Genomic DNA, 108,154 nt, shown 5'->3' on the forward strand with positions numbered 1-108,154 from the left:
GTGTGTGGGCAAGGGTTGGTGAGAGTGTGTGTGTGGGCAAGGGTTGGTGAGAGTGTGTGTGTGTGGGCAAGGGTTGGTGAGAGTGTGTGTGGGCAAGGGTTGGTGAGAGTGTGTGTGTGTGTGGGCAAGGGTTGGTGAGAGTGTGTGTGGGCAAGGGTTGGTGAGAGTGTGTGTGGGCAAGGGTGGGTGAGAGTGTGTGTGTGTGGGCAAGGGTTGGTAAGAGTGTGTGTGTGTGTGTGTGTGGGCAAGGGTTGTTAGAGTGTGTGTGTGTGTGGGCAAGGGTTGGTGAGTGTGTGGGTCAGCAAGGATGGGTGAGAGTGTGGTGGCAAGTTTTGGTAAGTGTGTGTGTGTGAGCAAGTTTGAGTGTGTGTGTGTGGTGGCAAGGGTTGGTGAGAGTGTGGGCAAGGGTGACTGTGTGTTGGCATCGTACCCCTTCCCTCACTCCTCCTGATGGGTGAATTTCAGGACTGCGACTTATGCAGTTTCCATGCCTGGATTGGGTACGTGGTCTAGACTTGCCCAGAAACCCTGGCTGGTGGTTGAAAGCAAGTGGCAGGCCCACTCCCACCGTCTCCACCATTCCACATCTTCGAATGAGGAGGGTTACCGCAGCCTTAGCTCGGAGGTTCGGTAATCTGTGCGGCACTGCAAGGATGAGTGGTGGCCCTGGGTTGCTGAGGAAATGGAAACTGCCTCCGTAGCACCTGATAGCAAATCACTCTTTTTTTACTCTGTCAAATAAGTAATTTGCAGCGCCACTCCTATCACCATCCTTAAAGAAAAGTAGACGCTCCCTGGGAAGTGGTTGGCTGATGTTCTGACTGTTGAGGAAGGGCAAAGAGTGATCAGGAGGAGCTTGAGACCTGGTACAATTCCAGGTAGAGATTACCCATCAAGCGAACTGCTGAGGGAGAGTGGCGTTTGTGTGGAGACTGCACCTACGTGACATCATGACTACTGTCTGGTACACAGGATGGATTCTGTAGGATTAGAAGGATGACCTGGTGATCCACATTTTGTATTGATTGTAACAACTACTGGGGCATCACCCTCCTCAGTGTGCTGGGAAATGTGCTGGCAAGGATTATTCAATATCGCCTTTCCAGGCATACTGATGAGAGGCCTGTGCAGCCCCAATGTGGTTTCAGACCGGGGCGGTCCTGCATGGACGCCATTTTCTCTGTCCGCCTGCTATTGCAAAGGTGTAGGGAATTCCAACAGGACTTAAATCTCTGCTTTATTAACCTGGCCAAGGCCTATTATACCATCAAAAGGCCAGGGCTATGGGTTGTTCATGATTTTGGAGTGCTACACCCTCACAATCATTAATGACCTTATAATATTGAGCAGGACCGAGTAAAGCTGCGTGGCCAGGAGCAATGCTGCAACAGGGATGTCCTCTGGCTCCGACATTGGCTAGAGAAGAAATGGGCTCATTTGGTACGGGAGCATGTGGAGCTGAGTGGACTTGCCGAAAACTGGTACGTGCGGTGTCAAGAGTGTCCTCTATGGAGCAGGCTCATGAAGGATACTACTGGGCAGTTGGAGACAGTCGCCCTCGAACATCATTGGAGGGCAGAGGAGCAAAGCTCACAACAACGAGCAGCACACCGGGTGGATAAAATTCAACACGTTAGCACGGTAGGGGGCACAGGTGGTGCATCTGCGCGACATTTCAGTCAGTCCACCCATGGCACCTGCTGGGTTTGTTCCGTGACCTCCTGCCAGCGAGCCTTCGACACTTCACATAGCCTCAAAGTGCACCTAGCCTGGTACAGGTGCCGTGGTGATATCACCGCCGTTTAGTAGTGAATGGCGGCTGTTGTTGGATTGGGTGGGTGTCAGGAAGTGTGTGTGGTGGGTCAGTGTGTGCGAGTGGCTGTCTGGCAGCGTGTTTCCTGTATGTGCGTGTGTGTGCATCTTCGTGTGTGTGTCTGTGGGTAAGTGTGTGCATTAATGTGTACAGATGTATGTGTACTTATGCAAGTGGGCTTTTGAGTGTGCACGTGTGAGAGTGTGTGAGTTCACATCTGCAAAGAGACACGCGCACAGACTCGCAAGATGAGAGGGACTCAATGAAGATGTGTTATCACCTAATCAAAACTATATCACACAAGCAGAGCTATACATGAACATTATATGAAAGAGAAACTCAACTTCTTTTGTACACACATCATAAACAAAAACGACCGACTGAAAAAACGATTATAGAATCGTCACTTGCGAGCGATAAGAAGATGATGCGTGCCGAGGATGTACAGTATTCCAATGTGGCTGAAGGACACTTGAACAAGAATATTTGCCCTGTTCGGCGAATTTAAAGACTGGACCGAGAAAAAAACATGATGGCGGACTGTTTCCGTTTAAAAGCAAACTGTGACTACTAAGATCATATAACGAATACAACTACTTATAGCGGACGTGTCCGTGCATAACACTCCACCCAGGGCCGTCCATAGGTGGGTGCAAGGTCCCGGGGCAACTCACACCACGTGGGCCCCTCCCCCACAACGCCTTCAAACTAAGCCGGAAGTATTACTTCTGACACCGTGAGGGCTCCCCAAAGCGCGGGGCCCAGGGTGTTCGCCCTGATTCGACGTGTACCCTCGGGACGGCTCCGACTCCACCCGTCGTACCTCTTTGCCGCTTCCATTGGGGGGCTTCTCAAACTCCGCCACAGGATTTTGTGAGCCGCCAGAGGTACACGAAGAAGCACTGGAGTTTGAGAAATCCTCACATGAGAGAAAAACGAACCACCGCCAAAATCCAAACAGCTCTTATCTTGATAGCGCGCACTTCTGGGGGGCTGCAGACGCAGAGACGTCGGGCGGCGTCACTCGCGTTTCCCAGCGAGTCTCGTTAGCCGTGCGACTGAGTTTCTGGGAAGGGAACAGAAGTTTAGGGTCTATGTCTGGGTTCGTTAGCCATCCTACATCGCTGGTGGGTGAGCTGGAGGAACGCTTTGGTGCCGTGGTGGCGAGATGTTAACTACCTCGCCTGGTATACAGGAGGCCGTGCGTTCGATCGTGACCCTGACGCCTGCTGTATATTTGGAGTTTGCATGTTCTCCCCGTGGCCGCGTGGTTCCACCCCCCACATTTAGTAACATGCCTTTCGAGTATTTGACTGCGATACAGTTTCACATGATAAGCCACTTAATTGGGCTATCATGTGTGGCCAGGTAGCATCTGGGCCTTACCTGGTAAAATAAAACATAGTTTAGTTTCATAGTTTGGTGCCACCGTTCACCGGTCGAGATGGGCAATCAGCTGTTGGCCGATGGAACTATCTTCCATCTCCCGTAGCGGGCTGCAACACCTCGCCACAGTCTTCTCTCTTCATGAGTTGGTGATAACAATAAGTACAACAACAACAGCAGCCTCGCTTGTGTCCAACCAGCCCCATTATAGAAATTTTCAGCCAATCGTAGCGAGCCAACACATGATTGGGTTAAGCCAATCACAGTGAGTTGAGGGTATCACATTTTGGGTTTAACCATTGTGAGACAAACCATGGGCGAGGGGGGCAAGGGTGTGGATGTATATGTACTTGGTCAGATCAGGTATAAAGTTTATGTTTCTATTCAACACGTATTTTGATGTGGCGTGGCCAAAATAATGTCCGGAACAGTGCTCCAAGCCTGCTCTGGATGCATTAAGCACTGGGTGTAGCTATAAGAGAAGAGCTGTTTGAATTGTCTGGGTGGAGTCTCAATTTTTCATCACTTTTATCATGAAAATGTCAAATGTCAGTCCATGGTTGTTACATTTTTTTCATGTTAAGACTCGTTTTATTTTCGAGTATTCTCCCAGGAAATGTGTACCTCTGCCTGTCGCCGAGTCGGCGGTCTTGACGTTTCCTGATCCAGTGTGTTGAAATTCCCCATTCCCATGGCGAGCACCAGGCATTTGACAACTCACCTGCAGCGGCGATGAAAGAAACGAGGTCCACGTTGTGGAAGATTAACAATGACGGTCCGGGACGTTGAACATTTTAAATCAAATTTACAAAATATATATATGATCGACACTGCGACTACAATTCTTGTTTATATGAGCGCACGCTTATTATGGGAAATGTGAACTCATTTTAATGTTCGTTTTTTAAAATGTTTTTGCGAATTTGTATTCGTCTTGCCATGAACACTGCTGGTGGTTTTCCCGACCCTGCCACACAAAGCGCTTTAACTGCTCGACTCTGGAACTCATCTCCTGCTCCTCCTCATCCTCGCTCCTCCACACCCCTCGTGTTGCTCAACTCTGGAAGTCATCACCCTTCGCTGTCTTCCCATAATTGTAAAAAAAAATAACACGTCTCAAAATCTATGTCTCTCTAGAATCAGTCAGCCGCTCTCAATTTACACACACATTGTTCTGAGACACCGCGTAGCATTGTTTATTGTTTTCACACTGGCCTTTGTTCTCAAAACCACCACAAACAGTCGTCCTTTTAAAGATCAAGAGCCCATATTGCCCCGATCGTCGTTTCGAACCCCAATTGCAGTATATAATGTAGTCACATACGAGTATATACTCGTCTCGATCGCCTGCTAACGACGCACCGAGTAAACATGCCAACGGTGGGCCAACCTTGGCATGTTCACCGGCCAATTCGCTTACGCACAAAGAGAATGCTCCCCCGCATAGCCTTAACAGACCTGCAGGGGCAAGTGCTGTTGAGAGAACACACTTAAGTTCATTATGCACACACTCATATTTTGCTCAACGATTTCCTAATAAATGCGAAATGGAAACGAAACCAAATTAACAAACAACTAAAAGTAAAATAACAAAAGCGCACTTTTATCAGCGGCAAACAACCATCTCCCTGAAGCCACTGGAACGCAACCCGCGCGATCTCGCGCGCTGATTGGCTGGTCGCGCGCATCACGTGGGAGCTCCCGCCGTGTGCTGCCACGTGGCATCTCCCGGTTACGTTCTGGTTATTGCAACGAAAAACGTCTTTTTGTTGAATTAAAGTTCACTTTTTGTTTACTTCGTCGATGGAATGGAGGCAGTCGCAGAGATCACGTGATCGCAATTACATTCACCCCACCACCACCACCCCCTCCCCGCCCCTCTCAGCCATTTAGAGCCCTGCATTTTTCACTTGTGCTCTTGTACATTTGTGTACATGCGTGTTCGGTGTTAACTTATTCTAGTATATTGTCTCGAGATACGTCTTATATTTCATTAAAGAAACCCACGCAAGAAGCCGCTGTCTCGATGTCGTCCGACCCCCTTTTATTTGCAGACGCACGAGGCAAATGGGATGCCCGTCACCTATCTCTCTCTCTCGTCTGGATGGCGATCATCTAACTCCCTTGTTTGTTAACCACTGTTGATGAGCACAACAACCCCAAGCGGCCAGCAACAAGAGACAACATCGTAGAAGACGTAATGGACAAGGGGTGTATTAAACACGTTTCTTCTAATTGTGCGACATGCTTACTGCAAGAGGTTGGATGGAAAGAGAGATGATAATGATGGTGGTGTGAGGAGGGACATTTAAAGTGGAGGAGGTGCGTGGGAAGAAACAGCGTTGTTGATCTGCATCGTGGAGAGTGAGTGGGTTGGGTGAGTGAGCGAGTAAGCGAATGGGTGGTGAGTGAGCGAGTTTGTTTTCTGTTAGCGCGCCGCGCTCTGAACACGGCCCTCCCGAGTTCGAATCCCGCTCACGGCCACTACCAGTGACGATTATCTTAATCTGATCCCCTGGGCCTTCTCTATATCGACAACTGTCAATAGCGGCATCACACATTATTTGGTAATGCTGCTTTTGGCAGCGGTTGGTGAATGTGTTGAGTTTCATGTTGTTGTACATGATGGTCGCGAGTGCTGTTAGCGAGGAGCACCTATGAAATTGCAACTCATTTCTTGAGAACTGATTTTTGTGTTTAGTTTGTCCTTTCCACGCACCTCCGATTAGCACGGTTGGTTACGTACGGTGCGAAAGAAGTCTAACATACATACATGAAGGCGGGTACATCATCGCACCAGGTACTCGTTTTGAGGCGGAGTCGACCTAGAGGAGACCCAGGATCGGGTCAGATAATCAACCTTTAAGTTTCACACACGACATAAAATATCCCGGTAGCTACGCCACCGCCGCTGTGGAAGATGCTGGTGGTGGTGGTGGGGTTCTGGGTGGAGTCGGGCCCCAAGGCAGAATTAGAATCCCAATATGTATTTATGCGGGGGGGGGGGGAATCCGATGAGCTATGAAGCTCTTCACAGACATCCAGTCGTTTCACAGATGTCCAGAAGCGTTCGCGCGGGTCGGGCCACGCGTGCATCCGTCGAGGCGAAGTCTCCCAACAGCGGACATTCGTCAATCGCACGAGATGCTGCGAATATCCATCCTTTGTTTTAGTTTTTTTCTAAACATGTGTAATCCTTTTCCTCTCCCGATGCAAAAACTGTGGATTTTTTTTTTTTAAATATAAAAACCTCGACAGCTGCGGCGCAGTAATTGCCTCGCGACTTAATGTGGCCGGAATTATATTGTTTTTTTTTGTTTTCAAATAAAAAAAATAGTAAATCTCATTAGCCTTGCGCTCTCTTTAGCGTCGCTTAACGCAGCAGCAACAGCAGCAGCGGCGGCGGCGGCAGCGATTCGACGGCGTAATCCAATTTGCAGTCGGGGTTTAAAATCGACGCAGAGAGTTGCCGGTACCAGGGGGGGGGGAGCGGGTTCCAGGCGCATATCGAGAGAATGAATTTCGCTGAAGACAATTGAACCCACTGCAAATCGAAATTGACAATTGCTTCACCCCCTCCCCTCCAACCATCCTCAGTTGTTATTGTATTGCCGAGTGTAAATTGCACCGTGGTACAAAGTGGCTTTGACTTTAACTTGCGTTACCACTTTAAATGAGCACGTGCTTCTTGTTGCTGTGTGTGTGTGTCTTCGTTATTGTGGCGTCATCATTGTTGTCGTCATTTGTTGTTGTGATCGGATGAGATTTGTGACGTGTAGATTGTTGTTGTTGTGGGTTCACCACCTCCACCCACCGCGCCTTGACCAGCGAGGTGAAGTATGGTCGATCAAACAACCCCATGAACAACTCGGCGAGATTGAGGCCTTTCATCCAGCAGTTGACTGCTAAAGGATTTAGCATTATTGTAGAATTACGAACTTAATAATGACTGCATATTAGAATAATCATGTTTTAATCATTGTATGGTATATTTGTATTATTATCATGAGGTTTCGATTTAAAGCTTTCGTGACTGCAGGGATTCATATTCTTGGTTCTTTCGGTAAAGTCACGTAGAAGGGAAATAATAAAAATAAAACATGCAATTCTCACGACGTTAATTGTTTTACTTTTATTATTTTATTATTTTAATTCTACGTGACTTTACCGAAAAAAACAAGAATATCATGAGGTTGTTTGTCAAACCACTAAAAGTTCCCTCATGTGTGTATATATGGGAAGTGTATATAGGACCGACATGTGTGTATATATATAGGTAGTGTATAGGACCCACGTGTGTGTGCGTATAGGACCCACGTGTGTGTGTATATATGGGAAGTGTATATAGGACCGACATGTGTGTATATATATAGGTAGTGTATAGGACCCACGTGTGTGTGCGTATAGGACCCACGTGTGTGTGTATATATGGGAAGTGTATATAGGACCGACATGTGTGTATATATATAGGTAGTGTATAGGACCCACGTGTGTGTGCGTATAGGACCCACGTGTGTGTGTATATATGGGAAGTGTATATAGGACCGACATGTGTGTATATATATAGGTAGTGTATATGACCCACGTGTGTGTGCGTATAGGACCCACGTGTCTGTGTATATATGGGAAGTGTATATAGGACCGACGTGTGTGTATATATATAGGTAGTGTATAGGACCCACGTGTGTGTGCGTATAGGACCCACGTGTGTGTGTATATATGGGAAGTGTATATAGGACCGACATGTGTGTATATATATAGGTAGTGTATAGGACCCACGTGTGTGTGCGTATAGGACCCACGTGTGTGTGTATATATGGGTAGTGTATATAGGACCGACGTGTGTGTGTATATATATAGGACTAGAGCAACGGAGTGCCGGCAACTGCAAGATGCTTACACGTTGTATATTTGTGAAGCGAATTGAAGATGTGGGGATTTATCGATTACACTTTTTTATTTACGTGCCTTTATTTTTCCAGAATGGCCGATTTTTCTCATACTTTGGTCGATTCTTGTTTAGTAAATATGTTTTAACGATGTATTTTTAAAAATATATATATTTTTTATCTCTGATTTTCGAACATATGTAGTATATGAAACCACATATTGAACATACGGTATACGGTAAAATAAACCATATATTGTTGATACGCAACCATCATATTAGAACCAAACATAGCAACAAATATAATTACCATGACAACCGCCGTCTCACCACAAAGTGGCGATGACGTCACCAACAGCGCTCGTGCCAGGCTCGGTGCACTTTTGATGCCACGTGGGTTGACATGACTGCGATGACTGGCAGATGCACCAACTTTCTCCCCACTGTGCCGACTGCGGAGTTACGTAACTCTACAGTGACGAGCACGTGTTTTTTTTTGGACAAGTGCTGTTAGCAAGCACCTACTAAAGTCGGCACGGCAGCACGCAGAGGGCATTGTGAGGCTACGAACAACCGCCTTTGTCTTCCGCTGTTGAGTGTGCTTGTTTGCCGAGGCACGGTGCTGTGTTGCATTATTTAGGCTCTTTGGCGTGACACGGAGCAATGCCTGCCTGCGCCGCCGCACATGTTTGGCTACAGGTGGCTTCGGTGGTGTCTAGGGGTCGTGTGGCTGGCGGGCGGGGGGGGAGGGTGGGGGTTATATGTGTCTGAACCGGTCCTGGGCCTCTCCTAGGTCGACTCAGCCTCAAATGAGTACCTGGTGCCACGTGTAGACATCGCCACTAGGGAGCCAGTCGTTTTTTGTGTGAGCCGTGCCGGCCTTTCATCGATGCTGCTCGCTAACCGCACTTGCCCCCACAGTGTGTTGAGCAAAGCCGTTATTATAATATATATTGGGGGGGGGACATCCCTCACGGCGCGGCATTTGAAATACACATCCCCCCCCCAATATTCAAATATGTTCAAAATGTCCCCCCCAATAAATTGGTATTAAAATATTTTTAAAAATAATAATTGCGATGCTATGTAAATACAAACAATTGGCTAAACCTTGGCCACAATATCTGGACTTATCTTCATATAACAATGCATAGATTTTTGTTTATATGATTGTGGTTTTGGTTGTACTTTATTAATCTCTCATCTCTGCCATTACATACAATGAAACAAGAAAAGGTAAAAAAGAAACAACAGAGTAATGTAATACAATACACTATTAGACATTGTTGCAAAAAATAAAGAAAAAGTCCATCCCATGTGTTAGTGCATTTTTAATATTTTAGGCAGGAAGTTCGTTTTCAAATTTAGATTTTTTTTTCTGGGGGGGACCCCCTGGAAGATTTGGTCCCACCCAATGTTGACTCCATTGCTACGGCCTTGGTGTTGAGGCTATACGGGGGACCTTTGCCTTTGGGGAGTGGTAGTGTAGCGCATGGCGCTCTGCGCTACGAAGCCGGCTCACCGGATGGTCTTGGAAGAGATGCGAGTCCCCAACACTTTGCCCCAACAGACGCGACCTGTCGATTCAGACGAACTGCCGGGTGAACAGAATCGCGCGGGAGGTGGGGGGGGGGTTCAGACATTTGTTCATTATTTCAAATGCCACGCCGTGAGATCGAATCGAGCAGGCGTGGAGATTAACGAGCTTGTGATCCGACGTTTTAGGTCTCCCCCCTTGTTGCACCACAGTCGACGCGATCCTTCAAGGATCACTCTTATCGTCTCTTCATCATCATCGTCGCCATCGCCGTCGTCGTCACCACCACCACCACCTCCATCTGGCTCGGAGTCTTCCCCTCGCTCGCCACCCCCTCTTGAGTGCCTCTCTCCAGAGAGCGAGAGATGAATGGGCCGCGTAGGTGAGAGTGACTTATTACTTAGGGGTGATTTATACACCGAGTAAACATATTGATTCATAGGGGCGGAGCGGTGGCGCAGTGGTTGGCGCACACTGCGCTCCTTGACCAAACCCTCGGCCACCCGAGTTCGATTCCCGGCTGCGGCCAACGAACATCCGTGTCGAGTGATATCCCAACCACGTTTTGGAACCCCCATTCGCTTCGCTGTCCAGCGTGGGGAAGTATGGTCAAACACCCCCCCCCTCATACGTGTGATTATCACGGGCTGCTGAAACTTGGATTCGAACCCAGGTTGTCATCCGTGCCGGCTCAATGCTCTGACCCATGGAGCCACTCAGCCACCTCTATCAATGGCGAAACTCTTAATCATTTATGGGATTGGCGGCTAAGGCGGCTCTTAGCTCGAGCAGTGCAGATGGTGCATGGGGTTCAGTTGACGCATTAGTGTCCGTACAAAAGACTCCCGTGTAGCCTACGTAGACGACCAGGAACGACGGCTGTTAGCGAGCTCCTATTACGTCCGACACGGAGACCACGTTGGTTTGGGTGTGGGTGGTGGTATTCAGGACCACCCACGCCGCGGACTTCTTGTTGTGTCGACGATCATTGATTGTTGCTACACGCCAGGACGGGTACTCATTTAAGGCTGAGTAGACCTAGGGGGAGGCCGAACATAGGTTGGGGTGTCACTGGCCAGCTGTCGTTTCATTGTATATTGGCTCAGCTCCGCGTTTCTGATCCGTGTGTCAAAAAAGGAAGTCGCGCATTTATAAAGCTGTCAGCATCTACGAGTTCAAATGCACGTCGGAAAAAAAAACAGTTAAGATAATCCACGCATATGCACGATCCTTCTTCCTTGATTGGGGTACACGATGATTGGGGTGCGCGACATTTGGGGTACACGATGCGAATGCGCAACAGGGGCGGCCCGCCACAAATACGTGATGGGATGGCAGTGGAGGTGAGAGGGGAAGGGAGCGGGGTCGGGAGAGGCAGGGGAAAGGAGATGGGGAGGGGTGGGCACAATGAGAGAGGGGCAGAGGTAGAGATCGCGGGAGAAAGAAAGTGGAGAAAGAGTGGAGAGGGAGAGCGGGGAGAGTGGAGAAAGAGGGGCATATGGATAATGCAGAAAGAGGGGAGCGTGGCGGGAGAGGGAGGCAGGTGAGCCCCAAGGTGCCGCGTGTGTGTGTGTGCAGGGAGAGGAGGCGTGGTGTGTGTGTGCAGGGAGATGAGGCGTGTGTGTGTGTGTGTGCAGGGAGAGGAGGCGTGGAGTGTGTGTGTGTGTGCAGGGAGAGGAGACGTGGTGTGTGTGTGTGCAGGGAGAGGAGGCGTGGTGTGTGTGTGTGTGCAGGGAGAGGAGGCGTGGTGTGTGTGTGTGCAGGGAGAGGAGGCGTGGTGTGTGTGTGCAGGGAGAGGAGGCGTGGTGTGTGTGTGCAGGGAGAGGAGGCGTGGTGTGTGTGTGTGCAGGGAGAGGAGGCGTGGTGTGTGTGTGCATATTTCATGAGGTGGCTTTGGCAGCGAACGGGGAGGGAGTTATGGGGGGGCGTGAAGAGTCTGCGGCTGGTGGCGGTGGGGTGAGGGTACGGGTGACAGTGCATCACCCGTAGCGAGATGTGAGGTCATCGTGCACGAGTGTGAGTGTGTGTGGGCTGTGAAGCCGCTCTTGTGCCGTGCCATAGGTGCTGCTCGCTCACAACACTTGCCCCAACAGTCTGTTACAGGCCATACGGGGATAATGTGGCGACGTTTACACACCGTATCAGTTATTCGTTTGAGACTGAGTCGACCTAGGGGAGGCCCAGGACGGGTTCAGATAATCCTCACTTTGGTGTTGTTGGCAGTGAGCGGGAATCGAACCCGGGTCGCCAGGTTCGCAGCGCAGCGCGCTAACCGCTGCACCACCGCTCCCCACTGCACGCACTTACCTACATACACACACACACCGACACACACGCATCCATCCTATACCGGGCGTTCACCTGGATTCCATCAGCATCAATTATTCATCGCGACGAACAAAAGGGAGAGACTCGTCGACGTTCCAAACCTGCGCCGCTCCGCTGTGGCTTCTCCCTCCCGCAGACCGCGACGACCACCCCACCCCCCGACACCTGTGCCCCCCACTCCTCCTCCATCACCCTCAGCCTCGAGTCTCCTCCTCAAGAGGGTCCTGCCGCACTGGGAGGTTTGGCCAGTGCCGCGTCGACGGGTAAATGTCGCCAAGTCCTCACGCTTTGCACGTCGCTGGTGACAGGTCGGAATATGATCAGAATCGTAATATTTGTTTCGACTGGAAGAATCCGAGGAGCTGTAGAGAAGCTCGTTTAAGATTCTTGGTGAAGTCACGTAGAGAGAAAACAGCATGGGGCGGGTCAGCATCGTATCGATATAGTCGATCACCACGAGCTATTATTATTATTATTATTGATGATGATGCTTTGATATGCGCATCGTCCTGGTGCTGTTCGCCTGTTGGCGTTGTTCTCCGCTCTACCACCGGTGGAGAGACGAGGCCATCAAGGAGGCCGGAGCTGTGGTGTAGGCCACTCAGTTGCAAGGGCAATGCGGAACATTGGTGTTATTGTTAGCGAAGCGTCTTTGCATGTTTACCACAAGCATGTCTTGTTGTGAATGCACACTTGATGATGCCTCGCAATAGGGTGTTGTCTCTTTGGCGTCTGAACATCGTAACGCCTCCTGTATTATTGCCGGAAAGGGAAATGAAACCTCCAGTTTTGTATTTTCAAAAGTAATCATAATCATCATCGTCATGCTCATCATCAGCAACAGTTATGGTCAATCCACTGCTGGATGCAAATCCTTTCATCGCTCCATCTCCTCGGCGGATTCCCTTTCGGTTCCTTGGCTCCCGTTCCGTCCCGAGCTTTGGCCGTCTGCCAGCGACAGGGTGACCCACACGACGGGACACACAACAGAGGGCGCGTCGATCTTTGTTTCAACCAACCACATCGGGTTCTTTCATTTATTTTAACAAATCTTCAAGCTGACTTCCATTCTAGATTTGAAGCTTTCGTGACTGCAAGGATTCATACTCTTAGGTTTTTTTTCTTTCAGTAAAGTCACGTCGGTAAAAAAGATAATTAAAATTAATAAAAGTAATAATAGAAACTAAATAAAATAATGACTTCCATTCACATTCATGTATGATGCGTGCATTTAGTTTCTCTTAAAATAAAAGGAGGGCTTTTAAAAAATGGGATTGCGGCTGACTTCTTTAGCGTACGTAAAAACTACATTTAACTCGCTCGTCGCTCGCCAATTTTATTTTTTCCACTTTTAAATGTCATCTGAAAATGAAGACATATGCATTAATAATTGTAACAGATAAAATAACTTAAAGAATAAACAATGTTTTAATTTCAGCGTTAAAATAAATGAAATAACCCTACGTGTCCTAACTTTTGGGCCACCCTGAAAATCATAAACCCATGTCACCCTGTATAATAACAACTCCCCTATGTGTCCTGGCCGCCCTTGTTGCAGCTGACTCGATGATGACGCCATGTGTACACGCGCCTTGTGTACACGCGCCTTGTGTACACGCGCCTTGTGTACACGCGCCTTGTGTACACGCGCCTTGTGTACACACGCCTTGTGTACACGCGCCTTGTTTACACGCGCCTTGTGTACACGCGCCTTGTGTACACACGCCGTGTGTACACGCGCCTTGTGTACACACGCCTTGTGTACACGCGCCTTGTGTACACGCGTCTTGTGTACACACGCCTTGTGTGCACGCGCCTTGTGTACACACGCCTTGTATACACGCGCCTTGTGTACACGCGCCTTGTGTACACGCGCCTTGTGTACACACGCCGTGTGTACACGCGGGTAGAACGGTGATGCAGCGGCTAGCGCTCTCCTCTCCGACGCGAGTTCCATTGCCACTCGCGACGAACACGAGTGACGATGATTGTCTGCATCGGTCCTGGGCCTCCCCCCGAGTCGACTCAGCCTCAAGTGAGTACTGGCTCGGTGCGTGAACATCGCTGCTTGGGAGACAAAGGCGGTCGGGCGTGGTGCTGGACACCCTACCCCCCCCCCCCACCGTGTACCGTACCGGCCTTCATAGCTGCTCGCTAACAGCACTCGTCCCAACAGTATGTTAGGCTATACGGGTGATCTTTGTCTTCGGTGTATTTAGTAGGAAGCCGAAGAGCGCCTCTCACAGAATTCGCCACGTATGTTCGGCGTGGCTCAATCCCAACTCGGGTCGGCCCGGGTTCGGAGAGCAGTGCGCTCACCGCTGCGCCACCGCTCCTCCCCACCCACCACCCTCCCGTTGCGTTGTTGTTCGTCTTGCTGGAAACAATACACATCAGCAATGCCGCAGCAGAGCCATTAAAACTTTAGCTGCCTCGGCCCTTGAGGAATAATTGAATTAAGTTGATAAGGGACGAGCATTTACGCATTAATAACGAGAGCCAGGAGGGTGGTGGGAGCGGGGGTCCCTAGACACATTGTTTCTGCCTTTGGACCACAGCCGTGTTACCCCCCATCCCCCCACTACCCCCTCCCCTACCCCCACTACCCCCTCCGTCCCCCACTACCCCCCCCCCCCTCCACCAAGTACCAACGTCCCGTGGGCCACGCACGGCCCGCGAGTTTATTTCAATCACCCGCGGCCCCACGAGGCCTACCGCTTATTATTATTATTATAATATTATTTCCGTAAACTGCAAAGAGTTGTGGCGCGCTGATCGGGTACTAGAGGGGGGGGGGGGCAACAACATTTTTCTGGTTGCCATAATTCGTATCCCAACGTCGTTTTACTTACCACTCTCGATAAACGGCCATGCGCCACGGCAAGCGTGTGAGCCGCACTGGTCGGGTACTAGAGGGACGATGCTTTAGTATTCACGTGGCAACAACGATGATCTTATCGCGCGCGGTCACATGTGTCGCTGCAGGGGGCATCTTGCCCTCTCGGTCTCAAGAGGCGACATGTTTATATTGCTCGTGCGCGTGTCGTGTGCGCGTGCATGTTGCAGTGGTTCCCACGCTGCGCTACGAATGCAAGTGACACGTATTTGAACCGGTCCCGAGCCTCCCTTAGGTCGACACAGCCTCCAATGAGTACCTGGTACGCTGTGTAAATACTGGGGGAGACAAAGGTGGTCGGGCGTGTTTGCTGGCAACTCACCCCCTAATGTGCCGTTCCGGCTTTCATAGGTGCTCGCTAACAGCACTTTCCCAAACAGTCCATTCAGGCTACACCGGGGATCTTTGTGTTTCAGTCGAGATGATGGCGAGTGCAATGTTGGTGCTAGCAGTGGTTGGCAGCGGTGAGGGTGGTGAGTGTGATGATGTGATGGTGGCGGTAGTGATGGCATCAGCAAGTTGGTGGTGGTGGTGGCTATAGCTGGTGGCAGCAATGATGTGAGATGATGGCTAGTGATGGTGATTATTGTGGCGAGTGTGATGGTATCAGCTGGTGCATCTACCGGTCATCTCAGTCAGCCAACCCATGGCACCACCTGGGTCTGTCCCGAGACCTCCTATCAGCGAGCCTTCGACACTTCACGTGGCCTCAAAGTGCACGTGGCCTGGCACAGGCGCCGTGGTGACGTCACCGCCACTTAGTGGCGAATGGCTGTTGTGTTGGTGTCAGCTCGTTGTTGTTGTTGGTGGTGGTGGTTGCTGTAGCTGGTAGCGGCAATGATGTGAGATGCTTGCTGGCTGGCTGCTGGCTGGTGATGGTGGTGAGTGTGATGGCGGTGAGTGTGATGAGTGTGATGGCAGTGAGGGTGATGGTGGTGGGCGGGTCGCGAGGCGCGTGAGTGATGGTCTGGCGCGGTGATGTCATGGGACACGCGTCTGCCTCCAGGTTAATACATCAGCCGCGACGCCGCGCGCACAATCCCAGTGGCCGCTCCTCCTCCTCCCCGCGAGTAATTTCCACGGGGACGAAGACGCCACGCGCTAATGAAAAGCGCGTGTGTGTACACGTGTGTGTACACGTGTGTATACGTGTGTGTGTACACGCGTGTGTGTGTACACGTGTGTGTGTACACGTGTGTGTGTGCACGTGTGTGTGTGCACGTGTGTGTGTGTGTGTACACGTGTGTGTGTGTACACGTGTGTGTGTACACGTGTGTGCGTGGGGGGGAGGATGAGGGGGGGGCAATGATGTTCAATTACAAACCAAGTTGTTCATTCATTAACATGAAAACAGATACATTTCGATTTAAAGCTTTCGTGACTGCAGGGATTCATATTATTGGTTCTTTCGCGATAAAGTCACGTTGAAGGTAAATATTGTTATATTTGCATTATTTTATTATTTCCCTTCAACGTGACTTTACCGAAAGAACCAAGAATATGAAGACAGTTTGCGTGCACGCTTGTGCGTCGTTTGTGACATAGAACCCAAACCGAATGCACGTCACGTGCCGGTACGTAACGTAGAGCAATCATCAGGCGCGTGCGGCGTGCATCGACTCGAGCTGTACCATCCATTGCATCGGTGACAGGTGAAGAGACGCCTCGTGGGAAGGGCGAGACGCGGGTCCACATTCTGATGAGACCCATAAAGGACGGAACCCCGTCCGGAGTGTTCTCACTTCAGCGAATGCTCACGACTGTTGCTGCTGCCACCTTCCTAGCCTTAGCCGGGGGAGCCAACGGGCGGATGGACCAATCGTGAATATTGATACGTGGAGACACTGAATGGAGTTCTGCTTCTATCTGTGCTACGACAGAAGAGCCACCACTCACTCTCTCCCCCGCCTCCCTTCCCCTCCCTCCCCCGGAACCCTTGGCCCCACGCCTAGCCACAGATGGCTGATGAAAATGCATCAAAAGCCCGCCCGCCTCCCCGTTACAAATGGACCACCCCCACCGCCACCCCCACTCCCGACCCCCACCCCCTAACCCCTCCCCCCATACCCCCCACGGAGACGCGACGTCCCAAGGTCACTTTAGCTCTCGGCGGCGGCGGCCGCGTTGGGGAACACGGAGCTGGAGAGAGGGAGGGAGAGAGATGGACAGAGATGGAGGGAGAGGGAGATGGAGAGAGAGGGAGGGAGAAACAGGGGGGACATAGACATAGAGTAGGGAGAGAGGGGGTAGAGAGAGAGGGGGTATAGAGAGGGGGTAGAGAGAGAGAGTGGGAATGGGTAGGAATGAGGAGAGCAGAGCGTGAAGTCTTTTGTAAAATCTTTCATTTAAAAAGGTGGGGGGGGGGGGGGGCACATTAAGCAAAGCATTGAAAAAAAAAAACTAAAAATCGAAATGATGAACGAAGCAAAGTGCCGACTACACCGAGCATCTTCTTGCTTCCTCTGATCGGAAAAAAAAAGAGAGAGATGGAGGGAGAGAGGAGAGAGAAGCGGGTGAAATGGAGAACGGAGGAATGGGCGAGAGGACCGCGTGGGTGGTGACGGAGATGCCAGTTCCGACAGGAATCCCGGATGGAGCGCCGACCCCTCGCGCCAGGGACGCGGTGTTCGCCCATTCAGCTCTTGATCAAGCGTGCTGTGCCAATGCGACTTCTACCCCACAAGGCCAACACAGACAGGCGGTGGTTCTCATGCCTCACCCGGACTAACCAGCCCTACCGCTTGACCACAAACCCTGACCGACTGTAGCCAACCGGTCACTAAGCAGCCCGACTGGTAACGCTAACCAATAGCCATTCACTCGTACTAACCTTAACCAGTTAGTCAACCAGCCACTAGTGCTAAAGATTCCAAGAACACAGGATGAGATGTTACTATCCTTTGTGCACAGTGAACCTGGTGAAATTTGGGGAGCGCATCGTCAATAGTGTACCTTTGGTTCCTAGGGTAACCCTACCCTGACCCTAACCAACCAGCCACTAGTACTAACCCTAACTAACCAACTACTAGTACTAATACTCTTAGGTTTTTTTCCGGTAAAGTCACGTAGGTAAAAAATAAATAATAATAAATAATAAAAATTATAGAAATAATAATATAAATAAAATAATAAATCACGACGTTTCGGAGGCAACACACGTCTCCGTCATCAGGTGGGACCGTCACAGCTGAATTTACTGTATTAAGTGAGGAAAAAATCCAAGAGGCAAGCCCTTAAATACAAGTTAAGCGGGGGAGGGGCTAATACTAATGCTGCCCTAACCAACCAGCCACTAGTACTAACCCTATCCTAACGCTCACCAACTACCCAACCGACATAATCTTTGGTTCTTTCGGTAAAGTCACGTGGGTAGAACAAATCACAGATCACGACGTTTCGATCGCAACCCAAGCGACCGTCACCTGAAGACGGTCGCTTGTTGTGGCGATCGAAACGTCGTGATCCATTATTTTCTCTACCCACGTGACTTTACCGAAATAACCAGAGTATGGATTCCTGCAGTCACGAAAACTTCAAATAAGCATTGAACTACCCAACCGACCACGGGTTCTCGCCCCCCACACAGCCTATCGGATGTGTGCGTACCAGGTATGCGTCGAGGAATTTACGTGTTCGCAGGTGAGTACGTGTACAGGTGCGTGTCCAGGTGTGTGTCCAGGCGTGGTGTTGGCCACCCACCCCCTCGTGTGCCGTGCCGGCCTTCATGGGTGCTCGCTAACAGCACTTGCCCCTACAGTCTGTTACAGGCTACACACTTGTTTGTCCAGGCGTAGAAGTGCGTGCACATGCGCTCGCTTTTGTTGTGTTTAGTTTGTTGTCCGACCAGCACGGCTGGCTAAGTGCGCGCGAAAGAAGTTCAACGTCTGTCTCGGGACCTGCCGCCGCCTGCCAGAGCCCTTCCACGCCCCACGTGACCTCATGCCCCGCACCAGCGCTGTGGTGACGCTGCCGCCGCTTGTTGTTCCGCGTGACCTGCCGCGTGACCTGCCACGTGCCCTGCCGCGTGCCCTGCCACGTGGTGGGGTGGGCAGGGCGGTACCAGGGGGGTCATTAATCAACAGGGCACACGAATCACCCCCCCCCCCCCGGCCGCGCCCCCCATGGGATATGCCAATGCAGCCAGATGAACTGACAACCTCTTGTGCGTATGCATTAAAAAGCGAAGCCATCAGCAGTTCCTGAAGAACTGCACTGTGCTGTTCTTGTCTTCGGTCACCGTCAAAATACAATTTCAGCCAAATGCGAGCGACTGGCAGCAGCGGCGGCAATGGGACAGGCAACTGTGGACCGGTTTCGTCGTGATTAGGGCTCATCAGCACTTCGCGTGCAGCATCTCCCCCCAGCCATTGTATACCCCCCCCTCCGCCCCGGTCCCCCACTCGCATCGTCATCACCATCCCCTGCTGTTGATTCGTGTGAGCAGTGCGGGTACCTGCAGGCGGTGATTCCAGCGTCTCTCTCAGAATGTGCCCGCCCATGACAGCAGTGTGGGGTGGTGGTGGTGGGGGTAGGCACTTATGGGGGTCGAGGTAGGGCAGGCGGTGGGGGTAGGGTGAGAGGAGGTCGAGGGGATACCAGAATCAGAATATTTCTTCATGCTGGAAGAATCCGATGAGCTGTAAAGCTCTTTCTCACAGATGTCCAGGAGGGACAGTGGTGCCGTGGCTGTGTTTGTCCGGAGTAAATAATAGGTGCTCGCTAACAGCACTCGCTTCGCCAAGAGGCTGCTGCAGACTCTACGGGGCATCTGCGTGTCTCTGTAGGGACACGTGTCTGTCGGCGGGGAGCGGTGGCGCAGCGGTTAGCGCGCTGCGCTTGTTCACTCGGCGAGCTGAGGTCCGATTCGAGGGCACGGCCAACATCAGTGTCGAGTGACATCTGCACAAGCCGCCGACACACACACAGCCCCCCTTCCCCAACATTCACATTCACTATTGTTGACCAGCGTGGTGAAGTATGTAAGGGAGGAGAGGGATGGAGAGACGCGAGAGGAGAGGTGAAGGGTGAGTAGAGACAGACGTGAAGAGAGGCATGAACATTGAACACATCCTGACGAATGTGCAAAGGAGAGGAGATGAGAGAAGCGAGGTAAAAAGCAAAGGCGAGGCAAGGGTATAGGGACGAGAGGGAGGTGGTGGGAGGAGGAGGGGGTGGATGGTGGGGGGCCAGGGGGGGAGGGCGGCCGACATTGTCTCGGGGGAGAGAGAGGGGATGGAGCGATCGATGCCGCTAAAGAGTGGCGCACAAACACTGGGGTCGAACATTAACCCCGGCGGGTTACAGGTCACGCTAGCGGCACCTCCTCGGAGCTGCCCCCCATTTCCAGGGCCGTTCCCCGCTGCCCCGTGGCCCCCACACCGGAGATTTCCTCTGCGGGTCACAAGAGGTCGGCGTTTGTCTCTACTGCATAATCATCATCAGCATCATCAGCGTCATCAGCGTCATCGGCGGCAGCCACGGTCAATTCCGCTGCTGGAGGGAGGCCTCCCAAGGCGGTCGCCGCGTCTCGACGGTTCGCGCGACCCAGCCAGCCGTGTCCGCCTTGCGCACGAGGCGACCCCGTCGCTCCGTCTCCAATTGTGGACGTGCGATTGTGCGGGCCCCGTTTCCTCCCCTGCGGCACTCCGCCCCCCTCCAGCTGCGAGTTCCACCCCCCCCCCCAGCTGCGTGTTCAGTGCGTGTGTGTGTACACGTGTTCCGTGTGTGTGTGTACACGTGTTCTGACTGTGTGTGTACACGTCTTCTGTGTGTGTGTACACGTCTTCCGTGTGTGTACACGTGTTCTGTGTGTGTGTACACGTGTTCTGATTGTGTGTGTATACACGTCTTATGTGTGAACGTGTTCCGTATGTGTGTACACGTATTCTGTGTGTACACGTGTTCTGACTGTGTGTGTACACGTGTTGTGTGTGTGTGTACACGTCTTCTGACTGTGTGTGTACACGTGTTCTGACTGTGTGTGTGTACACGTCTTCTGACTGTGTGTGTGTGTACACGTGTTCCGTGTGTGTGTGTACACGTGTTGTGTGTGTACACGTGTTCCGTGTGTGTGAACACATGTTCTGACTGTGTGTGTGAACACGTGTTCTTACTGTGTGTGTGTGTGTACACGTCTTCTGACTGTGTGTGTACACGTGTTCCGTGTGTGTGTACGTCTTCTGTGTGTGTACACGTGTTCTGACTGTGTGTGTGTACACGTCTTCTGTGTGTGTGTACACGTGTTGTGTGCGTGTGTACACGTGTTCCGTGTGTGTGTGTGTGTACACGCGGTGATGATGCGTCGCGAGGACTGGAGTGTGGGAAACACGAAGTCAATTTGACGATGTCGACCTGGGTGAGGAATAACTCGAGATCCCCTATGGAGAGTATTTGGTCTCCTCTTCCACGACAACCAGGCGTCTTTGAAGAGGTGGGGGTACCCGCACTTTACCCCACCACACGCGGCGACCTGCCAATCGACAGAATGTGGGGGGCTTCACTTGGAGTACTTCGTGATGGGGGGCAGGGCAGGCGGGGGGTGGTGGCGGTCGACTTCAGAGACCTCCACGTTTGTTTCAACTGCCGCTCCGGGAGGTCGACCTGGATAGCTCAGTGGGCTCAACTTTGCGTGCCGGCACCATGCGATGTAATAGCGTGTCATTTACCACCGAACAATATTCGTTTAAAGTATCAAAACCCTGAACCAGGTGTCGACATCATGGGTCTCATCAGCAGTGGCCCAGGCTCGTTACACAAATTCAGCCTATTGGCTTTTGTTTGCGGACCAACATTCACCGAACAGCGTTTCGTTTTACGCAAGCGAACTCGGGAGCAGGTTTCGATCTGCTGGGCCTCATCGGCAGAGCCAGGCTCGGTAAACAAATGTTGTCGCATCGCCAGATATTATTGGCAGGAAGACTACATATAAAATATGGAGGGGGTAGGGGGTGGGGGTAGGGGGTGGGGGGTAGGGGGTACGGGTGTCCCCCCCCCAACCACCGACGAAGCTAACAAAAGCAATCCGGTGCTTACGTAGGAGGCGAGTTCTCAATGGCGAATCGATGGAGGCAATAAGATGCATTGATTTTCTATTAGTCTGAAACGTAAATAGAATTTTACTTTATTAGGACTAGGCGGCTCTCTTAGCCCGTATAGATTCGGCCAATCAATTGCTCTTTACATAATAATACACTATGATTGGAGCGATGCGAGGGGAAATAGCCTCCTCCAATGCCGCCCGTCATGCCACGGGGCCCAGCGCATCGCGACGAACGCACGCGAATTGCATTTACCGCGCCGCGGACGCTCGCATAATGCTATTTTATTATTAATTGTCGGACTGAACTCTGCTCAGCTGCTCACGTATTTATTAACAATAGGGATTGTGTGTGTACACTTGTTGACTTTGGACGTGGGTGCGCGGGTGGAAGGCAGGCAGGGAGAGCTGTGTCGTTTTTGATGGAGAGAAAATACTTGCACGGAGACCCCCCGCGGACTTGCACAGAGACACATAGAGCGTGTCCGTGTGATTTAGATAGAGACATGGAGAGACCGACAGATAAACAGAGAAACACATCTTACACAGCACCCATAGGTCAACATATAAAAACACGTACCTACAATGAGACCTACTGTATATACCTATACATAAGGGGGCTCTCACCTGCATGGTTATAAACAATGTGTTATTATGATGATGATGATTGATTACCTTTATATACAGCCATGTGGTGGGTGGGTGAATTGTAGAGGTATGTGGTGGTGGTAGTGGTGGTGGTAGTGGTAGTAGTGGTGGTGGTGGTAGTGGCGGCGGGTGGATTGTAGGGATATGTGGTGTTAGTGGTGGATGGTGGATTGCAAAGGTATGTGGTGGTGGTGGTCGTGGTGGTCGTGGTGGTAGTGGTGGTGGTAGTGGTGGTAGTGGTGGTGGTAGTGGTGGTGGTAGTGGTGGTGGTAGTAGTGGTAGTAGTGGTAGTGGTGGTGGTAGTGGCGGTGGGTGGATTGTAGGGGTATGTGGTGGTGGTGGTCGTGGTGGTAGTAGTGGTAGTGGTGGTGGTAGTGGTGGTGGTGGTGGCGCGGGTGGATTGTAGGGGTATGTGGTGGTGGGTGAGTGGTGATGTCGACGTGAGTGAGTGTTGGGTGAGTGGTTATGTGCGCGCGTTAACGGATGTGTGGTGATGCTCTGGTGGTGGTTGTGTGTGTATGTTGGTATAAGTGGTTGTGGTGGTGGTTGTGGTGGTGGGCGTGTGGTTGAGTGAGACGCGCGTTCTCCCGCTCCTCCTCCTCCTCCCGTGATTCACTCTCCCGGCCCAGCGACCGGCACCCCCATTTATTTTCTGTGCGGAGTCATTGCGCTCTCATCAATCTAAGGCAATGTCAATACGGGGCTCTTCCATCCCCCCCCCCTCTCTCTCTCTCCTCCTCCCTCTCCCCCATCCCTCTCTCCCTCCCCATCTCCCTCTGCATCTCCCTCCTCCCTCATCCTCAATCTCCCTCTATCCATCTCCCTCCATCTCACCCCCCCACCTCCCTCTGCAGCTCTCTCTATCCTGGTCCCGCACGTGTTTGTGCAAATTTGTGCTGCCACTTCAAAGGGTTAAAGACGTGTGCCAGGTCAGATACAGATAGGCGGGCCCCCTTATCTCGACAGAGACTTTCACGACATCCTCTGCTGCTCTGTCCCCCGGGGATAACGCGCGCGCTGCGGTCGTTGTAGGTCGCCTCCCATCGAGTGGTTGCAGAGGCCGTTCTGCACGACGTCCGACGTTTCGCGCCACGTGCTGGAAGCTGTGAAGGAACACATCGGAGTGATGTGAACGGCACAAACGCGACTCTCTACGCAGAGGTCTCCTCGTTCTGAGTCAAACATTCCGACGGTCTTGATTTGAAGCTTTCGTGACTGCAGGAATCCATACTCTTTGGTTCTTTCGGTAAAGTCACGTAGGTAGAAATAAAATAAAACAAAACAAATCACGACGTTTAGATCGCAACACAAGCGGTCGTCATCAGGCCTGATGACTGTAGGTGTGTACGAGTATGGATTCCGACGGTCGTGTAAATATAATTTAAAGTGCTCACCGAGGAAGCCACGTGTATGTTGCTACACGTGGCTGTAGGTGTGTACGTGCCCGTATGTGGGGAGCGGTGGTGTAGCGGTTAGCGCGCTGCGCTACGAACCCGGCCACCCAAGTTCGATTCCCGCTCACGGCCAACACCGGTGACGATTCATTATCTAAACCCGCCCAGGGCCTCCCGTAGGTCGACTCAGCCTCAAACGAGTAGTACCTGGCGCGATGTGTAAACATCGCCACTGGGAAGACAAAGACGGCCGGGCGTGTGCCGCGCCGGCCTTCATAGGTGCTGCTCGCTAACAACACTTGCCCCTAACAGACGTGTGAAGGTTACACGGGGGGGGGACCTTTGTCTTTTGTTTTGTATCCGTACCTGCGTGGGCAGCAGCCCCGGCAGCAGCGTGGAGGACGCAGAGCCACAGGTGAGCGAGAGGGCACGGGGGGGGGGGCTTTTGTGTGCTCGCCTGGTGGAATCTCAGCCGCCCTCATTGTAGAAGCGCGATGGAGCTTGAACCGTGGATAATCGCCACAAAGGGGATACGCAGAGACGGTGGGAGGGGGGCGTGGGAGGGGGGTTAACGTTGATCGAATTTGCTCCTGGAAACAAAACACACACACGAGCAAAAAAAAAGTCTCACCGCCGACGCGTCTCGCGAAACAAAACGAGGAGAAATTTTCTCCGCTGAGCGGCGGCGAAACCCGACCCCGGGCCGCCGCCGCCGCCTTTCTGTGAGCGCGGCTCGACTTTGTCCGCGCGATTACCTCTAGGCAGAACCCACGATTTATCGGGCTCTGTGCGGGATAATGGCCCCCACGTGCAGCCTAACGAGTGGCTTATCTTGCGTCTCGTTGTCTTGCCCTGGCTCTCTCGCTCGTCGCCGGCGTCGCCTACAGCAGAACCCTCTCCTCCTCCTCCTCCCATCAACTCGTCGTGCTTTTCCCATCACCCTCCTCCTTCCATCCTTCTCCTTGTCATACCATCACCTTCCTCCCATCATCCTCCTCCCATCATCCTCCTCTTCCTCCTGCCATCACCCTCCTCCTCCCCCCATCCTCCTTCCACCACCCTCCTCCTCCCATCATCCTCCTCCCATCATCTTCCTTCCATCACCCTCCTCATCCCATCATCATCCTTTTGACATCAACTCTATCATTCTCACCATTATGTAAGTCTGGTACTCATGAAGGGAAATTCGCTCGGTATCTTCCACGCAATCCAACGCGGTTCAACCACGGACTCGCACACCACACTCACAAAACACTCACAAACTCCAAAACAAAACATGTGCCGACTCTGCAAGAGCGTCAGTTACACTGCAGGTGCTGGGTGGATTGTTCCGTCGCAGGGACGTGAGAGGGCGTGTGGCGGCGCCTCGGGCAGGAGACATTCATCCAGCAGTGGAGTGACCATGGCTGCTGGTAATGAAGAGCCTAGAACAAGAGGAATCTAAACACGACACTCAGACACACACACACACACACGTGTGTGCGGTAAGCCGTTTGATAAATGAGCACGGATTATGATCATCGTTATTATTATACAGGGCCCATGGTAATCGATATGAGGATCCGGTGACGTATTACGATCGCGGGGCTATCGAGGTAAATCAGCCCTAAGCGCCAGGTGATTGGGAAGATGACACAAATGATGGCGGGGTGGGGTTGGGAGAGAGAGACTCGCCATCCTGTCACCAGGGCTCATTCGTCTGCTGCAGACCAAGTCTACCGCAGACTAGCACCGTCGGCCTACGTACGGTGCGAAAGAAGTCCAACGTAAATACCTGCTTCGTCTGCAATTCCGTCAGCAGATGTCCTCGGTAAAGGCGCGGCCCTGCAATGTCCTGCTCACGCCACTGCAGCTAGAAAGGGCCTCCCTCCTCTCCCCATGAGGTTTGTTCGAGGAAGCGCCTCTCCCTGGAGGGCGCCGCAGTGGCTAGGAGATGTTAACTACCTCGCCTGGCATACGGGAGGCTGTGGGTCACGATCCCGACCGTGACGCCTGCTGTATATTTGGAGTTTGTATGCTATCCCCGTGGTCGCGTGGATATTTCTCCGGGTTGTTTCCCCTCCACATTTAGTAACGTGCGTCGACCTCTGCATTGCAAGTCCACCTTCCTCTCACGCGTGCACTGTGCGTAGTCAGTTAAGGCGAGAGCTCAACACAAGCAAGTGAGTTGGGTGTTGAATATTCCATCCTTCGTGAATTCACTGCTCGATGCAGGCCACCCCGTGGGACTTTTTTGGACCATACTTCACCTCGCTGGTCAGTGCGGTGTGGGTGGAGGGGTCCAGGACCGGTTCAGATATCGGTCGCCACCGATGTTAGTCTTGGCCAGGGTATCGAACTCTGTTCACCAGGTTCATGGCGCAATTCGTTAAACGTTAGTAATTGAGTATACATTGCATACATTGGCGAGTGTGGTGGCATTAACTGCATTGGCCGTAATGACCTGTTGGCCTTGACATATCGGGCATCACGACCAATGCTTGTGATGTCACCAGACATCACCATCGCTTCCTTCCTTCAGCTCGATGCTGCAGCTGTTACAGAGTCGACGCCTTAACCTGCGCGCTGCTCTGACAATGGCCCCACCATCTGGCGCGCGCTCTTCCCCTTGTTACTGCACGGCCATCAGGGACCACTCGTTACAGTCTCCTCCTCCTCATCACCACCACCGCCATCTGGCTTTAGGTCTTCTCTTCCCCCTCGGTCACCGACTTCTGGGTGCCACTCCAGTGTCTGAATCGGTTACCGGCCCTCCTCCTCCTCCCTGCACACGTGCCCCACCCATTAAATCCCCAAATTGCTCACCCGACTCTCCACCATGCCGCACACGTGTCCCACCCATCACTACCTCCAAGTTGCTTACCCTATCCCCCTCTACCATGCTGCACGCGTGTCACACCCATCACAAGCTCCTCTTCCTGATTTACATATACAACGCTTTGCCCTGCCACGTTCCATTTAGAACCTCCAATACAATCAGAATAGCATCGTCATGAATCATTATCATCGTCGGCAATCCACTGGCGAATGTTGGAGGCCGTGAATGTTTGCACTGCCAGGGTGAAATGTTTGGTGGGTTCCCACTCGTTGCACGTGTCGCGTTGGCAGTGTTGGGATAACTACACTCGCCAGCATCCCACACGTCGTTTGGACGTGACAGACCCTCTGACCTTCCCTCCAGCCAGCCAGCCAGGCAGCCAGCCAGCAAAACTTAAAGAAATACACTATATCTAAAAAATATAGTGAGAGCGTGCGATAGGTAAATGCATGTTGGAGTTAGGTCACGCATGGAATCATCCGAACACATTTTGTGTCGTCAAGACCCCTCCACCACCCAACACAGCCCAAATCGAAATGCATTGTCACGTGTTGGCGCATTTCACAATTCGCCAACTATTAGAGTTTCACTTCGCACCGGTGAGTCGAAGAACAATTTTTTAAAAATTTAGAAAGGAAAAAATAAGAAACCGTACTAATTTCTGTCTTCACAGACAACACACTTATTCTTCAGTCCATTGGCCTATCTCATTTCATTTCATTTAGCCAGGCGGCTTTTGACTCGGGTGCAACCGCAACAAACAAAAACATGAACAAGAAACATCTTAAAGTGACTACTGATGAGACCCAGAAGGTGGAAGCCGGTCCAGAGTGTTTGCTTGCTTAAAAAAAAAACACATTCTGCTGCTGCTGAATAATGTTGGTCTGGAAAGCCAAGAGGGCGATAGACTAAATTATATATTGATTTATGCGTGTGGACACCCGTTGATTAATTGAGATTAATTAAGAGAACAATAGGCATTGTTAGAACTGCCCAGCGGTCACAAAGGCGGCACGAGAGCTGCAGGTGTTGTTTTAATTCACAGCCTCATTCACGGACACCCTCTCCGCCCCCCCGGGACTGTTTAGCGAGAGTTAGAGGGCACTGGGGAGAGATCGGGAAAGTGGAGGGAGGTTGGGGAGAGTGGGGTGAGATAGATTGATAACAATGTAGTGTACACACACGGGCAGACGCAGACGGACACAGAGAGACACGGACCCCTCGTTTAGCCTCGAACAGATTGTTGTGGCAAGCGCTAGAAGCGAGCACCTACGAAGGCTGACACGACACACGAGAGGGGGGTAAGTGGTCAGCACCACGGCCAGCCGCCTTTGTATCCCTAGTGTAGATGTTAAACACTGCACGAGGCACTTGAGGCCCAATCGACGTAGGGGAGGCCCAGGATTGGTTCAGATAATCGTGACTTGGTCGTGAGCGGGAATCGAACTCGGGTCGCAGGGTTCCTGGCGCATCGCGCCACCGCTCCCTGTGACGCAGATTTATATTCACGCACAGACACAGTCGCCCACAGAGACGCAGTTGCAGACATCGACACAGAGTCACATAACACACGCAGATACAACCTTACATACACGCACACACTCTCAAGTTAACACACAGACGTACATTCACTTAACGTACATACAGAGATGAACACACGGAACACGCACGCACGCGCACGCACGGAAACCAGGCACCATCTGCCGACGTCGGCAGTGGAGAGATTCAAGGTTTGGAATTTGGGATGAGGGGGAGGAGCAGGAGGAGACACAGGGAAGAGGAGGACACGGAGGAGGAGCCGCGGTGGCTATGGGATGTTAACGACCTCGCCTGGTATACAGGAGGTTATAGGTTCGATTCCAAACTTGACGCCTGCTGTATATTTGGAGTTTGCGTGTTCTCCCCGTAGTCGCGTGGTTTTTTTCCGGGCCCTCCTGTGTTTTCCTCCATATTTAGAATCAACATCACGCGTTTAGAGTAGTAGGCTGCTACACATTTCCACTTGATGGGCCACATCGTTGAGCTATAATTTTCGATAGCCAGATCGCTTCAGAAAAATATCTTCACAACTCAGTGGGCCTTACCTGGTAAAAGAAAAACAGAGTTGAGTTGAGGAGGACGATTTCAGTTCCAGTTTCATTTATTTGGTATAGCCATGTGAGCCATTCGGCTCTTGAATCGGGTGCAACCGCAACAAACAAAAAACTAAAACATGAACAAGAAAACATCTTAAAGTGACTATGCGCAAACAGAAAAATCCAGGAAAAAACTGCAAAGTCTTCCAGAAAAAAAAGCACCGTATAACACCAACGCTGTGCAAAAATCCCAGTGGGATGCAAGTCAAACAACAACCACAACGATGAGACGCGGGGAGAGAACTGTTCAGGTTTTCGGTGAGCGCCCTCTTGTGACTGGTAAACATCACCCGTTTTATTTTCTTGCTGTGGATTTCACACCTGATGATGATTGCTTGTGTTGCAGTCGAAACGTCGTGAGAATTTTTATTGTTTTATATTTATATCATTTTATTATTTCCCTTCTACGTGACTTTACCGAAAGAACCAAGAATATGAATCCCTTCAGTCACGAAAGCTTTAAATCAAAATTTAAAATCACCCGTGTAAATTGAAATTATTGACAGTAACAACAACAACAAAACACGCCTATCAGCCTCGGGGTCTTCTAGACCAATGTCTCCCGGCAGCATTTGTTGAAGCGCGCGCAGTCTGAAGCGGTCTCGAATCCCAGGGTTTCATCAGCTTGGTGTAGCCACTGCCAAACGATTCCGAAATCTCGCCGTGTACTGACGCTGCATCTACAATGCAGTTTACAATGCCACCAGGTTTATATAGCTTCGCAGGTGTCCACTCGCCACTGACGTTAACCGTGATCGGCGAATCGGAACTCGGATCGCCGGGGTTAATTTTGAGTAATGCGCTAACCACTGCGCCACCGCTCCCCCCACCCACCCCCTACCCCCCACCCACGTTGCGAGTTCGATATGCAATGGAGAGAGCTCATCAATATGTTATTATATGGCGAGGTCAATCGTGAAAGTCGCGCTGCAGTGATGTGGGCCGTGATAATGAACTACAACTGGCCCGTTATTGATGCGAGTTCTTCATGTGCATCACAAAAGGGGATTAAATAAATGACAAATAGTAATTTGTGGTGCGCTACCAAATACAAGACCCGCACGGCATGGGGAGGCCCTCATCCAGCAGCGGAGTGGCAGATTGAGTGGTTGGTGAGTGGGTGAAGGCATGAATGAGTGGGTAGGTGAGTGAGTGGATGAGTGGGTCAGTGAGTGAGTGGGTGAGTGGGGTGAGTGAGGGGGTGGGTGAGTTGGGTGAGTTGGGTGAGTGAGTGTATGTTGAACTTCTTTCGTACCCTAGGTAGCAAGCCGTGCTAATCGGAGGTGCGAGGGGGAGTGGGTGTGGGTTGCGGAGTGAACCGGTGAATTATTGAGTGAGTGAGTGGGTGAGTGAGTGAGTGGGTGAGTGAGTGAGTAGGTGAGTGAGTGGGTGAGTGAGTGGGTGAGTGAGTGGGTGAGTGAGTGAGTTGGGTGAGTGAGTTGGTTGGGTGAGTGAGGTGGGTGAGTTGGGTGAGTGAGGTGGGTGGGTGAATGAGTGGGTGAGTGAATGAGTGGGTGAGTGAGTTCTGCGAGTGAGTGGGTGAGTGAGTGGGTGATTGAGTGAGTTGGGCGAGTGAGTGAGTTGGGTGAGTGAGGTGGGTGAGTTGGGCGAGTGAGGCGGGTGAGTTGGGTGAGTGAGTTGGGTGAGTAGGTGAATGAGTGGGTGAGTGAGTGGGTGAGTGAGTTGGTGAGTGGGTGGGTGAGTGAGTGCAGCACAGACTTCGTGTTTCTAACAACAACAACAACACGAGTCCATGACGGCCGGCACTGCACTGCTATAACAAGCAAGTCCCGACATCACCGAGTGAAACAGTCGCCCCAAATCGACATGTTGGTGTTTCCGCAACTTAATTTGAATACAAATTGTTTGTTAAAATGTGTCCGAGTCAACTTCTTTTTCGACGGGAAATCTATTTCACTCAATATCGATTTGTGTTTCCGCCACCTTCTCGATTGTTTTGTGTTCCTGTCTGTAACGCGGTTGTTTTGGTTGCTTCTGCTTGCCAAGATGTCTATCTGCTCCGTTGTTGCGAACCGGTTGCAATGCCGCACACATTCCCTCTCGTCGCGTTCGCCAAACAAAGCCACGGTCGCAAATTCGTCACGAGGAGTTCGAGCAGAAACCGGCATCGCCTAAAGGGGCCGTCCATAAATGACGTCACGCGATTTTGGACGATTTTTGACCCCCCCTCCCCTTTCGTCACACGGCGTCACAAAAAGTCAGACCCCACTCAAATGTGACGTCACAAAGCTCTGCTCCCCCCCCCCCCCCAAATAAAAGATGCTTCAAGTCGCTTTAAACTATTGTTATTGTATTGCGCTGCACTCTGATGTTGTAGGAGAAAACATTTATTACAAAGTCTATTTAATTAAGTAGAACGTGTTGTCTATATTCATTTAAAGTTGCGCATTTTGACGTGGCGTCACATTTCTCACCCCCCCCCCCGTCACACATCGTCACAAATGTCTGCCCCCTCCCCCCAAGATGCGTGACGTCATTTATGGACGGCCCCAAAGCGGCCAAACTCGAGCCGATCTATTTAGACGGCCGATGAGAGTGAATGTCCTGATCACGCGGCTCATGTCACGTGGCGATCGTCACGTGATTCCGTGTTACTGACCGCATGAAGGAGCTGTAACCGCGAGATTGATGCCACCTCGTGTGGTTCCCCGCACGCGAACTGCCTGGGCTCATGGGCCGAATGAGAGACATCGTTCTTCCGATATCAGGAAAGCCACTGGGAGCTCTGCACTTTTAAATCAGGATTGGAAACTCATTTCTTTAGAACTTATTTGCGTGTGTTGAGTTTGCTGTCCTTCCACCGCACCTCCGATGCGCGCGGTCGGCTACGTGCGGTGCGAAAGAAGTTCAACGTCTCTCGAGGTTGATAATACAGATAATCGTCATCACGCAATCGGATTACGTTTACCTGAATACGTCATCGCGCCATTGATGTCACCGCGCAGCGCCCCGTATTCACTAACCTACGAACGTAATGACGTCACTGGCGCCGTAAGAGAGCGTAGCCTGCGTGATGACATCTTCACGCGCTCATGTAATTGTTCACGTGAGTGCGCGCGCGCGTAATGATGTCACTGCAGAGACGGCGACGATGACGTTGTGCTATGACGTCGGGCGGAGCACAGAGCGTGGCTACGTCACAGGCTCCGTACGAACGTTCTGACGTACGAGTCCTGTGACCAACAGAGGGCAGCAGAGCACCGCACTGAGTAGCGCGTCACGAACACGGAGTGTTATAGAATCTAAAGTGACAGTAACTTTCCCTGCGTTGTATATTCGTCCACCTCGTTTCACGGCTCATTTAACGTGCAAGCAAGCGCCACGCGTTGTCCAAAATTGTTAACCTAACAATTGCCACAAGCGCGAGCGTGCGCGGTGACGTCACGCGCGCGTGCGTGGTGACGTCACGCGCGCGGCTCTCACGCCGACGTCGCCCACAATTAGCGTACGCGATGACATCACTGGCGGGTTTGCAGGCCGTTACGTGCGGGGGGCGGGGGAGCGTCACGTGACGATGAATACGCTGCAGGCGTTTCACGAAATCATCGACGATTGCTGATTCCGCACGCCTGGCAATGTCTTTGGCGCACGGGAAACGTTCAGCCACGATTAGTCATTGTAAAGGCAAATCACAATACAGTCCTAGTTTGATTAATCGATTCGTTGTAACGAAAAAGCGCGGGGATTATCGTCGAATCGTTACGCCTTTACTTGAGTTTCGGGATCGTGACGTCACAATAGGCCACGGTCTTTGTTTATCTTTGTGATGACGTATGCGTTGGTATTACAGAAAGATCGTCATCACGCAATCGGATTACGTTTACCTGAGGACGTCATCGCGCCGATGATGTCACCGCGCTGCGCCCCGTATTTCCATACCTGCGAACGTGATGACGTCACTGGCGCGCCGTAAGAGAGCGTAGCCTGCGTGATGACATCATCACGCACTCATGTAATTTTTTATGTGAGTGCGCCCGCGGAATGATGTCACTGCAGAGATACGGCGACGATGACGTTATGCTATGACGTCAGGCGGAGCACAGAGCGTGGCTACGTCACAGTCTCCGTACGAACGTTCTGACGTACGAGTCTTGTGACGTCATAACGCAGCCGTCACAACGGGCGGAGTCTCGAGGCGCGGGGGTCTTCGCTGCCAGCGGCTCCGTTATTTCAGCGTCAAACAACAACAACGACAACAACAAAAAACAACAACACAATCAAGAACAACAACGATAGCAACGCACCCTGCTGCTGGCCGGGCCGGCGTGAACATGAGCTGGGGTGTGGATCTCTGGGTGAGTTTTGGTGAGGGGGGTCTGGTGTGGATGATTACAGGCCGGGCTTCGAGCTTGTCAAGAGTGGCTGTGAGATCAGGCAAGGCCGTAGGCTGAGGCCTAGCTAGGTAAAAAAAAAATATTTATTTTACAAAAATGCTGCATACCGTGTAAATTGTTTTAATGCATTTATCAGGTGCTAGGTGGATTATCATTTCGTAGGATTGTGAAGAGGTGACACCGCGGCTTGCGGAGGCCTTCATCGAGCAGTGGATTGACCATGACTCGTGATGATAGATAACGGTATGGAGCAGTAACGATGTTGGAACAAGCGTAGCGCGTTGTTTAACAATGGCACGCAGCGTCATATTGAATGCTCTATTGTACATTTGTGTGTATACGCTATTGCTGTTACTCTGTCGGTCTGGCTCCCGCCCTGTGTGTGAGAGGGGTGGTTTTCAGCTGACTTATACGTCTGGTTTGAGACGCGTTGGCGATATGCGCAACATTGCGTTTGCATACTTTATCCAGCAGTGGATCGATCGTGGCCGATGCTAATCAGAAACGGGCTTCGCTGCCTTTATATTGGCTTTACTGATTATGAGAATCCTATATGTACTTGTAAGTGTTTGGCGCGAAACTTTGAGCAAGATATAACATTAGGCAGACCCAGCATTGATGAGTGAAACTGATCCATCCTTCTAGCGTAACATTCTATTAACAACAACAAAAAATATATCGGATTCCTCCAGTCAAAATAGAGATTCAGATTCTGATATTAAATGTAGGTAGTAGTCCTGTTAGAACATCATCATAATCTCACATGATTCAATCCAGTCACTATCGTCCGTATCGGTATTCAATGTTAAAGTTACCGTATTGTATTACTCTGTATGCAGTGCGTAATGTTTGTGTACAAAGCCCTCGCGACCTTTTGAACTAATTGGTCTCTTTATTAAATACTCTCATTATTTCCAGGGTTTGTTTATGTTCAGATTATTGTGTGTAGTGAGTGGATAAGAGAGTGTCAGCTTTCTATGTTGGTAACGTACAAATTGGACGACGGTCTCTGCAAATTCGTATAGCTCTCAATAAGGTGTCGTTAAGAAGAAGTGTTGCTGTGTTTCCTTTGTCAGTGGAGTTTCCACCACGTTCGTGTATAGTCTGCAATAAATCGCAAGCAGCGACGAAAGGGCAAAGCGAATTATTTTTTACGTACGATAGTGAGCATCCAACAGCAGCTTGTGTTGGAGAATGAACTCACAGACAGCCAGATCACATGAGAGCACAGGGCAAGCAATCGAGTGTGTTTCACATGCAGCCCTTCGTTAATCCACTGCTAGATGCAGCCCCCCCCCACCCCCCGTTGGAATTTTTTGGGACCATACTTAGCTTGGTGAGGGAGGAGGTGGAACAGGCCGGGTTCAGATATCACTTGTCGCTGACGTTTGCCGTGGCCAAGGATCAAACTCCGGATGTCAGGTTGGTCCATAAGCACAGTTGCGATAGCACGCCACTGCATCACCCACTCAAACGTATTTAACACCCCCCCCCCCCCCCCTAAGAAAACAACCTCAAGTAGCATAACATTGTAGTCCATCAGCCCCGAGAAGGGCTTATTTCACCAACGTTTTCCAAACAATGTTTTCAAGTTGAAACGGACAAATCCTGGAGCCCTTTTCCGGTTTTCCTTGCGTGTCATCAGCAGGGTGTGGCCCATCAAACAATCGCTGCTGGGTCGCCAAGACTTTTATAGCGAAGAGCCCTCCAGGAGCACCCAGATTCGCGTTTGATGTTCAAAGCTCGCAGACGTCCGAAGTTTTTGCAAGGAGAGTCTCGAGTGGTTTTTTTTTACAAAAGAAAAAGAGTGGGATTTTGTCCGTCGTTTAAATATGTTCTAGGGTTCACGGCTCCACTCGTGTTTAGGGCAAAGGACGGGGCTACTTGAGTATTGGGGGGGGGGGGCTACCTGAGTAGTGGGGGGGGGCTACTTGAGTAGTGGGGGGGGGCTACTTGGGTAGTGAAGGGGGGGCTACCTGAGTAGTGGGGGGGGGGGCTACCTGAGTAGTCGGGGGGGGCTACCTGAGTAGTGGGGGGGGGGCTGCCTGAGTAGTGGGGGGGGGGGCTACCTGAGTAGTGGGGGGGGGGGTTAGCAGAGGAGGTGGGGGGCTCTGAGCATTAGGAGAGGGGCAATGACCAGAGGCGCTCACTGTATGGGCTGGGGTAGTGACTGAGTGGGAGTGGCTGTGTGAAAGTGGGCGGGGCTGACGGGAGGAGCTGCCAGCTCCCCATGTGACCCGGTGGTCTCCCAGAATGTTCGTAGCTTCATTTATGTTGAGCCACAGTGGCCCTTGTGAGTCCAATGAATGAGCCACAGCCATGAGAGAGGACTGCCTACGTGGGTCGTGCGATTTTCCACGTTGGTGGAGCAGTGAAATGGGCTTGTGTGGCAGGTGCTTCATAGAGTGTTGCGTTGCAGGACCACGAGAGATGGCTTTGAAGAGATTGTGGCTGGTGATGATGGTGATCCTTGGAAACGGGAAGTTGTGCCATGTTAATCCCCCAGAGTGCCACTTTAGGCTGGCAGTGGCAGTGTATATTTGGCAACTGTCGCCTGCATACACTACGATCAGATGGCTCAGTGTATGTGAGTGTCTGAGTGAGTAGATGGGTGTGTAGATGTGTGTGTGTGTATGCAGGCACGTGGGCAACGGTAGTGTAGCAGTTAGCGCGCTGCGCTACAAACCTGGCGACCCGGGTTCGACTCCCGTTCACGGCCAACACCAGTGACGATTATCTGAACCGGGCCTGGGCCTCCCCTAGGTCGACTCAGCCTCAAATGAGTACCTGGTGCGATGTGTCAACACCGCCACTGGGGAGACAAAGGCGGCCGGGCGTGGTGTTGGCCACCCACCCCCTCGTGTGCCGTGCCGGCCTTCATAGGTGCTCGCTAACAGCACTTGCCCCTACAGTCTGTTAAGGCTACATGGGGGATCTTTGTCTTTTTGTAGGCACGTGTATGCATGCAGGCATTTGTGGGGAGCGGTGGCATAGCAGTAAGCGCGCTGCGCTACGAACCCGGCCACCCGAGTTCGATTCTCGGTCACAGCTAACACCGGTGACGATTATCTGAACCGGTCCTGGGCCTCCTCTAGGTCGACTCAGCCTCAAATGAGCACCTCGTGTGGTGTGCAAACATCGCCACTGGGGGAGATAAAGGCGGTCGGGCGTGGTGTTAGCCACTCACCCCGTTTTGTACGTTTCCGGCCTCCATAGGTCCTACTCGCTATCAGCACTTGCACCAATATTCTGTGAAAGGCTATACGGGGCATCTTTGTCTTTGCAGGAATGTGTGCGAGAGAGATGGGCGTGGGGGAGGGTGCTGATCACCCTCCCCCACCCCCATCCTCGCGTGCCATGCCAGCCCTAATAGGTGCTCGCCAACAGATACTATGTTGGGTGACTAAATGTATGTGAGTGTAGGTGTACGAGTATGTGTGCATCTGTGTGAGTAAGGGCGTGGCTCTGACCACACCAACCCCCCTTTGTGTGCCAGTCCGGCCTTAATGCACTGGTCCCGATGGTCTGCAAAGACTAATGGGAGTCAGTGTGTGTGTATTTTAGTGAGTGATTGAGGGTTATTGTTGTGGACGCGTTTATTCGTGTTTGTTTCTATAATACGTGAATGTACGTGTGTTTTTTACGTGAGAAATCTTGACTTGAAGCTTTCGCAATTATTGGGAAATCGTTGAGCAAAATATGAGTGTGTGCATAATAAACTTAAGTGTGTTCTCTCAACAGCACTTGCCCCTGCAGGTCTGTTAAGGCTATACAGGGGAGCTTTCTCTTTGTGCGTAAGCGAATTGCCCGGTAAACATGCCAAGGTTGAATTTCGATTTAAAGCTTTCGTGACTGCATGGATTCATATATATTTGGGTCTTTCGGTAAAGTCACGTAGATAGGTTCAAAAATAATAAAATAAAAATAACTACGACGTTTCGATCGCAACAAAAGCGACCGTCCTGAAGGGTCTATGTTTGTCCAGTAAAATACAACGCGGATTTATATAGCATTGAGATGCTGTACAAAAAACAGTTGGCGAATGCAGTGGAAATAGAGAAGCGGCCGGTCATAGTGAGTGAGTCAAAGGGAAGTTCTTCATCTTAGATTGCAACGGGGGCAGGGAATCAGTCGAAAGCGCACATACTGCTGGGGGAAGTGAGTTTTAAATTGGGGTAGCATTGGAGGGTGAGCGATCTCCCCACTGTGTTCATGAACAACGTGTGTTTAATGTGTTGGTTAAGATTGGGGGCTTGTTAGTGAGTGTCTGTGAGTTTCTACGTTTGTTCGGGGTAGGATTAGAACACCGGAGTGTGTCTGTAAGAGAGTTTGCATATGTCTTTCTGGATTAGGGTGTGTGGCGCCTGAGAGTGAGTCTACATATGTAATCGTCAAAGGTGGCACATTTTAATCGGTCCTGGGGCAACTCAGCCTGAAGCGAGTACACGCTTGCGATGTGTAAACATCATAATTGGGAAGACAATGGTGGCCAGACGTGGTTAATGGTCACCCAGCACCACCTGTACTATTGCGGCAGTCATAGGTGCTCGTATGCATGTTGCACTTCTTTCGCACCGTACGTACCCAACCGCGTTCACCTGGAGGTGCGTGGCCAAGGACAAACTCAACACAGAAAAGCTTCCTCTGAAGAAATTAGTTTTCAATCCAGATTCAAACGTGCTCGATAACAGCCCTTGCCTCAACAGTCTGTTAAAGTCTCTGTCCTGTGTAATTGTGCGCGTGAGTGTGAGCTCGGGTTATGGTGACTCGAGTGTGTCCGTGAGTTGGCAGTGTGAGCGCGTGTGAGTGGCCCGGCCGCAAAAGCGCATTCACAGCTCGAGACGAGAGATAAGAGGGTGTGTCTGGAGCGTGCGCAGTGACGGCGGCGGCGGCGCTCGGGATGTGGGTGATAGCCGTCGCTTTTCCCGTCACTCCAGGGCACTACGGTCTCAGCCACCCCCCCCCAGCACTAGCAGCGCAGGCCAGCCCCACCGCGTGCAATATTACCCCCATGCACAACACATCGACCGTTCAGTACAGCCTGGTCCAGATGTCTTGTGACCCCCCAATTTATTATCTAATACTTAACATTTTTTTTAACGAAAGGTTTATTTAAAACAGAAAAGAATACATGTATGCAAAGGAAAAACAATGTTAGGGGTCAGTTAATTGGGAGGGGTCACAATACATCTGGACCACCATGTACAACCGGATCCTATGTATAACGTCACTCCACCCCCGCCCCATGCACTTATCACGCATTACATCTCCCGTCGTCACTACACATCGTCACTGCAGCTAGCCTGTACTGTGAGTAACATCGCAAGCTTTGCCAGACATCAATATTATAGTCCCCAGCCTACCAGGCCAGACACGCCACTGCCAGCACAGTCCATCCCATCTACGTGCAGACGTCATCCCCTCCGCTATTCACCAACACTGCACTCCCAAGCATGTCACGTGTAACATCATAGATTTCACTGTAGATCAACAGCAGTCTTATCTGCACCATGTGCAACATTATAAACGTCACTATATATCAACAAAACAGCCAGTCTTACAATGTGTGTGACATCACCCCCTTCACTATACATCACCATTACGCCTCCAACCTTACCACGTATGACATCATCCCTTTCACCCCCCACCCCCCTTCGACATACATCAACACCAATTACCTTATGTGACATCACCCCCTTCACTTTACATTATTACCACGTGTGGTGACATCATCCCCATGCACTCCACGATGTGCGACACCTCTTGCCATTCACTGCTAAGTCTGGTAGATGAAGGCAGGTAGTCAGTTCTGTTGTTCAAAGCAGATGAGAACCCATTGGTGCAAATTATTATTTTGTGCAGACCTCAAACAAAGGGAGGAGGAAAAAAAACCTGCGACTACTCTGTTGATTGCTACACCTAAAAACATGCTGGTTATTCTCCTTAATTGACAAATGACACTTTTTTCCCCCGGTAATTATGAAAATGGCGGGGGGGGGGGGTGACGCCACGTGATAAAATGGTTCCTGATGCAGTTTACGCCGGATCGTGCTTTGTGTGCTAACCTGGCAAAGCTGTTTGGTGGCCAAGACTTCGGAAAGGCCAATCTGGCAAAGCCGTTGTGCCGCCAGGACTCTGGAAATCATTTTACTTCTTGACGTGCATCCCTTCGGGGGCTAAAAATACTGTACGCGTACAACCCGCAGCGCCTTTCCAAACGTCCGTTTGGGTGAGCGCGGGGCGTCTATTTATGTGTGCGTTGCTGGCCTTGCCTCGGCGTCGTGAGGGATGATCCCAGTTTTGGGGAGGGGAGTGTGAGGGCTGCCTGGTTGTCTGTATCTGGTTGGAAAAAAACTCTGAGAATTTAAAAGCTTAGGTTTGGAAAGTAGCCGGTTGGTTCAGAGGTCAGAACGTTGAGCACCGAGGCCAAGGCCTCCTGAGGCTCTGACCTCCAGAGGATCTGGGTTAAGATCCAGGCACCTGCCTGTGATTAAACTGGGTTCTCATGTGTTGCAAGTGGACAGTCTTAGCCGGGTCACCACTGACATCACACAAGAAAAAAATCCATAGCATTAAATGTAACCAGCTGTGTCACGCGACACTCATTATGCTTCACTGAGAGTAATGCCTGTGGTATGATTCGGGCCTCGCACTCCTCGGACATCTTATCAAATGTGTCCAGCAAGGCGACGTATCATCATCAACCATCTTCAGTCCTCTGCTGGAGTAAGGCCTCGCGAAGCTGCCATGATCTTTCATGATCCTGCGATGCAATAATCCATCAAGCACCACCAGCACGCCTGCTGATTTTCTCGCTTTTTCACCTTGCTGGACATCCTCTTGGATGCATTCCATTATTCTTGACCATCTTCCACTGGCAATGCCCACTGTTTATTTTTCTATGATTTTTCAATGATGTCAGCAACCAGTGTATAGTCTCTAATCGATGTGTTCCTCTTTCAGTCTCGGTGCAATGCTTCTTTTCAGTTTCTTTTCTGAAGTGTTTTTTTATCTCCTAGCGACCCTGTTTCTGATCCGTATGTCTCCGCGGTGCAGTGTGTACTGATAAGAGAGAACACAACTGACTTCTTCTGGCACGTTGCTTTGTTACTTTTCATTATTAAGTGCAGCTTTCTAAAAGCACTCCAAACTTCCTCTCGTCCGCCTCTTGGTTTCATTTTTAAAAAAAGGCAACGTAAGCTCTGTGAACATCTTTTATCCGCTTAAGTTTTACCCAATCTGGCCACGCCTGCCTTGTGTCCTCTGAAAGACGGAGCCTCTCTGCCCACTTGGCTGATCTGGGTCTTGGTCAGCTTGACCTCTGCATTCCTGTGTCAAGTGCCGCATTTTTAGGACAAAAGGCCCTGGGGGGTGACTTGTTGCAGAAGTGTGCGGTGCTAGCCCTGGTTAATTCTGCGGGTTTCATCATCGTCATCAGCTGTGATCAATCCACTGCTGAATGAAGGCCTCCCCGAGCCGCAGCCATGTCTTGCAATGCTACGATGTGGCCATATTTGACACGGTGGTGAGATGTTAACTACCTCGCCTGGTATACAGGAGGTTGTGGGTTCAATCACGACCCTGATCCCTGTATATTTGGAGTTTGCATGTTCTCCCCGTGTTTGCGTGGATTTTCGTCCGGATCCTCCAATTTTTCTCTACGCGTTTATAAACATGCTTTTTGAGTATTTGGCTACTGCTATAAATTTGTGATGATAAGCCACTTCGTTGAGCTATCATTTGTGGACAGGTCGCTTCTGAAAAAGAGTTATATCGCTCAGTGGGCCTTACCTGGTAAAAACTTAACATAGTTTTAAAATAGTTCGTAAAATATGTGCCATCTGTTTCGCGATGGACTTGATCCCTCGACATTATTTGAAAAAGAGTCGGCCATCTGTGCCGACGCTACAATCCAAATGTTCCACATTTGAAAATGACACCGCAAATTACTCAATTAGGTTAAACCACATTGCAACATCGCAACAACTGCCAAAACTGCTGCAGACTTTGTGAAACGTGGTTGCCCTTCGTGATAGTGGGGAGCTTGAGATCACTACCGGTGGCAGATATATAAATCTGTCCTGGGCCTCCCCTAGGTCGACTCAGCCTTAAATGGGTACACCTGCTGTGGCGTGTAAATGTCAGAACTGGGAAGACAAAGGCGGTCGGGCGTGGTGTTGGCCATCGACCCCCTCGTGTGCCATGCTAGCCTTTATAGGTGCTCGCCAACAGCACTTAGTTTGTTGTCCATTCCCCGCACCTCCGATTAGCACGGTTGGCTACGTACGGTGTCACAAAAAAGTTCAACATACGTACACACACACTCGCCCCAACAGCCTGTAAAAAGCTATACGGGGGATATCCTTGTCTTTGTGATCGCCTTTGCTCAAGGAGAGTGGCACGGATACTAAATTTAATTATTATTCGATGATGAAAGGGACCGGCCTGAGTCCTTGACGGCATCTCGGTGTTGGAATGCGAATCCCTCCGCTCAGCCTGGCACACGCACGCCGGCGCGAGTCCCGACGCTGTTCTTGGCACACGGCACACGCGCCCAGGGGGAAACGATGCCAAGTTAGCGGGCGCTTGCAATAGTTTTACGGGTTTGAGGGCTGCCAAAGTGGAATGCTTTGCGCTGAAGTGGCCGTAACTGAGCATCGCGTTGCGTGATTACACTAATGGAGGTTTAATAATTAATGCGGAATATGCGGCCGTATGGATATATTTAAACGCGTGAGGATTTACTACGTGGGTGCGCGTCGTGTTTTTTCCCAAAAACAACAACCGAGTTGCCTGCTTTAGGTTAATAATTGCCCTGCGTTAGTGAGAATGCTGCCGTGTAAGTGTCATGGTCAGCACACTGGACTTGCAATCCAGAGGGCGGTAGTCCGGCCTTCTGGCGCAGCAGTTAAATAAAAAAAAAGTTGGTGCAAGATTCTTTGCCCACCCAGCGGTAGTAATTGGTAAAATCGTCAGTTAATCCGCACCTCCGATTAGCACGGTTGGCTACGTACGGTGCGAAAGAGGTTTAACGTGCGTCCATACAATCGGTGGGCGGGTCGTACGTGGTGGAGCATTGTGTGGGTGCCAAAACCTCTTCCAAGACGTCTGGCCAGCGTGGAAGATGAGGCCAAATACCCTTGAGAGGGGGTCACTAGAGTTTCTTCCTTTGGAGGACCTCTTGCAAACAAGTCACATTGAGCAAGCAATTACAGAGCTGCCTTGTGCCTTTTCATTCATGCGCTCAATCCTCGTTGAGAACTCTCAAGATAATCGTTCGTTTTTTTTTTGGGGATGGTCCTTGCAAAACGTCGTCATGTTTTGTCCAATTCCCTTTTTTGTTGAGCACTTTGCACGTGGGAGGAAAGCGGAGCACTCGGGGAGCACCCGCCACGTATGTAAAGGGTTGTCTCACACTAGTGCACACGCAGATGGGTCAGGAACCCACCTGCTGTGCTGCACTTCCCTGACCACGTCACAGCCCCAGAGGTTCGGTGTCTCACAGCAAACTTAACTTAATTACATTCATAAAGCGCTTTAACCAAAGCTCTGTACAGTGAATTAACAATGGTACAAAACATACCGTGGCATGCGACGAGATGGGATGACGCGCGGCAAATGTTATAAATATGAGGACGACAATGATGATGATGCGTAAGAGGAAACGGAGGTGAAGATGGCAAGATGAATGAGTCGATGGAGGGTGACTATGGAGACGTGGAGGGTGTCAGTGATGACGCGCGGGAGGGGTAGGCGATGAAGGGGGTAGGCGAGTGAGAGTAGATGGGTCGTTAAGGAGGAGTGAAAGATAGAGAGAGTTGGGTTATCTTTGTATTATCCACCAATCGGAACGTATACGAACACCAAAGTGCACTTCTCAAGGTACCGGATTGCAGGCGTGCATTGTGGTTAAGCAAAGAAATAAGCGCAGCAGCCTATCGGCAGTGTTCTTGTTACGCGTGCGCAGAGACGTGACCATTATTGGGCAGGGCATCAACATTTATGAGAGAAAAAAAATGAGTTGAATGGAAAATGTTGAGTTTTGGATGATGGCTACAGATTGGTTGGAGTATTTTTCAGAAGGGTCGTGTTTCACACTACAGTCCATCCATCTGTCGCTCTGTGCGTCCAACCATCCATCCATCTGTCTATCCATCTGTCCAACTGTCTTGTCAATTCGAATATCCATCCATCTGTCAATATTTTTTTTCATCTGTCTATCTTTCTGTCCATCCGCCTGTAGAAATGTAAATCCATCGGTCTGTCCGTCAATCCATCTGTCAGTTCATCTGTATTTATTTTTCTGTCCATCTGTCCAACCATCCGTTCCACCACCCCGTACATCTGAATGCCATCTATCATCTATCTCTTTGCCTGTCTGTCCTTCCATCCATTCCTCCATCTGTCTATCTGCCTGCTATTTGGAGGTTATTGGAGTGTGCGAGGGTTGGACAGAATGGGGGGGGGGGAAATTGCAGCCCACAGAGGATGCTTGGCGGTTTTGCGTTTTAACAATGCGTCGGCACAACTCTTCACTGTAGTTCTCTAAACGGCTGGGCTGAGTGTGCATCAAAACGTACGGCCAAGTGAGCGTTTGGACAGAACGTGTGCTTCGTGTTCACTTTTAACGCTCACCGCAGGGTATATGTGGGGGTTGATTCGTAGAGGTGTGACGCTGCGTCTATCGGTCAATTCGGCACAGTGGCAAGATGTTAACTACCTCACCTGGTATATAGGAGGTCATGGGTTCGATCCCTACCGCGACACCTGTATATTTTGGAGTTTGCTTGTTCTCCCCGTGGTCGCATGGATGTTTCACTGGGACCTCTGGGTTTTCCTTCCTCATTTTGAAACATGCGTTTAGAGTATTTGGCTGCTATAAATGTCCACGTGATGATAAGCCACTTCGTTGAGCTATCATTTGTGGCAGCCAGGTCGCTTCTGAAAAAGAGCTATAGAGCTCAGTGGGCCTTACCTGGTAAAATACAAATAGTACAAAAATAAATCGTATCGGTTCGTGAGTTCGCTTGACATGCGGTGAATCGCGTGTGGCGCAATTGATCTTGATTTATTCGTACACGGTTTATGTCATGGGTTTACATGACCCCTAGAGCCATTAGAGGCCGCTTCCTTGGCCGCATTATGTTAAACAACGGATTCCTGAATCGAATAGTTGCAAGGGTCAATTCCTGGCCATGCCCACTCTCCTCAACTAACGGTGGCGAGCGACGTACGTGCTTCTCCCTGGCCTCCCGCTCTTCCCTGACCAAACACGCACTGACCAGCGCGGTGAAGTATGGTCATATAATGCCCATTACTGGCACGACATCGAAAGCCCCTGAGTGCCAGGCAGGCCCAGCCACACTTAGCTTCTGAGATCTGACGAGATCAATGCGGCCTTTTTGGGCGTGTGCTTTTTACTGGCTTTTACCGCCGCAACCGCAAACAAGCCGAGCAGTGTTGTGAGGCGATGGCGGCGAATGTCCGTTGTCAGCCCTTAGCAGATTGAATTCATTAGCGACCCCAAGACAGCGCCAGAGTGTACTGGGAGGGGAGGCAGCTGGGAAGCCGTTGCCCTAGGCAACTAAATTCATCCATTAAGGCTTTCCTTGGTTTCAGTGTTTTTTTAACGCTTGAAAGCATTCGCGGATTAGCCTCTGTCTGTCCGTCCATCAAGAACGGGGGTGGTGGGGTTACGATAACTGTCGGGAAGATTTTGTCCAGTACAAAGGAAACTTCGTCATGTAAAATTGCGTCGCTGTTCGGAGGGGACTTTCCCTCATTGCAAAACTCGACAAATGTATCAAAGGGTTGCCCAAAGCGTAGCGGCACAACCAGCGCTGAATGGACGTGTGACACGCCTCGGAGTCCCAGCCCTGCCGGCCCGAGGCGCGCCCGTCCGGGCAGAGCCGCTATCCGAGCCGCCGCGTGGTCTCATCGCGGCCTATGGGACGTGCTGCTCCCATCAACGAGCGCCACCGTTGCTGTCGGCAATTAAACGCCCTCGCCGAGGACAAACGCGCGTTGAAAAGCGTTGCGTTTTCATATTTGTTGTGTTAATGGCGCACACTGAGTGGGAGCTCAAAGTACAATGGTTGCAGTCATAAAACAAAACCTAATTGTGAAATGGGCTTGACCCAGATTATTTGTGTTTGTTTGCCGGGTCAGCATCTCAGGGTCACCTAATTATTTTACTCCTCCCCACAAGTGTCCTGCCGGAGTTCCGATTGGTGATGCAATTATGTCGCACTCGATTATGTAAACACTTACGTGATGTCACTTCCATGGGCTGTCACTTTCATGGGCTGTCACTTTTATCCCCATTACATTTTTAACACCACCTGTTTTGTATTTTTATACTTCATAATACGTTGACAAAAGACAAATAGTTCACTACTTTAGCCCACCGGTGTGTTGAAGCGTGAAACCACAACATTTACAATTTTTGAGTATGACGTTTCGCTGGTAATTGCATCCAGCATCATCGGGCAATTCGCCAGAATGGATGATGCTGGATGCAATTACCAGCGAAACGTCGTGCTAAAAAATTGTAAATGTTGTGGTTTCACGCTTCAACACACCGGTGGGCTAAAGTAGTGAACTATTTGTCTTTTGTCAACGTGACACTTTTTTGCTGATTGGCCATGTCGGGTGGTGGAGGGTTACGACACATTTATAAATAACGCGATCTAACCCAAAAACGTTTATTATGAATAATTTTGGTCGCGAAAGCCTACGTGTTAAACTGATTTTTATACTCAATTGTTTCTTGTTTTTTTGCAGTTTTGGTCACCCCCATTTTAGCCCAAATATCACACGTCCGCTTACGAAGCATCAACGATAGTTCCTCACGCGCTACGCGCAATGCTTGTTGCCGCGGGCTTCGTGAATCGGTGCATCGTCACGCGGCTCCCGAGCGGAGCGGTACGCTGTCGTGCCAGGCGCAGGGCTCGGCGACCTGCGGCTCTTTAAAGGGCCCCTTCGCGACGATATTTATTTAAGGACCATTGTCTCGTATTCACCACGGCTCTTGAAATGTTGAGAGTTTTTTTCGTAACGAATTATAACGCAAAAATGGCTCTTCTTATTCTTTTGTTGCCGACCCTTGTGCTAGGGGGTGCGGCAGGGGAGGCGGGCATCGTTGTACACCCCGTGGGGGAGGCTGTCACTGTACTCACTGAGAAACCAATCGAAACCCACGGCGCTTCGTGGAACAATTCTCACGTCTCTTGGAAGGGAAACTTGAGACTCCGCTGTAAAGGAAAAGCTGTGGATTTCCGCCGCCCAGCTTTCCTCCCTCTGCCCCCATTCCTCGTCGATCCGAACCCTCCTTTAAAAAAAAAATTCACCTCGTCTGGCCAAGGGATTCCCAGGCGGCCTCGTTAATTGCTCCACCGGCGCGATGTCCACTGGTCCCGCCACTCCGCTGGCTTCAAACCTCTTTGAAATGTTCTGTGTTCTGTGTGTGCTCGTGTCTGGCCGGGGGGCGGTGGCCCTGCTTATCCAGACAAACACGAAGAACAAGGGCGCCACTGTTGTGGCCCCACAATGTAACGCCTGTGCTGGGCACCCCCCCCCCGCCCAAGGCAAATGAGAATCCTAACGGAAAAACTCCAGGAAATGGATTGTGAACATGGCCCCCGGGCTAAGCCAGACTCTGCGGCATTGTGGTTTACTATAGGTAAGGGGGTGGGGGGTAGCTTATGATGCTGGCTTGCTCGCTTGTTAGCTGGCTGGCTGCTGGGAAGGCTGTCCTCACTTAGAAGCTAGCTGGATAACCGGAAGGCTCGTTAGCTTGCCGGTTTGCTGGAAGGCTGTTTTTTTGGATGGCTATCTGGCTTCCTGGAAGGCTGTCTAGCTGACTGGCGAGCTAGTTGCCTGGCTTGGCGGGTGGCTAACTGGATGGCTGGCTGTCGAACTGGATGGCTGGTTCGCTGGCTGCCTGGGAAGCTGGTGGGAAGGCTGTTCTCACTATACGGCTATCTAGAAAGCAGGATGGCTGATTAGCTTGCCGGTTTGCTGGAACGCTGTTTTTGGAAGGCTATCTGGTTGGTTGGAAGGCTGTCTGGCTGGATAGAAGGCTGTCTGGTTGGTTGGAAGGCTGTCTGGCTGGGAGGCTGTCTGTCTGGCTGGAAGGCTGTCTGGCTGGGAGGCTGTCTGTCTGGCTGGGAGGCTGTCTGGCTGGGAGGCTGTCTGGTTGGTTGGAAGGCTGTCTGGCTGGGAGGCTGTCTGTCTGGCTGGGAGGCTGTCTGGCTGGGAGGCTGTCTGGTTGGTTGGAAGGCTGTCTGGCTGGCTGACTGGCTAACTGGTTGCCTGGCTGACGGCTAGGAGGTAAACACAGACGCACTGATAGGCGACAACATAACCAGACCCGTTTCCCGGCAGATGCTAATGTGCCGTTCAGCTTACCGTCGGCCTCTTAAAAGCTGGGCTGTACAGTTCTGCCTGGACTGCTTTAATTAGTTATAGCCCATTGTGTGTTTATGTGTGTGAAATATTTATTTAAGTCTTCTTGCCGGCAGGGTGTTTTGAAATTTGGGGGGGCGAGTGTGGTCTTTTGTTTTCATGATTTTTTTTTATCATCGTGATTTTACATCTCTTATTATTTTTTGCTCACTATGTTTTTTTTAAATACACAAATATGGCTGGCGGAGTGTCGTATTATTTCAAGCATGCAGCGGCTGGCTGTTTAATAAATAACGTCACTGCTCTCTCAGTGGCATCAGTGAATGTTATTCTTCCGGCGGGGCGGGGGGGGGCGAGCAAAGCCCTGTTCAGGAAAAGCAAAGGTGTGTTTAAGCCTCCGCTGCTGCAAAAACTTTACTGCATAAGCCGAACCCACGCACTCGCAAACACACACACACACAGGGCTTGTTATCATGTGGACATTGAATGAGGATGCAATGGTTCACTCCCTCCCCATCCCACTACGGTAATCATCACGAGGCACGCTATCATATACCCCCCCCAAAGTAATTTCATAAATTGTCGCGGTGTTGAGTTGACGTCTATGGGACCCTTTTTGCTGGCATCATCATTTTGCTACAGGCAAAGAAGGGTCCCATATAACTGCTCGACCCGAGCCGTGAATGCTTTGATATTTGCATTGACTTTGTGCTGTTTACCTTTTGGCATTTCCTGGTCTAACACTGGTGCAGAGACAAGGCCACACAGAAGGCTGGCTCTGGTATAGGTTGATCAGTTTCAAGGATAATGCTTACATTTTTATCAAAGCATGTTTGTTTGCATGTTTTACCACAAGCATGATGTGTGGTGAATGCAAAATTGATGCCACGCAATAGCCATGTCTATTTTATAACACCTCCTGTAATATTGCTGGAAAGGGTAAAGCCTACTCTTTTTTCATTATCATGCTGCGTTACGATGAATTTCAATGATCAGATCTTTGTCTCATTTTTACCGTCTCGACTGTACTGGTCATGTAAAGTTTTGCTTGACAACCATGCAGGTATAGATTCACCCCCCCTCCACTTCTCCTTTCCGCGGTGATCGTTTGCAATTGTTACAACAATCGGGGCCGCGATTTCATTATTTAGAAGTTCAGGAGTGTGTTTCCCCGAATGCAAGCCCATTGAGCTGTACACCGATTGTTCAAGGGCGACTGTCTCGGCCAGTAGACAAGCAGAAACAAAGTATACAAAAATAAGAATAGGTTTTACCCTTTCTGGCAATAAAACAGCAGGTGTTAAGATGTTAAAACACCACGTAGAAACCTTTTGCAAGGAATCAAGTCACCATTAACTACACACAGTACTTGTGGTGAACATGCAAACAAAACGTGCACTCATAATCATCTATGTATTGTCTTTAAAACTGATTGGCCTACACCAGAGACAGCCTTAGGGCCTAGTGTCATCAGCGTCAGACCAGAGAATGCCAAAAGGCAACCAGTGCATAGGCAGTGACACTTTCAGGGCATTTACAGCTCAGGGTGAGCAGGTACAAGATTGGAACTTTTTGATACTGGCAAAAAAGGTCCCCATTTTGAAGCAGAAGCAAAGTTGGGCCCCACATTTTTTTTTTTGACAATGCAGCGGTCATCAGCGGTCATCAGCGGTTGCAGTAATCCCGTGGACCAATTAAATACGAGGTGTGTGGATGAAGGGGAGCGGTGGTGCAGTAGTTATCGCACCGCCTAATGAACCCGGCTGCTTTAAATCTCGGCCACGGCTAATACGAGTGGCGAGTGATGCTTTAACCAGTCCTGGGCCTTCCCCCCCCCCACTCTTCACCAAACAGCACGGAACAGCGTGGTGAAGTATGGTCAACCCCACCCCTCCCAACTTGCCCTTTGACCGACCCGGCATGGTGAGATCTTCCTCATTCGGTGGACTAACAAAATCTGGCAAGACGCTCTGCAATGTTGAGAAAACGAGTCGTACTTTCATGCTCGGCTTTGGCTCGTGGACGATGCCAGTTTTTGAACTCGCTCTGGTGTCGTTTCCCGCTGTGTTCGTAGTTCGTGTTGGCATCGCTTTGTTGTTCTTGTCGTAGCTGCCCTGCATGTTATTATCTCCTGGGGAAAACTGCCTTTGTTTGGACCGATCTTGCACCGAGCGTTGTAAGAACCCTTGGGCCCCCCCCCCGCGCTCTGTCTCCCGAAACTCAGATGAGACCGCTTGGCCCAATTTCACCTTCCCCTCTCCACATCTGCAGTCAATTTCCTGCTGCCGCTGCCCCGCGCAGCGGAGCGAGCGGACCTTGTATGGGGGACGGCGACGAGGAGGAGGCACAGCGGCGATGTTTTGAATTACATTTTGAGATGATTTTCCGTGTGTTTTTTATTTATTTAAGTTTTTACGTTGGGCACAATTTAATACGATCTTCTTCTTTCGTAGAGGCTGCTGATGTAGATGCAGAGCAACAACTTAAGAGTTTCACATTGGGGTGGTCAAGCCAGACAACCGCGTCAGCAGGAGCAGCGGAGTGCATCGCCGTGATGTCTCCTTCGTATTTGTGGATCGCACATTGCGTCGTTACATATGTTGTATATATATTTAATACAATCAGGAGTTCCTTTGTTTAAAGGCAGTTACGAACCTGTGGCATGCTGTTTTAGGCACTAAACTACAAACCTGATGAGTTCGGATCCCGATCATGGAGCGATTGTCAGTGGCGAGTGATTCCTGAAACCGAGCGAGACCTTAACCGGTCCTGTCACCTGCCCCCCGCCTCCCTACGCTTTGTGGTGAAGTATGGTCAAAAAACAAACTCAATTACAGACATGACGCAGGGAGGCGTTCATCCAGCAGTGGGTTGGCAAAGCGCCGACCAAGAGCCCGTGGAGACAGGCAGTCTCATTTACAAGGGAGACCTGGGAGTGCGGTGTCGTTCTCGTGCAAAAAATAATAAATAAAAAGTGCTGAGTTAACAAAGGAAACTGGATCTTTGCAATGAATTGGCTGCACACGGAGGAAAACTGTTTTGACAAGCGCCTTAGAATGAGGTGTGCAATGATACATCAGTTCATTAATGTCCATTGTTAAGCTCGCCATGTACAGTGCAGCCTCTTGTCAATCCACTGCTGAATGAGGACAGCCTCGTGCCGTGGGATTAACGAACCGTGCTTCCAACGCGCTGCTCGGTGCGTGTTGGTGAACGCGGGGCAGCATAGATGCTGGGCCATAGGAGTGAATTACAACAATATCTACGTATGTTTTTTTCACTGGACTATACATGCACTACATTGCATCTGTCAGGATCAATGTTTTTGGCTTCAGGCAAGTTGTGCTTGACGCGTGTGCACACACCACCCCCTGCAGCCGCTCGCGGCGCTCCCAATCACCACGATGATAAACGAAAAAATGTCGCTTGACTCTCGAATGCGGTCTCGACTCTGAATCGCGACACTTGATTGAATGTCCAGGTTGGTGGGGTATGGGTTGGATGGATTGGGTGGTCGGGGTGGTGGAGGTGGGAGAGGGGTGGGGTAGTAGTGAATCGTTCCCCCCCCCCCATGCCCGGGGGGAACGTCACGGCTGAGACAACGACGGTGTGCCGTCCCCGTCATCGCCCCGACACGCTCCTCCAGGTTGCTGATGTCCCGCGCGGTTGAAATGGTGCCCCTGTTCACTTCCAACGTCAAGATCTGTCTTCGACCCTTCTGCATCATGGAGCCTCGGTTACATCGCGCAGCGGTCGCTCGTCACGCGCTCAGATCGTCATCGCACCCCCCTGCCCCTCCCGCATTTGGCCATATTTAATAATTGCCCACGATGGGTCAATTATCGATACGGTTGCCTTGGCCACCGGACGTCCATGTGACCACGATTCACACATTGCGTTGGATCTGCGTGTTTTCATTAGGTGTTTAACAGCGCATGAATTGGTCCATTAAATTTACTCCCCACGTAAATCTTTTAATTAATTGATGTGATAATTAGCTGTTGAAGATTGATGCTAGTTCTATGCAAATGATGTGCTAATTCTACTGCGTAGGTTTTTACGGTGATTGCTGCATGTCTCTCCGACGCGTTTTCGGGTTCCGCCGTGTGTCGTTCGGCACCTTGTCAGACGTTTTGCTCCATGTGTTGGGAGCTTCTTCAGGGACAATTCAGTTCCTATGATATGCTAGTGTAGCATTTAGGCTGGCAAAGAGTGAATGGATAAAACTACAAACGTGGCAGAACAAAACAAAGGACACACGAAGAAACCGATTTTAATCGACGTACCGATGCGTCAACGCGTCCGAGAGCACGTTCCCCAAGGAGATGGAGCGATGCAATCAGTTCGTGTTGCAGTTGCGCCAACTACATTGCCAGATTGTGAGAGGTGGTCGGCAGATTGGCGACACGTTATCTCTCTTGCCTTGCCTGGTATACAGGAGGTCGTGGGTTCGATCCCGACCCTGACGCCCGCTGTATATTTTGAGTTTGCATGCTCTCCCCGTGGGCGCGTGGATTTTTCTCAAGGTCCTCCGGTTTTTGCCTCCACATTTAGAAACATGCGCTTAGGAGTATTTGGCCGCTATAAACTTCCAAGTGATAAGCCACTTCGTTGAGCTGTCATTTGTGGCCAGGTCGCTTCTGAAAAAGAGCTACACAGCTCAGTGGGCCTTACCTGGTAAAATAGTAGTTTTGTTCTAGCAGCGGGTTGACCACGGTTGACAATGATGATGACTGGTGGTGCGTCATTGCACACTTAAAATACCTCGCAGCGAGCCTATCGTAATCAATTAATCGAATTGCTTCTCCGGTGTCCGTTTGGCGAGCCGTGCGGTTTGGCGACTCCGGGGCAGACGTATGCTGAGCCCCGCAGGGTGACCTCAATTTGCTCAACAGCGGGCCCCAGGTTATTCCGGGACCCCGGCGGTCTCTCTCCCCCTTTTGTCGTCGCTGCGAGTGAGCGTCGTTTTAACGGAGGGGGGGTTGTGCTTTTAGACGGGACGAGTGCAGTTGGCGTGGAACAGGGTCAACGCGGGATTTCTTTTGTGTGTCGCAAGACGGTCGCGCGCAGTGGTAACGCAGAGGTAACCGTTAGCCCCGGCGGAGCCAGATGTCGCTCGAAAATGCCCACAGGGTGCTGTTACCGGACATGTGCCGGAAAATCACCTATCTCGAGGTTGAACTAAAACTAAACTTTTTACTTGACCAGGTGAGTCCCACCGAATGGCTCTTCAGAAGCAACCTGGCGATCACTCAATGAAGTCATCGAGTGGAAATCTAGAACAGCCGAATACTCTGAACGCGTGTTCATTGTAAATGTGGAGGGAAAAACTGGAGGACCCCGAGAAAAATCCATGCGACCACGGGGGAGAACGTCCAAACTCCAAATACAGAATACAAGCGTCTGGGTGAAGACCGAACCCACGACCTCCTGTATCCTAGGCGAGGTAGTCAACATCTTGCCACCACGGCGGAACGAGTGAAGCAGAACAAACGAGACAGACGGAAGAAATAAATAATTGAACATTTGAATGGGAGGTGGTATGAATTGTTTTATGCTTAATATTTAACACTGCACTTTTAATCATTTAAGCCTCCCCTAGTGTGCCATGGTGATGTGTCACGATTCCAGGTCGCGATTCAAAATCGATAACGATTCCTGTTTGGGCGTAAGTGAACGGTGATATATAAACAAGTCCTCGGGCCTCGCATCCAGCAATGGATTGACCAAGAGCTGCTGCACATCATTATCATCAGTTCTTTGGAAGCTCAGCACGGTTTTGAGCCTGAATCTTGCTTGAACGGGCGATCACCACGCACGCATCGCAGGTTGTTACAGGTTGCGTTGTGAGCCGCAGAGGGCAATGCACCGACATCAATTGCTGCACCGTACTTCTATGCTCCCAAAATCTGTCCCCGAAACTTCTCCAACCCTCGCAATCCAGCGTGGCGAGGTACAGTCAAATAACCCCAAGGCCAGCATGGCGGTTCGTGGCTTTGGTCCAATGGTGGATTGACAAAGCGCTGTGCGTGACGACATATTATTGGATACGTTGCGTACGATCGATGGCCGCGCGCTGCACACGATGCCGTGGGTACGCATCCCACCTCCGATTTCCCCCGTGCCTCCGATTAGCGCGGACGGCTTGCCTGCGTATAGTGCGAAATAAATTAACGTGTGCGTGCGTACGTAGGGATCGATTAGAAATGGACGCGTTGCCGTTACTGTATGAGCTCATGCCTCGCGGCGCGCGAGCGAGGCAGGCAGGAAGCAGGCGGAGCGCCGGAGTTCCTCCCGCGGTTTCACTCCTTGCTCTCTGGTGGCTAGGAGATGTTGACGACCTCGCCTGGTCTACAGCAGGTTGTGGGTTTGATCCTGACCCTGACCGCTGCTGTATATTTGGAGTTTGCATGTCTCTCTCTCTCCTCGTGGTCGTGTGGATTTTTCTCCTGGTCCTCCGTTTTTTCCCTCCGCATTTCCAATCAACATGTGTTTAGACGGGTATCTGGTTGCTATACATTTGCACGTGATAAGCCACTTCGTTGAGCTATCATTTGTGGCCAGGTCACTGCTTTAAAAGAGCGATTTTGCTCAGAGGGCATTACCTGGTTTAGTTTTGGAGCGACGCGGAGCGAGCGAGCGAGCGAGGGATACTTCAGCTCCGTGCTCTTCACTCATTTTCACAGTGGCGGGGGGGAAGGGCGGACTTTCGTTGATAAGACATCAGTGTGAGAACCGTCACACGTATTTGAAACCATTCGGTTTGACAGCACGATGATGAGGGCAGTGTTTTCACATTTGTGAAACGGATAGGTCGCCGCATCACGCGAGTGAAATACCGAGGCGTGTCGTGCACCTTCCTCCGCCCGACGCAGAGACACGAAATAAAGGTGTCACGTGAACGACATCGGCGTTCAACTCACGCGATCTGACCTATAAGTTAATTGTGAGTCATGGTATTGGACGCGAAGGCCTGCGTGCTAAACTTATTTGCCATTTGTGTAGTTGTAAAGAATGCACAGAATGAGGGCAGTCGAGATGCTCCCTGCCTGGAGGAGCTGTAGCCGAGGGGACGGGACATGAAGTGGCCTCCTTTGATTCATCAAGGACGTGGGTTGTTCAAATGCCCGTTTCGGATTGCAGTGCTGTGCAACCCATGGTACATTGAACTTTTTTTATTTTCTGTAGATTTTATTTTATCAGTAATATTGGGTATGCTAACAACGATAATAATTCTAATAATTATTATTATGATACAATTCGCCACTGGACGAAGGCCTCCGCACACCATGCTGGTCGTGACGGTTGATTAACCGCACTTCACCACGCTGGTCTGTGCGGGTTGGTGTAGTGCAGGAGTTGCTGACCCCTGGTGTGGTGGGTTGCTCACCCCTGGTGTGGTGGGTTGCCGACACCTGGTGTGGTGGGTTGCTCCCCCCTGGTGTGGTGGGTTGTCGACTCCCTGGTGTAGTGGGTCGTCAAAATTTGCTGCCCCAGATGTCACTCGCCACTCGTGTTACTCGCTGTTCCCCGCGTAGCGACGTGGAGTGAGTGAGGCCGCCCTTGTTGCTCTTCCCAAGAGCCGTCGTCATCTCTATGGTCCAGTCGCTTTGAAGCAGAGGTGCAGAGCCGCACAGATGGTGTACACAGTCGGGACTTTTTTTGTCACTCGGCCGCTGGATGAAGGGGGCCTTTTCTGAACATCGTTTGAGAATATTTCACCACACTGGCCGTTGGCGTTTTTGGTGAAGGCAGGTGGCATTGACCTTGGAACGTAGTACAGTGCAATAGATGGGTTTTGCTGCTGCACGGCCCTGTTAAAACCAAAAAAAAACAATCACCGCTCCGCCGGACCGAGCTTCATTACAGGCCCTGTTCATGTCACGAGTCGGGACGTTTCCCACAGCAATTACATCCATGACGGAATCCACTGCAAGGCGAGGGCATGTGATTTTGTTTTGGGTTTTTCCGCCTCTCCGTCTTTGTTTTCACTCCGTCCTGTCTGGAATGCCTCGCTGGGGCCCTGTGCCCTTTGCGCCGCTCACCGTATGTATGTATGTACGTACGCGCGTTTGCGCGTGTACGCGTGCGTTCGCATTCGTGCGTGTACGTGTGTTGCGTCTGCGCGGTGTAGCAGTTAGCATGCCACGCTATGAACCTGGCACGCCGTGTTCGATTCCCGCTCACGGCCAAGATCAGTGATTCATCTGAACCGGTCCTGGGCCTCCCCTAGGTCGATTCAGCCTCAAATGAGTACCTGGTGCAGTGTGCAAACATCGCCACTGAGGAAACAACGGCAGCCGGGCGTAGTGCCAGCCACCCACCCTCTCGTGTGCCATGCTCCCTAACAGCACTTGCCCCAACAGTCTGTTCAGGCTATACGGGTGATCTTTGTCTTTATCTGTGTGCGCGCACGCGCGCGTGCCCGCCAAGTGTTCCGCGCGGGTGTGAGAAGAGGATGCTGCCACCCTTGGTGAGCTGTGACCGTGCCCTGGAGGGCCCTCTGGGTACAGTTGGAGTCCCTTGCGAGGCTCTTTGCGAGCCCTGTAGCCGCGGGAAAGATCCGGCACCACAATTTCGTCCCCGTGCCCTGTCGAGAGCCATAATTGTTACACTTAACAGCCGCTGGTGCAAGGCGAAAAAAAAGTTTTCTCCCGTGGAATTTGCTGTTTGGTTTTGAGAGAGTTTTTCGTAGCAGATGTGAGTGTGTGTGTACAGTGTTGTATTCATGAAATCACTCTGCAAGTGGAGAGATTGGGGGGGGGGGCTGAGAGGAATTATGTGGAGATGTTTGGGTGGCGTGTTTTGATTTGTATCGATTCGTGGAATTTTCGCTTGTTATTTATATATATATTTTACCCTTTCTTTTCGGCGGTAATGCCGAATGTCAGCTGTCAGAATTATATAAGGATATCCGAACTGGGTCTGTGCCACCACTTCCTTAACCCGCACTGACCAGCATGGTGAAGTATGGTCAAACAACCCCCTGTGACCGACGTGGCGTGTGGGTAGGCCTTCAATTTTAAGTAGCAACACGCAAAGGCGTGGTGCTGCTCGCAAACCGCCAGAAGCCAAGACCTCGTGCACGCTTGTCATGTGCCCTCGTAGCTCTCAGCCTCATCCAGTCTGGAGGCCTTCATCAAGCAATGCGTTGACAAAGGGCTTGTGAATTAATAACATTATTATTATAGTGATTACATTTTACAACGGAGAAATTCACGGTCGACTTGGGCCCTGTCACAGAGGAGACGAACGTGGACGCAGCTTGAGCGCCCGTCGCCCCTTGCCCTATCCGTCATCCTAAGCGACAAAAAACTCCACTTAAACTTTACGCGGCTTTCAAACACAACTGCTCGACGGAGAAGGATGCGTTCTGCATAGGTGGGATTATTTTTTTTTACACGGGATCCCCCCCCCCCTCTCCACCCCCGCTATTTATTCATTACGTGGAATTTTGTACTATTTACCCTTGGCCGAGCGTTCGGGGCGCACACATCTGCGGGGGGCGCATTGTGTGGCGGCTCACAGCCCCGTGACCATCAGATACCGGTGGCTTTTATGCTCTGCGAGGTGAATGCGGTGCGGGTCCTCCCTTCCCTCCGCCACCGGTCGCTTTGTTGTCGCTCAAATGTACGTGCGCGCGGTTCTGGTGACCTCTGCCTAACGTATTGTGTGTGCAGTCCATGCGTTCCCCATTAAGGGACAGCGGGAGTGCATTTAGCTTGCTGCTCTGTGTTGTTGTTTTTTTAGAGGTGGCTCGTGGACCACTCACTGCCGTACCTGGGAACCATAATGTTCGTCTGTCCTGTCATGCTCACAGTTTTCGCAGAAAGCTACAAATCCCTAAACCGATCGCTATGAAACTCACCGCACAAAGCTCGCCAGCATCAGTACTAAATTCACTACACAGCTAATTTCATGTCATACTGTGCACCAGATTGACTCTTGTGTGTGTGTGTGTCTGCGTACACTGTCGCTTCACTCGTGACACTTTGACGGCGTGTTTTACGTACTGGCTTGTACAACTCGCTTCCACAGCCGCTCTCGCTTCGTCTCCTGATTGCAGACGCTACATCGGCGGTGGTGGATCGACCGGCGGTTCGGTGCGTAGCTGAAAGAGACGCCGGGCACGAGAGTGCGCTGCGTGTGATCAATGCCCCGCACCTGTGGCCCCACAGTGGAAAATCTCAGGGGGCCTCAAGTGGCTTTGTGATCGACTGCGGAGGGCGTTTCACCCTCGCTTTCAAGTGTCGCTTGCCTCTGTGTGTGTTTTTTTTCTAGGCTCACAACCCGATCGATCGCGGGTGTGGGGAGGCCCTCATCCAGCAGTGGATTGACAAAACCCGGGACGGACTGTACTTGCACATAGAAGCGCTTTTCCTGTTTATTGTGTTGTCCTTCCCCCGCACCTCCGATTAGCCACGTACGGTGCGAAAGAAGTTCAACGTACATACGTACATTCACACGCCGTTATCCTGGTGTTGCGCAATGCTGACGGTATTTTTGACGAATCCCCCGTTTCGCTCGTTTTCTTAACAGGATCAGTTTGACAACGTTGAGAAGCACACGCAGTGGGGCATTGACTTTTTGGAGAAGTACTGCAAGTTCGTGAAGGAGAGGACCGAAATCGAGACCAACTATGCCAAGCAGCTGCGGTAAGAGCTCTGGTTTGATTCGGTTACCACTCAGCTCTGATTAGCTCATGTTACCACTCAGCTCTGGAGTTCATTTGCAGTTATCTGACGGCTTCTGTAAACATCGCACAAGTCCATAACGTGCCAAATGCGTTGTCTAAACACCCTTGGCAGGGGCGGCAATGCGTGCGTGTGTGTGTTCTATATCACACCAGGTACTCAAATGAGGCTGAGTCGACCTAGGGTGAAGCCCATGATCGATTCAGTTATCGTCACTGGTGTTGGCCGTGAGCGGGAATCGAACTCAGGATACCGGATTTGTAGCGCAGCGCGCGAACCGCTGCTACACTACCGCTCCCCATAAGCCATAAGTAAACAATTAACGGTTCTGGAAACCCTGTCCAACAAAGACAAATATTCCCTGTATAGCCTTAACAGACTGTTGGGGCAAGTGCTGTTAGTGAGTAGCACCTATGAAGGCCGGCACGGCACACGAGGGGGGTGGGTGCCCAGCACCACGCCCAACTGCGTACACACACACACAGGCAAACACGCGTGCGTGTAACCCGCTCGTGCGCGATGCTTGCTGACAGCCGCTCTCGCGATGAGCGGGCAATCGCGGTAATGGTTCCGGCGCGCGAAGGAGACGCCTCCTCCTCCTCGCTGGAAGATCTCATGGTGGGCACAACGAGAGGCCGAGGCCTCTCGCTGTGCCCAGGGGGCGTCACACGTTCCGCCGCCCCGCCCGTGGTACGGGCTGCAGCTGGCCGCTCGCGCTACGCTCAAGCTGCTGCCACCGCTGCTGCTGCTGCTGTGTTCTAATAAGCAAAGTGCTCGGCGATAAGGGATTTGGATGTTTTATTTATTATTCGTGATTTTTTTTTACTACGTAGGTGGTGTTCATGCTCGTACTGTACGGTTCTCTGATATGAGTTGTTGCCACACCGGCATGATGCCCGACGTTCAGTTTCGCCAAGTGTGGCGGGAGCTTCGTTAGGAACCGAGTTGAATGAATTTCCTCATGAAGGTCTCCGCACGCGGGGCAAAGCGACGGGCATCGTGCCGAACAGCGCCCGGCACGACCCGCGGTTACGCCACGCGGTACGACCCAAACACACATTAGAGACCTTGCTATGTCCTTCCTATATTTTTCGTCTCAGTTTATTGATCACGTCTGCAATGGCTTCATTCCTGTCTCCTCTCCTTGCTTCGACGCGCTTGCTTGGTTCGTTCGGCGGGTGCCGCTCGGGTTGCCGCGTCGTCGCGGGAGCCGTGAGAGATGGCGACGGCTTAGGGGGGGGGAGGCCTTTGTTCGGCAGTGGACGGATCGTGGCTGACGTTGATGGTGTTAGTTTGTCTTCCCCCCCCCCGCACCTCCGATTAGCACGGTTGGCTACGTACAGTGCGAAAGAAGTTCAACGTGCGTGTACGTGACGGCGACATAATGCTACGCACAGCTCGGGAATTCCCGGAGGGTAGACTGTCTGGGAATACCGGGAATTCTAAGGCTCGGGGTCTGTGGAGTGGCCACGAGGTGGCGATACAGCAGTGGATCGAATCCATCTGTGCAGAGCTTTGAGTGTTATTTCTCTCCTTCGCGTTGTGGGCTCTTTCCCGTGTGTGCCGGATTCCTCACACAAATCCAACCATGAATGGAACGAACCGGCCAATCATTCCAATGTAGCAGGAACCCACCCACCCCCCGACATTATGAGTTATTGGTATTAAAAACGGTAAGACCATTGCAAATATACGGTCACATCCAATGTTGTACTTCAGTTTTCAGTGTAGTCCAGCCAACATGGACTACATTGTGAGATTAGTCGTATACAACTAATCTGATTCTTACTCAGTTAATCGTTCATTCAGATCTCTGTTTCAAAATATATTTTTACTCCGCTCAGAATCTTTATTTAGACTGGAGGAATCCGATGAGCTGTGAAGCTCTTGTTCACAGATGTTCAGTATGGGCGGGTCATCAGTCTCACCCGGCTCCCTCCCGCCTGGTTATAAATACATGCTATGGCGATAATGGCAACGTTGAGTCGACGTTATTATTTTTCTGCCATGTTCCCGGAATGTTTCGCAAAGCGCGGATTCTGACAAAGCGTCTCGTCGTGCTGGCGCCGATTAATATCAGACCGGTGATGTGCGATGGCCGACTCGGAGTTCGTTGCGTGCAGCATGGATCAACCGATTTCATTCCATGTCCACAGGCGCACGGTGATCTGCCAGGAATCCTGATGGTCACCACGTCACTTTGCCAAGGGTGTTACTCATTCAAAAGCGGGGCACCCATTTCGCTAATGGGCACCACTAATGGGATCCACTTGACTTTGCCAACGGTGTTACTCATTCAAAAGGAAAATGAATCACAACTTCCCGTTACTCCGAAAATATAAAAGGAACCGAAATAGAAAATGGAGGTTGAGTTTTTAAGTCCGCTTAGAGATTTGAGCGTTGCTTCATAGGGAAGTGAACAGCGTTGGTCCAATTTAGAGATTCGCCTACACACCATAGGAACTTGGAATTACTACCACTACCTCTGTGGAAATTCTGGTTCAGGGCTGTGAACAGGAGGTGAGCGGCGTCTCAGTGTTCTTTGGAGCAGAAAATTACTTGGACTTTTTGAGGGGGTTGGGACTGAACTTTGTGCAAAGAAGCATGGAGAGATGCAAGCTTGGAATTTCATTGAGATACAGAGGGGGAAGCGCATGGATTATAGAATAAAAGTAAATGGGCTCTTGGTGGAAGCGATGCTGGGCCGATGGACGGTCAAAAACAATGATGGAATGGAAGCCAACGATTGGAACCCGCCCGAGATAGTACATCCGTAGCGGAGATGGAGCGATCAAATCAGTTTCTGTGCAGCAGGTGCCAGGCGGATCGCTACGTCGCAGCACCGCGAGCGAGTGGTGGTGGCGACAGCTTGGGGAGACCTTCACAAGTGGTTTGGCGACGACGACGATGATGACGATGACGCTTCCCACAACTCTCCGATACTCGGGCGGGAGCCCTCGTAGCGGTGGATAGAACACCACTGATGCTCGTGACGATGACAACAACGAGGTTGTCGCGACTGTCATGAGAAGAGGGGGGCAGCAGGTGGTGGTGGTGGTGGTGGTTGTGATAGGTGTTGCCTCGACCCCTGGTTTTGACCTTCTGGAGGGAGAAGGGGGGGGGGCGGCCGCGGTTTTTGCATTCCCGTCGCATTGCCTGCGATCCTCGGGGCCATGTGGTGGCTGGGCGCGCCGGACGACGAGACGCATCGTTGCGGACGGAATTGCGCGGACGCATTCTGCGCGGCGGGGGAAGCACCGAAAATAAACCGTCCACGCGTATAGCGTTACGTATAGCGTTACGTATAGCGTTACGTCGCTTTATGACCGCGCCCGCTCGCTTGTGTGTTTTTGTGTTGGTGGTGCCACACGGGGAGCCGTGGCGTAGTGGTTAGCGTGCTGCGCGACGAACCGGCGACCCGAGTTCGATTCCCGCTCATGGCCAACAAAAGTGACGATAATTATCTGAATCAGTCTTGGGCCTCCCCGAGGTCGGCTCAGCCTCAAAGGAGTACCTGGCGCGGTGTGCAAACATCGCCACTGGGGTGACAAAGGTGGCCGGAGGTGGTGTTCACCACCCACCCCCTCGTGTGCCATGCCGGCCTTTCGTAGGTGCTCGCTAACAGCACTTGCCCCAACAGTCTGTTAAGGTTATGTGAGGGATCTTTGTATTTGCCTGGGCAAGTCCTCACCTTTGCCTCTATCCGCACAGCAGTATGCGTGTGTTACACTGCAGTAATCGAGCGGCACGTCGCGTGTGGTGGGGTAAATTGTGGGTAGTCCCACAGCTTTCAGTACGGCTGGGCAACGTGCAAGAGTCGGTCAAATTCCCTTTACGTAATAGTACTAAATCATCACTTACTTATCCAGGGTCCCCGCATTGGGTTTTACATTTTAAGATGTTTTCAGACAATTGTTATACGCGTGGGAGGAAACCGGAGCGCTCGGAGAAAACCCACGAAAGGGAAGAGGGCAACGCTCTATCCCTGCACACAGATGGAATAAACAGATGGCGATTAGTCCACTTGCTCTATTCCGTTTTCTCTTGGCGAGCCGGAGGTACGGGCTCCTCCCCGTCTGTGCGGCGATCCACCAACCCTCGCTGCTGCCTCGACAGCGCTGGATTGCAGGCAGACACGTGCATAGCCGCCCCAGCCCAGCTAAGAGAGGCTGTCTAGAGCTCTATCTAGTGGAGGCCCCTTCCTGCTGGCAGGAGAGTGAGCGAGCAATTGCAGGGCTGCACCTTTGATGCTGTACATTGCGTGTGTGTACGTGCGTGTGTTTATTTTAAATTCAAATGCAGCGTTCATTTTATTTTGCCAAACACCACCAACTCAGGACGGGCAGCAGCAGTAGGGGCAGGGGCAGCGGCAGAGGTGCCCATGGGCAGCTGGGGGCGGCTCGTCGGACCGCAGAAGCGGCAGTGACTTAATGGCGAAAGCAAAAATAGCTCCCCCGGGACACGTGATCGGCCAGAGCGTGGTGACGCTCGTCTTACAAGGCGTTGCCCCTTTTGTTCTACCGAGCGCCACGGTGGCTCGGGCTGGGATTGCTTCGTCGCAGTTGACAGACCGCCCGCCCGCACGCACGTTCAGTGGCGCTCCGGCAAACCTTGCCCCACGATCGCTTTGCGCACACGCCGGTGCTTCCTTTTTGCAGAAATCGGCTGTGCCAGCGAAGCGGATTTTCCGGTTTGCTCTCGAATGCACGACGACGACGGAAACGGAACCGCCGATTGATTTTAATCGTCAGGAGCCCGGCCAACTGTATTATTATTTATTTGCAACAACAACAACAACAACAGCAAGAAAAAAACTTGTTCTTGATTTTGAGGATGTCCCTGTTACTTCCCCCACGGGGCTCGTTGTGCTCGCGTTGCAGCCAATTGAGCCGCCCGCCACCGGAACCAGGGTTTGACTCCAAGTTTCAACCACCGATGAGTAAGCGGATTCTCAAGTGTGGTCGTCCATCTGTTGTCACAGTCCGGTTTGTTTTATAAATAATAATTGATTCCTATGCGCATGATTCAGAACGTACCCAGCGACCCGAGTTCGATTCCTACTCATGGCCAACACCAGTGACGATTATCTGAATCGGTCCTGGGCCTCCTCGAGGTAGACTCAGCCTAAAATGAGTACCCGGTGCGATGTGTAAACATCGCTACAGGGGAGACAAAGGCGGCTGAGCGTGGTGCTGGCCACCCACCCCCCTCGTGTGCCGTACCGGCTAACAGCACTTGCCCCAGCAGCCTGTTAATGCTACGCGGGGAACATTTGTCTTTGGTACATTCTCAACAAAATGAAAGTATTTCAATGCTAAACACCTCCGGTGGTGGGCATTGAGTAAGCAGAGGGTTCTTCTCTTGCACAGGGTAGTGCAATGCTAGCTGTAAGAACATTCCAAAGGGAGATTTCCTGGTCTCACGGCGCGTCGCCTGCGGCTCAGTAGGAATGCACTTTTTGACACCAGCAACTGCATTTCCTGGACGCCGCAGCTACTGCTGCCGCCCATTTAAGGAAAACCTCCGCTGCTGCCGCTGATATTGTCCATAAAAGCAGCTGAAGGCGTCTTTCGTTCCAGACGTGGAAATGTCCAAACCGTCTGTCTGGTCGGCGACGGTGGGGAGCGTGCGATCGTTTGCAGCGATACGCCGCCGTCTGCCCACAACTCGCTCTCATCCCGCGCTGCCGCCCCCCCCCATCTCCCTCCCGCGCTCGTCGTCATCGTCGGTTGTCGTCGCTCCGCTAACGTGCGGAGCGAGGAGAGCGGGGCCCCTCGCTCGCTCTCGAGAGCGACCCATTTTTTTACGCCGCGACGATATTTATTGCCGGCGCTTAACTTTGTTCCCGGCTCCCAGGACACGCTGAGGGAATTTTATCGCCGTTCTCACCGAGTGGGGCTCTGGGGAGCGCGCGACCTTGGGATGTCGAGTCGTGGGCGTAAGTTGTCGAGCGGTGGAGGGCTGGATGCGGGCCCCCATGACTTGATCTCTTACACAGCCTGCGGCCGCACGAGATCTTACCCCTTCGAAACTAAACTAAAACTATTTTTACTTTACCAGGTAAGGCCCACTGAGCTGTGTAGCTCTTTTTCAGAAGTGACCTGGCTATCACGAATGATAGCTCAAAGAAGTGGCTCATCACTTGGAAATTCATAGCAGCCAAATACTCTAAACGCACGCTAATGCTAAATGTGGAGGGAAAAACCGGAGGATCCTGAGAAATATCGACGTGACCACAGGGAGAGTGAACATGCAAACTCCAAATCACAAAGCATCAGGGTTGTGATCGAACCCGCGAACGCCAGCATACCGGGCGAGGTAGTTTAGCTGATCCAGCCACATCGGATAGTCCCTCATCCACCAGTAGATTCATACTGAGGGCTGTAGCTATTATGAGCCGTAGGCGTTTATCCCAATGGCAGTCGGAACAGCGTTTCCACCGCGTTTGTCTTGCTTGGCACCCCGTCGCGGGCCGCGATAACAACTCACGATGGGACGCACGGCTCTCCAGGAAGTCCTGAGTGTTTCCTCTGGATATGAGGCTTGGGGTTAGCCACCACGCTCGTGCTTTTGCCGTACGTCGGTTTCAAGATGTGTTGCCGATATCGTCCGTTTGTAGGCCCGATTTTGAGCGCCGATGAAAGGCGATTGGTCGTCACCGGGCGAGAAACTGTGTGACTGTTCCACATGCCCTTTCGGTGAGGCTGTTCCAAGTATCGTTGTCATCATCGCCATTATCGATCGGCCATGAGCAATCCGCCGCTGGATGAAAGCTCCCCTGAGCACTCGTAATCTCGTTTCTGCTGCGTAACAATCCACATTTTGCCCGCACTTTAAGGATTTCATCACTTCATCTCCCTGGTGGATGTGTTCTTCCTTCATGCGTTGCGTTCCTTGACATTCAATGATGTAGCATTAAATCAAACTCGCGTGGGTGTCATACTGAACTGTTCAAATGTCACATTTTGCCCTTTGTATTTAAAAGTTATACCTGTGTGTGTGTTGTCTTTGTACGTGCGCGCGCGTGTGTGTGCAGGAATCTCACGAAAAAATATCAGTCGAAGAAAAATTCTAAGGAGGAGGATGAGAACAGGTATGCATGTATACGTTAGGGTGCTACTCGGTAGGCATGTGGAAAAGTGAAGTTTCAGTTTACTTGAAACGCACACCCTCCTCTCAATTTGCTGCAATTATTGTAAAAGTCAACTGCCGAAAATGTCATTCTAATCCATTGACATTTACAGGTTGCTAAGGATCCACTATTAATAAGGGCCCCAACAGTGGCGAAATGTTAACTACCTCGCCTGGTATACGGGAGGTCATGGGTTCTATCCCGACCCTGACGCCTGCTGCACATTTGGAGTTTGCGTGTTCTTCCCGTGGTCACGTGGATTTTTCTCCGGGTCCTCCAGTTTTTCCCTCCAGATTTGGAATCAACATGAGTTTCGAATATTTGGATGCTTTCCATTTCCACGTGATGATAAGTCACTTTTTTGAGCTATCTTTTGTCGCAAGGTTGCTTCTGAAAAAGGCCTACATAGCTCAGTGGGCCTTACCTGGTAAAATAAAAACAAGTTTAATAGTTCAGTTCAATTTGCATGTCTCAACATTGTCTGCGTGCACTTTGCTGCAATGCATTTGTCAACTGCTTTGAGCAACAACCGGTAAAATATCGAGGGGTTCTCTTTTCAACTCGCAGCGGCTTCGGTTGAACCGGCAACTGAATGCATCCAGGAGGCGTGACCTTTAAAAGTAACAAATCTAAATACCGAGCGGCACCCTAACACGCGAACGCACCGGTGACGTTACCGTCATCACGTCGCAGCTCTCACCTCGTGCCTGCCGCAGCTTATCCCCAATGTTTAATTTATCGGCTGTCGCTGATGGGCGCGCAGCCTATCAGCGAGGCGCTATAAATACACACTTTCAAGTCTTTATCAAAACGAATGGATTCATGACCTGAAGATTTGCGAGCGCTGTCGCGGCAGGCATGGGGGTTTGGGGTTCGAGCCACTCCCGTTTCCTGCCACGTACAAATCACTCACAGTTGATAAGGAACTGGGGAAACAAAAAAACATCACCGACACGCACGACCCTTGCGAGGTACGGCCTCGTGTGTCAGTCCGTCTCATTGCTTCCGTCAAGCCAGAGGAAACATTAGCATTTAAATCTGGGGAGCGTGCGTGCAACGATTTGTCCTCTCCCCCGTGATTCCATGAATGATCACGGTTGACAGTAGCGATTCAATTCAAGTACATTTTTGCTGTCAGCTTCACCGTTGTTTTTATTGTCGCGTTCGTGTGCAGCAATAGTCTCCCTACATCACTCTCTCCCCAGTGAATCCATGAATGATCGCGATTCAGAGTAGCAATTCAAGAGAGCGGAGCACCGAAGTCGCGTAAGGTGAAGCGCTGTGCGTCACAAACCCATCGCGACCCCACCCGACCCCCGAGTCGCGCGTTTGCCCACGCAGGTTTTCTCGGTGTGCCGCCCACGTAGGTTCTCGGTGTGCCGCGCCTTCGTGGCGGTGCTCACGGAGCTGAACGACTATGCGGGGCAGCACGAGGTGATCGCCGAGAACATGAACGGCGCCATCCTGCGCGAGGTGCTGGCATACGTGCAGGAGCTCAAGCAGGAGCGCAAGACGGTGCGTGTAACCTCCCACCCCTGATAGCCGACGCCGCACGGTGCCGGCCTTCACCCGGCAGTGGAGCACACGACGCAGAATATGAACGACCGACGCCATCCTGTGCGAGGTGTCAGGCATACATCCATTAGTGTAAGATTAGCGTGGTCGGCTACGTCCGGTGCGGATGAAGTTCAACATACATACTAAACTCGTCAGGTTCGACCGCTGTGCGCAGCTGCGCTGCTCTGTGGCTGTCCGGTCACAACTCTTTGAGTCAGCTTCAACTCGGTCCAATTTCCAGCCGCGGATAACACAAGTGGCAGGTTAAGGTTACACCGCCGTGCAAAGCTCGACGCTGCGCAGGGGGGCGGGCGTGTGGTGGGGCGGAGAGAGATTCATGACCCACGGTGCACGGTTTCTGCGGTGTGCGCGTTGGGGGTGTGAGCGCTCGCTCCGGACTTGGCGCCACTTCGCTTTCCACGGCCGTGGTGAGAACAAGGCGGGCGCCGCTCGTGTCGCTTGACCGACGGTGGCAATTTTTTAAGTTCAGAATCAGGACATGAATTTTCGTAGCGGAGGAATCCGATGAGCTGTGAAGCTCTTTTTCACGGGTGTGCAGTAACGGCACGTAGTCAGGACGCTACAACAACAAACGAAACAAATAACACGATAAGAGGGCGAAGTATAGGAAAGGTAAACAAATCACTCTAAATTAATATACAAATTAAACTGAGCTGTTAGCTAGTTTTTCAGAAGCAACCTGGCCACAAATGATTGCTCAAGGGAGTGGCTTATCACGTGGACATTCATAGCAGCCAAACAATGTAAAGTTTACGGTGACCGAGCGACATTTTCGTAAGCTTGTAGTTGTAAGGGAGTGGCTTTGGTGAATCGCCTCCCCTTGTTTGCAGGTTCTGAAACGGTGTGGATGTTGACCGTTTACAGAGCGTGTGGGAATGATTTTGATCTTGTTTTGGTGGGGGGGCGGGGGGCGGGGAGGCACAAGTGGCAATGGGGAGGCCCATGTTGAGTCTGCCAAGCCCACGCCGCTGTGCCCGCTCGCGGTGCAGACATGGAAGTGAGGGAATTGTGGGTAGAGGCCGGGGAAATTCGGTCAGCAAGAGGGCCCATGACGGACACTAAATGATTGTCCAAAAGTTCCGATTGCGTTGCAGAGTGCCTTTATTCCAACTGTCGGACTCAGCATTCCATTCGTACGCTCGGCAAATTCCCCACACGGATTACGACGAACGTGTGAGGAGGAGGATTTCAGTGGCCGCCCCTGCCACTGGACTTTTCCTCGGCCTCTACCCACAATCCCTCACTTTCATCTCTGCATCGCGGTCGGGTTAAGCGCGGGTTTCAAGCCACCCTAGATTCAAATTAATTCCAGGGTCACAGATTGATCACCTGTGAGAGAGGGCGGCGAGGGAAAGCCACAAATTGTGTATATATTCATCTTCTTGGTTCTTTCGGTAAAGTGACGTAGAAGGGAAATAATAAAATAATAAAAATAAAACATAATAAAATAATTCTCACGACGTTTCGGCCACAACGCAAGCAGCTGTCCTCAGGTGAAGAACAGGTCTGTCAGAAAGACAGCGTCTGAATGATGCTGTCTTTCCGACAGACCTGTTCTATTTTATTGTTTTATTTTTATTATTTTATTATTTCCCTTCTACGTGACTTTACCGAAAGAACCAAGAAGATGAATCCCTGCAGTCACGAAAGCTTTAAATCGAAATGTGTATATATTGTCCTTCCTTTCTTCCACTGTCTAAATAAAGTTCAATTTTACGAAAGAAAAAGAGACGGTCAGAGGCAGAGATGACAGTGGTCTTGAACCTGGACCTGAATAGGTGCAGGGAGTCTGTAGCACGGATGGCTTGGTATAGAAATGAGTGCCATACCACGGAGGCAGCTGAAGAGAAGGAGTGACCTCCCGCTTGGTAGAAGAAGTTCACCGAAGGCCTTAACAGACAGCCTTGGTTTACCGCAGCAGAGGTGACGACGCTGAGCGAACTTGCAGTTAATTTTGAGACGGAGGTATTTGTGGACTTCCCTCGCGAGCCTTTGCTCCCCATGGTCTCACAAACAGTCATCATCTCCACCATGTGCCCGCTGGTTTATGGCGTGCAACCAAAACAGAAGCCTCACATTTTGCATGGATTTGTTATTTTCGTACGTGAGAAAGTTTTCACTGATGTAGGGAAGTATTGTCGTAAGTTATGAGTTTCGTGATACTTCCTCCGACTCTTCCAACATTCTGCAACGTTTTGTCCGTCCTTAAATGACATCCTCAGTGCACTGCTTCTGCTGGAGCTATTTTGACATCGGTTGATGGATGTTGTTTGTTTCTGCCGGGAAGAAACATTCACCCTCTCTCTTCCTCTCAATGCAGTTCCAAGCTTGCATCTCTCCAAGCTTCTTTGTGCACTTTTCAGCATTTGTTAAACTTTTTTGTAAACGTCCATGTTTCTCGTCCATATGTTTTAGTCGTCTATGCTGCGTCCACTGATCGCCGGTTATTCCTATCTAGTTAATCTAGTTGATATTAACTAGCGATTAATGCCGCTATATTCTTGAGTCGATTCACGAGCCTGAATTGTGACCGTTCCGGGGGAGCGTGAATTGATGCTCCCCTGAGAATTGTTTTTCCGTCTTTACGGCAAACGAACCCCGCTGATGATGTGCCGAGGTTTCGTCAGTAATTCTGCGGCAGCCAAACAGCCGCTGTACAACTACTGCCGATGCCACTCAAAGGAAGTTCGAACTGGCGCGGAGTTTCCCCACTTTAAATAAAAGCTGCTGGCGAACATCAGTGGGGGAATGACATCCAAACAGCTTCTGGAATTTTTCCGTCCACAACCCATATTGATCGGCGTGCGGAAGTGTGGTCATGCCACCCGCGACGACTGAAACGGCACGTGCAGGCCTACATCCAGAAGCTGATCGACAAAAGGCGGTTACACAAACACTCCGACGGCATCAGAATTCCAGTTTTCTATTTGTCGTTTAAGAATTCTCCGGTGCTGCACAGTCAAACCGCTTTGCATCTTGGGGTCTTCCTGGCGTTTTGTTTGAAATGACGATAAATTGTTGTTTCGCGTCGTCATGCAAGTTTCTCGCTTACTGGACATCTGTGAACAAGAGCTGTATCGCTCATTGTATTCCTCCAGTCTAAAATAAAGATTCTGATTATTCTGTTTAATGTGCTCCGTCGTGTCTTCTGGCGGCGTCTCCTCTTCGTGTGTTTCTTGGTGTTCGCAGCAACTGAACGACGGCAGGAAAGCACAGCAGCATCTGGAGGGATGCTGGAAGCAGCTCGAGTCGGTGAGTGCCCCTCCCTTCGCCCACACAACTTTCCATCGCGACGCCGCCGTCGGCCTCCGCGGTGACGCTCGGCGGCGTCGGCAACGGCGATGGCATCGGGACGGACCAGCATCAGTGTGCGCGACCATCTCGTGACGATCGCAGACCAAGAAGAAGTTCGAGAGGGAGTGCAAGGAGGCCGAGAGGGCGCTGCAGCACTTCGAAAAGATGGACAACGACATCAACGTGACGAAGGCCGACGTGGAGAAGGTACGCTCGGGTTCAGTTCGGCGGCGGTGGCAGCGGGCGGGCACCGGCGCGGGGGGTTTGACCGACGCTGCCACCTCCAGCGCCACCACCGCCGATACGGGGCTCTGCTCGCAAATCACAACGCTATCCGGCATCCTCCCAGCGGCGGCTTTTGGCTGGCCATCCAACAAAGACGGTCACTGCATCGCGCATTTTCAGATGCGCTTTTGCGGCCGTCTGGAACGCTCTTCTGATATCAGGAAGCCACTGGAGATATGCACTTTTAAATGATCTAGATTGAAAACTAATTTCCTTGCAACTGCTTTTTGTGTTTAGTCCTTCCCCTGCACTTCTAAATAGTACGGACGGCTACATACGGCGCGAAAGAAGTTCAACATACGTACACACACACGCCGGTGTTCTTACAACTTCGATTTTATCGGTGGCCCACACAGTGTCTCTGACCCATGTCACAGCAGGTGACGCACACTGATGAAATGCTTTCCTCTTCTATTAGAGTAGGAATTGTGCAAATAGTTGAGCCGCATGCCCCAGAGGATGCCCATCATGGAGTTGGGAGCGATGGAGTTGGCTCGCACGCAGCTGCTCGATGGATTGTTCCGTCGCGGGGCCGTGAGAGATCCAGACGGCTTGGGGAGACCTCATTGCAGCAGTGGTTAGATCGTTGCCGATGAATAGGATGAATAGGACCGGTCTATTATGGCGGCGGTGCGTTCGTACTGCGTGCCGTATTTACGCTCGACTGTGGAGTTGGCGCTTCACTTGCGCGGACCACACAGCGTGCGCCGTTTTAAAGGGCTTGCGCACACTCTCCCCCCCCCTGCGCAACCCCCGGCGTGGGGAGATGATGCCGAAAGGCCCCATCTGTGTGCCGTCAGAGCGCGGAGGAGCGTTTGCCAGACCAGACCACGGGGGAGTTGGGTGGTCTGTGACCCGCCGTGAGATGGAACATCACGCCGCAGCCACCACCATCAACAACACCACGCGATAGAGGAATGTTCATGCTATCAAACTGTGCTGTCTGCTATCCAAATATGCTGTCAGATTATCCACCAGTGGCTCCAGGGGTCACATGAACCCATAAAAAATGTGTATTCTCGCGCGGTTCGACCGCGCGCTTTACACTCGAAGCGTCGCGATGAATCGACGACGCATCCTCGTCACGTGTCCGGGCCATATAGGCGCGGACGCAGTCGAACCAGCGGATGCAGATGGCTGAGGACTGCAAGAGCGAGTATGCGGCACAGCTGCAGAAGTTTAACGAGGAGCAGAACCAGCACTACTTCACCGTCATGCCCAAGGTCTTCCAGGTGATGCAGAATCGCCTCATACTTCACTACACACGCAGCGAGTCGAACGCTGCGTTGTTGTGGTTGTTGTTGTTGTCGTTCGCCAGCAACGTCCCACTGCTGGCCAAAGGTCTCTTGTCCCCGTTCTGTTCTGTGTGAAAACGTTTACATCTGGCCGTCAAATGGTTTGGATTTCACGTTGTTAGCAGAATGAAAAGAATGCATTCTTCTTTTGTTGTTGTTGGTACCGACTAAAAGAGAACACAGATCCTAACACGTTCTCTCCGCATCCACGCCTCCGTTAATGTTGTTCACTTCCCCTTAATCAAGTGGAAGGGAGGCATCAAGGCCACTCTGTTCCCAGTCGAGCTGCTAACAAAAGAAAGTATTTTTTGTGTTCAGTCTAATGCGTTGAACAGCAGCTAACTCGTATCCAAACCCCTTGGACGGCCAGACGTAAACTTTGAGCGTAAATAGCCACCCTTGCGTTGTTTAACGCTGCCCATTAGCAGTTAATCAGCCGGACGGTTTCCCCGAACTGTCTCTGAGTAAACCTAAGCACCCCTTTTGTGTGTGTGTATGCGTCTGCATGCGTGTGTGTGCATGCGTGTGCATGCGTGTGTGTGTGCGTGTGCATGTGCGTGCATGTGTGTAACGACGGCCGAGCAAAACACCGTGGTAAAAAGAACTCCAAAAACAAGCGTGATTCAATTTATTTATTTATTTATTTCTAACGGGAGGGGTGGTGGGGGAGGCTGCTTGGTGACATTTCACGCACGGCTTGCGTCTCCCAGGACCTGCAAGCCATGGACGAGAGGAGGATATCCAACATCGCCGAGTCGATCACGCGGTTCGCTGACATCGACCGGCAAGTCATGCCGATCCTGGGCAAGTGCCTCGATGAGATGACGTCTGCGGCCGAGAGCATAAGCGCCGAAAAGGTGAGGGGCTCTCGCCGATGTCGCCGACGCTTTGGTTTTGTTGTCGTTGTTGTAGGTAACCCTTGGACCATCACACGTGCCCCGTCGAATCGCGAGCGTTCAGCCGAAGGTCGTCGGTGCACCTGCTCGTGCGATAACACACCGGTGTGCTGAACTAGTTAACCAATTGCATGTTTTGTTTACGTGACGAACCTCGCTAATTGGCTGTGTCGGGTGGTGGTCGGTTTAACAACACGTTTATATTCACGTGATCTAACCCAACAAAAACCTCTTATGGATAATATTGACCTTTCGCAAACCTCTGCGTGATCCACCAACCCTCGCCTCCACAAAGCGTTGGGCCACTGGCGTGTGCCACCGAGCGTTGGCCGGAGCTGAATGGCCGCGCGTTTCCGCCAGCAGCTTTTGCCTTTCGTGACGGCGTGTGCCGGCGCACGCCGATTGGTACCAGGTGTGAAGGTGACACCGCCGGTGGGGCAGCGCCAGCCACATCGCCTCTCCTCTCAGCGACACTTCTGTGAAATCTCTTTCCACGCGGCCGTGCAAGTCGGTGTTCGCCGTTGAGGTCGTGACGGGTTTCCTTTCTCACCCCGTTGCTCCGTGCCCCTGCACCGTTCCCCTTCTGCTGTAATGTGCATCGATGCCTACTGTACCGAGGGCGATGTTAAGCACGTAAATTACAGATGTATTGATTGGTTAAAGTCCCAAAGCTAAACTTCATCTCTCAAGATGTGAACGTGGCCTCGTGAGCTTCACCACGAAGACAGTCGAGCCATCAATCGCAAGCCCGATCTATCCGCTGCTGGACGATTCGCGCGCAGGACTCTGGCCTGGTGGTGGAGGCGTACAAGTCGGGCTTCGAGAGGCCGAGCGACGTCGACTTTGAGGACTACAGCCAGTTCATCAGCCGCACGCCGTCCGACAGCAGCATCTCGTCCTCCAGCAAGCCCGACGTGTCACGCTCCGACAACAAGCCCGTGGCGCCTGGGATCACCAAGAGCAAGCCCAAGCTGTGGCCGTTTGGCAAGAAGCACAAGGTACGCTCCACCCCCCCCCCCCCCCCCGTGTGTGTGCCGTGCGCGCGACCCAGCCCGGCACAAGCGTTTGTCTGGACGTCGCCGTTACTCCGTGACGAACGGCGGCTGCGGTCGCGGTCGATGTTGCGCTAGCGTGTGCTCGGTGATGTGCGGGAGCGGTAGTGCAGTGGTTATTGCCCTGCGCTATAAACCCCACCGACAGGGTTCAATTCCAGGCCAAGGCCAACATCAGCGGTGGTCATGTGAACCGGTCCCAGGCCCCCATACATCTACTCAGCCTCAAATAAGTATCGTGGTGCGGTGTGTGAACATTAGCGCTGGGGGGGGGGGGGTACAAGGGGTTGCCGGACGTGCGTGCCGTCAGCCAATTATACAGCGCCGTGCCAACCTTTATAGGTCCTTGCTAACAGCCCTTGTCGCAACAGCCTTGCATGGCTATAGTGGGAGGAGGGGAGAATCTTTGTGCGAGCGTGCGAGTGTTGCCACGTCGATAATGATCTCGTTCCTCCTCACGTCTAAGTTCGGGTGTCCCAAGAGAGAAGCCAGGGCCCCCACCGCTGCCCGCTGACGCGCAAATGCTCCATTTAGCGCGTCGGGGAGACGCGGAGGCCCGCTGTTGGCGTTGGGTATTTGGCGTGACGTTGCGTCGGCCTGAGTGGGAGCACGGTGGCGTCCGCCGCAAGGTGTGGGGAGAAGGACGTGGCAGGGAGGGCTCGCGCACACGGGAGGTGTTCTTCAAGTCAGCAGCAATGTAAACAGTACGCGGCGCTTGTCTTGTGAATGCGTGCATCGGTCATGTCTGTGTGTGTGTCCTGGCACCTGGGTCTGTCCCGTGACCTCGTGCCAGCGAGCCTTCGACGCTTCACGTGGCCTAAAAGTGTACATAGCCTGGCACAGGCGCAGTGGTGACGTCATCGCCACTGAGTGACGAAAGGCGGCCGTTGTTGTTTCATCAACAGCACTGAGGAAGCTTTGTCAGTGACAAAAAAAATACCTTGAAGTTGAGCTCAGGTGTTTCTATAAAGCCACTCTGTTAATGTCATTCCCATATCTGTGTATATAATAATAATAACGGACACTCCTTTGTCACTCCACTGCTGGGTGAAAGTGTCGCTTCACTGTGCCGGCCAGTGGAGTTGTTTGACCGTACGACTTCCCCGGTGTGGATCTGTGAAGTGTGGGGCCCAGCACCAGTTCACATATCAGTTGATGTTAGCCCTGGATGAGAATCTAACTCGGTTGGCTGTATTAATAGTGCATTGTGCTAATCACCGTGCTACTACTCCATTCATTCTAGTGTGTGTGTATAAATAGGTGCTCGCTTGCAGCACTTGCCCCAACAGTCTGTTAAGGCTATATGGGGCATCTCTGTCTTTGTCCTTTGTATAACCGTCCACAAATCATGTTCTGAATCGTGACAGTTTCCAGGCTTCATGGCAAAATATTTTCCGTGGATGTTTAGCGTTAAACTGTTGTGCAACGTGCGGTAAAGGTGTCGTACGTTTCGCGTTTGTCTGAGCCGCGTGTTGGATCACGTTCAGTCGCTTGAAAGTTGTTTGCAAGTCTCCACCATTGCTGTAGGTAAGGCCTGCAGCCAGTGGCGTATGGGCATTGGCGATCACACGGATTTTATTTTCTTCAAAAACCCTGAAGCCTCGATATTTGTGGTTTGCACGTTCTCTCCGTGGTTGTGTGGATTTTTCTCGGGGTCCTCAAATTATTCCATCCACATTACGAACATGCTTTTAGAGTTTTTGGCTACTAAACATTTCCACATGATATGCCACTTTGTGAAGCTATCATTTGTGATCGCCTCTGAAAAAGAGCTATATAGCTCAGTGGGCTTTCCGTGGTAAAATTAATAGTTTTTTAAGAAATAAAAATTAACAGCGCTAGAAAACCGCGAGATCCCGCGTCGCTTACATTCCCCGTCGCATATGCGTTTACGATCGCAGACCACGTGTGGACTCGAAATACGTGGCCATCAAAAAACATTGGACAGTGAACAAAAATCGCCCTCCGAGCCTCACGCTCGAGCTCCCCAATCTGGCACGGACAACTTCAAATTCCCAAACGCGCACTCGGAAAGTCCGGCTGCCAAAAAGATTAGACAACACGCAACAACAACAACAACAAACGGCCCTCACGGTTGAATTCCCCATCCCCAGCAGTAGACGCATTTAAATTCGTGGACTCAAATGCCCAGCCGCCAGTGACACCACCAGTCCTGACTCCACCACCTCCCGCACTACGCAACCTCCCTACCCCCCTCCCTCCCCACCCTCTCCCCCACCCCCAACCCCAATGGTTGTGGATTTTCCGGCACCCCAGTCCGTCCGCCGGCGGTCTTGCCGCTTCGTTGCCGGCGCTGAGCGAGCGATCCAGGCCGCGTGGGCCGCTGACAGACGTTGTGCGGCTCGGGCTGGGCAACTTGCTGCCCACACGACCCACTGCTTCATTTCAACAAGAGTTAGCGATGTAGTGAGATGAGAGAAGGGTGGTGCGGGCAACAGAGAGAAGTTTAATATTGTTACATGAATTAGATTTTTATGTTAATTATCATTAATTGAATTTAAGCTGATATTTGGTGCAACATTTTTTTTTATGAATGCGGAGCCCCTTGGGCTATTTGGTGCACTTAGCCTGTGCTTGCTTTGCTTGGGTCTGGCATTGCCGCTGATTGCGAGCATCTTAGCCGTATGTCTGTATGTTGAACTTCTTTTGCACTGCACGTAGCCAACCGTGCTAATCGGAGGTGCGGGGGAAGGACAACAAACTAAACACAATAAGCAGTTTTAAAGAAATGAGTTTTCAATCTCTGTCTGCTTTGGATATACGACGCGAGACTGTTTTAGTGAGCGGAATTCAATGAGCAGGAAGCAGGTGCAGGCATTGCTTGAATGCGGTGAAGCTTGAGCCATGGTTACAACATTTACATTTATTGATTTGGCTGATATGCGTTAGTTTTGGATCACGGTCAGGTGTGTTGATGTGTGCTTGCCCGCCTAAGGCATTTGAATGTCTTCATCGGCCCTTAGTAAGGAAAAGATTTCCCACGCATGGTATCCAATCATACAATTCAAAATCCAGCACTTGCTGTGAGCGATGACTAAAACCCATCCAAGTGTACACGCAGTAAACAAGTAACTAACGACACGCAGAGGTGTGCTGCAAACAATAATTACAGCCGCACTTTCGTTGAGCTCTCTCTTGAGTTGGCCGCCTCGACAAGGCTGTGAGAGCATTGTACCTGCAATCTGGTGGTCATATGGGGGGGTAGGTGGGATGGGAGTCGCGCCCTATTGGGCCGGTTGTGAGCAGCACGATAATTCACGTTGTCGGTGTTGTCGTTCCCCCCCTGCGCGGTGAACGCGCCGCACGCCACCGTACCCCCGCGGCGGGTAGCGACAGGTTCCGTCTGCGCGCGGTGTGGAGCGGGTCAGTTTTGCCGCCGCTGCCGCCTACTCCTCTCGCCAAGACTTACGTCGCAGGAAATCCCAGAACGGGACCTCCCGGGACCAAAAACTCGGCCAAGAATAAAACTCGGCCGTTTCCAAGGCTGTGCGGTTGTTTTTTTGCTAATTAATTCACTGTTATTTTGAGAGGGGGGGGGGGGGGCGGAACAGCCTATTTTGGACGGGACTTCAGCCGCGCCGATTTTATTTGTTTTTCCTGCCGCGGTTGCTATGCAGAAGAAGCCCCCGCGGTCTGTAACGCACAGCTCACGAGAGCTCGCTGACGGGGCGGTAGCTTGAGAGGGGATCGATGGAAATTGTGGCAGCTGCTCTGGACATTTGAAAATCCAAATGCAGACAGGGCGGGCTATAGAGTTATGGTTACAGGTGAATGGCCACAGCTATTGTGCATGGTTACACTGTGTTACCCCCGGCCAGGCCCTTCCACCCAATACCGCGTTCCGCAACAGTCTTTGTTTCTCGTTACCTATTTGCTTTTGTTTTACTTTACAAAGTTTTTCTTATTTTGCACCTTCTCATCAACGCTTCCATTTATCCAATGATTACACGCAACAACAATGGCAAAAGTGTCCAATTTATATCGTGGCTGTATGCAATCGCAAACAAAGAAAAGCATCTACATGAGGGTAGGATGGGATTAGGGGGAGGGGGGGAGAGGGAGTATATCTCAGGACCAAGCAGTGATAGTCCTGTGCTGGGACATGCTCCAGCCATAGGAATGTGGAATTTCTACCTCTGGATCGTGGCTTGGTAAGCAAGGAATTGAGCACCGCCCGCATGGCTCCCGTCGCGATCGTTTACCCACAACCCCCCCCCCCACCTCGCTGTCTCATCCTCTCTCCCTCGTCGGCGTGTCGTCCAGAGCTTGCACGATGCCTCCGATTTATTGCTTGTGTTCTTTGTGTTTCGTCTGTCCAAGCTTTTACCATTGTTCATTCATATATATACGTACTTTTTTGTTCACTTTTTTAACGGCGACCGTTAGCATGCTATTACCATAATTTTATATTTAAGTTACAACTTTCTCTGCACTCTCTGTGGTGCTTTGTGTGCTTTCGTTCCCTTTCACCTGCGTGTTTTCTCTCTCTTTGTTTCCACTTTTCTGTGCGTTCCACCTCCCCCGTGTTTCTTTCCACCCCCGTCCACCCCCCACCCCACCCCTGCCTGTTTCGTCACCACGTCCGAGTCCTTCCTCACTTCCTTCGCCCGTCCCGTCGCCCGCTCACCTCTCCCTAACTCCTCACCCCCCCCATCCCCCCTCCAGTCCCCCCCCCACCTCTCCCCGCTGGACGTCGCCAGCGCCCAAGGTGGGGTCAGCACCCCCGGCCCAGGCAGCCCCAACGCAACCGGTCCCCAGTCCCCCTCGTCCCTATCCCCCTCCCATCATCGATCACACGAGCAGGGCGGCTCAAAGTCCCGGATGATGCCCTCCTTCAAGAGCCTCAAACGTGGGGTGAGTACAAACTCATCCGGCGCCGGCACACCCGGGCAGGGGGGGTGGGGGTCGCGGGCCGGAAACGTCTCCGGGCGAAGCCCCGGCGACGTGGGACGCGCGAAGCGGTGTGCGGCCGGCGAGCGATCGCGCTCGGGGTCAAAGGTCGAGGGCCGTCGTCGCCACGGCATTGTGCCGCGGCGTCCCGGGAGGAGCGAGCGCGCCGTGCCTTTGATCCTCGGAGTGCGAGATGATTTTCGTTGTTCTTGTTGTTATGTAGAATGCGAGACTTTTAAAGGAAGATTGCGATCCTCAATACTGCACACAAACAGGGGGGTGGGGTGGGAGGGGACTTGTTTTGAAGGTACCCGCAGAGGCCGAGCTGTCAATCAAGCGCGAGCCCCGACGCTCCGCCCCACGTGACCGTTCAGAGTCTTGGCCCAAGACCTGCCCTTGGCGGCCTCCTGTCCCAAGTTCACGCACGGCCCTTTGCGGGTCGCGGAGGGGATATTTAGCCGTACTTCACCACCCTGGTCAGCGCGGGTTGGTGAAGGCGGGGAGCACGGACGTGAGCGCACGGGGAAGCCCAGCACAACGGCGGCCATTACTGCACTGGCCCGTGTCGCTCAACGCGTAGCCCAGTGGCTTAGAAAACCTGTTATGGCGCGGCGCTCACCCTCGCGAGCACTATCGAGACTTAAGGCTGCTTAGATTCAGAGGGCTAGCTCGGGTGATTTGGTGCGAAGGTTCCTTTTTTAATTCGCCGTCGTGTTAAAGTCTCGTCGAAGAACTTTATTGTCGTAACAGCCCGTGGCGCCCAGCCTTGGCGCTTATCCACAGAGTACAATCCGCACGCCTCTCGAGTCGAGTCTTCCTTTAAACTCGCCGTGTTTCTCGTCCGCCGCTCTCCGTCCTGCCGGCGCTGAGTACTCCCAATCGGTCGCGCCCGTCGAGTGAAGTCAGTGCCCCCCCTTCTCTGTGTGCCGCCCCCTTCCCCCACCGCCCGTCCTACCTCTCTCCGCGCCCGTCACCCCCCCGGACACCACCACGATGACGATGACGTCGGCTACACGGGGCTGGCCGGCGGGGGGCGGCTCAGCCAGGCGGACGGCCCCGTAGCGACGGCGTGGGCGCGCCGGCGGCGCCCGCTAAGCGCCGCCACCCAGAGGCGCTGGTGGCCGCCCTAGGCAGGCCGACGCACGCACGAGAAGCGCGCCGGTACCTCGTAAGTGAGGGGCGGTCGGTTGGTCAGGCGGCACCCTCCCGTGACCGTCCCACGCCGACAATCTGGACGCCCGCGCCCATTCTCGGCCGCTTACGCACGCATCCGTGTCGCGACACCACGGACGAGAACTAGAGAGGGGGAGGGCACGTGGCGAGCGGTGGCGCCGCAGTTGGTCCGATCGCCGCACTCCCGGTGGTGCACGCTTTGATTAAAAGGAGAATCTGATGGGTCGAATTAACGACGTTCCCCTCCAGTGTCCCGCGAGCGTCACCGCTCGCGCACCGCCCGGCCCTCTCCGCCGTGCCGTCGCCACGATGCGAACAGTCGCGGGGGGTTCTCGTTTGTCCACCGCGCGCGATGCCGCGCTCAGCCGGTTTCGCGGCATGGCTCCCCGCGTCCGTAAATGCCGCCCGTTACTGACGCGGTTGGGCGGCCGTGTCGGTAACGTGGTTGGTGACGCGTCGTCGGCGCGGGCAGACGTGACGGAGGCTCTCTCTCTCACTCTCTCGCCTTCCACAGTTGCAGCCTTCGCCGGTGTCCGGCAAACATCCGGGGAAACCGATGGGAAAATAAAAATAAAATAATCGTAAGCATAAGGAGGTGACTGGCTGGGTGGGAGGTCTGAGCGCTGAGCTGGTACCGCTGAGCTTCAGGCTTCAAGGCTAGGCCGTGGCCTGTGATTAAAGCGGGTTTTCAAGTCATATTATTATTACTACACTTGTCTATCCAACATGACTCTCTTTCAAAAAGGGTCCTGCCAAGTTTTCTGAGTACTGGGCGGTGATTACAGTTTATATTCCAATTGAGTAATTGGCAGGGTTAAATTTTTCAAACTTGACACATTTTGGAGCGCGACGCCAACACGCAATGACCACCTCCTCGTGCAAATGACTTCACGTCCACCGTGAAACAGACGGCGCGTCATTTTTTTACAGTTTCATGCACACACACACCCGCAGTATTAATCGGGGTGGCCGGCTGGATTGAAACCGTGAACCTCCGTAAGCAAGCAGCGAACTCGCTGCCACCGGTGCGATGTCACCGCCGCTCAGTGTAGCGAGTCGATGGTCCCAGCCCCCGGTCACCACTGATGTCACACACAAAAAACAAAAACCCCATCACTTTTAAATATGGTTTTGATCTTAATTTGCCTAAATTCTTGCTCTGATTTTTCAAACAACGGTTTGACTGTCACGCGACAAACGCGCTCCGCTCCCATGGTAGAGCTGGTGGGAAATTGCTGCCCTCTGCTGCGTGTGGACCCAGGTCACTTGTAAGGGATCCAAGAGGTTGCACTGCCCAGCGAGCGTTCGGAATGGATTCCTTTCCTCGTGACGCGACACCGAACACACAATTAGGAAACAGTTGTGTGAACGTTAACAGATTATTTAATAAAATCTCCAGCGTGTACAACTTCAAAAGTGACCTCACCACCATCATTAACGGTGTGCATTCGTTATGGAGAAACGTGTGCTCGGTTTTACCGGCGCTGACCGCTCACCTAGTTTTCGTTGCGTTTTCACATCCGGACGGAACCGTGGCACGGAAACCCCTTAGAGGTGCCAGTGGCCACGGTGAGCGGTCGTGGAACGCACCCCAAAGGCGACAGCCGTCCCTCTCTGACCTTTTATCCATACACGGGGCTGCGTGCGTCCCCTCCTCCCACCGAGCTCTCCGTTAAACGCTTGGCGCTTCGTGAATGACAATCGAAGACTTTAAAGTTTGTGACGTCACCACTACGTGCTTCGCTGCAGTGACGTCACACTGCTATACCAGACTTCTGAAAGTCACTTTAAAAGTCTTTTTTTTTTCCTTGACGAACCTTCAAACGTTTGTCGGGCAGCTCGGAAAGCACGCACCACAGGTGGAAAGTATCTACAAGATAAGAGCTGTAATTGTAAAATGTTTTTGGGGCGGGGAGGGGGGTGCAATTGGTGGTTGTATGTATTCGTTTCAGGGGCAGGAACCAATTTCCTTGTTCCCGCGCCAGAAACTTTGGCACAGATTCGCGTCTTGCCGAAAATGTCGGAGCACAACGACGACGCCGCGTTGGCCACTTTGCTGCGCCGCCGCCGCCGCTGTCGTCGTCGTTGTTGTTGTTGACGGGAGACGCGGGGCGCGGATTCACTCAACGTCGGGTGAAAGTCGCGTTCCCGTCAAAAGACACGTCGAATTGGGATGGTCGAGGCTGTGGCTGCACGGTCGGATGAGTGAACCGTGTATGGCTGCCATGGGACGGCTCCCATTGCTTGTGGGATCAGCGGGGACATCGCTCTCATCAACGTGCACCGCCGGCGGTCGGCGGCTACGATTCCAATCGTCCGCGCTTTTTCCCCCGCGGATGAGAGGAGGAGTCGCGTGGCAAATCCATCCTATTGTCCGCGTTTATCGTCACGTAGGAAGCCGTGTATCCACATTTCTTTCAGCGGATTAACCGAGTCTTGCGGCTGTTAAATTCCACGAGCCGCGTTTATCCGGCGGGCGGTCGCGCCGATATCAGAGGAGTTTATGCGGATAATAGGATCTGCCGATGGTGCCCATCAGCACGGACAAGGGGCCATTTCATTTTAACCGTTGTGTGCGCGCGCGCGCGATGGTTGCATGCGGCTCAAGGGTGTGTAAAGGCGCCTTCATGATATATGGAGAGAGAGGAAAAACGCCATCAGCATGTTTCCTTATGCAGCGCCGCATATATATTAAAAAAAAAAACATCTGTGCTTACATCCTGCGGTGAAACCCAGGTGAGTCACATTGCCAAGCATCATGTGTGTGTGAAGCAACGGCACAATTTGTCATAACGTGGACTTCCCCTTAACTCAGCCCTCTTTGCATCTCGGCTGTGCGCAGAGCCCGCGACGGTTTGATGAATCGTTCGCAGTTCGAGCGATTCATCAAACACCCCCGTCTACTGGCAGCCGAGCGTCCACTTGCAGGCCGGGGCTACGTTCATCTTGTGCCTCGCAGGGACAGCTGCCCACGGGGGGGGGGTTCCCCTTCGCTCGACTGCCGCAGGGCACCTCGAAATGCACTGCATGTGGTATCAAGTGAGGGCGATGATTGTTTGGTGATGATGATGATGACGACAACGACGATGATGCTAGTTTTAGAAATGAAAGCGAATTTATTTTGCCTCCTGTACCCCCCCCCCTGCCCCCAACCCTTCTGTATTTTTGTTTTACATGTCTTTGTTTTTGTTCCTTGAAACGCAAAGCTTTCAATGAAGCTGGTAAGAAGGCCCCTTTGTGGTGTGCTCCGCGCTCTGCGTGTAACCCTTGCATTGCTGTGGTCCGTGGGGATGTCACCGCGCGAAGTCCCAACGATCCGTCTTAAAAACCGGGCGCCCCCCCCCAGTCCGCTCGTGGATCGTGCAGCGGTCCTGGGGTGCTGTCGCGGAGTCCCGATGCCCCTTTTTTTACGTTTATTTAAAGGACGTTGTAACGACAGAAATGTAGTTTCGGTGAAGCCCTTTTGACGATCCGCTGCCCGGATGAAGGCCTCCCTCCCCATGCCGTGTCGCTCACGGGAGTTGTTTTGCCGTACTTTTTCACCGCGCCGGTCAGTGCCGGCTGGTGCAGACGCAGTGGTCAGCAATGTTCTCAGGACGGTTTTGGATCCCGCTCGCTACTGGTGACCGTCATTTGAACTCGAACACGTGCAGCCCATTCGACTGTCCACTGATGGATGAAGGCCTCCCCACACCGTGCAGGCAGCAAGGATTTGTATTTGACCATACTTCGCCACGCTGTGGGAGTACAGAACAACAGTGGATTTTGCTGAATTGCCCTCTACTGCCCACAACGCTGACTACCGTACTTGGCTGTTGCGCACGGTCACCTAATCTCCAGGCTCAAGCCCTCCTTGCCCAGGTCGGACGAGCTCGGGCGCATCCCGGCCGATTTGGTCGGAGGCAAACCGAGGTCACGGGGTTCACGACGCGGTGCGCTGGCCACTGCGCCGGTCGAATTGGAATGTTCGCGTTGAGACGCTCAGTGCTGTGACATCCCCCGTAGTGCGTCGGGGCTGTTGCAGTTTGAATCCGGGCCGTTTGAGCCTCTTCCCTCCCCACCCCATGCTCAGATGAAACTGCATGGCTCTCCGGGTTCCTCGGGTAACGTAGAGTTTTTCCGCACCCTCATCCTCGCTAACGCCGATAGCGAGATGCCTGTGTGTGCGCTTCCTCATTCATCCGCGAACCAGGCTTCTTCTTCACCCGTGTGCCAACGACTAACCGGACCGCCTCCCCTCACCCCCGCCCGCCCCCTAAGTCCATCGGCAGCGTACTTCCAACGCACGGCACCCCATGCGCAGAGTAACGGCGGTAGTGCTAGAAAAAAACGTGACGTCATCACACGCTTGAATGCAGAGAAAACTCGTTTTCTTGAAATGTGTACATAAAAAAAGAGCGAAATAATATCTCTTATTCCCGGCGACAAGTCTTCTCCAGGATGTGTCCCAAAGGTAGGCACGCTCACAAGCGACGGCGGCGTCAGGCTCCGTAATGCTCGCGATTCATTCATTCGGTTCAGCGGTGAGAGTGTAGTGCGCTCTCGGATTATGATATCGTTTAAATCATTGTTACGTAGTTTGCTCGTGGTAGGAGCACAGCTCACAAAGTCTTCCCTCCCCTCTGCCGAACGCCGTCCAGTCGAGAATAAAGTGGCTTCTCATGGCCGCGTAGTCCTGGTTAACGTGCAGTCGTGGAGTTTGAGTCGCGTGATATTATTTTAATTATTATTCCCTTATGATGGGCTTCTGTCGTCACTTACACATCTGATTGCTCTAACAGTTTCGAGTGCCGCGCTTGCGCACACGCTCGGGGTTACGTAATTATACATTTATTTACAGTTTAACCTTGTCGCCGTCCGTGTTTCCCACGTCCCAACTCAGGGCGTCCCAGCCGAGGACTTGAGTCACTTGCCGCCCGAGCAGCGGAGGAAGAAGCTACAGCAGAAGATCGACGACCTGAACGGCGAAATCAAGAAGGAGGTCGACCAGAGGTAACGACGCGTCCAGAGGATTCGGGACAGACGGCCTCGTCCGTCGTCTTCCGTGACAACGCAATCATCGCCCCCCTCCCTACTGGCAGTCTTCGTGCCGCCAGGTCACACTCGCTCGCAAACGAGACTCCATCCTGGCCTCTCGAGTCATTTTCGCCCGGTTAAACAGCCTCAACATCGATGTAGCGCGACCGTCGTGCGTGTGTGCGTGCCCCCCCCCCGCCCCCCTTGTGTTGACGCGGTGCCCCGATCTGTCTCGCAGAGAGGCGCTGCTCAAGATGAAGGACGTCTACCTCAAGAACCCGCAGATGGGAGACTCCACCAGCCTGGAGCCCAAGCTGTCCGAGACGGCGCACAAGATCGACAAGCTCCAGCAGGAAGCTCAGAAGTTTGAGGTCAGCACCGGCTGTGGCGCTGTGAAGACAATAAAATCGGTTCATCCGACAAAATCACCGATCGGCGATCTGCCCATATATGGAAGGAAGTAGGCATGGTGTTGTCCTTAGGGGCATGTCCCTGCCCATATATCGTCTTGTGAAACCTGGATGGGGCTTGTCGATTGTATCAATTCAGCTCGCAGTCGATCCGACAGGCTCATTAGAGGATCGATTCAACGAGGGTTAATCATTGCGTCGATACGTCGGCGAGCGATCCATGGATCGAGTAATCCCATTGGCAAGTACAGGGCCGTGTGAAACGCCCCCTTTTTTTGATTGGCTAATATCTGCACGATCGGTGATTTGCTCGCAGTCCGTTTTTAGCGCAAACCATAGGCGCTCGTGCTGACATGCGTGCGGGCAGTTGTGTACAAACATTTGAAAGGGAAAATTCTTCAAACATGCCAAGGGTTTTTGTTATTTATTTTAGCAAGCTGTCTTTTTGGTAAGAATTATATGTAAACGTTCCCCTGGTCCTCCCTTCACGCGATAAGGCCTTTTTATTTAGCCAGGAAATCCACGCCGAGGATCAAGGCTGCTCTTCAGGAGGTTCCTACGACATTGGGACATTTTGAGCAATTCCCTTGATGAGTGTTTGGTAGAGTGAAGATGACCACTCTCAACCTACAATACCTGGCTCACCCAGGCAGCCTCACATCTAAGTACTAACCAGGCTCAACGCCTGCTTAGCCTCCGAGGTGTGACGATATAGGTCACACTCATTGGGCTCCCTATAACTCTGGTTATAAAGACAGTACATCCATTCACACGAATAGAAAGTTTTACCAACATAGTTAATTGAGTTTTTATCCCCCCATAGAATTACAAACCACCTTCGCATGCACGCTTGCAAACCGCCAAAATCACGGCTATGTTTAAAGCTCAGAACGGCACTAATTGTGCACTTGTTTTATCATTTGACAGTAAAAAACATCATCGACTCGTATTTCGCGCACAAGATTCTGGTTATTCGCTAGGCTTTTTGCGAGCCTCGGCCGTTTTTTTGTCGCCGTTGCTGGAGTCTACGACCATCAACTCACAGCCATTTTAATCACGGGCCAACAAAACCCCCTATTCAAACCCGTGAACCTCGGCGCCGAGACCCCCAGTAACACCCGGACACCTCTAACATTCACTCTGAGGTCTTAAATTCCGATCGCAGATGCCACGCGAGTTGGGCACGGCGCGTGCCCCGGTGATTGAAATTGCGGGTCGCGCTCTAGCAGCAGCTGCGTGCGCAGCCTTGCGTGGCGTACGGCCTGACCGCTTTGTCCGCTTGTTCCGTTCCGTTCCGTCCATCAGAACTGGCTGGCGGATGCCGAGGGACGCATGCCTGCGCGCGTCGACGGTCCCAAGCGGAACAGCGCGGCGTACGATCGCAGCAGCATCGTGGTGAACAACGTCGTCAACAACGGCTCGCAGGACAGAGAGAGGTAGATAGCATCTAGCCCGGCCACCTACTCACCCGGCCACCTACTCACCCAGCCACCTACTCAACCAGCCACGTACTCACCCGCCCACCTGCTTACCCAGCCACTTCATCATCCAACCACCCGGCCAAGTACTCACCCAGCTACCTACTCACTCAGCCACCTACTCACTGTGCCACCTACTCACCCAGCCACCTACTCACCCAGCCATCCGGCCACCTACTCACCCGGCCACCACAATCGCGTGACTTCATCCCTTGGTGTCTATACAGCAAGTACCCCTCTGTGCAAAGTCAGGTTTTATTATTTTGGAATTTCTCGCTCCCACCGTAGGAATGAGGAAGTTCCACGACTGGTTGAGGACTGTAAACAGGATGTAAGCAGTGGCCCGCACTTGTTTCAGCGGGTAGACCACTTCACCTCTTGAGTTGGGTAAAACGCTCCATCCCATCCTTCGTTTGTCATTTGTTGAATTATGGGCACAATAGACGGTGAGTAGGTGGAAGTGGTGAGTAGGTTGCAGGGTGACTGAGTTTAGTGGTGAGTAGGTGGCATGGTGAGCAGATGGTGTGGTGAGTCGGTGGGGTGGTGTGGTGGCGAGTAAGTGGCAGGCTAGATGCTATCTACCTCTTCCTCCGCCCGTGACTTGGCTAAAGCGCTACGTCTCACTGAGCGTCCATAGCAATGATACAAACACATTAAAACGCAGGCGTTTGCTAGAGTATGTTTTTTATCACGTGTGAAATGTGCGCTGACGCAGGTTATCGCACTCGCTCTGCAGCCTGGGTGGAAGCTGGCAGCTCTGCTTCACGTAGATTAATTTTCCACGGAAATAGGAAGTGGCTTTGAGCCACCTCGACCTAACGTACACACGGCTCACCGCCTGTGTGTGAAACCCTCGCCCCCCCTCCCCGTTGATAGTCAGCATTTCAATCGGTGATTTATCTCAGTGTTCCGGCAATGCCCCGGGGGGAACCTGACTGCAATCACATTTACTAGTCGCACCTTCGACCTCTGCCAGTGGTTCTCAGAAGGTGGTCTGCGACTTTCCTCCAGGTGGCCCGCGGTGGCTGTGGTGCAAGCTCAGGTTGACCCGGACAGAAATGACAAAGGTCACACCTTTTGTTTCGGACGTAAATTAATATTTTACTCGTGATATTTAATTAAAACAATTAAGTTTGGTAAACTACCGTGATTAAACTACCCGAACCCCTAAGATCTAAATGCCCCCGCTAACAAAAAATAAATAAAACTTCTAGCCGTATTAAATAATGTGTATATATATATGTTCCGGTAATATTCATAATTTAGTATTCGTGGTATTTAGAGCAAAGTGAATGTCTTTTGTCACCCAGCGGTGGGGGGGGTGGGGAGCTGGGTGGTCCGCAGAAATCTTTGCATCGACAAGAAAAACCCTCAATCAAATAAATAGCTAAAAGCTCTCTATTCGTGCGAATAGATGTACTTCATAAGCAGGGTTATCGGGAGCCCAGTGAGGCTGGCTAGTCCGCGGGCCAAACCAGTTTAAAAAAATATCGCCCCGACGTCCCTTCTCTCACCCACTTTCAAATATCACCAGTTGATGAGCGCGTGTGCTTTTGCGAGCGGTGTGCTGCAGTAGTAACTAATTGGCACGGTTTTTTTGACGCGACAAACCTTACTAATTGGCTGCGTCAGGTGGTGGCGGGTTTAACGACACATATTTACACGATCTAACCCAAAAAAAAACTCATGGATCACCATCACCACCTCAACCTTCCCGTCCGTCCGTGTGGTTCTTGAGGAGATGGGATTAGAGATGTAAGTGGCTGAGCCGAGAGTTGGCGGACCGATTCCTCCTGCTAGGCCTCAAAGCAACGCTCCTCCTGAACCCTGACACCGATTTATTTCCGTTGGCCGTATGTCGTTTGCTCCGGGGCACGTTAAATTGTTGCCAGAGGCAGCTTGCCGGCCCTGTAGTTGTGACATTTTGAACACGAGATTCACTTTAAACTGTTGCCCGTTCCGGAAAGAAAGAGCCTGATAAACAGGGGGTGTGTCGCTCGGAGGGTGGCGGAGTGTGGGGAGAGTGGTGGGGGGGTCAAAGGTCACTGCGATGCGGTGCCTTGGCATTTCCTGTTTCTTTGCTTTTTAATCAACGGCCGAGTCCTGACCGTAGCCGTGGAGCATGGTCCGCCGAGCATGGTGGGACTGGCAGGGAGGAGGCGGGCTCGCGAGCGGTGGCTCACCCGAGGTCTCGCGATGGTGCCGTTGTTGAAAGAGAAAGCGGGAAAGCGATCCGGCCTTCAGCTCCGCGTGCCTCTCATATTCTGCCCATTGCCCCCGGGGGGGCGGTGGGGGGGGGGGCTGCCCCCGCCCCGCTGCTCGAGAGCGACAGGGAGAGAGGCGCGAGGCGGCGAACAGAGACGGCGTTGTCTTACGACGGCAAATTCACCGCGCTGGTTACACTCCCCTCTGCACCGTGCCCGGCAATCACCGGCCCCTAAGTGTTTCCCGGGGCTTGCTCGATGATTGTTAATCGCAGCAGCAGCAGCAGCGACAGCAGCAGCGGCTGTGCTTGCTCAGCGTGAGTGGTGTGGACGAGGTCAGCGGCTGTGTCGGTAAATGCTGACCGTCCGATCTCAATATTGCAGGGTCTGCACGAGTGCAGTGCAATGCAATTGGGAGTTATAAATCGTATGAATGTGACCGCATCTCGCTATATAACTCGGGGAAATGTGGTCATCTAGAGTTGAACAACCAAGTACTATACCGCCTGTGCTGGACATCTGTGAAAAAGAGCTTCCTGGGTCATCGGATTTCTCCAGGACAAATGAACATTTTGATTCTCTGATTCTGCCCGGGCTCAACCTCCTGCTTAGTATTCTGAGATCTGAGTCGATGGGGTGGATTCCGGGTGATTTAGTCACGGGATTTATCTCAGGTGGGGGGGGGGCCTGGATACCCACAGTTGCCCAGCCTCATGCGGCGAATGCCGATGTGTTTGTAGGCAGGTGGGACAGGATGTGTTTGTGCCATTGACTCATGGAGTCAGCAATGCTGTGGTTTCATCACAGGGTGTGTGTGTGTAAGTTACCGTGTGCCTGTGTGTGTGCGTGTTTGTCGTGCGGTAGTGCAGCGCTGAGAACCCGGCGATTCCTGCTCACGGCCAACACCAGCAATGATTCTTATCGGAACCGGTCCTGGGTATCCCCTAGGTCGTCTCAGCCTTTAATGAGTAGCTGGTGTGGAGTGTAAACATCGCCTCTAAGGGAGACGAAGGCGTCCAAGCGTAGTGCTGGCCACCCACCGCCTCGTGTGCGGTGCCGGCCTTCATAGCTGCTACTCGCTAACGGCACTTGTCCCAACAGTGTTACAGGCTATACGGGGCATCTTTGGCTTGTGTGCCTGCGGTGCGTGTGTAGAGCGGTAGTGTAGTGCTAAGAACACAGCGATTCCCGCTCACGGCCAACACCAGTGAGGATTATCTGAACCGGTCCTGGGCCTCCCCTAGATCGACTCAGCCTTAGATAAGTAGCTGGTGCGGTGTGTGGTCATCGCCACTGGGGGAGATGACTGTGGCCGAGCATGGTGCTGGCCACCCATTGCCTCGTGTGCCGTGCCGGCCTTCATAGGTGCTACTCGCTCACAGCACTTGCCCCAACAGTCTGTTAAGGCTGTAAGGGGATTCTTTGTCTGTGTACTGTGCACGTGTGTGAGGCTTAGTGAGAGGGAAGAGAACCGCTCCGCACGACGAACCCGGCGACCCGAGTCCCACTCCCGGCTGCGGCTAACGTCGATGACGGGAGCTCCCCTAGGTCGACTCAGCCTTAAATGAGTACCTGGTGCGGTGTGTAAACATCCCCACTGGGGAGACGAAGGCAGCCGGGCGTGGCATTGCCTACATCACCCCCTCGTGTGCCATTCCAGCCGTCATCGGTGATCGGGTTAACAGAACTTGCTCCCACCAGTTTTTGAAGGGGAACCTTTGTCTCTGTGTAAGGTTTAAGGCTTAACTCCTCTGTCTGTGACTGACTGCATCTCCGTCTAAAGTAATCGCATGCCCACCGTTGCCGTACGCCATCTTCAGATGCTGCTGTGTCCCACGTGGACTCGGATGTTAATCTCAACATTTTTCCGCTGCTGTTGAATTGTCCACGGTGGAGCGGTGGTGCAGCGACGCACGCACTGCACTATGAACGTGGCCACCTTGATGTTCGATTCACGCTCACCGATAATCACATCGGTGCCAAGTGACGCCTTAAGTCGGTGCTGCCCTCCGCTAACTTCTGCCAAACCGCGCTGACGAGCGCGGTGAAGTATGGTCAGCGACACGCCTGCGAAGGCTCTTGTCCAGCAGTGGATTGACATTGGGGCTGTTGCAATGTGTACACAAGCCATCCTACGTGTAGGTGTAGACGAAGCGTGAGTTTTATTGGTCTGAATCACGTCGAGGAATGCTGTTTTACATGTTTTATTGCCTCCCTCTCTCTTATCCTACAATATGCGTTCAAAAGGCTTTGTTACTGTGGAATCCTGGCGGGGAAAAGTGTGGGTGGCAGTAGTGGCGTGTGCCCCCTAACAGCACTTGCCCCAACAGTATGTGCAGGCTATACGGGGGACCTTTGTCTGCGTTGTCCTCTGTACAGTACTTGCATGCGTGTGCCTCCTGCTGCTGGGGATGCCGTCGTTGTTGTACGCACTTGGTTGAATATGGGTGGGCAGCTTTCATGAAAATAAATAACACAAAGGCTGACGCCCTTCGTGTGGGCGTGCATGGCGCAGCAGCACGCCTGAGACCCAGGGGCGTTTCGTGGGCCACGTAGAGATTCGGGCGACGTCCAAACCAAACGGGGCTGCGCGAGGTGGTGGCCCTGGTGACAGCGGCACAGCAAGCGGGAAGTCTCCACGTGGGGCCCTTTAAGTGCGTCCCCAGGGGGCGTTTTTCTCTCGAATTCCCACACGAAGTAAACAACCAAAGATCCCCCGTATAGCCTTAATGGACTGTAGGGGGCAAGTGCTGTTAGCGAGCACCTATAAAGGCCGGCACGGCACACGAGGGAGTGGGTAACACCACGCCCGGCCGCCTTTGTCTCCCTAGTGGAGATGTTTACACATCGCACCAGGTACTCATTTGAAGCCGAGTCGACCTAGGGGAGGCCCAGGACCAGTTCAGATAATCGTCACTGGGTGTTGGTCGTGAGCGGGAATTGAACGCGGGTTGCCAGGTTCGTAGCGCAACGTAGCGCTAACCGCTGCACCACCGCTCCCCACACGAAGTCAGATCACTCGTTCACATGGAATTGGCCAAACATTCCAGTTCAGGGCCCTCCTCAAAAAGCATTCCTGATACTCGTTGTGGCTTTCCTGGACAGATGGATAGATACGTGACTGGGATTGGTGGCGCGGTTCAGGCCACACTTCTTTATTCGTTGCCTCGATTTGGCACGTCTCGCGCTTTCGTCCACTTTGTCTGCATCTGCCCTCTGGTGGCCATCTACGGGCCTACACGTAAACCTCCCCTGCACGCGCCCGATCTCATCGTAACGCGGATGATGATCAGCAGGGGTTTGGGCCTGGTTATGGTGCTAGGATGGGTGGCCACCAGGGCTCGCCAGGTGTTGGTGTCGGCGTGTGGCCAGGAGACGGCAGTGGTGAGTGTCATCGCGCCCGTGTGAGCGCGTGGGATTTCACGCAACGTTTCCACGTTTGTCGTGTTTAAAAAAATAAAAATGCCTTCTCTGCCTAAATGTGACATTATCACGTAGTCGCAACAATAATGCGTCTAGTCGCACGCAATGGGAGGGAGGGGAGCGGCGGGGGGTAAATCTATTTGTGACCGCTGGCCACCACGACCCAGTGTCACCCTCCCCCTACTCACAGCCTCTTCTCGGCAAAGACAAAGATCTCCCGTATAGCCTTCACAGAGTGTTGGGCAAAGTGCTGTTAACGAGTAGCATCGATGAAGGCCAGCACTGTGGCACACGTGGCGGTGGGTGGCCAGCACCGCGCCTGGCCGCCTTTGTCTCCCCAGTAGCGATGTTTACACATCGTACAGGGTACTAATTTTAGGCTGAGTCGACTTAAGGGACGCCCAGGACCGGTTCAGATAATCGTCACCGGTGTTGGTCGTGAGCGGGAATCAAACCCGGGTCACCGGGTTCCTAGCGCAGCGTTGCGCTAACCGCCAAACCACCGCTTCTCACCAGATAGCAGCACACACAGCCCACACAGCAGCACACACAGCAGCATAGGCGGCGCAGCAGCGAGCGCCATCTTTCTCACCGAGCGCCGCGCTCTGGTTGTGCCGCGCTGTGGTTGCGCCGCCGTCGCCGCTGTGCTATAGTGTCCGCTCTTGGGCCCCCTCCCCACACGAGCAGTCCGGACGGCAGCTACACGGAGGAGGCCCCCCCGGAGGGCACGCCGGCGCCCCCCGCGCCGCGCCAGCCCGACCCGGCGGCGCCGGTGGCCCACGGCGGCGGCGGCGGCACCACCGCCACGACGGCGGCGCAGGTGGACTCCGGCGGGGACTTTGACGACGACGACTTTGAGGACGAGGAGCCGCTGCCCGTGCTCGGACGATGCAAGGCGCTGTACCCCTTCGACGGTGAGGATGGGTCCTTCATCGAGTCCCCTTGCGGTGTCGCTCCATTTCCCTGCGTCCGTGCCCTTCGCTTGAGTCTCTCAACCGAGATGGTTTCCGCACCGGTGCGCTGCTTGGCGTTGGACGTCCCAGTCAGGTCCGTGGCCCTGCTATTCCCAGAACACTTTCCAGTGTTCCCTCCTTTGCAGCCGCCCGCCACTCATCTTGGCGAGATGAGGCTGCTCACGGGCTACCTCCTGGCTCTTGTTTCATGTTCTCTTCTCCGGCGTGTGCCTCTCCTTTAGTAACCAATCCGTCGTGTAGACTCATCGTCTTCCAACGATTTCGATTTTTTTTTTTACGCGCCGCCACCAACCGCGCAGGTTCCACTCGCTCGTGCAGAGAGAGAATGATTTAGAGGTGCGAGGAATCAACAGACAAGCGGGAAGGCATCCGCGCAATGAACAAGCGCCAACAAATTCCCAAGCTCTGCGGTCCTCCACGTTGAAGGCGTTATCGGCCAATTACACGTGGGTGGAAAACAGAGCAAGGGGGCAGAGCCAGAGTACGGGCACCTCCTTGACGCCCACGGGAAGGGAGTTTCACACCGCATCTGTGTGTGATCCACCAACCCAACATGTCCTACCCATGCCCCCTCTGCTGTCCTCCACAATCGATTTGATGTCTAATACCTGTGTGTGTTCTCCAATCCACGTGTTTCCCTTTCTGTGTCTCATTATAATCACAAGCATGCACCCTCATGAAAAGGAAAATAGCAGTGCACCTGAAGATGAACTGTTTTAATCAGTGCATGTTACTTGTACTGACAGACCAGGATCTGGTCTTTAATGGCAGGACCAGGATCTGGTCTTTAATAGCAGGACCAGGATTTGGTCTGACACAGTAGGACCAGTACCTGGTCTGTCACGGCAATTCTAACTGCAATGTTTTGTTTCCCACCATTCGGAAAACAGAGCCACGAGACGCTGCCACCATCGTCAATCTTGGCCACCTCCTTCTCGTCCCCGGTGCCTCCTGTGTAACTTTCTGACCCGCCCCTTCTGGACATCTGTGAAAGAGAGCTTCGGATTCCTGCAGTGTAAATAGATATTCTGATTCCGCTCGCGACTGCCAGGCAACAGCGAGGGCACCATCGCCATCACGGAGGAGGAGCTCTTCCAACTGGTGGAGGAGGACAAGGGCGACGGGTGGACGAGGGTCCGGAGGGCCAACGGAGAGGAGGGCTACGTGCCCACGTCCTACCTGGAGGTCACGCTCGATCCCGTCGCAGCAGCAGCAGCAGCCGCCGCCAAAACAGGTGCTGCGAGCGGGGTGCAGCTGCGTGCCTGCACCTACATCTAAAACAAAACAAAAACTTTTATTTTTATTTTACCAGGTAAGGCCCACTGAGCTATGAAGCTCTTTTTCAGAAGTGACCTGGCCACAAATGATGGCTCAACAAAGTGGCTTATCATGTGGAAATGTATAGCAGCCAAATACCCTAAACGCGACCACAGGGAGAGACACACGCAAACTCAATATATACATTCGTCGCGGTCGGAATGGAACCCACGATCTCCTGCATACCAGGCGAGGCAGATAGCATCTCGCCACCGTGGCACCCCACAGGCCTCGCGCCTGTGCCGCACAATGCATGTGAATACGAGAAGGTGGTCCTTAATAAATGACGTCACGGAGCAGCAGTCTTTAAAGAGCCGTCAGCATGCGGCTCCGGGGGCGGAGGTCGTCGATCTCTGGACTTGGTTCACGCTGCTCGATTGTCACCCCAACCTCGCGGTGCTATTGTCACGATAGTTTAATCGCAAGGCGGAGGCAGGGTTGCGATTCAGTTCAGGAAAATTCCATCCATTATGGAAGGGCGGGGGGGGGCGGGTAGGGGCGACACGATTACTCTCGTGAAGGTGATTTAACGTGAACCAAACTGTCGGAGAAGTTCAACATACGTGTAGCCATGTTGCTGTTAGGGATTCAGCCGATTGAAAACGAGCCACGTTCATCAAAGGACCTTTTTCAAATCTTGGACACACAAGCCAAAGCGATATTGACCTCTATGTAAATAGGTGATCGTGTACGGTATTGCCTTGGTAGGTACCCGCTCGCTGGCTTTGTACTGCTCATTAAATACCGAAGATAAATTAATAATCCACGTTTTGGCATAACTTTTCTGAACTAATCCTTTTGGCATTGTAGTCGATTATTACATTTTAGCCTCCAGTGGTTTCAGGGTTAAACGGGAAGGCCGTGGTGCTGGCCACCCACCCACCTCCTCGTGTGCCGTGCCGCCCTTCATAGGTGCTCGCCAACAGCACTTGCCCCAACAGTCTGTGCAGGCTACACGGGCGATCTTTGTCTCTGTTTTGCCCCCTACCTCCCTTCCTGTGTGGCCTCCCGGTGTGTTCCATCTGGCTTCGTCGTTTCACCCTCGTCCCCTCTACGTCTGGCATTGCAGCCCAAGCAGCCTGTCCCCGCCAATTTCTATCCTGTCTACCGCTCTGCCTTAATCAGTCTTAAGCGAATGTTACTTATGAACACAGCCTCTTTATGCGACTAGTTTATTCATCTTATGATAGCTTATCCATCCTCCTGTCTAGCACGTCAAACACGAATCAAAACCATGTTCAAGAAGGGCTTAGAGAGCCGACTCGTTTGAGTCGACGATTGTAGTTGTGGAAATATGAAAGCGACATTCTCCTGAATTTTTCCAACCTCCCCCACAAAAAATGATGGCCTAGAGGTTGATTGCCAGTGAACCAAGTAATACGCCACCCATGGGGTGTGATACTAAAGCCGGTGGAAAGCAGTCCAACGATACGAGTAAGTGCCTGCCGCTAGTATGGTACGGGAATACCAAGTCACTGATTGGACATCGTTGCACAGTTGGTCTGAGCACACGACTCGCAATCACACGGTCCCGCCACCGCTGGCACTCGTGAGCTGCAATCAGGAGAATGTGCATCTCCCCCACACGGGGTTTGGGCGGAAAACCCATGTTGCCGATTTAACCGCTGACGAAGCGAGCAGGATCGTCATCACCGTCGTCCTCTCTCCACGTGCACACCGCTGTTCCTGTTGTTTCCCCTTCACCCCCACACCCCCCCCCGGTACGTCGGCGTGCGGTGGCCGTGACGTGCTCCGAGCAGCCGCGCCTCTCCACTAAAGCCTCCTCCCTCCCCCCTCCTCCTCTCCCTCTTGTGTTGCCCCGCATCCAGGTTCATAAGAGGGGGTCTCCCCGCCCCCCCCTCCCCCACCACTTCCGTCTCGGGGAGAGGAGCTCCCGAGCGGGGACGAGCAGGCGGCCGCGGGGGGACAATATGTCCGGCTCTCGGTGGGGCCCTTCGTCGAGGCTCCGAGTTTTGTTGTTGTTGTTGCCAAATTCGGAAAAAGGTCGCAATTCTGGCCCACCTGCCCGCCCGCCCGCTCCCCGTAACGGCCATCTCCTGTTTGCTACCGACAATGTGGGACGAGGAGTGACAGGGCTGCGCCCAGAGCCGTCCCTAGGGTACACGGCGAATCGCGGCGACTGCCCCGGGCCCCGTGCTTTGGGGGTCTTCGTCCCCCCCCTACCTTCCGCACTTCGATATCGCGGTGTCAGACGTAATACTTCCGGTCAAGTTTGAAGGTGGAGAGGGTGGGGGCACATCCACCCCCCCCCCCACTTCCCCCCCTATGAACGGCACTGCCAGTGGCTGCTGTTGTGGTCCAGCTGACCTTTTCAGAAATAGAAACGGAATCGTGTGTGCACTGTGCAAGATCCGCCGCGCCTCCCCCTCCACCCCACAAACCTCCTTGCCCCACCACCACAATCTGGCGGCGTTCTCTTTGGAAACCGTTTGCGAACAGTTCAGAAAGTTTTTATTATGCGGCCGGATTTTTTGCGTTTAAATGTTTTGAACGTTTCAATTCGTTTGCAAGCAAGTACCGTTCTGCACTCTGGCGGAGACGATGGTGGCGGGGGGGGGGAGAGAGATGTTCAGGTCTCTTGCGGTTTTCCAGCAATAACCTGGGATGGTGACTTGGTTTAAAAAAAAATCGCAAGCACCTAAAAGGTCAGAAACAAACGATTGATTTTGCCAGGGCTTACAACCCACCCGGTCAAAAATGTACTTCGGTTTGAAACTAATACGTTGCCATATTGTCCATTTGGAGTTGTTCTCTGCGTTAGCATCCGTGACTTGCGAATCTGATCGACCAACCTCTCTTTTTTAGTTCCTTGATTTTTCATGGGTGGGGGGGGGGTCTTTGTTTTGCCGCGAGTGCATTTCTCTCCTCCACACTCTTGCCCTTCAAGTAGTTCGTCAAGCCTCTCTTCACCCAAAGTTAATTCTTGTTTTTATATATATATCGTGAAACATTCTCCGTTGTCGTCGCTGAAGTTCTGCATTCTGTGAATATGAACTCTCGACTTGAGACTGCCCTTAGTAACGTCATATTAACCTCCGTTGTGCGTACGTTTACCCTTTTGTCCGGAGACTGAACCGTGCTCGGCGCTACGTTGCGTTGACGTTTTTTGAGAGTAGCGCGGCGCTCGCATGCTGTGCTCCCCCCCCCCCCCTCGCTACTTTGCCACGGAAGCAAACTGTGAAGCTAAAACCCGACCAGAATCAGAATATTTATTTAGACTGGAGAAATCCGATGAGCCGTGAAGCTCTTTTTCTTTTTACATGTCCAGTAGGGGTGGGTCGGAACGTTGCGACAGCAACATAATTCAAGAACACCATGGGAGTGCAAAGTATAGGAAAGGTGAGCAAATCACTTGGAAAAAAAAATTGAGTTGGCTCATGCATCCAACATTTTTTTATTACAGCAGCATGAATGAATAAAAGTTGTTCGGTTCTTTCGTTGCGCTCCAAAATATTTTGGGCACCAAAATGTCTTGACGTCATCTGCGGCAGCCAATCGCAGTTGCTCGTTATCCGTTTGCGTCAGGACGGCTGATAACACGGGAATCTTCTGACCCCTCCCTCCCCCAGCCTATTAAGATGACGGTTACAAGCTCCCAGAAATATTCCTGCTGCCTGGTTCATTGCAGACGGTCGTAAAAATAATCCCGTTGAGGTCCCAGGGATTTATGTCGTCGTGGGTAAATTCCCGGTGGCGTGGTCCGACGTGCCCCATGACTTCACTCTTTGAGTGCGGGCTCACGGTGAGGACAGCCGTGGTCCAAAAGATAAATTTGTATCTTGTTAGGATCGGACCACTACCCATTCAGCTTGTACAGCCACCGGTGAAACTAGATATGATCGGCAATCGTTAGCTGCGTAGGTTTTCGCGGTTGTGTTGTCACGGCTCTCTGCGACGTGATTTCGGGACGAGGCCCAACGTTTCGCTCCACGTGCTGTGAATTTTTTCGGTTTCCAGAAAAGCTCCCATGACGTGGAGCGCAAACACACGGCGGAATACCCGGAAAAGGCATCACGGAGCTGTACCTGTTGTCGTCGGTGCGAGTCAGACCGAGTCATAGACAAACGCCGAATTGTTGGGGGGGTTTTTGGACCGTGTGTGTTACGAGTGCCCGTTCGGACAATGTGTTTTTAATCTCTTCCTTCGCGCAGAGAAGACAGAGAGAGCGAGCGAGCGAGTCTTAGCATTTCGTAAAAAATGCCCGGCTCGCTACATTCATCACAGCCTGGCCAAGCCGTTCCTGTTAACGTATTTAATGTCGTCGTTACTCTTTTGTAATAACTCCACTGCTACTACTCGGCCAACTTGACCGTCAAACGCTGACGCGGCAAAATAGTAAATACCGTCTATTGGATAGACCGGGGCGACGAGGATGGGCGAGCGTGCGCAACAGCTCCGCGTTCCTTGAAGAAATCGCGCGAGAATAAAAAAAAACGCAACGCCTGGCGCGTGTTTTGACTTCGCTTTTCGTCGCGCCGTCAGCCAGCGGCGACACGCCTCTCCCCCCCCCCCCCCGGACGGCGCCCGTGAACATTTCGCGGCGGCGGAAACGAATCGCTCTTTGGCCCGACGGGCCCCGGGCCGTGGGGTTTGGGACGCATTCCGGGTGACCTCGGTGGCACGCGATTGCGGCTGACGGTGCCGCTGTTGACCCCAGGTCGGGGCCGCTAGCTCTCGACTTCCTTCTGGGCGGCGGCGACCGTTATCCCACCGACCCCCCCCGGCACTTGCGTCGCGCTCGGGCGGGCATGCTGGACACGTCGCTCGTCTGGCAATGGTTGGCTACGTACGGTGCGAAAGGAGTTCAGCGTATACGTACGTACGACGCTCCCGTCTGCCTCGCCGTTGCCTTTCGAAGCGCCCACCGTCGTCGTGGCACTGCTTAGAATTAGCGGGGATCGTCGTCGTCGTTTTGTTTTCCCGCATCTCCGATTAAGCACGGTTGGCTACGTACGGTATCGAAAGAAGTTCAACATACATACGTACGTTCGTTTGTCTTTCCATCGTATCGCGTATGACCACCCGCCCCCGGTGTTCACCTTCTGTCGGTGGACGCGGGGTGAGAGCCCTGTGACCCTGCGGGGTGAGAGCCCCGTGACCCTGCGGGGTGAGAGCCCCGTGACCCTGCGGGGTGAGAGCCCCGTGCACGCAGGACGGATCGCCAATCCGCAGACTTCGACGTTGCCACCGCAGCGCTGTGCTGACACTGCGTCACCGTTTGCAGCTCGTTCCTCCCGTTGGGGTCCGCGCAGAGCGTGGATGCGGAGTGACCGCACCGTGACAAATCGCCGCAAGCGTTGTGCCGGTCCGTGCGGGCAGTGGGGAAACCTCCCCACAAAGATGGAAAGTCTCTTAATTGCATGGAATTTAATTACAATTTGTAATTGCTATCAGAGAAATTGGCGGTTTGTATCTATATATTGGTCATGAGTACCCATGTTGCAATATCGCAGTACGGTGGTTTGAATGTGTTTAACCCATCTCTGCCCGTGACGACATGAGGCCTACTACTTTTGGCACGGGCCCACGAACAATATCTATCCATCACTGCAAGTGCAAGCATATTAGTCTCACCGGTCGGGTACTAGAGGGGAACGTTTTGACCTGGCAACCAACAACATCGTTCCTAGTGTCGGTGCCATGCTCAATCACTTCACTCACTGCAAGTGCCTCTCGCAGTGACAGAAGTGGTCGAGCTGCATGTGTGTGCGTTAGTATGTCTGTGTGTGTGCGTTCGTATGTCTGTGTGTTGTGAGTTTCGTATGTCTGTGTACGTGTGTGCATTAGTAAGTCTGTGTGTTCACGTGTGCGTTTGTATGTCTGTGTGTTGATGTGTGCGTTAGTATGTCTGTGTGTGTGTGCGTTTGTATGTCTGTGTGTTGATGTGAGTGTTAGTATGTCTGTTGACGTGTGGTTGCCCGCGGCCATTTGGATCTGAGAGTGCGATCCGATGTGGCCCCCGGTAAGAATAAAAGGTTGTGCCCCCTCGCCACCCCCGATCCCACTCGCTCGTCTGAATGTCCGCTCCATCCCTGCGTGCAATTCTCCCGCTGCACATTAGTTGCCACGCGTGTTTTCTTTTTAATGTGTACATGTAAAAAAACACACACAAAAAACTTTGCCGGTAGTTGTTTTTTTAATGCACAATTTATTTTCCGTTTAACTTTCTTTTAAAATATATATTATTATTTGTTTCTGGATCGGAGAATCGTGTTCGTTTTTTTTTTTTGAAGCGGGGAACGTCAGCCACAGTTACCGCCACTTGGATGGATGGAACCCATTGAGAATCACAGCTCCCACGGGGCATGTTGGGACGTCGTCACGATCAGAGGCTAGGATGTCGTAGGCGCCAGGTAACGTTTTAGAGGAAAACTTGCAACCAGGACGCGGGCGGGACACGCGTACTTGTGTGACAGGCGGGTATCTCGAAGGCGTTCGCGATCAATAATAGATTCATCGACAATGCGCTACGATCCAGCGTCGTGTCCGACTGTGGGTTTAGCATCTTTGCTCACCGTCACCGACGCTATGTAGTCGTAACAAACAAACACGCAAAAAAAACAAGCTATCGGCGGTTTTCTTATTTTTACGTTCGTCGGTTTTATTCGTTTAAAGTATATATTTTAAACTTAACGGCTTGCACAGTTAACGGGAGTTTTGTTGTCGTAGCGCTCGCAATCGCCACGCGGACGCGCAACCGACGCGGCCCTCTCGCGTCGGCACGCGCGGTAACTTATTGTCACTTTGTCAGTGCAGGCACCTCGTTTGCTTCACCTCGCGGAGGAAGGGGGGAGGGGGGTCTCGTTTGCGGAGCTGCGTTTTTGTTGTTGTTGTTGTTGCAAAGTCGCCTTATCGTGCGCGTAACGTTAGGCCCTGCTGACGACGATGTATGTTGCGACGACTTTCCCTCGAGCGAGCGGGGAGTTTCGCCAAACTCCAGTCCTCCCGCTGCCTCCCACCCGCCTGCTCTCCTTCGAAGGGACAACGTTGGGGCCAACGTTGTTGGCACGCGGCTGCAACAATTGCACGGATGTTGGCCCAACAGTTCCACGTTTGCTGGGGACAAACTCTCCGCTGTTTACCAAACGCGCCTCCATTCAAATTGAAGCGCGGCTTTTCTGTAGGTGGTGCGTAGACGTGGAATCCCCCCGTGTCGCCTTCACAGGCTGTTGGGCCAAGCGCTTTTGGCGAATAGCACCTATGAAGGCCGGCACGGCACGGGGGGGGGGGGGGTGTGTCCAGCCCCCCCCCCACAACGCACCAGATGCGCATTTGAGGCCAAATCGAACTAGCGGAGGGTCGACAGAACCTGTTCAAATTCGGTTCACCCGGGTCCACAGCGCAGTGCGCCAACCCGCTACACTACCGCTCCCCGAACAAGTTTTATGAAAATCAGCGTCATATCGGTCACAAGCCATTGGCAAATTTGGCCGTGGTGGGCTCTGATTGCGACATTCATTAACATGCGGGTAATTTGGAGACGTTGGACCCCCAACTGCAGTTTTGGAGAGAGGACCCCCCCCCCCACCCGACTCTGCTCCGTAGTGTTTAGTACCTTTGCACACACACAGTACACACTTTTACACTGCACAGTCCCTGTGTGTGTGTGCGCTCGCACGCACGCGGTAGTCCTGACTGTGATAGTCCCGTTTACGATGGAGGATCGACCCCGCCGCTTTGCTGTTCATCACGGATGGGGCGTCATCAGGGGCACAAGCGGTTTGCCTTGGGTGGATGGGGCGATTGGGCCGAGAGACGACAGGACGGGAGGGGCTGGTTGGACAGGAGGGGCTGGGTCGACAGGACAGGAGGGGCTGGGTGGACAGTGACAGGAGGGGCTGGGTCGACAGTGATAGGAGGGGCTGGGTGGACAGTGACAGGAGGGGCTGGGTCGACAGTGATAGGAGGGGCTGGGTGGACAGTGATAGGAGGGGCTGGGTCGACAGTGATAGGAGGGGCTGGGTTGACAGTGATAGGAGGGGCTGGGTCGACAGTAATAGGAGGGGCTGGGTCGACAGGAGGGGCTGGGTCGACAGGACGGGAGGGGCTGGGTCGACAGGAGGGGTTGGGTGGACAGGACAGGAGGGGCTGGGTCAACAGTGATAGGAGGGGCTGGGTCGACAGTGACAGGACGGGAGGGGCTGGGTGGACAGGACGGGAGGGGCTGGATGGCCAGAGAGGGGTTGATGGTGGGTGGGTGGTGGGTGTGGGGGGTTCTGTTTGTGACGCAGCTGCCACCCACCCACCGCCAGGTAACCCCCCTGCGCGTTACCTGTGGATCCCACGGCGGCCCACCCGCCCCATCCCCGGCCTGGCTGTCCCGCACGTGGCTCGCGTGTCAAACAGGCGCGTATAATAACAATGCTTGTTTTGTTATGGTTTTTGTTGTAACGCTGCTGTACATGAAATAAACACGTTTTGCATAAACAGTCACGCGTTGTTGTTGTTTGCACGTTTGGGGCTGCCGTGCTTTGCGATTGGTTGGTTAGCAGCACACCTAACTTGCAATCTGAATGTCGCCGGTTGGATTCAATTTCCTGGCGCGGTAGTTGAAACAAGGGTGCAGGTTTCTGAATCCCACCACCTCCACCCCGCCCCCATCTGCCCAGCAGCACAGTATATCCATGGGGAGCACCAAGTCAGTCGAATTGGAATGTCGCGTTTGGTGGGGTTGAGTGTGGGTACCCTCGCCTCTTCCAGGAGGTCTCGCCAGCGTGGAAGAGTAGGCCAAAACCACCGTCGAGAGCTCCCTCTCGTGGAGGCCTTGTTTTCCGTCAGCAGTGGCAGAGCTGCGCCTGTACCGGACGTGGGAATTGTAAGTTGCGATGTCTATTCAACTTCTTTCACACCGTACGCAGCCAAACGTGCTAATGGGGAGTGAGGGGGAATGACAACTAAACACAAAAAGCAGTTCGAAAAAAGCGCGTTTTCAATCTAGATGATGATTAATTAAAAGTGCAGCGGAGCTCCCAGTGGCTTTCTAATATCGGAAGGAAGAGCGTTCCAGATGGCCGCAAGAATCGCGTCTGAAAGCACCGCGCGATGCGGCGACCACCGCCTTTGTTCGACGGTTAGCGGCCAAAAGCAATTGCTGCGAGGATGACCGGAGTCCGCGCCATGATGGTTTACGCTCCTTGACGAGATCAGCGAGGTATTGTGGTTCATTTGTGGCGAGCACTTTGTGCGTAATGCGGTGTGACCTTATCACGCGTGCTTTTGTGTAATAAACGCGTCATGGGCAGCAGAGGGCAGTGCTGAAAAAATGCACTGTTGAGGTGTACAGTACAACACTTCTACGATCCCGCCAGATATTTATTGCACTTATTGTTTTCATGTCACCAGGCAAGGCCTCACTGAGCTCTGTAGATGTTTTTTCAGAAGCGACCTGCCCATCACAAATGACAGCTCAACGAAGTGGCTTATCGTGTGGTAATGTATAGCAGCCAAATGTTGATTGAAAAATGTGGAGGGGGGAAAACCGGAGGAGCCGGAGAAAATCTCTGCTTCCCCCACCGACAATCAGCACTGACCAGGGTGCACTGTTCTTGTACTTTGCTCTCAGGAACTGGTGATACAAATGCCATAAAATAGGCTGTAATTATAGTCTAGGCCAATCAGTCTGAAGGACAATGCATGACATCGAAGCATATTTTTTCTCCATGTTTTGCCACAAGTGTAATGACGATTTTGGCGCACTTGTCTTGAGATGGTTTATTTTATTAAGAGGCCACGTGCTCACACTCGAACAGGCGGAGACCCCCACTGCAACAGCCCTGAGTCTCCCGTGCATCTCCCTTATATACGGTCCAAGGCCACACCCCCATTCCCGAACCTTCTCGCTGGTTCTAGACCGCTCGCTCTACCAGCAGATTCCACTGTTCTCTTTCGTCACCTCGCCACGCTCCTATTCTCGATAATTCCCGTAGCCACCAGTCCATTCGTACCGCAAGCTGACTCCCCTGTCATTACCTCCCGTGGCCACTAGTCTATTCGCACTGCAGGCTGACTCCCCTGTCATTACCTCCCGTGGCCACTAGTCCATTCGCAATGCAGGCTGACTCCCCTGTCATTACCTCCTGTGGCCACTAGTCCATTCGTACTGCAGGCTGACTCCCCTGTCATTACCTCCCGTGGCCACTGGTCCATTCGCACTGCAGGCTGACTCCACTGTCATCACCTTGCGTGGCCACTAGTCCACTTACACCGGAGGTTCACTCTACTGTCATCACACAAGTATGCGTGGTGAATGCAGACTCGATGTCTTGTAACAGGTGTCTAGTTGGTGTTTGCACATCTTAATACCGGTATTTAAGTACGGTCATATAACTCGCGCGACACCACATAGCACCAGGAGTCTGCACGCATTCAGCAAGGAGCCTCTACAATGTAACACGATTTATTTTACTGTGGACTTTAATTCTCGTCATGTTTATAAGAATACAGATTTAAACATTTCCATGCCCATTTTTACCGAAAACACCGTAAGGTTAGTGCGTCTTTTTTCACGTTTTGGCAAAATGGAACGTTTCAAAATGTTCTAAACATTATATATTCACCGTCTATACAGGACACGTTTTAACGCGTTTGGTGAAAATAAGATGAAAACTGGTCGTGCCAATTCCAAAGGTTATATATATGTACAGTTAATGTTTTATTGAGCGTACATACATAACATCTCTTTAACATTTTAGTGGAATTTTAAAAAAATGTTTGGGCTTATGTACACGAAAAACTACAGTGTTTTTCAATTAATTGGCCAAAATAATCCACTCAAATGTTATTTTCTAATATATGCCACTTTTTTAAAGATTCAACAGGTGATGTACCCGATTTCATGTTTTAGTGGAAAAATACATGACAATAAAAATTAGCTATTTTGGCCCAACAATTCAGGATAATAGAAGTTAGCGTGTCAATTGATTACTTTTTTATCTTTATTTTTGGCAAAAATAAACTTGATTGTATTCTTCAATAAATGCCACATTTAGCAGGAATACATCCGTCGCATTAGACACTTCAATGGTGATGTAATTTGTCGCGCCAGAATTTAGAAACTCGGCACATCATATCCACGAGCACTGGAACGCTCTCCTGACGTCATCGTCAACATCATCGCCAACATATCGATGGTCCTAAATTTGCCAAATCTGAATAATGAACCCACATTTACTCAACGGAGAAATGCGTGGCAGCCATCGCCTCCCTGGTGAAGCTATCCTGGGCTAAAATATTAATTACAAAAATAACCATCATTGTCATCTCACTCACAACACCTGATCTGAAATCTCGCTCCACCACTCTCACATCACCCACTGTCGGATACGATGACACTCTGTCCAACGCTCTTCCTCTTGCGTACGGCCAAGTGAACAGGCGAGGCCTTTTGAATTTCTGCTGCTGCTGCTGCTGCTGCCTCCGATGAATTTCAGAAGGTGGCAGCCGTTCCCAGGGTGCGCCGCTTCTGCCGTCGCGTTACATTGTCCCAACGTCGCGAGCCATTCCACGGCAGCATCCGGGCGTGGCAGCCGAGCAGAGTAGGAGCGGTCCGCTTGCTCCACCAGAGAGCGTGCGTTGTATCGGCCAGGCGACGTCGGTGACACACGCCTGATTGCTTGGCAGCTCACCATGCTCGCAAGGCAGTGCAGGCATTGCAAGGGGCAGGCGAGAGCAAGTGCTTCCGTCTTTATCTTTCAAATGCCGTCCGCGTTGACGTGGCCGCCCGACACAATAAAAAGGACGCAACGCAAAACCCTGGGCCCCGCTGGCTCCAACTAAAGTGAACACCAAGCACTCGAATAAAAAAAAAAACACTTCGCTTTTTAATTTATATAAACTCATTCTTAAAATACGCGGCGCATTTATGAAAACAGAATTCACGCCGTTGCGGTTCGGCAAGTGACAGCGCACCATTGAAGCACGTTTTGCATTTTCGCGAAGCGCTCTGCATCGGTGGGTAGGAGAGCAAGAAAGCTTTGCTGCAAATGCGAGGCCGTCTGACCTCTTGACCTGAACTCTCAAGTTTCTGAATAAGGTGCAATGGAATAAATGCAGGCAGCTTCGATACGCATCGATGAGTTTGTCGTCTATCTGATGAGTCCCACGGTTCAACTCTTCCACACCACAGAGTTCCGGGTCCCAAGTCACAGCAAGAGGGTTGCCACCCATCCTGGTTTTCTCTGGATTGTCGCCGGCCTGAGAAAATCTGTTGGGTGTCGTGGGAATTCTGTAAGTCTTTCCAGGATATTAAAAGGTTTTTTTTGTCAGTTCAGAAATAAAACAACCACTCAAGACGATGAATTCACGCGCAGTTCTCCCCCCCCCCCTCCAGTTTCGGTGAGATATTATTTGTCCCACGATATATCCCGGTTCTTTTGTACCTCAAGAGGTGGCAGCGGTGGACAGGACAGGAGGCACAAAGGACTCCTCAGATTGAGCCAAAGAGAAGAATTATCTGTGAATGATTCCCATATCACAGTCTCTTCTCGCTGGGTGCCCAAATTCGTTTTTTTTTTCTTCCCCAAAAGTAAATATTGCATACTCATCGCCCCAGAAGCAATCATGCGGTGGTGGATCGACGACCAGCCATGTTCAATCCACTGGTGGATTAAGGCCTCCCAAAGGCGCCTCCACCTCTTACGATTCTGTTGCTGCGATGTAATAATCCAGCGGGCACCTGCACACGGAACTCATTTCATTGCTCCATCTCCACGGTGGACGTGCACTCGGATGCCTTCCCTTCCTTGGCTGGAATACCAACTGAATATATATTATATATGTTATATACACACACTGCAATTTGTATTTATAGCGTCCAACGCGTGCCCACTTACTCAAGACGCTGAGTAATTTCATATCGATCACCGCAGTGGCTGAAAGCACTCGACTGGCAATGCATTTCAAGTTCACAAAATCCCACCCCATCATCCATCTGGCGCCGGACAAACTTCCCCGGCACGGTAATGTGGAATTTCTGCCACTGGTGGCAGCGGTGCAGATAGGCGCTTCCCTATGCTCATGTTAGCAGAGGGTGACTTTTTTGAACTTTGAACTTGACCTTTGACTGACGAATGTTGCGATTTCTCCAGGTGCCACGAGGAGCCTGCTGTCGGGTGTGCAGGCGGTGCAACTCCACCAGGTTTACAATTGACCAGAGGGGCCCAGGTGCCGGGGGGACAGGGGCGGTGGGAGGGGAGGCCTCATTTCATAATCCTCTGCACCAAGCCTCGCGCCAAACCACGCTATGCCAGTGAGCGCCGTGCGGGTCTGTTCTGTGCGACGTTCGGCCGTGTGTGTCCGAGTCCTCGGCTCAGGATGGCAGGACTGTCCGTTGAGGACACACCCTGCACTTCTCTCTCTCTCTC

The 108,154-nt window shown here is 52.1% G+C and overlaps 1 protein-coding gene across 4 annotated transcripts; it reads left to right on the forward strand.

Annotated features, from left to right (window-relative positions):
* The first annotated feature begins 32,941 nt into the window (after nt 1-32,941).
* On the forward strand, nt 32,942-103,222 carry FNBP1 (formin binding protein 1). 4 transcript variants are annotated; one of them, XM_078603233.1, is made up of 19 exons: nt 32,942-33,195; nt 58,180-58,295; nt 65,371-65,427; nt 66,834-66,981; nt 70,234-70,296; nt 70,441-70,545; nt 71,727-71,855; nt 72,629-72,775; nt 73,597-73,812; nt 78,553-78,741; nt 79,820-79,945; nt 83,157-83,171; nt 84,380-84,403; nt 84,833-84,942; nt 85,205-85,337; nt 86,682-86,812; nt 93,166-93,395; nt 94,507-94,689; nt 96,602-103,222. In XM_078603233.1, the coding sequence occupies exons 1-19, from the start codon at nt 33,172-33,174 to the stop codon at nt 96,607-96,609; spliced, it is 2,154 nt and encodes a 717-aa protein (XP_078459359.1). In that variant the 5' UTR covers nt 32,942-33,171; the 3' UTR covers nt 96,610-103,222. The 4 variants fall into 4 exon arrangements, with proteins under 4 accessions (XP_078459359.1, XP_078459355.1, XP_078459356.1 ...); XM_078603229.1 differs by lacking the exons at nt 78,553-78,741; nt 79,820-79,945; nt 83,157-83,171; nt 84,380-84,403; XM_078603230.1 differs by lacking the exons at nt 78,553-78,741; nt 79,820-79,945; nt 83,157-83,171; nt 84,380-84,403 and having other exon boundaries at nt 93,169-93,395.
* The last annotated feature ends 4,932 nt before the right edge of the window (nt 103,223-108,154 follow it).

The sequence above is a fragment of the Lampetra planeri genome, chromosome 20, assembly GCF_965212315.1.
Source record: "Lampetra planeri chromosome 20, kcLamPlan1.2.h2, whole genome shotgun sequence".
Taxonomy (NCBI): domain Eukaryota; kingdom Metazoa; phylum Chordata; class Hyperoartia; order Petromyzontiformes; family Petromyzontidae; genus Lampetra; species Lampetra planeri.

Excerpts from the sequence above, each read along its gene's own strand:
- FNBP1 (XM_078603233.1), top strand. The coding sequence starts at position 33,172 with ATGAGCTGGGGTGTGGATCTCTGG. Across the intron at positions 70,297-70,440 it reads GCTGGAAGCAGCTCGAGTCG|ACCAAGAAGAAGTTCGAGAG; the intron begins GTGAGTGCCCCT and ends TGACGATCGCAG. Across the intron at positions 78,742-79,819 it reads TCAAGAGCCTCAAACGTGGG|CCAGGCGGACGGCCCCGTAG; the intron begins GTGAGTACAAAC and ends GGGGCGGCTCAG.